Source organism: Sciurus vulgaris, assembly GCF_902686455.1.
Source record: "Sciurus vulgaris genome assembly, chromosome: X".
NCBI classification, from domain to species: Eukaryota; Metazoa; Chordata; class Mammalia; order Rodentia; family Sciuridae; genus Sciurus; species Sciurus vulgaris.
Genome location: NC_136471.1, coordinates 31,786,872 through 31,931,050, shown reverse-complemented (window position 1 = coordinate 31,931,050; position 144,179 = coordinate 31,786,872). Strand labels below are relative to the sequence as shown.

The window sequence follows — 144,179 nt, the reverse complement described above, 5'->3', positions numbered from 1 at the left end:
CCCAAAATAGACACTCATGAGAATAAAAAAAAAAATGAACACATTCTTGAGACCAACTATCTGGTCTCTTTGATTCTAAACCATCTTTCATACCAATGTCACATTGCTGTTCCTCAGAAATTGCTCTTACCCCATCCTCCTGATGAAAACCCTTCAATAACTCCCTCTTTCCTACTGTATGTAGATTCTTCTAGTTGGTTTTTAAGGCCTTCACAATCTGGTTCCTCTCTCCCAAGCCAATTTTATTTTCACATTACATAATCCCTTCTCTAACCTGGCTGGTCTCCTTATGGCTGTATAAGTTTTTTCACTTTATGTCTGTCACCGACACAGCTTTGTAACAGAACCTTGATCATGCTGCAGGTGACAATGTGTTCAGCTGAGAGAAATTAATCACAATTGTTTTGAGTCAGTCACACACACTTTGTTAGTGATGGATATTAGGATGACCAGGTGACTAACTTCTGGCTAATGAGACACAAATACTCTAAGGGAATGTTGTGGAAAGTTTTTCCCTCTCTGAAAAAGATAAATGTGGAAAAGGCCTCCATCAATCTCTTACTTGAAATACTAGAGTTAGGATGTGATGTTTGGTGTTGTGGCAACCATCTCAGAATCATGAGGGAAAACAGCTATTGCACTCAGAATGTCAGAGTAAAAAGACAAAAATATTGATGAGGTTTTTAAGTCGCTACACAAACTCCAGGGCCATCTACCTCTCAGTTTCTTGTTAAGTGGTGCTATGGGCTAAATGTGTCCTCCCCAAATTCATATGTTAAAGCCCTCATTCCCACTGTGATATTTGGAGATGTGACCTTTGGGAAGTAATTTAGATGAGGACCTGAGAGTAAAGCCCCTATGATGGGATTAGTATACTAAGATGAGGAAGAGGCCCTAGTCCTCTTTCTATCCATAATGTGAGAATACAGCAAGAAGTTAGTCACCTGACCAGGCACAGTGGCACATGCCTGTAATCTCAGCAACTCGGAGGGCTGAGGCAGGCAGGAAGATTGCAAGTTCAAAGCTAGCCTCAGCAATTTAGTGAGGCCCTAAGCAACTCAGGGAGACCCTGTCTCAAAATATCAAATAAAAAGGGCTGGGGTTGTTGCTCAGTGGTTAAGCACCTCTGGGTTCAATCCACAGTACAGAAAAAAAAAATTAACTGCCTACAAACAAGATCTTGGACTTCCAGTCTCCAGAGCTATGAGAAATGTTTGTTTTTAAACCACCCAGTCTATGACATATTCTTATAGCAGCCTGAGCAAAGCAAGACAAGTTGGAATGATAAATATCTTTTAAGCTTAACCCACTACTACCTAGGGAATTCTGTTATTTGAATTTAAATTCGTGGGAATTGAAAGCCCTTCATCCAGGAAGCTGCCTGTTTGTTTCCACCATCAGTTCGAATCCTGCAAGGTTTCCAAGATGCACCTGGAACCCCACCTGCTGGAAAATCTTTCCTGGCCCAAGGCAAAACTCACAAACCTCAAAATGCTTTTGTATAACCTTTCAGTTTGTTCTGAGCACACAGTAGCCCCTCAACCTTCCCTGTCTGAAGAATAATGATGGCAGTTGCTACTGGAACTTTTAGGGCTAGACACTTCTTGTCTCCCCCTCACAATGTCACTTTTTACTCTAGGACAAGTAATTCGAAGTCCAAAGTAAATAGGTGACTTTTAAAAAAATTTTTTTTCAGTTGTCAATGGACCTTTATTTTATTCATTTATTTACATGTGGTGCTAAGAATCAAATCCAGTGCCTCTCACATGCTAGGCAAGTGCTCTATCACTGAGCTACAACCCCAGCCCCAACAGGTGACATTTTATGAGCTGAAAGGGTTTTATGAAATTTAAGTTGTTACATATTATTTAATGCTCAAATCTATATTGTAGGGCATATAAATCAGTGTTTGTCAATAATGGTTGCACATTATAATCATCTGGGAAATTTATTTTAAATATGATCTAGGCATGGTGGCACAGGCCTGTAATCCCAGGAGGCTAAGAGAGGAGGATCACAAATTCAAGGCCAACCTCTGCAATTTAGCAAGACCCTGTCTTAAAAATAAATAAACATAAGCATACAGATGTCAGGTTCCTATTCCTATGGTAAGGCAGAGTTCTTAAACTCTGGTGTACATAAGAACCACATGTGGTTTATTTAAAATGGTTTGTGAGCCACACTACCAGAGAATTTAAAAGTCTGTGTGGAGCACAGGAGTCTTCATTTTTAGAGAATACTCAAGTGAGAAAGATATATGTGGTCTGTGGGTGACACTTTGAGAAATTGTTCTATAAGAACTTACGTCTAGAAAATTCTGTGGTCTATGTTTTTACTTGCTTAAAAGTACACTTGACAGAAAATTAATCTGTAACTGTTATGGTCAGACATGGGAAAAATTATTTTGGCTCTCTGCTCTAAAGAAAGGAAAAAAACAAAATCGTTTTTAGATTAAACTGAGATTCAAACTAAAGGATAATGTTGATTTCCAGTGTTCTAAAAGTCAGAATAGTTATGGAAAAGAAAAAGGAAATTACATTTTTGAATGAGAGGAACATTTTCCTGAAAATTAAGTGAGCATGAACTTTGCAAATGATCCAAATTTAGCAGGGCGAGCTAGTCTGATGATTCAGATTCCAATGCATCAAAATTTGTAATTATCTGGAACAGAGTTAAATAGTGGGTTAAAAAATCAGTGAGATCAAACTGAACAGACATAAAGTCTGTTTTTAGATTTTTCAAATCTTATTTGACACATACAAGATGGAAGAGACCACACTTGGCAAAAATTCACCTGAAAAAGATCTGCAGGATTGTATTACTGATAAGTTCAATGTGAGTCAACAGTGTGACACTAAAAAAAGGGTGCAAAGTGCAAGCTGGGGCCACTTAGGTGGAAAGTTTGAGTCAAGGGAGGTGAGGTGATAACCCAGTGGAGTCCACCATAGAGTTATATATTCCATTCTGGATTCCACAGTTGCAGAAGAACATTAACAAAGTAGAGAGCCTTTGGAAAAGAGGTCAGAATGGGGAAACTGTGGATACTCTTCCTGTGGGCCCATGCCCAGGCTGAGGAACAGAAGTCTTAGTAGGGGGAGCCATCTTCAAATACCTACTGGGCAAACAGGGAAAAGGGAAGGTGTTTTACAAAACTCCAGAGAGAAAACGTAGGAAGAATGGTTTGAAATAGTAAGGAATGAGTTCAGTCAGTAGAAAGAGAGACTTTTAAAAGAGATCTTAAGAAAAGAATACTAACTCCTAGTAAATTGTCCAGAATCTCTGAAAATGTTTGAAGAGAAGCCAAACAAGCATTTATCCAGAAAACATGAGTTTCAGCATCAGAAGAGAAGATAGTAAGTGCTCTATCAACTGGGATCCCACAGCTTTCTGAACTTCCTTGGGCCTCAGTATTTATTAGAGGAGGAAGTTTACTGTGGATGAAAATCCAAAAGGCTCTGGGCATGCCCGCAATCCCAGCGATCTGGAAGCTGGGGCAGGAGGATCACAAGTTCAAAGTCAAGTCTCAGCAATTTAGTAGGGCTCTAGGTAATTTAGGGAGACCCTGTCTCTTCCTCTCTCTAAATAAATAATAAAAAGGACTGTAGAGGTGGTTTAGTGGTTATGTGCCCCTAGGTTAAACCTGCAGCACCAAAAAGAAAAAAGATAAAAGAAAGAAAATACAAAAAACATTCAACAGTGATATTGAGAGGTGCCATCAAATTTTTTTGACAGTGGCTGGGGGTATAGCTCAGAGGTAGGGCATTTGTCCAGCGTGCAGGAGACCCTGAGTTCAAGCCCTAATATCACAAAAAAGAAAAAAGTCATTTGGCAAATATTTGACCTTTCGTTAATTAGAAAACCACAAGGGAGGGACTGGGGGTGTGGCTCAGTGGTAGAGGCCCTGGGTTCCATCCGCAGCACAGCAAAACCAAAACCAAACTAAATACTAGTGGAAACCCATTCTCTACCCCTATTCAAGAGTTTCCTGCTTTGGTTTGCAGAACAATGCTCCTACAAAATGTGCCCATTTCCCCAGGAAAAAGGGAGGATTAAGATCTCAAATGGAAATAAGCTTGTTTTCATCTCACTGTAAAAATATCGACATTATGCTAAATTCTCAGATATTCACAAGGGTCCTAGTAAGTGAAAGAAGGAAGTGGCAGAGACACTTTTGAAGAAAGTGTCAGTGGAAGGAGAGATCAGAATAATTCAACATGAGACAGACTCCACCAGCCATTGCTCCCTTTGAAGATGGAGGAAGGAACCATGAGATTAAGCTATAAAAGGCCAGCAAATGCTTCTCCCCCAGAAACTCCACAAGGAAAACAGCCCTGGGGACACCTTGGTGTTAGGACTTTGAGTCTCCAAAATGTAAGATAATAAATTTGTGTTGTTGGTTTTTATTTATTTATTTATTTTTTATTTTTTAATTTGTTCTATTTAGTTATACATGACAGCAGAATGCATTTTGAATCATTGTGCACAAATGGAGTACAACTTTTCATTTCCATGGTTGTACAGGATGTAGTCACACATGTACATACATGTAAGTATACATGTACATAGGATAATGATGCCCCTGGCCCCTCCCCTCCCCTCAATCCCCTCTACCCAATCCAAAATTCCTCCAATCTTCCCTTACTGCTCTTCTGCCACATTATGTATCAGCATCCACTTATCAGAGAAAACATTTGGCCTTTGGTTTTTGGGGACTGGCTTACCTCACTTAGCATGATATTCTCCAGCTCCATCAATTAAATTTTTGTTGTTTTAAGCCACCAAGTTTGCAATGCTTTGATAAAGCAGCAGCAGTAGGAAGGATAGTAGAATGAATTGGACATTATTACCCTATGTGCATATATGATTACATGACCTGTGTACCTCTACATCATGGACAAACAAGAATGAGAAGTTATACTCCATTTATGTATGATGTGTCAAAATGCATTCTACTGTCATGTATAACTACTGAGAATTTACATATGAAGAATTTTTAAAAAGCAGCAAAAAAATAAATATAAGTGCTGTATGGAAAAAAAAAGCAGGTTTTATGAAAAAAAGAGGTGGGTCTTAGGGGCTGGGGGTATAGCTCAGTTGGTAAAGTGCTTACCTCACGTGCACAAAGCCCTAGGTTCAATCCCCAGCAGCACAAAAGAGGAAAAAAAAAAAAAAAAAGAGGTGGGTCTTTGGGTATTTTCCTCCTGATATTGGCATTTAGAAGATGTCACTAGGAATTACAGGGTGTTTTTTGTTTTTATTTTTTGGTTAGTTGGTTATTTTCTTTCTACTAAATAAAAATCCCAGGATAAGAGCACATGACAGTTTTCAATAGTCTTTAAGACTTAGTTTTCTCATCCTTCAGAAATTTGCACATCTGGGTCATGATCACCCAGCAGTTTGAGGCCCTGGCTCCACTTTATAGCCCTTCTGCCCCTCCCCTCCCTTGCACAACTCAAGTTTCCGGAAGCCAACCTAGAACCATTGTCCCCTGTTAACGTCTTTCCAATTCAGCAGCTGCTCATGTCCTCCGGCCTTCTTTCTGTAGTCTGGGATTGTTCATACTTTGGAATCATCTCTCTAGCCATTGATTCAATGAAGTAATCAGCGTGGCTCCTTTCTGTCCACATGAGCATTCCTGTTATTCTTCAGGTACACTTCCAAGTTCAGGGCTTTGACACTGGGTGTTTTGTCTGCCTGGAACATTCTTCCCTTGAATATCCAGATGGCTAACTCACTTCCTCTAAGTTTTTGCTTAACTGTCACTTTCTTAACAATGAGCCCATTTAATACTGACCTCTCCCTGCCACACACGTACAAACACACCACCACCACTACCACACGCATTTCCAAGCTCTTTTCCTGCCTGCCCATTTCCTGCTTTCCTTCCTTCCTTTTTTTTTTTTTCCCCCTCTCAGGCGCGGGGGATTCTAACCGCAGCCCTTGCGTGTGCTAGGTGAGCACTCTACAAAATGAGCTATTTCTTCAGCTCCCTTCTTTTTCTTTTCTTTTCTTTTATCTTTTCCTCCTTCTTTCCTTCCTCCCTCCCTCCCTTCCTCCCTCTCTCTCTCTCTCTTTCTCTCTCTCTCTCTGTTTTTCTCTCTCTCTTTTTCTCTTTCTTTCTTTTCTTTCTTTCTTTCTTTCTTTCTTTCTTTCTTTCTTTCTTTCTTTCTTTCTTTCTTTCTTTCTTTCTTTCTTTCCTTCTTTCTTTCCTTCCCCTCTTGCTCTCATTCTTGCTCTCACTCTTTTTTTGATACTGGAAATTGAAACCACGTTTCTTTACCACTAACTACATCCCGAAATTTTTATTTTTAAATTTTGAGACAGGGTTTAGCTAAGTTGCTGAGGCTGGTCTCGAACTTGCAAATCTTCTGCCTCAGTCTCACAAGTTGCTAGGATGACAAGCCTGCACTACTGCACCCGGCATGCTCATTTTTTTTATAGCACTAATATCCTTTTAAAAAAATTGTTTTAAAAACTTTTTAAAGTTATAGATGGACATACAATAACTTTATTTATTTATTTACTTACCTGCCTTTATATTATTTATGTGGTGCTGAGGATCGAACCCAGTGCCTCACAGGTGCTAGGGAAGGGCTCTACCACTGAGCCATGACCCCAGCTTGTGCTTATCTTCCTTTAACATAAAATATTGTTTATCATGTTTTTGTGTTTAGTATCTGCCTTCCCTCATTAAAATGTTAATGCCACAAAGCAGAGATATCTGTCTTTGATGTTCACTGATATACTGTAAGGACCAAGAACATTGCCTGATTCATGGTTGATAATAACATTGACTGAATTTATCTTCTTTGTGACTATACTAGGCCAGATTCTGGGGTAGGGCTATAAAAGAATATGACAAAGTGTGATTTAGAATCTGCCTGACCAGACTGGGCATGGTGGTGCACACCTGTAATCCCAACAGATCAGGAGTATGAGGCAGGAGGATCGTAAATTCAAAGCCAGCCTCAGCAATTTAAGGAGGCTCTAAACAACTTAGTGAGACCCTGTCTCAAAAAAAAGGGTGGGGGCTGGGGATATAGCTCACTGTTTAAGTGTCACTGGAGTCAACAGTACCCCGCCCCCGACAAAAAAACAAAAAACAAATAAACAAAAGCTACCAAACAACAACTAGCAATACTTGGAAATTTATGGGTTTAGTTGTGGATGGATCTTTATTTTACTTATTTATATTTGGCACTGAGGATTGAACCCAGTGCCTCACACATGCTAGGCAAGTGCTTTACCACTGAGCTACAGCCCCATCCCTAATTTATGGGTTTAAATAATCTTTTTTTCCATTTTTTTTTTTTTTTTTTTTTTTTGGAGCCTGGTACCAAAAACAAAAAAGAAAGAAAGAAAATAGAATCTGCCTGTTTAAATACTATACTCTTTTCACTTCATTTTGGCTAGTTAGTCTATAAACACTTGGGGGCCAATAAAAAATTTATTTTATTTGGGGGCACCAGGGATTGAACTCAGGGGCACTTGACCACTGAACCATATCCCCAGTGTTATTTTGTATTTTATTTAGAGACAGGGACTCACTGAGTTGCTTAGTGCCTTGCTTCTGCTGAGGCTGGCTTTGAACTCTATCCTCCTGCCTCAGCCTCTGGAGCTGCTGGGATTACAGGCATGGTCTACCACACCTGGCAAATACACCAACTTTAATTTGCTCACGCCCTTTCTCTCCCTGTTGTCATTCTAGTGGACAACCATTCTTTCCAAGTTTCTCTTCTCTACTCAGTAGAAAGGGAGTTCAATCACTCCTTTCACTGAATCTAGGTACTTATGAATGTATATGGTGTTGATATGCTTTGGGGAAAAAAATGCTTAAAACAATTTTGTGGTTTTTTTTTCCACCCTCCATTCAAGTGAAAACTTCAAACAATTTTGATTCTTCAAAAGAAAAGGTTGGGGGTGTTTTTACCTTAAGCAAACTTCAACTCCAATAAATGAGAACTCAAACTTATAAAAATAGTTTGGGTCTGGGAGTGGCTATTTGCATTTCAAAGGATGCCTCAGTTCAGAGAAGAATTTACTATAGGGTTATTTTGAATAGCTTACTTAGTTGAAAATAAAAAATGAACCCAATTGTCCCAAATTGAAGGAATTGGAATGAACTAATCCATGTTCAATTCACACAATGAACTATTACACAGTCATTAAATGATATTTCTTGGGGCTCAGGACGTAGCTCATTCTTGGAGTGGTTGAGAAGCATTCATGAGGCCCTGGTTTTGATTCCCAGCATTGCAGAAAAAAGGTATGTTCTTAAGAAAACTGGAATGTAAGTATTGTAACAAGGGGAAAGGAATTTGAAATGAAATTGTATTATTACAATTGTTTTTAAAAATCCATAACAAAAGGACTGCAATTATTACCACATTATTTGAGTGTAGAGACTGTAAATAATTTCCTTTCTGTCTTTTGAATTTTCTGACTATACATATTACTTTCTCTCTCTCTCTCTCTCTCTCTCTCTCTCTCTCTCTCTCTCTCTCTCTTCCTCTCTCTCTTTTTTTTTTTTTTTTTTTTTTTTTTTTGTACTGGGGATTGAACCCAGGGGCACTTTACCTCTGAGCCACATCCCATTAAACAGGACCTTGCTAAATTGGTAAGGCTAGCCCTGAACTTCCCATCTTCCTGTCTCAGCCTGCAAATCACTGTGATTACAGGTAAGTGCCACCATGTATGGGCCAATTGTACATGTTTTCTACAAGGGGTGTGTATTAGTTTTATTATAAAGGTTAAAATAAACTTTTAAAAACAAAAATCAAGATTTGATTTCTAAAAATTTAATTTGTACAACACTTTTCCAAATTGGCACTATTGGGTTGTATCTGTGGGGATGGGAGAAAGAATTCCAGGACTATTTATCAAGTCTTTATCTAATTCTTCATGTGCATAACAATGAGAATATAAGATTTATCATACATCATGGTGACTATAGTTGATAACAATATATTGTATACTTGAAAATTGCTAGGAGAACAGATTTTGTGTTCTCACCACACAAGAAAATAAGTATGGGAGGTGATGTTTATGTTAATTAGCATGAATTAGCCATTCCATAATGTGTACATATATCAAAATATCATGTTTAAAAAAATCATGGGGCTAGGGTTGTGGCTCAGTGGTAGAATGCTTGCCTAGCACACATGGGGCCCTGGGTTCAATTCTCAGCATCACATAAAAATAAAATAAAGGTATTGTGTCCACCTACAATTAAAAATATGTACATATACTTTTAAAAATCATGTACATCACAAAGTTTATGCATCAGCTTATATAACAATAAATATATATGAAAAAATAAAAAGTATATATGGTTTTGTTCATTAGAGGAAAGGTGAAAGGAAGAAAGGGAGTGATTCTTTTTAGTTATGCATGACACACAATCCATTCTGATATAATTATACGAGCATGGGATACATTTTATTCTAGTTAGGATCCCATTCTTATGGTGGGATTCTCTGTGTTGTTTTCACACATGTACAATGGAAAATTATGTCGGATTCAGTCCACTGTCTTTCCCTTTCCTATTCTCCCTCCTTTCCCTCCAGTCCCCCTTCTTTTGATTATTGTTTTTAAAAGTTAAAAGTGATTCGTTCTTTGGAATAAGAAGATTCGGCTGAAATGCTTCACACTGGTACAAGAAAAGGTGAAGGCGGTGATGACAAACCAATAAATTAAAGGAGGCTCTTTGGAGAAATCGCTGAGTCAAGAGTCGGGCAATCACGTGAAGACTTTAATAAAAACGAAACTTAACCAGACGTGGTTAGCCGCCCCTCCTCGCCCCTCCCCTCCCCTCCGCTCCCTGCCAGCTGTCGTTAAAGGCTGCGGAGCGTCGACTTCAGTCTCTCCTTTGGTTTCTCCCCTGGGCGGGGCCCTGAAAGGGAGTTGGCGGAACAGGGGGATGGGGCGGGGCTGGCGCGCGTTCGGGCAGGTGGGTGAGAGTTGTGGGAACACCGACTCATCGATCAGGGCAAGACATTGGCCTTTTGAGTCTCCTGCGTTTGGTACCCTTACTGGGCCGGCTGCTGCTGTGGGAAGCCGAGCTCGCTGCCAGCGGTCAAGGCGACCTTGCTGTGCAAAGCGACTGTTGGACTTTGAGCTAGTGACTCCGGACGCTTTGCCGCTTTCTAGGCATCTCTCCAGGAGCTCTCTCCCCCTGGAGGCCTCGGCTTTAACTGCAGTTTGTTTTTACAGTGTGATGCTGCTTTATTCCTGGCTTTGGCGCCAATAGTAGCATTCAGTCCTTACCGGCTAATTATGGTCTTTTCGAGAAAAGAGCAATAAAGTGCTGTCCTTTATGTCTAAAGTTGATTCCCCTGACTCCACTGGTGGGAGGTGCTTTGAAGTCTTTCTCCAGCGTACCTATTTACCTGGCGTGCTTTGTGCAAGCAGGAACCTGCCGCACAGCTAGAGCGTTTCGGGGTTGACACCAGGGGGCTACAAGTGCTAAAGTGGCTATAGATAATTCCCATCGCTCAACAGAAACGCAAACCACAGTCTTTTCCCTCCTATACACATGTCAAAACTTACCAAATTGTATACTTGAACTATGTGCATTTTATTATGTTAAGTATGGCTCAGAAAAGTTGTTTGATTTTTAATATTTTGGTGGTATTGGGGATTGAAACCAGAGGTGCTGTACCAATGAGCTACCTCCCCAGACCTTTTAATTTGTTTTTGTTTTTTTAATTTTGAGACAGGGTCTGGCTGTATTGTTAAGGTTGGCCTCCCTTGGCCTCCTCAGTGCATGACCAGTAAAACTTTTTTAAAAAGCACATTTCCAGGATTAAATAATAAATGTTAGCTGGGCATGGTGGAGCACACCTGTAATCACAGTGACTCAGGAGGCTGAGACAGGAGGATATCAATTTCCAGGTCAGCATTAGCAACTTACAAAACCCTCTCTCAAAATAAGAAATAAAAAAGGACTGGATGTAGCTCAGCCATAAAGCACCCCTGGGATCAATATCCAGTACTGGAAAAAACAAAGAAAAAAAAAAAAAGAAAGAAAGAAATGATAATCCAGTGAGAAGTAGCATAACCAACTTTGCCTGGACAGTCCCAGTTTACACCCATTGTCCTGCATCTCATCCAATTTAGCACGTAGCCCAAATTTTTTCTTTTCTTTTTTCATACCTTTATTTTATTTGTTTTTTATTTTTATGTGGTGCTGAGAATCGAACCCAGTGCCTCACACATGCTAGGCAAGTGCTCTATCACCTAGTGATAACCCCATCCCCACATTTTTTCATTTTTGAAGTAAATATCAGTATTAATAGTTGCATTAGGGTGGGAATGTAGCTCAGTGGTAGAGTGCTTGCTTAGCATGTGTGGGGCACTGGGTTCCCTCCCCAGGGAAACAAAAAAACAGTTGCATTAAAATATTTTGGTTTAGGGTTAGTAAGAATGCCTGCCACTTTGAACATTACATTTCTGGAGTTCTCCCTTTGATTCTCACATAATTAAATCTGAAAGACAACCAGTGATTATCCATCTCTTTTTCTAACCCTATCTGGACAGAACATAATTAACCTCTCCATCAGGCAAGGAGCTCACTGATGACAGGAAATGAGCCCAAATCCCAGCACCTAGAGACACCTGGCAACTTCAAATCTTGGGTAGTTGGTGGAAGAAGTTTTTGACATCATCCAGTTGCCTGGTACTTGATGTACTGGTCAGTGTTTCCCTGGCCTGTGAGTTCCAGATAAGAATTTCAGAAGCTATCAAGCCAGCAATTAGCAGGGTCAGTAGGTCAGGTGTACATGAAATATGTGTGGGAAACAGGCTGAGGAGCCTTGCCACAGAATAGATAGAGCAGTCTTAGCATTCTTCAACAGTGGTTGTGTAATTTATACATGGTGCAAATGCAAAATTATTTGTTTTATTGATTGAAAATAAAATTTTTTAAAAAATTGCAATAAGCCATATTAGTTAGGATTCCCCCTCTGAAATTGAGAGCAACTTCCTTCCTGCTGCCTAAAATGGAAGCTGAAGGGTTGTCCCCCACCATGGCCTGACAGGCACCAAGGAAATGGAGATTGCCCCCTCCCCAGGCCTGTTTAGCACAAGCTAACTAAAAAAGCATATGAATATTTCTTGCCTTTTTCTCTTTGTCACCTCTTCTCCTTTAAAAGCATTGCTCACCTTTGGAAATTTTGAATATGGAAAATTTGAAACAAGAACTTTCTTCTATCTTCCTAAAAACTGACTTTGAATAAGTCTATTTTTCTATCTATTCGACTCAGGATCTTTCTGGAGCAACATGGTGTAGCCTAGACTCTTTCAACCTGGGCAGTTATTAGTGCCGTCCAGTAGCATTAGTAGTAATGAACTCAAATAAATGAAAGCATATGTTTGCTGGAAATTTAGGTACCAAATTTGATGATGTGCACGTAACTCATACTAATGTTGTTTGATGTCTACCACCTGTGATAGCTATAGAGCTATAATCGACCACACAAAAACCAAAAGACACAACCTGTTGGAAAAGCGTAAGAATTTACATCAGAAGTCAGTGGTTATTTTAAGAATATGCTCAAGGCTGGAGAACGGTGGCACACACCTATAAACCCAGCAGGTAGGGAGGCTGAGATAGGAGAATTGCAAGTTTGAGGCCAGCTTCAGCAATTTAGCAAGGCCCAAAGCAGCTTAGTAAGACCCTGTCACAAAATAAAAAAATAAAGGGGCTGGAGATGTGAGTCATTGGTAAAGCAACCCTGGGTTCAATTCCTGGTACCAAAAATGTAAAATAAAAAATAAAAAGGACAGGGAATGTGGCTCGGTGTTTAAATGCTCCTGGGTTAAATCTCTGGTACCAAAAAAATCATAATGGTCCAATCATTTTATCCAATTCATGAAATCAAAATAACAATTTTCATTTTAATAAGAATTTCTTTATTTGCAATAATATGGATGAGACTGGAGGTCATTGTGTTAAGTGAAATAAGCCAGATGCAGAAAGACAAGTACCACATAGTCTCACTCATATGTGGATCCTAAAATAGTTGATCTCATAGAAGTTGAGAATAGAATGGTGGTTACTAGCATCTAGGGACAGTAGGAGGGAGGAGGAATGGGGGAAAGTTGATCAATAGGTACTAAGTTACAGTTAGAAGCAAGAAGTTTTAATTTTAAAAAGTTATAAATAAATCAAAGAAAAAAACATAGAGTAGAGGAAAAGGAACAGGGGAAGGGAGGGAGGAAGCGAGGGAAAGGGGGAAATATTGGAGACTGAACTGAAATGACTTATTCATGTAAAATTATATCAAAATGAACCCCAATATTATGTATAACTATAATGCACTTTAAAAGAAAAGATGGTCAGCACATTGGCATACACCTGTAACCCAGCTACTCGGGAGGCCAAAACAGGAGGATTGAAGTTGTACTCTGTGCAATTTAGGGAGACATTGTCTGAAAATAACATTTTTTTTGTGGTGCTGGGGTTTGAACCCAGGGCCTTGTGCTTGCAAGGCAAGCACTCTACCAACCGAGCTATATCCCCAGCCCTGAAAATAACATTTTAAAAAGAAAAAAAAAAAAAACGTTTTGGTGTGCTATTGCACAGTAGAGTAACTGTAGATAACAATAATGTACTGTACATTTCAAAAAGCTGGAAGAAAGGAGTCTGAATGTTTTCACCATAAAGAAATGATAAATATTTTAGAACATAAACATTTATGCCATCATTTGATGCACACATAGGTTGTTTCCATTTCTTGGCTATTATGGAGAGTGCTGCAATGAACATGGAGGTGCAGATGTCTCTTCAACATACTGATTTCATTTTCTAACATGGTATTTTCTAAATTTATATGCTGTACTTGAAAGAAATAAAATCAGATATGTCAAACCTGATCTAAACATTATACAGTGTATATATGTATGAAAATATGACATGGTGCCCCCAAAATCTGTACAATGTGTATGTATCATTTGAAAATAAATTTAAATTTTAAAAAATACCATATTTTCATTCCAAAATAACAATTTTGGAAGATAATTCTGATGGCGATGAAACATCTGACAGCATTATGAATGTTATTAAGTTAAATAACAAAGTTTAATGCTGAACATAGAATGATTATTATTTTTTAAATGGTATTGTATTAAGTGTATTAAACATAATGTTCTTGAGCTTGGAGTATTGCTCAGTGTAGACCACTTGCATAGCATGTTCCAGACCCTGTGTTCCATCCCCAGGACCACAAAAAAACAAACAAACAAACAAAAAAACAATATTCTTATTTGATTAAGAAATCTAGGGCTGGGGAGATAGCTCAGCTGGTAGAGTGCTTGCCTCACAAGCACAAGGCCCTGAGTTTGATCCCCAGTACCGCAAAAAAAAAAAAAAAAAAAAAAAATAGAGAGAGGCTGGGGTTGTGGCTCAGTGGTAGAGTGATTGCCTGGAACGCAATGAGGCACTGGGTTTGATCCTCAGCATCACATATAAATAAAATAAAGATATTCTGGACTTCCGTTTCTGACTACTGAGGCACGAGGATCCGGTGTTTCAACCCAGCGGGAAAATGCGGCCTTTGACTGAGGAGGAGACCCGTGTAATGTTTGAGAAGATAGCCAAATACATCGGGGAGAATCTTCAGCTGCTGGTCGACAGGCCGGATGGCACCTACTGTTTCAGGCTGCACAACGACCGGGTGTACTACGTGAGTGAGAAGATTTTGAAGCTGGGCGCCAATATCTCGGGGGACAAGCTGGTATCGCTGGGGACCTGCTTTGGAAAGTTCACTAAGACCCACAAGTTCCGTTTGCACATTACAGCTCTGGATTACCTTGCACCGTATGCCAAGTATAAAGTGTGGATAAAGCCTGGAGCAGAGCAGTCCTTCCTGTATGGAAACCATGTGTTGAAACCTGGTCTGGGTCGAATCACTGAAAACACTTCGCAGTACCAGGGAGTGGTGGTGTACTCCATGGCAGACATCCCTTTGGGTTTTGGGGTAGCAGCAAAGTCTACACAAGACTGCAGGAAAGTAGACCCCATGGCGATTGTGGTATTTCATCAAGCAGACATTGGGGAATATGTACGTCATGAAGAGACATTGACTTAAAATGAAGTCATCGCGAGAACTTAACAGCTGTGTGGAAGGGCCTAGCTTTGTTTCCTGTGTCTGTGCAGACGCCTCCATCATGTTGAATTTTGTCAGCACTGTGACCTCTACAGGGACTTCTTAGTTTAATATTCTCATTATCACTGACAAGTGCAGGCTCTTTCTTCCTATACAGAAATGACTCAAAAGTGAAGTTTTAGATCTTTGCATTTGTGATTTTTATATTTGAATCAGAGGGCTCTTGTTCTGAGTAATAGCTCCTAAATTATTGGAACTGAGGACAAGAATATAGTATTAATTGTTATCTGTGATAACACTGTTTTCTAGACTCATGGTAAGAACACAATGGATTTTCTTTGTTATTTATTAATATCACAAAAGATAAAGATAAATACTGCTATATAAGAATAGTAGGCCATGTCTGAGGTTTTAGATATGAATTTGGCTAAAATAATAAGTGCAATTTAGTCAGCTGTTTTTCTATACAGTAAATGCTGTATGGTATAAGAAAAACTTGGATTCGAATCCCACTTCTGCCACTTACCAGCTGTATGACCATGGGTAAGCTTCATTTTCTTCTGTTTATAAAAAAAACTAAAAACCAACTTTAGCCATCAACCTAAGAATGTTTTTTTAGGATTAGGAATCATGATTGTAAAGCATAAGGCACAGTGTCTGGCAAATAATAGGTGTTGGAGAAAATGGTAGAGGAGTTATTTTTATATTACATATATTACATACTTCTTTGACTAAGCATAGGGTCTTATGAGTATAATTTGATTACATTGTCTTGTTTTTTACATTTTTTAAAATCTTTTTCTTGGATGGGATGATCCCAGTTTATAATTTTGTTTCATTACTTTGATTTTATAAAACACTTCTCTTATCAACCTTTACTTACCTGACTAGACTGAACAAAAAGCACTAATTACAAACCCTGAAGTAATTCAGCTCCTTGATCTTCATACTTCCTCAAAATCACTTATAGAATTACAGTATTTTATACAGAACATTTTAGAGACAGAAGTTTTCAAAGCTACCTGTACTGTAAAACAAAACAATTTCTTAAATGAAGATATTCTGTCCACCTACAACTAAAAATACATATATTGAAAAAAGAAATCTTGGAGCATCCAGGTGCAGTGGTGCATACCTGTCATCCTAGTGACTCAGGAGGTTGAGGCACAAGGACCATAAGTTCAAGGCCAGCCTCAGCAACTTAGCAGGACCCTAAGTAACTTAGAGAAGCCCTGTCTCAAATTTTTAAAAAAAGGGTTGAGGATGTGGCTCAGTGGTTAAACACCCCTGGGTTCAATCCCTGGCACTAAAGAAACACATACGAAAGAAAAAGAAAGAAATTTAATAAATAAAATGCTAAAAAACATTTTGATGCTAGATATGGTTCTGTACATCTGTGATCCCAGTGACTCGGGAAGCTGAGTTAGGAGGATTGCACATTCAAGGCTAGCCTGGGCCACTATCTCAAAAAAATTGGCTTTTGTGGGGCTGGGGCTGTAGCTCAGTGGCAGAGTGCTTGCCTAGCATGTGCGAGGCACTGGGTTTGATCCTTAGCACCACATAAAAATAAACAGAATAAAAGGCATGCTGTCCTTCTGTAACTAACAAAAAATATTTTTAAAATTGGCTTTTGAAACTTTTTGCAAATTGCAGTTATTGGAAACAAAGCCTGAAAAACAGGAAGGCATTAAAATGTATTTCTACAAGAGAGCTGGAAGAAATTAAACAAGTGCTATAATGGTGAACCTTGAACAAACAGTATTGGAATATATTAACTTGAGGGAAAACACTTGACATTTTGAAGAGCTCCTATTGTTTTTTTTGTATGGGGATTGAACCCAGGAACACTTGACCACTGAGCCACATCCCCAGGGGCAGTCAAACACTGAGCCGCAACCCCAGCCCTACTTTGTATTTTATTAATAGAGAGGGGGTCTCACTGAATTGCTTAGCGCCTCACTATTGCTGAGGCCGACTTTGAATTCACAATCCTCCTGCTTCAGCTTCCTGAGCCAATGGGATTATAGGCATGTGCCACCACACCCAGCTAGAGCTCCTATTTTTAATTGGATAAAATTTTAATTAGATAAATTTATATTCTGTACCTGATGGAAATGGAAATTGAAAAGGTCTATGATTTTCAGTAGCCAAATTTGGCAAATTTTTTAAAAGAAAAAACTTTTTAAATGAGTTTTTGTCTTGTGAAAATATTGGTCACAGAATGATATTTTGAATAGTTTGTGCAAGAATATTTAGGTTTCAATATTTACACATTTCAGTATTTTAAAAATGCAATTGTGAATATCTTCCATTTTGTAGAAATAGAAAGTGTTTTCTAAATTAAAAACATCATGCAGTGTACCTTAGCACTTGTAGACATAGTATTTTTTAAATAAAAAATACCATGGCTTCAATAGGGTGCAGTGGTGCACTCCTGTAATTCCAGTGACTGAGAGGCAGGAGGATCACAAGTTCAAGGCCAGCCTCAGCAATTTAGCAAGGCCCTAAGCAACTTAGTGAGACCCTGTCTCAAAATAAAGCCAGGTGCACACATGCCTATAAATCCCATTGGCTCCAGAGGCTGAAGCAAGAGGATTGCGAGTTCAAAGCCACCCTCAGCAACTTAGTGAGGCCCTAAGCAACTTAGCAAGACCCTGTCTCTAAGTAAAATAAAAAAGGGCCGGGGATGTGGCTCAGTGGTTAAGTGCCCCTGAGTATAAACACTGGTACCAAAAAATAAAAATAAATTTTTAAAAAGCCATGACTTCCTATGATGCAGCAATCCCAATCCTGAGTATATATCCAAAGGAAGTGGAATTGGTATGTCGAAGAGACACCTGCACTGCCATCTTCACAATAGCCAAGAAGTGGAAACAACCTAAGTGTCCATCAACTGCTGAACAGATAAAGAAAATGTGGTCATACATATTCAGCCTTAAACGAGAATTTGCAACACCTTGGATGGATTGGAGATCGTTAATATGACACATTATAAACCAGACACAGAAAGATAATTAGCACAGGCTCTCACTCAGCATATGTAGAAACTATAAAAAAGTCGATCAAAAAGTAAAGAGTAAAAGAGTAGCTCCCAGAGCCTGGGGGAGTGAAGAGAAGATGGTGAATGGGTACAGGGTGGAGTTATACAAGAGGAATAACTTCTAATATTCTTTAGCATGGTAGGATAACTATGGTTAACAACAATTAATTGAATATTTCAAAATAGCTGGTAGAGAGGATTTTGAATGTTCCCAAAAGAAAGAAATAACAAAAGTTTGACATGATGGATATGACAGTTACCCTGATCTGATCACTGCAGTACATTGTATGGCACTAAAATATACCCCGTAAATATGTACAAGTATTGACAATCAAAAATTCTCCAAATATATTTAAAAAATAGTATGGTTTACAGATAAAAGTCAGTTGAAGGTGTGAACAAATTTAAATTTCTTAATGGTTCCATAAAATGCAAGTTTAAAAGTGATTGTAGACCATTTCATTTTAAAAGTTTAAAAATAATAAAAACCATTTTGAAACACTATATCCTTCACAAAAATCCCAGTGATGTGTTATAAAAGGGATCAGAAACTGATCAAATTCTGTGAATGTGTATCAATAATAATCATCCTACTTTTGCTATGTTTAAATATTCAGATAATCAATATAAATAACATTCTGCTTTAATAAAACATGTTATTTTCATTTTTGAAAGAAATGGTTGTACTTTTGATGGTGGATTTTTCATACCAATCTAATGAAATCAATATTCGGTCCAAAATAAATATTTTAAAAGCTATAACAGTTATTTTTAGAGTTGTCTTCACTCAGAAGTGTCTTAGTTTGGGCAAGAATTTACATGATTCCACTAAGCACAGCATAAGTAACATATTAGCTTTGGCAGTAGACAGTCTGGGCTTCAATTCCAGTTCTGCACTCGGTAGCTTTGTGACCTTAGTTAAGCTATTCAATCTCTCATACTCAGTTTCCTCATCTTTAAAATGGGGATGATAATAATAGAAATTCTCTCACTGGGTTGTTTGGAGGATGAAACAAGGGAATATATAGACAGCATTAGTGCCTTGGCATCTAGAGCACTGTTGTTCTTAAGAGGCTAATATTTAGGCCTCTTATTCTAGGACTGAGGATTTCTGCTCACAGGCCTTAGGCAGGGACCACAGACCATAGAAATGGAATATGATGGACTGGGGAGACAGCTCAGTCAGTAGAGTGCTTGCCTTGCAAGCACAAGGCCCTGGGTTCGATCCCCAGCACCGCAAAAAAAAAAAAAAAAAAAAAAAGAAATGGAATATGATCTCTTGAACTGACCCAAGATGAATGCCAGAGGGCGCTCTTTCCTAACCGGTATCAATGTAGAGTCCCCTGAGCAGGAGGGCACAGAATCACCAAGTTTCAAGGAGACTGGGGAAAACATTCTCAAGGGTGATAGCTCTGCTAGAATGAAGCTTGTGAGATTTTTATTGACGAAATTGAGTCATAAACATCATGCTAAATGAAATAAGCCAATCCCCTAAAACAAAGGCTGAATGTTTCTCTGATATGCAGATGCTAACACACAATAAGAGGGAGGGAGGGAAGAACAGAAGTTCACTGGATTAGACAAAGTGGAATGAAGGGAAGGGAGGGAGATGGGAATAGGAAAGACAGTGGAATGAATCAGACATAACTTTCCTATGTTCACATATACGACCAGTGTAACTCCACATCATATACAACCAACCACGAGAATGGGATCCAAATCAGATAAGTTATACTCCATGTAGGAATGATATGTCAAAATACACTGTACCATCATATATATCTAGAAAGAACAAATTAAAAAATAATAAAATAAAAAAGAAATTGAGTCCTAAAACTGTTACCATTGAATCAAAGAATGGAACATAGTTCCATGCAACAATTATAGGTATAGATGTTAGCATGAATACACATCTTAAAGCTGTGAAAATAACCTTTCGGAACAGAGAACCTGGGCTGGGGAACTGGCTCACTGGTAGAGTGCTTGCCTAGCTATGTCCAAGGACCTGGATTCAATTCCCAGCACTGGAAAACAACAACAACAACAAAAGAAAAACAAAACAAAACAAAACAAAAAAAAACACCTGTACATCTGGAAACATTGAGTATTTGAAGAAGAAACATTTGATATTTTATTCTACCAGACAGCTTACTTCTGAATACACTACTCATGAATGTTGGATCAATGATGAGATTTAAGAAAAAGAAAATTTGCCGGAAGAGGCCACAAGGCTAAGGCAGAGGAAAAGGCAATAATGGCTGTCAAGATTACTATTTCATGATTTTTTTTGGTACCAGCAATTGAATCCAGGGGCACATAAACACTGAGCCTCATCGCCAGCCCTTTTAAAAATATTTTATTTGGAGACAGGGTCTCATTATGTTGCTTAGGACCTTGCTAGCTAAGTTGCTGAGGCTGACTTTGAACTCATGATCCTCCTGCCTCTGCCTCCCAAGCCACTGGGATTATAGGTGTGCACTACAATGCCCAGCAAGATGACTATTTCAAAGTGATAAATGATGGGACATTTTTTGTACAGGTTTTGTCAGTTTTTAATACACATAAATGTGGGGGAGAAAAGAAAAAAATATGATGTGAAAAAATGTATTTCTAATACATAGGAATAAAAAGTAAAGGTGATTATAGGAGAATATAATGAAATTATAAAAGCAAGATAGATGTGAGGCTCTTCCTGAGAAAGTGGTGAAATTATACACATATATCAATATCACGTATGTAATTATGTATTATAATTATACACATACACATGTATAACATATGCAAATGTATGAGACCACCAAGGCTTTAACAATCACAATATCAAGTTCATATTAGAGGAAATAATGTAGAAATAATAATTGCTGATGTTTATTGAGCATATAGTATTAGGTTTTTTTTTTTTTTTAAGTAATGGGGCTTAAACCCAGAGGTACTTTACTACTGAAGCACATCCCCAGTCCTTTTTATTTTTTTATTTAGAGACAGGGTCTTGCTAAGTTGCTTAGGGCCTTGCTAAATTGTTGAGGCTGACCTTGAACTTGTAATCCTCCTGCTTCAGCTTCTCAAGTCACTGGGATTACAGGCTTGTGCCACTGTACCCAGCTGAGGTATCTTATCCACTGTTTAACCCTTAAGCCCATGAAGGAGGTATTATTATTGTCCTTATTTTACTACTGAGGAAACTAAGGCTTAAAATCTTAAGTAACTTGTTCAGGTTCACACTGTTAGCTAGAAGAGAGCTGAGACTTCAATGGTTCCCTTCCAGAACACCCAATTGGTCTTTACTTCTTCCCTGTGGCTTATAAAGCCCTGTGTTGCCTGGTTCCCACTTACCTCTCCAGAGATCTGCCACTAGCATAACCCCATCTCCAACAGAAGCACAGAATCCAGCTTCATCTCAAAACTCCGGTTTCAATACCTTGAGTTTAAACATAGCAGAGCTAGGAAAATCAATCTTTGTGAAGGAGGGCCATATCCTTAAAATATAGCAAATCCCCCCATTGTGTGTCTACTTGTCCCATTTGTAAAGGATTTTACAAAATACTATCTAGATTTTGTATTACCATTTCTTGAGTGCCTATAATAGGCCAGGCACTTCTGAACATTATCTTATTTAATCCTTACACATCCCTGTGAGACAGATATTATTATTATCTCATTCTACAGTCCAGGAAACCAGATCCTTGCAAGGGTAACTTCCCCCAAATCACATAAGTGGGAAGTATTTATGTTGGAACTGGAAACCCCGTTTTGTTGAATTCAGTGTGCACTTGTTTTAGGGGGTTACTGGGAATTGAACCCAGAGTGCTTAACCACTAAGCCACATCCCCAGCCCTTTTTTATATTTTATTTAGAGACAGGGTCTCACTGAGATGCCTAGGGCCTTGCTAAGTTGCTGAGGCTGGCTTTGAGCTCTGAAATGAAGGAAACAATAAACCAAATAAAAAGCTCAGTGGAAAGCATCACCAACAGACTAGATCACTTGGAAGACAGAACCTCAGACAATGAAGACAAAATAGTTAATCTTGAAAATACAGTTGACCACACAGAGAAGATGGTAAGAAATCATGAATGGAACCTCCAAGAACTATGGTATATCATGAAAAGACCAAATTTAAGAATTATCAGGATTGAGGAAGGCACGGAGATACAAACCAAAGGAATGAACATCTATTTAATGATATAATATCAGAAAATTTCCCAAACCTTTAGAATGAAATGGAAAATCAAATACAAGAGGCTTATAGGACACCAAATGCACAAAATTACAACAGATCCACACCAAGGCACATTATAATAAAAATGCCTAACATCCAAAATAAAGATAGAATTTTAAAGGTTGTGAGAGAAAGGCATCAGATTACATTTAGGGGGAAACCAATACAGATATCAGCAGATCTCTCAGCTCAGACCCTAAAAGCTAGAAGGGCCTGGAACAACATATTTCAAGCTCTGAAAGAAAGTGGATGCCAACCAAGAATCTTATACCCAGCAAAACAAACCTTCAGATTTGAAGATGGAATAAAATCCTTCCATAATAAACAAAAGTTAAAAGAATTCACAAATAGAAAGCCTGTGCTATAGAACATTCTCAGAAAAATATTCCATGAGGAAGAAATGAAAAACAACAATGTAGGTAAGCAAACAGAGGAACTACCCTAAAAGCAAAACCAATCAAAGGAGAAACCAAGTCAAGTTATAAACCAAAAATAAGCCAAATGATTGAGAATACAAATCATATCTCAATAATAACCCTGAATGTTAATGGACTAAACTCATCAATCAAAAGACATGGACTGGCAGATTAAATTGAAAAGACCCAACAATATGCTGCATGCAAGAGACTCATCTCATAGAAAGAGATACCCACAGACTAAATGTGAAAGGATGGGGAAAAAAACTACCCACATGAAGAGTAAAAAAGCGGGGGTTTCCATCCTTAGATAAAGAGGACTTTAAGCCAAAGTTAGTCAGAAGGGGTAAAGAAGGACATTTCCTACTGCTTAAGGGAACCAGAAATCAGGAAGACATAACAATCATAAATATTTATGCCCCAAACAATGGCACATCCATGTATGTCAAACAAATCCTTCTCAATTCCAAGAACCAAATAGAACACAACACAATAATTCTGGGTGACTTTAACACACTGCTGTCAGAATGCATGAGAAAATGTTTCCCCTCCAGAGTCCTATCGATAGAGTATGTTAGCTAACGTTGGATTTTTGCCAATGGAGAGAAAACGATCTTTCATCTGCAGTTTTAATTTACATTTCTGTTTTTTAAAGAGCAAAGTTAACTATCTTGTTTATTAATAGCAAATTTTATTTCCCTTTTTCTATGTTTCAAAAGGGTTATGATATTGTCAATTTATGTTAGGAAGGATAGCTCTTTGTGATATGAGCTGTAAATATCTCCCTTACTTATCTTTTTAAAAAGTTTGCTTATGATGCTTCTTTCCATAAAAAATTGATTTTTTTTTTTTTTTTTTTGCGGTGCTGGAGATTGAACCAGGGCCTTGTGCTTACGAGGTAAGCACTTTACCAACTGAGCTATCTCCTCAGCCAAAAAATTGATTTTTATTTAACAGAAAGTACCAGTGAAATAATTTATGACTTGGGAATTTTGAATTATGAAAGGTTAGATAGTTCTTGCTAACTCTGGATTTGTAAAGAAAAACATTCAAGTTTTCTTATTATTTAATAGTTGTGTTATTTAAAACATCTTTGGTACATATGGAATTTATCATGGTATATGAGGTAAGGCAGGGATATTACTTTACTTATCCCTATAACATTTATTGACTATTTCTTTTTCCCAGTGATTTGAGATGGTGTCCTCTTTATACATTCAATTTCTATATGTATCTGAGTACTTACATCTGGGCATTCTGTTTTGCTAATAGACCAGTATAATACTCTTAGGCTTTTAAAAATGCCTTAATGTGTTTTAGTGCTGGTCCCAATTCCTTGTTTATTTTTTTCCACTAAATTTAGCATCAGGTGATATAGCTTAAAGCTGTTTGTTTTCATTGAGATTTTGTTAAATTTACAAATTAATTTACACAATAATATAGTCCTTCTATTTGTAGAAAGGCTATTTGTTTGCCTTCATTGGTATTTTAATTTTTAATAAGTCTCACATTTTTATTGACAAACATATTAATATATTGTTACTGTTATATATGAAATCTTTTCTTCCATTAAGTCTACCAAAAGATTGTTCGAATATATGTGAACTAGCAATTTTTATGATGATTCTGTACTTGGTAATCTAATTGAGGTATCTTACTGTTTGTAGCAGCTGTTAATAAAATATCTTTAATCTCTAAAAGAAAAAACAAAGAATTATAGTTGCACATGAGTCAGCTACCAGAATATTTAGTGCAGCATATTCACATAATAATAAACTGGAAACCCAAACAGACCAATAGGTGACTGGCCAAATATTATTATAATACCATTACATAGTGGTTTACTATGGAATCATTAAAATTATAGTGTAAGGATACTTAATATAAAAAATGAAACATTGTTGAAAGGGAAAAGGAAGTTACAAAATACTGTATTAGTGTGATCCTACGTATGTAAAAGAGAACAATTGTGTGCATTTGTATGCATTTCTGTGTGCAACTTGTAAATTGAATAAAGATGACACATTTTGATCGCCAAAAAAAATTGTTTCTCCAATTTTCAAGTGAAAAAAGTGAAGCAAGAGAAATGCTCAAAGTCCTACTAGTAGAGGTAAAGATAAGCATTTACTTTTATCTCATGTCTCTAAGCCCGGTTTTCTTTCTAGGTAATTGTAACTTTACTTCATCTTTGGTTGGTTAAAGGCTAATTCCTCAGAACTTTTTTTTTTTTTGATGGGGGACTACTGGGGATTTAACCCAAGGCACTTTACCACTGAGCCACAGCCCCAGGCCTTTTTCTTTTTTGAGACAGGATCCTAGTTAAGTTTCTTAGAGTCTCGCTAAATTGCTGAGGCTGGCCTTGAATTTGTAATCTTCCTTCCTCAACTTCCTGAGTCACTGGGATTAGAGGCGTGTGTTACCATGCCCAGCTATTTTTTTAAAGGTATATAAACTATTTATTAACAGAAAAGGCCTACAGACTCATTTCTTCTTGGACACACCCACAGTACAGCCATACCACTCATTTGGTTTAGTGTGCTGGCCTTGGCGTGAAGGCCCCAGAAGTGGCACAGCCCCCTATGGGCCCTAATCTTCAGTTGCTCCAGGTCCTCCCAGAGCCCATTGATGTTTGTGTCGAGTATTTGTAAAATGTGCTGGAACTTCTCAGGAATCACTAGAGACATGGTGGCAGCAGAGCAGCAGCATGCAGGCCTGTAGGACACCCTGCTATTTTTGAGACAGGGTCTTGTTTTATGCCATATGTAGCCTTTTGAGACTAGTTTCCTTCACTCAGCATAATTGACTTATTCATGTTGTTGAATATGTCAATAGCTTGTTCCTTTATATTGCTGAGTAGTAGTCCACTGAATAGATACACTATTATTAACTCCATTCACCAGTTGAAGGACATATGATTCATGTTTGGGGTAATTATAAATGAAATTACTGTAAACATTTACCAGACAAGCTTTTGTGTGAAAACAAGTTTTCAATTCCTCTTGGGTGAATACCCAGGAATGGGATTTCTGGGCACCCTTAAAAGTCCAAAGTTAATAGTTATTGTCCTTATGAACAAAACCAAGAACTTAATACATTTAAACTCCAAACTCCCCCTCCATCTTCCATATTATCTAATATTTTAGTGCCACTCTTATTTTCACCTCCAACAAAATGTCCTTTTTTAGTCAATGTTTGCTCATTTATTGGTACAAGGGATTGAACCCAGAGGTGCTTAACCACTGAGACACAATCCTAGCCCTTTATTTTTTATTTAGAGACAGGATCTCGCTAAATTGCTTAAGTTGGCTTTGAACTCCTGCCTCAGCCTCCCGAACTGCTGAGATTACAGGCGTGTCCCACCTTGCCCAGCTTATACTTTATTTTTAGACAGGGTCTCACTAAGTTGCTTAGCACCTTGCTTAGTTGACGATGCAGGCCTCAAACTTTTGATCCTCCTGCCTCAGCCTCCAGCATTGCTGGGATTACAGGTGTGCAGCACCGCACCCAGCTAAGCTAGTCAATGCTTATTTAGATATGTGAACAGTTTTCATCAATTATCTTTTCTCTTTTTTTTTAGTAGAGGTGCTGGGAATCAAACTCAGGGCTTCCTGCTGGGCACTGTGATGCACATCTGTAATCCCAGCAACTCCAGAGGCTGAGGCAGAAGGATCACAAGTTCAAGGCCAGTTTCAGCAACTAAGTGAGGCCCTAAGCAACTTAGGGAGACTCTTGTCTCAAAATAAAAAATTTAAAAAGCTAGGGACTAGCTCAGTGGTAAAGTGCCTCTGGGTTGAACCCCTGGTACCAAAAACAAAACAAAGCCAAAAAACCTTAAGGCCTCCTGCATGCTAGACAAGTGCTCTGAGCTACATCTCCAGCCCCACCATTAATTCTTGCTTTCCACCCCCTTTCTTCTAAAAATACCCCACATTTGTATGTCCTGTTTTGGAGCAATACACTGAAAGTTAAATGAACAGAATCTTCTAGTGCTCTACTAAAACCTGATATTCCCAAACACCCATTCTTGGAAAATGTTACCTACTGACCTGCTTGATGTAGGAATTACATATACTGGTCTGGAACAATTAACTTTTCCAATTCCCTTCAATTGTGAAGGAAGCAAACCTCTGTATACTAATTCCTACTTGACAGTAGGGTGAGAAGGCGAACACAGGACCCACACATTTAAAGAGCCTCAAGAAGCTCATGCTACTCATGTCTTTGGTTTAAACATTTCACCTGTTTCTATCTAATTTCAAACCATGTTAATATAATACTTGAGATTCCTAATCATTTTATAAATAGCAATATTTTTGAAAGACAAAGAGGAACATTGTTTACAGTAACTTTTTGCTATATAATCAGAACTCTTTAAATCAAAGAGAAATCAGAAACACACTTTTGAAAGATGGCGCTCCATAGCCTGAATTGCTCTTCATTTCTTAGGATAGACACCACCTTCATTTTGCAGCTTTGATTCTAAGTAAATTTGCCTTTCCTTCTCTTGTTATCTTTTTAAAACATAGCAAATTTAGCAACTTAGTGAGACCCTGTCTTAAAATAAAACATAAAAAGGGATGGGGATGTGGCTCAGTGGTTAAGGGCCCCTGGGTTCAATTCCCAGTACCCACTCCCCCCAAAAACCCCAGCAAATTCCATGTTGCCTTTTGAGTATAATGTTAACAATCTTTATGAAAAATTTTCTGGGGCTGGTGATGCAGCTCAAATGGTAGAGCACTCACGCATGAGGCCCTGGGTGTGAGCACCAAAAAAAAAAAAAAAAAAAAAAAGAATTTTCTGACACTGACTTACATTTTCAAATGCTTTCACAATGTAGTCATACATGATGATTTAAACAAATCACTAATCAAAGGAATAGATATCTTTGTACTTAATGAAAAATTTGTCTGACAAATGTTCAAAAAGTACTTTTTTTGATAATGGCAATTGAATCCAGAAGCACATTACCACTGAACTACATCTCTATAGCCCTTTACTTTTTATTGAGATAGGGTCTTGATAAGTTGCTGAGGCTAGCTTTGAACTTGCCATCCTCCTGCCTCAGCCTCCCCAGTGACTGGGTATACAGGTGTGCACCACTGCGTCCAGCTCTGTTCTTTCTTAAATCATAATCCTCCTGAGGGAACCTCTCAGTTAACTGAAACTCTTTCCTTGAACCACTGCAGACTACATGCTCTGCCAACCCTTCACTTGTCAGCCCAATTTTGCTAATATAATAGCTTGAAACTTCATTGGCTCCTTTAGGAAACTTAAGATCTCCCCAAACTGGCTCCCTTAAGACCTCTTCCTTCCCATCGCTTCTCTTCTTTCCTCCTGTCACCTTCAATCTTTTTTGAGTCAGTTATTTTGAATTGCTGGTATATAACCTTCCAAACCCCTGCCTCCTCTATCCCTCCTGTCCACCATTGGCAGAAAGTTTTCCTTCCCACTACAGCTCCTCACTCACTTGAACTGAAGAGATTCAGGCACCTCTAAAAGCAACTACCTGAGGCTGAAAAGAAAACAAAAGCTTCAATGGGAATAGACTGGGTATTTTATGCACTCAGATGGGCTTTAGAGACACTCAGTCACCTGCTAGGTCTCCTTGGTCACTCCCCTTAAGTTTAGTCCACAGCCTCCATAAGACTGATCCCTGATAATAGAAAAGTATGCTCCCACACTCCTACAAGAAAACCTTTCATTGGTCCCCTGTGCCTTTGGGATGTAAATTTGCTACCAGTTTTCTTAGAGCCTAAGGGTTCTTTCTTTTAAATAAGATTCTCAGGTGAAGTCATGGGGTGGGGTGGGTATTTGAAAAATGGGTAAGTGAAACATCTTGTCTTTCCTACAAATATTGGTAAAAATCTTCAGCTGTGTGAGCTTCCATCTGCCAAAAAAATACAATTTAGATCCAGTTATTCTTTCCCAAACTAGTGAGTTTTGTATTGCTGTACCTAACACACAGTTAAAGCAGTCAGATCTCTGCATCTGCCTTTATGCATGTATATTGTATATATGTGATTTCTTTTTTTTTTTTTTTTTTTTGTGGTGCTGGGGATTGAACCCAGGGCCTTGTGCATGCGAGGCAAGCACTCTACCAACTGAGCTATATCCTCAGCCCTATATGTGATTTTTTTAAACTTCTGGGTCGGTACTACCAAAATTAATTTTTTTTTTGGGTGCTGGGGATCGAACCCAGGGCCTTGTGCTTACAGGGCAAGCACTCTACTGACTGAGCTATCTCCCCAGCCCCCAAAATTAATTTTTAAATGGGCTCTATTTAGTTGACTTAAAGCAAAACATAAGCAAAACTTTTATTTACATAAAAGTAAATAGAGGACCTAACCCAAATGCTTCAAGTTCACACGACTTTGGTAATCTTTGCTAAATAAAAAGGCTATTGGTTTAGTTAAAAAAGAAAAGTTAAAAAATGGAAATGCCTTCAGTTGTCAGCATTAAATATGATGCAGAACTACAACTTTGAATCCTACATATGCTGGTCACATAAGGTTATGTCATCTCTGAATGTTTAAGATCATTAAATTACAATTTCAACCTAAGAACAAATGTATGAGTAAAACTGCAGTATCCATTATATCATGTATATCAAGCACAGTAGTAAAACAAAATTAAAAAAGCCCCATTTATTTAAAAAAACAGAAGGCAGAAATAAAGGTGAGGAACAAAAAAGATATATAAAATAGCAAAATGGCATAAGTTCTTCCATATCGGTACTTATTTTAAATAGTTAATACTCTCCAATTTCAAAAGAAAGAGGCAGACTATCCATGAGAGGCCCACTTTAGAATCTAACACAAAAATAAGCTGAAAGAGAAAGGATAGAAAGATACTGCATGCAAACAGTAAACAAATCAAGTAGGATGGTTCCACCAATATCAGGAAAAATGAGATTTTAAGTAAAAATGTACTATTACATGACATAAGGAATATTGAGAAGGTATAACAATCAAACATGCACATATCTACCAGAGTCCCAAAATAAATGAAACAAAAATTGGAAGAACTTCAATGACAGCTGAATACTTCAATGTCCCACTTTCAATAATGGATAGAACTAGACAGAACATGAATAAGGAAATAGAGAACTTGAGCAGTACACCTACTTGCGTTAGCAGACACATACAAAGCACTCTACTCGTGCTAGGTGTGGTGGCACATGCCTTTAATTCCAAGGATTTGGGAGGCTGAGGCAGGAGGACTTCAAGTTTGAGGCCAGCGTCAGCAATTGCTAGGCCTTAAGAAATTTAGTGAGATTCTGTCTCAAAAAGGGGGGTGGGCTGTGGATGTGGTTCAGTGATAAAGCACTCCTGGGTACAAACAAACAAAAAACACTTCTTAAACAATCAATGAGCCAAAAAATTACAATAGAAAAATATTTTGTGATGAATGAACAAAAACAACATACTAAAACTCATGGAATGCAGCAAAAAGCAGTGCTCAAAGAGAAACTTATAGCTGTGAATGCTATACTAAAATTTTTTCTAAACAATAAGCCAACTTCATACTTTAAAAACCAAAATAAACAAAAAGAGCAAACTAAACTCAAACACTGCAGAGGTAAGCAATAACAAATGAAGCAGACAACAGAAAAAAAGAAAAAAGTCAACAGTTGATTCTTTGAAAGAAATGAGCAAAATTGACAACTTTAGCTAAAGTAAGAAATGAGTACAGACTCAAATTACTAAAGTTAGAAATGAAAGTGGGACCTTACTACTGGACTTAAAGAAGTAAAAAGAATTATAAAAGATGGCTATGAACAAGTGTACAAATGAGATGACCAAGATGAAGCTGACAAATTCCTAGAAGCACACATATTACTAAACTGGGTTCAAGAAATAGAAAACCTGGGGCTGGGGATATAGCTCAGTTGGTAGAGTGCTTGCCCTACATTCAATCCCCAGTACCACCAAAAACAAAACAAAACAAAACAAACAAAAAAACCTGAATAGACCTACAAGAGACTGAATCAGTAATTAAAACCTCCACCTAAAGAAAAGCCCAGAACCTGATGGCTTCACTGGTTAATTCTATTACTATTTAAATAAGAATGAACATTAATTTTTCTCAAAGTCTTCCCAAAAAAACAGAAGAGGAGGAAACACTGCGTAACTCATTTTGACCCTAGTATTACCCTGATATCAAAACTGGAAGACACCACAAGAATTCTACATATCAATATTCCTTATAAACATGCAAAATAAATACCAGCAAACCAAATTCAACAATGTATCAAAAAGATTAAAGAGGGGCTGGGGAGATAGAGCTCAGTTGGCAGAGTGCTTGCCTTGCATGAACAAGGGCCTGGGTTCAATCCCCAGCACCACCAAAAAAAAAAAAAAAAAGATTAAACACCACGATAAAGTGGGACTTATGCTAAGAATGCAAGAATGGTTCAATATATGAAAGCAAAACAATGTAATTTACCACATTAACAGAGTACAGGAGAAAACCACATAAAACCACACGATCATCTCATCTTAATTGACAAAAAGCATTTGATAAAATCCAAAACTGTTTGATTTTAAAAAACACTAAAAAAACTAGGAAAGAAAGAAAACTTCCTCAATACCCTAAAAGGGCATTATAAAACACCCACAGCTAACATCATATTCAATGTGAAAGGTTGAGTTTCCCCCTAAGATCAGAACAAGACAATTATGCCTATACTTTAACCTTTTCTATTCAAAACTATATTAGAAGCTCCAGCCAGAGACACTAGGCAAGAGTATGAAATAGGCACCCAAAATGTAAAGGAAGAAGTAAACTGTTTACTTAAAGATGGCAAAGACGCTATAAATAGAAATCCTTAAAATACACAAAAAATATATTAGAACTATAAATCTGGCAAAAATGCTTAATAACTGGGCAGGGTGGATCATGCTTGTAATCCCAATGATTTGGTACGCTGAGGCAGGAGGACTGTAAGTTTAAGGTCTTTTTTTTTTTTTTTTTTTTTTTTGCGGTACTGGGGATTGAACCCAGGGCCTTGTGCTTGCGAGGCAAACACTCTACCAACTGAGCTACATCCCCAGCCCTAAGGTCAGTATTAACAAACTTAATGAGGCTCTACACAACAAGACCCTGTCTCAAAATAAAATAAAAAATAAATAGGGTTGGGGATGTGGCTCAATGGTTAAGCAACCCTGGTACCAAAAAAAAAAAAAGAAAAGAAAGAAAGCAAAATACAAGAGCAACATGCAAAAATCAATTGTATAGGGTTGTATATGCTAGCAATGAACAACATGAAAAGTAAATTCAGAAAACAATTTCATTCATAAGAGCATTAGAGTAAAATATTTAGGAGTATATTTAACTAGGGAGATACAAGATTTACACACTGAAAAGTATGAAATTTTACTAAAATTTTAAAAAGATCTAAAAATAGAAAGTTTTCTTGTGTTCATGGATTAGAAGACTTACTATTAAAAAGGCAATACTCTCCAAAATGACCTATAGATTTAACATAATCCCTTTTAAAATCACAATGGCTTTTTTTTTAACAGAAATGAAAAGGCTGATCCTATAAAGAAAATGTGGCACATATATACAATGGAATATTACTCAGCCTTAAAGAAGAGTGAAATTATGGCATGTGCAGGTAAATGGATGGAGCTGGAGAATATCATGCTAAGTGAAATAAGCCAATCCCAAAAAACCAAAGGCCAAATGATTTCTCTGACAAGTGGATGATGATCCACAGTGGGGGGTGGGTAGGGAAGAATGAAGGACCTTTGGATTGTACAGAGGGAAGCAGTGAGGTTGGTGGGGAGGGGAAGGATGGTAGATTGTGAGACAGACATTATTACCCTATATGCATGTATGAAAACAATTTTTTAAAAAAAATCACTGTCAAAAAATTAATAAAATAAATAGATATATTTTTTTTTTAAAAGTAAAGGCTGATCCTAAAATTCACATGGAATTGTATAGGTCTCAATAGTTAAAACAATCTTAAGAACAGCAAATTTGGAAGACACACATCCGATATTAAAATTAAGTTACAGCAATTAAAATAACAGTACTACCATAATGATCACCATATAGATGAATGGAATAGAATTCAGAGTCCAGAAATAAACCTACACAGCTATAGTCAATTAACTGTAAACAAGAGTGACAAGACAATTCAATGGGGAAAGAAGTCTCTTTGACAAATGATGTAGGGACAACTGGATATCATACATAAAAGAATAAAGTTGGGTTGGTATGGTGGCACACACCTGTAATCCCAGCAACTTGGGAGGCTGAAAGACAGGAGAATCAGAAGTTCAAGGCCAGTCTCAGCAACTTCTGGGGGCCCTGAGCAACTCAGCCTGACCCTACCTCAAAATACAAAATAAAAAAGGGCTTGGGATGTGGCTCAGTGGGTAAGGCCCCTGGGTTCAATCTCCCATACCTGGCAGGGTGGGGGAACCTTCCTGAGACTGCAGACAGTTCAGGGTCTGGTAACCTGTTTGTATATGGTAAACTGCATCTACTCAAGACTTATCAGAGGACAACATGGGGCAGACTTGAAAGTATCTCCCAAGTCACACACAGATTCAACAAAAGGTAAAAACCCATGCAGGCCCACTAAGCATGCCTGTAATCACAGCAACCTGGGAGGCTGACACAGGAGGATCTTTAAGTTCAAGGCCAGTGTGGGAAATTCAGTGAGATCCTGTCTCAAAACAAAATTTTAAGAAGGGCTGGGGATGGGCTGGGGTTGTAACTCAGTGGTAGAGCACTTGCCTGCACATGTGAAGCACTGGGTTCGATCCTCTGCACTACATAAAAATAAACAAATAAAATAAAGGCATTGTGTCCATCGACAACTAAAAAATATTTTTTTAAAAAAAGGACTGGGGATGTAGCTCAGTGGTAGAGTAGTTGCCTAGAATCCATAAAGCCCTGGGTTTAACCCCTGGGACTGGAAAAGCAAACAACATGGGCACAGGGATATTAAATACAACTTCTGAACAAACACTGACTGAAAAATAACCTCCTGTAATATAGGGACAACTCCTAGAAACCCAGCATTAATAAAACAAAAACACACAACTCATACACAATCCTACAAGTTTGGAAGACTGTTTACATACTTAATTCTAAATATTTTGTTATTTCTTTCTAATAAGTTGCTGAGGCTAGCTTTGAACTCATGATCCTCTAGTCTCAGCCTCCCAAGTCGCTGGAATTACAGGTGAGTGCCACTGTGCTTGGCCAGCAAAATTATTTCTGTACCTATAACAAATAAGATATTACATATAGATAAAAAGAAAATGGTAAAAATGCAAAAATCAAATGAACTCGGATTTGGCAATGGTTTAAGTATGACACTGAAAGCGCAAGTGACAAAAGAAAAATAGACTAACTGAACTTTGTTAAAATTGAAAGCTTTTGTCCAATGGACACTGCCAAGTTGAGCGACAAAGAGAACTTCTGTAACTGAGGATAATATTAGCAAATCATTCTATCAGCTAAAGGTCCAGTACCTGAATATATAAAGAATTCTTACAATTCAATAACAAAGACAACCTATTTAAAAAATGGTTGAAGGATGTGCAGACATTTCCAAAGAAGATGTACAAACAGTTTATAAGCACATGACAAGAACTCAACATCAATAGCTGTTAAGGAAATGAAATTCAAAACCCCAATGAACTACTCCTTCTTACCCATTAGGATGGCTATAATAAAAATAAACTACAAAACACCAAGAGTTGACGAGAATGTGGAGAAACTGGAACCTTTGTAGACTGCTGGTGGGAGTGTAAATTGGTACAGCTGCAGTGGAAAAGTTCAGTGGTTTCTCAGCAAGTTAAGCACAGAATTACCATGCAACCTGGCAATCTGTCTCTGGATTATATTCCCAAATGATTTTAAAACAAGGATTCAAACAAATAGTTGTACACAAATCTTTGCAGCAGCACTATTCAAAACAGCCAAGAGGTGGAAACAATCCAAAATGTCTAACAACTGATTGGGTAAATACGGTATATATTTTCCACCATAAAAAGGAATTAAGTAGAATACATACTTTGCCATGGATGAACCTAGAAAACATGCTAAAAGAAATCAAACACAAAAGGTCATGATTCCATTGATATGAAATATTCAAAATAGGAAAATTCAGAGACAGAAAGCAGATTTGTGGTTTCCAGAGGATGGGTAAAGGAGGAATGGGGAGTGAATGCTTAATGAGTACTGCGTTTCCTTTTGGGTTGATGAACATGTTCTGAAACTTCTTAATGGTGATGGTTACACAATATTGTTAATTCATTAAATGTCTGAACTGTATCCTTTAAAATGATTAGAATGAAAAAATAAAAATAATTAGAATGGTAAATTTTGTTATGTGTACTTTACCATGATAAAAAAAAATTAAAGTTTTTGTTAGGCATGGTGGCACATGCAACTCAGGAGGCTGACGCAAGAGGATTCCAAGTTTAAAGCCAGCTTCAGCAATTTAGGGAAACCCTCTCTCAGAATTTATAAAAGGGCTGGAGGTGTAGCTCAGTGGCATTGAACCCCTGGGTTAAATCCCCAGTAACACCAAAAGAAAAAAAAAAAAGCTTTGAAAGATTTTATTACAAAAATTAAAGGAAAAATGAGAAGGATCTTAAACTATTAAATAGTTCTAATGTGTTGAATGCAGCACATTCACATATTCCGTATCCAAAAAAGGCTCTACAAAAGAACAATTAGGTCTTTTTTTAAAAACTATGCTACACATAACTTCTATCAAGGATATTTAAAGTCTACGATGTATCCATTCAAAAGAAATACTCTAAAATCAAGGGGGAAAAGAAAAATAAACGAACAGTGTTAGCTCTGAACCTGTTCATTATTCAAATATAAAGCAAGTGTTATATTAGTGGAGCATTAGCAAAAACACCATTTTATAAAGCTTAATTAGATAAATTCCTATTGGCACTACTCAATTTGTTTTGGCAATTTTATGTAAATAAGAAAACAAAATATGTTCCTTTCATTTGCAGTATTAAACAGAGTAGTAATTAAAACAAAAAGTTAACTAAAAGAATTTACAGAGGGCCTGGTGTTGTGGCTCAGTGGTTGAGTGCTTGCCTAGCATGCGTGAGGCACTGGGTTCAATCCTCAGCACCACATAAAAAAATAAATAAAATATTGTGTCCATTAAGAAAAGAATTTACAGATATTAATTTTAAAAAATAAGCTTATCCAACCTTTCGATACAGATAGATAGATAAGACAGATGCCTAAATAGAAAAACTAGAAAAACTTGATTTCCTGAACTATACCCATACAGAGTATGGATTTCAAGAATATGACAAATGCATTGTGTTAAGACCAGTTATCAGACTCAGGAACTGTGTTTGAGAAACTTTGAGGAACATCGTACTGTGACAGCACTGACCCAGAACATAAAATTAACAGAAAAGGTAGACCAAGTACCATAAGTAAAATATTATCCTCTCAATTCTAGATTAGTTTCATATTGACTTCATGAAAATACTTGACTGTGAGGACTGAAATGAAACAATATTTATACTTGTATTTGATTTTTCTAAAATGGTATTTAAGAATAATTACCTACCTTGAAAATTTTTCAGCATTTTACTCTTACTATACCCTCCCTGACAGTCCCTCAGCATTCTCAAAACTGCCACAAAAACAGAAAAGAGAAATCTGAAAATGATAAAATTGAAAAATGTGAATTCATTAAAGGAAACTATTAGGAATATTTTAAGTCTTGTGGTTTTACAACTTTCTTACAATATTCGAATTTTAAAGATCTTCCCCAGAAACTTTTTTAAATAAAAGTTTTATTGGAGAAAAATAGAACCACCACGTACACAGGGAAAAGAGCACAAAAATTCAACTGATACAGAACAACTGAAAGTCACAATTATTCAATGTAGTCTGCAATTACTTTTTTAGTTTCTTAACTCCCCTTAATTTTCAATAGTCTTGCTCATTTTTCAGCTGAAACAGCATCAAGTTTTTGAAGAATTAAGAACTTCAAGGAAGGGACCCACTTTCAAAGATACTGAAGGTGACATCAAGAGTCTCCTCCTAATAGGACCAACTCTATCTAAAAATTGCTCAAGAGTAACTAGTGAGTCTGGTGTAATGGCCTGCACATCTCAGAGACCATCATGGATGAGTGAGAACACTGATGTAGACGGTCCAGTATGGAGAGAGGGCAAACTAAATAGTCACATTTCCTTGTCAGATGAGCTCCTGTGTGGAAACAAGGGAGGAGCTGAGAAAATATAGGCAATGGCTGCTCAAAAAGAATTAGGAATTCTAAAACGCTATATGCAGTTAGACAACAGTGTGCAAGTTGACGCAATTAGAGAGAAAAGAGGCAATTTTTAAAAATATATATATAGCTGGCCACAGGTCTTTGAGAACTCAATAAAATAATCAATAGTAGACAGAAGAGTCCCATGTCTCCTCAACTGAAGGTTAGGAACTAGGCTTTTTTTCCTAATGGCTCCAAACAGGCAAGGAAATATGCTGTTGTAAAAAGCATTAAAGTAGTTCTAATTTTTAAAAAATTAAACCAAAACTTTCTGCATCTTCCATGATCAATTCCCTTCAAGGAAAAACAAATGAGAAGGCAAAACAAAATCCCACTGATTAGAAGCCTTCTACTCACATTATCAATTGAAGAACAATACTTATTTTCTATGTGTGAACAGTCTTGGGACATTCCCTGGAAAGGGTATCCAGTGGCTATGAGAACGCACAACTTCAAGCAATTCTGAAAGGAATACAGAACTTGAAATTCCCAAATAGAGGTTGTGTGGGGAAAATGAGGGAAGACCTTTATATCTAGGGTTTTAAGAAATTAGAAAAAAGGGTTAAAAGGCTCATTCATCAAAGAGAAGAATTGGGATGCTTAAAAAAAAAAAAAAGAAAAGAAAAAAAAAAAAAAACCACACACTTTGGTAGAGAAAATTGGAATGCTAAATCCTAGGAAGCCTGTAATGATCTACAATTGGTCCAAGTTAAAGACAGAACTGCCCCAAAAAATATTTAAAGTCTAAATCAAGTTGATGAATTTTCACTCCTGTAATAATTTACAAAACATGATGATTTTGGTCTCTTTTGCAATTTTCATATTGTATGCATTTTAATATGAAGAGTTGGATTTTTCTTTCCTCTGATGTTCCTCTAATACAACTGATCAGCAATCTTTTAATTTTAGCTACTTTATAAGTACCTGTTAATCAGCACAGTAAACTCTGGGGGCTAAGTCATATATACACATCCCATACTCATAATTGGAAAATCTTAGGATGTGAATATACAAGATACTATGTAAGCAACTGTTACCCTACTTGAAAACTTGTTTCCAAATAAGCTTTTTTTTTTTTAAAAAACATCCCCTTCAGTGTAACAGAACATTACCTAGTAAAATATCAATAGCTATGACAACTTATTTTTCTTTTCAAGGGAAATCACAAAACAGGTGAACAACCAAGTCCAGGGTGGTTTTTCTATTTGATAAATACATCCAGAACTCTGTACAGTAAATAAAGTTTGCATGCAGTTTAAGTATCTTTAAATGACAATTTAAGCAAATAAACTTTTTGCTTCATAATGGTGTATAAGAACCCCCCCTTTTTAATAGCCATAAGGACCTCTTCCCCAGTTCCAAAGAGGAATCACGAAGACCAGGTACTTTCTTAAGAATTTTCTGCACATCATACTAAATAACATGCAAAGAGTTCAACAACATTCTTCTTAAAGTTAAGTATTACTCTTTAAAATGGGCATGTTAACCACTGAGAAAAAGTCCACTCAACTATTTCCATTACAATGCTTCATTTGGTCATCGGTAGTATAAAAGAAGTCAAATGATATAGGATCAACAAGTTAGTTTATCCACTGTCTACTGCATATGACACCAAGGCCAACATTCTATGCAATATAGTTGTACTGGTTTGGGTTTTCTTTATCTCTTTCCATGTAGTCCCGGTCAATTAAGGATTCTATTCTCTTCTTAAGATCAGCAGGCTGTAAGAGAAGGCAAATTTTCAATGCAAAGCTAATAATCATTAGCAAAAGTCCACTTACCAACACCCCATTAAAAAGAGAACTATTGTGGATAACAGATTTCATATATTCAATTTCTTAATGTTTTTATTTACATAAATCCCTTAATATTTTTATTTGGTGGGGGGGGGCAACCTACTGGGGACTGAACCCTGATGGGGCACTTTACTATTAAGTTACATCTCCAGCCCTTCCATTATACAATCATGCCCATATCACTATACAATACTTTCCATCACTTTTCTGTATTAGAGATCTTCCCCAAAGCAGCTATCCTCTGCACAATTAAATATAAAACCAAACTTCTTATAACTTCACATGAGGAACACATTAGAGTTTATAAAAACAATACTACTGGGCTGGGGATATAGCTCAGTTGGTAGAGTGCTTGCCTCATAAGCACAAGGCCCTGGGTTCAATCCCCAGCACCGCAAAAAAAAAAAAAAAAAAAAAACTACTACTTAGCTTTAACCAATATAATTTGAAAATATAAATACACCTTTACTTTGGACAAAAAACCAGGTCTCAAGTTAGGTATCATTTTTATAAAATTAAATTAGGGGACAGGGGAAATCAATATTTTAAAAACACCACATCAAATGGCTCAATAAATGATGTATCATCATTCACATGTGAATTTCAGGTTTAATATAATTAATTTATTAATTCCAATATCTGATTAGGATTTAAGAATCTTTGGGTTTTTATTTTTATTTTTTGATAATTTTTTTATTTGTTCCAATTCATTAGACTCTTAACTTGTGGTTTAAAAATCAAGAAAGCTGGGTGCAGTGGCATATGCCCATATCCCAGCAACTCGGGAGGATGAGGCAGGAGGATGGCAAGTTCAAAGCCAGCCTCAGCAACTTAGTTAGGCCTAAGAACTTCACAAGACTCTGTCTCAAAATAAAAAAGGGCTAAGATTTAGCTCAATGGTAAAGTGTCCTTGGGTTTAATTTCCAGCACTGTAAGAACAGAAATATTATCAAGAAAGTTCATATAGCTTGTGTTCATGACTGACTATACATAGCTCTTAGATGGCAAAATTGTACTGTCTTGTATATACAGTCTATAAAAAGAATACTAAGTTCTCCCTCATCATGTGCAGGGGATTGGTTCTGGGACTCCCAAACACCAAAATCTGCCAATGCTCAAATCTTTTATATATTAAAAAAATGCTGCAGTATTTGCATTAACCTATGCACAACCTCGTTTGTGTGTGTGTGTGTGTGTGTGTGTGTGTGTGTGTGTGTATACATATGTGTGGTACTGGAGAATGAACCCAGTGGTGCTCTACCATTGAGCTATATCCCCAGCCCTTTTTATTTCTATTTTGAGCTAAATTATTGTGGCTGGCCCTGAACTTACCATCCTCTTGCCTCAGTCTCCTGAGCTGCTGAGATTACAGGTATGTAACACCACACTAAGCTCCTGTATATTTTAAAGATCATCTCTAGATTATCTGCAGTACCTAATACAATGCAAATGCTATGCCAATAGTTGTTACACTATACAGTTCATGTATTGTTTAGAGAATAATGACAAGAAGAAATCTGTTTATGTTCAGTACAGATACAATTTCACTTATTTTAGAGATGGGGGCCTTATTGTATTACCCAGGCTGGCCTCAAGGGATCCTCCCATCTCAGCCTCCTAAAGCTAGACTATAGGCATGTACCATTGTAGCAGCTAATGTAATTTTTTTTTTTTTTTTTTTTTTTGCGGTGCTGGGGATCAAACACAGGGCCTCGTGCTTGCATGGCAAGCACTCTACCGACTGAGCTATCTCCCCAGCCCCCAGCTAATGTAATTTTTTAAAGAATATTTTTCAAGTCAGGTGCAGCAGCACACACCTGTAATCCCAGTAGCTCAGAGGCTGAGGCAGGAGGATCTTAAGTTCAAGGTCATCCTCAGCATCTCAGGGAGGCCCTAAGCAACTTAGCAAGACCCCGTTTTAAAATAAAAAATAAAAAGGGCTGGGGATGTGGCTCAGTGGTTAAGTGCCCCTGGGTTCAATCCCTGGTACCAAAAATAAAAACAAACAAACTAAAAAAAGAAACAAAAAATATTTTCAAACTGTAGTTGGTTGAATCCACAGATGCAGAACCCACAGATGTGGAGGGTTGACTTTATAATCTTGCTGATAAGATTTTCAGAATATGTAAAATAAACACTGGATAAAGAGGAGAAAAGCCACACGTGGTACCTCACACCTATAGCCCCAGCTACTCAGGAGACTGAGGCAGGAGAATCCCCTGGGCCCAGAAGTTCAAGTTCAGTTTGGGCAACACAGTGAGACCCTGTCTCACAAACAAAACAAGGGCTAGGGATATAACTCAATGGTAGAGTGATTGCCTAGTATGCATGAGGCCTTGGGTTCAATCCCTACTACTATCAAAACAAAAACAAAATGAAAAAACTTTCAAAAACAGAACAAAACAAAGGAGGGGAGAAAGAAAAGAGAGGGTAGGGGACTAGGGTGTGGCTCAGGGGCAGAGTGCTTGCCTAGCATGTGTGAGGCACTGGGTTTGATCCTTAGCACCACACACACACACACACACACACAAAAATAAAATAAAATAAAGCTTAAAAAAAAGATAGAGAGGGTAGTCAAAATTCCATATAGTAATCCCAAGGTTTGAAAAATCAAGAGATTTTTCTGTTAATGATGATGAGGTACCTAGACTTTTGCCACACCATGACACTCTTACTTTCCTAGCAGTGATCGATCTATCTATGGCTGCAGGTGAAATGACTATTAGGCAAAGCATGAGGGTAAGAGTGTGGTAATGAGGTAATATCAGGTTTGGAGAAGAGAAAAGGCCTACCTTATTAGAATTAATAGCTATTGAGTGCTTATGTGCCAAATCCAATGCTAAGTTTAATTTTTTTATATTCACGATCTCCTTTAAACCTCACAATAATCCTAGGGGTAAGTACAATTATTATTTCCATTTTGTAAGAAGAAACAAGCTCAGCAAGGTCAAGTGACTTACCAAAGTTCTTAAGAACTCCAAAATCTAGGAGTCTATCCAAACTATAGTAAGCGTTGGAATCTTCTAAAACTTAAGAGAGTAATCAGTATATCATAATGCCTAAGCATCTTTACTACTGGGCATTTACATGGGGACATATACATTTCGTGAGGGGTACTGGGGATTGAACCCAGGGACACCTAACCACTTGGTCACATCCTCAGCCACTCCCCTTTTTGTATTTTATTTATATACAGGGTCTTGTTGAGTTTCTTAGGGTCTTGCTAATTTCCTGAAGCTGGCTTTGAACTGTCAATCCTCCTGCCTCTCAGCCTCCTAGGCGCTGGGATTACAGGCATGCGCCACCACCCCCAGCAGGGACATAAACATTTAATTGCCAATTTCATTTTACCAGAACTACAGTTAGACTTTTATTTCTTTCTTTTTTTGGCAGTACTGAGAATTGAACCCAGGGGCACTTAACCACTGAACTACACCATTGACCCTTTTTTTATTTTTTGAGACAGGGTCTCACTAACTTGCTGAGGCTGGCAACTTATAATCCTTCTGCCTCAGCCCCCTGAGTAGCCAGGATTTACAGGCATGTGTCACCATGCCCAGCTAGCTAGAATTTTTATAAGATACTAAAAGGAGGTTGGATTTAATCAGTGCATGCTGGATGCATGTGTGGTACTACTGCACTGAACCCCATTAATATGTATAACTAGTACATGTTAATAAAAATGCAAAATATGAAAAAGGCACTTAATGATGACTAGTTACCTATACATAGGTTTGTTCATTTTGTTTTTTTTTGTGGTGCTTGGAATTGAACCCAAGGACCTTGCATGTAGTAGGCAAATGCTCTACCAGTGAACTATACCCCATCCCCTATGTAGTTTTTAATAAACATTTATATAAGCTAACCAAATGTAAGACTTACCTCAACCTAAAAAAAATCAAATACCAAGGTATTTCAAGGAGAAAAGAAGTTCAAAAGAAATACACTGAATAAACCTGAAAATGTCAATGACTCATTTAGCCATTAAACTTTCAGGTATAGAGGCTTTTATAAACTGTTGCTCCTTTTTTTTCACAGCTGCCCACATATGCCAACGAAGTCTTTTTTAATCACATGCATAATCACAGGAAATTAAAACTTGTTTCTCTAAATGGTCTTAAGGCCTTAATCTGTGTTTGTAAGATTAGTGTCCAAAAATTGAACATATTTTCTTTTATTTACAGCTAGCTTAATATGAAGTACCTACCTTTACTGGAAATTTTAACTGGTTGTACACTTCTGAAACAAGGAGATTGTGACTAAGTGTCTTTCTCATCTTCATAATTCGAACAATTGCAGCATCAATTTGATACTGTCTATCTTGAAATACTCTTTCTGTAGTGCTTGCTTGCTCCTCGACCTAAAAAAAAAAAAAAAAAAAAGAGTTAAACTTAAAGAATTGTACTTGAAATGAAACTTGATGACTCACACAAATTGCATGTTAGGGACATGACATTCTTGTTGCTTTACATGTACTGAATTATCTAAATGAGACCTTATGAACACAGATAAGAGAGAAAAAAAAACTTATCACCATAACTCCTCCCTAATTATATTGTCCTGTACTAATGAAGTAAAGCCAATACCAGTTAATAGAATAACACTGTCTTTTAACTGTTTTTCTAGAAGTACAGATGGGTTGATGTAAATTTTACCACATTACTCTTTTCTTCTGCCTCAGCCTCCCAAGTAGGTGGAATTATAGGCATATTCTACCAGCTACCATTTTCTTTTACTGTTCTCTTCCTGATACATTTGTGTGTACCAGTTACAAGAGCTTGTTGACTAGATTTCTGTATAAAAACAGCTGCACAACAGTTTCTAAGCTAAGAAAACTAAGAGTCAGTCTTTGAAAAGTAATTTTATTTTGGTAATATACAAACCTGAAATACATTCCATTAGTGCTTACATTCCTTCAAGATATACATAAACTTAGGTGTTTAGGAGTTAGTTTGCCAATCTTGATGCTAAAGTAAAAATGTACTCTTTAGTACCTAAACTGACTAAAAGAATGATTTGAACTTTTTGCATCAGTTTCTTTTCTGGTACAGCATAAATGTTTTTGGAAGTAAGGACAAGGCAATCTTTTATGGTAACATTGTGCTTTGGTGTGTATGTGAAAAAGGAACTTGTTTGAAGATACTGACCCTGGTCCCACATTAAAACTTTTCCCTCAGTATTGCATTATAAATTTGTTGTAACTGAAGTAAACCTGTTCAGCATGCTGTGGTTGGTTTCCTTAGTAAAAGACTCTTACAATTCAAATGGCAAAAATAAAGTATCTAACTTCACCATTAATCAAAGAAATACTAACTAAATCATTCAGATTCTTCAACAAGCAAGTTGGCAAAGATTTAAAAAAGAAAATATAATCTTTTTTTAAGAAATTTATTTTATTTTATTTAGATGTTGATAGACCTTCATTTTATTCATTTATATGTGGTGCTGAGATTGGAACGCAGGACCTCACACATGCTAGGCAAGCGCTCTACCACTAAGTCACAACTCCAGCCCAAGAAAATATAATCTTTAGTGCTGATGAGAGCACAGTGAGACAGGCACTTATGCTGCTGGGCAGAGAATAAACTGGTCTAGAATTTATAAAACACAATATGGCATTATTTTTTATGTTTTTATTAGCATATTATAGTTTACACTTAATAGTGGGGAACATGGCATTATTTGCTAAGATTCTTAAAATGTTCATACCCTTTGATCCCTCAAAATTGACTTCCATGAATTTATCATAAGGAAAAATCAGAGATATTAAGATTAAGTGCAAGGACATTTCTTGCAGATTTATTTACGATACTAAAAAGTTATGAATTTGAAGTTTGAGATGAGACTGGGCAATGTCAGGAGACCCCCTCAACCTCCACATAAAAAAAAGTCATGAATTTAACTGCCCAAGAATGAACAATGACTGCATAATTTATAACAGCAATGTAAAATAATAGTATGCAGTCATTTGTCACTTTTGAAGACATTTATAAGCATAGAAAAATGTTCAAGGTTTAAAACTAAATGAAATAAGCAGTATATAAAACTGCATTGTCTATCAACCTAATCATATATACTCCCTGACAAAAAGAAAACCCCGAATCAAATAGGGAAGATATAATTAGATACTGGCATAGAGAATGTACTGGTAGTATTAAGGTATACAATCTTCTTTATAAATTTCTACTACGAACATGGAGAATTCTAATGCATTAGGACTAGGAGAAAGCAAAGCAAAAAATTTACCGTTTCTTTCATCTGGATTTGATTGATCTTTATCCTGAAAAGTTTGTGTTTGAAATCATCATTACAAATGAACTTGTCACCATCTTCGATATCTTTGCCCTTTGGGTTTTTGGCCAGAACTCTAGCTTTTCCGCAGGCTAATGACTGCAGTGTTCTCCTTAACTCTCCATCCTCTAAAGAAATAGCAATTTAGTTATCTGTTATCAGCTCATCCGCATGAACCTTATGAACATTCAGCCTCAATCTAGCTTCTATCCCTCCCATCCCCATCCCTCTATTCAAACTCCTTTTTCCCCTCAAGGTCACCAAAGACATCCTCCTTGTCCTATCCAATAGTATTCTTCCTAGTCATCTTCTAAAGGTGTTAATTATCATTCCATGTAGATAACTATAACAAATCTTCAAAAATGGTATTTCATGCCTCTCTAGTCCTGTTTAAAGGACCCCTCCTCCAGGCTGTCTTACTATCTACATGTGTCCATCTTTCCCCATAAAACTGCATCCTTTTTCCAACTGTTAGTGGTGATTCTTCCAACCTACTCTGGTGAGAAACTCTGAAATCATCTTTTAACTCTTCCTTCTTCATTCCTGCATGTATCTAATAGCTGCTTCCTTCGAGATGCCTCTTTCTCACTGGCCTCATTCTAGTCGAAGCCCCTTAGCACTTTATGCTGGAATTATCACAATAGCTTCTGGACTGGAATCTCCTCATCCTCCAAGTTCCCCTGTCTACAGATTCCAGGCTAGTTGTCCAAATAAGTTGGTTCTATTACATCCCTATAATATACATTTATTTGCTAGGTTTACCAGGCCTTATCTATCTTACCTATTGAATTGTGTAGCTCACTATTCTATGCTACAATTACACTCTTCGTGACTCCTACCATGTCCTCACTCCTAAGTCCAAGTTTTTTCCTCACACAATTTCCCTTTGCCTCATATGCCTTCTTCCTGACCAAAACATAAAGGCTCAGCTCAAGTTCCACTTCCTTCACGAGGGCTTTCCCAACTGTGCCAGTCCACATTGATCTCTTGTTTCACTGAACTCCTAACACACTTTTAGTTAGCACCACACACTGGGACTTCCTTGTTTTAAAATTATTTCAAATGTCTTTTCCCCTTCCCCCATGGTTATATTAAGAGCATGGAGGAGAGGGAATTCCTTTGCATCCCTTACAGCTCTTAATGTAGTGGTGTGCACATAGTGGACACTTAATAATGCTTGCTACACAACGGATTCATACAAACCTATTCCAGTAGCCTGTTTGATCTCTTCTAAGCTGAACTCCTCTCCCTCATTAAACATTAGCAGCACCAGTGTTTGAAAAAGAGAGACCTGGAGTTCTTTTTTACCCTGTTGGAGAAATAGCAATGTTTAGCTCTCATTTTTTTAAATGCATGCAAAATTAATCAAACTAAAAATCTCTTATAGGAAAAGCATTTTTCAATTAGTGGGTTTAGAAATGGATTAACTTTATCCAGAAAAACGACTTGAGGTGGTAATACAGTATGTTCAGTGTAGGGTTTAGGTATGATCCTTCCTAAAATAAGGGGAAGGATTAGGCTAACCTCTTAACAGGTTTTTTAAGCCTAATAATTAAAACAGAACAACAAAGTAATGAAAATTAATAACTCAGCCCCATTTGTCATTACATTCATCACAAGCAGTAAAAATCACTACTTCAAATGCATTTTTTGACTTGTTTGATTTGGATTAGTTCTAAAAAACTTCAGGAGTTTTTAAAATTTAGATATAGGTACTGTTCTCCTAAACTTTTACTCTATTCTCTAGCTCCTGGCAACACGAAGATTTTGGTTAAGAAGTCACAGTGTGAATTCTTCATCCACAGGTGGGAAAGGGTAGGGAAATGAGGTTATTGTTTTTGGTTTCACAGAAGGACCAAATCAATTGTGAAAAAGACCACGATCTTCAAATATACACATAAGTGTGGTAATCACTGCTGTGAAGCAGATGACTAGGATGCATTTATAAAACAATACTTGAACCTTGACATTAAGAAGGGTGACCTCTATACTAAAGATGAAAACTAAGTTTGGGGAACATCCACTTACCTCTTTAAATTCTGCTTTTAGCACACAGTGTCCTAGGGTTGACTGCCACTGAAGTTTCCTGCCACTATGTTTACCTAGGTAAAATGTCTTGAAAATTTCCTGAAGTTTTACCATCTAAAGTAAATAAAACAAGGCTTCATTTAAGCTCTGTATCTAATACCACCACATTCATCACTCTTTATACTTAACTTATATGTAATAATTTCTGAAGTTTTAAAGACTATACCCAGTAGGTCCACCAATCATTTTGATGTAAGGTAATTATCTCCCAACCACCAAATCTAATAGTACTTGTCAGCCTTCATACTCTGTGATTTCTCTGCACCATTTAATTGTCCCGTCTTATGATACATTCACCACCAGTAGCGTTTGTGCCTCCACACTATCCTGGTTCCTCTTACCACTGCTGCTTCTGCTCAGGTTTTCTTTGAAAGTTCCTCTTCCTACCATGTGCCAAATATAAGCCTTTTCTAAAGTTCTGCCTCTACCCTTTTTCTTCCTCTTCTCCAAATTCTCCCTCTTATTGAGGGAAATCTACTCTCTGGGCCTTCATAATCACCACTATGGAAAACTCTTAATATCTCCCTCTCTAGCTTTAATCATAGTCTAGGTTTCATTCCTGAGTTAGACATTTTTCCTAGGAGTTAGGATGGATTTACTCAAGCAGCCATCAATTCAGCAATCCTGCCTCCAGGTGAAATATGGGCAAGAATTTTTGATAGCTAGGGAGTGAGGGATATAATCTGGGTAAATGATAGAGTCATGGCAATTAGCCTTCAATCTGGAAACCCAGCATCATTAGCTATGTGCTAAACTAGACTTTCAAATAGATGTATAAAATATTAAAAGACGTGGCATTTGTTGGTGTGTTTACTGACATAGGCTTTTTAAAAGCATCTACTTTAAAAAATAACAAACAGAAGTATCATGATTACTATGCCTAAAGTCAGGTCCTAAACAGTAAATCTTACCTCTGGTGGCAAATGGACTTCCATAGGCACGTACGTTGGCCAATAACCCATTGTCAGGATATTCACAGTTAATTCAATATTCCCAGGTACATTCTGATTCTGCATATACTATAATAAGATCAACACATACACTGGGATCTTAAAATACAAGTGCATACATTTCATGTCACAATAAATGACTTATTTAAAACGTTCCTCATTATAAAAACACATGCAAATATTTGACCATTCTGAAAACAAAAGCAACTATTAAGAGAACTTTAAATGAAGTCTACACAAAATGCGCTGGAAAGGTACATAGGGTAATATCTCGGCACAACAGCATATAAGAATCCAACACCATCATTCTAGGTATTATTCAAGTAATTTCTCACATACAGCTGGGCTTAGAATCTCTTCTCCTTTCTTTCCCCCAATACCACCAGCAGTCCCCACCTTTGGAGACCTCTACATGGTCTGGAACACCTTGCGGTAGCCCCCATTCCTCACCCCACCAGCCAGCCCAAGTCTCCAGTTTTTCACTTGCTCCACTGCCTTTTTGCAGGGGGTGATCTGAAGTTGGAAAGGAAGAAGAGGGGGGAAAGGGCAGAGCAGATAAACCCTATTTTGTAGCTATTATAGGATCCAGATCCTATTATCCCTGATCTTTCTCTTTCATCTTTTGCTTTCGTTTCCCACCTTATCGATATAGTGGTAAAGAAGTCATTACTAAAACCCTAAGAGAAGCAAATCTTAAGTTGTTATCACTACTGCCTATGTTTTGTTGTTTGAGATGGGTGGGGTCTTGCTATGTTACCCAGGATGGTCTCCAACTCCTGGGTTTGAGTGAGCTTCCCACCTCATCCTCAAGTGGCTGGGTACCCACTATCATGCCAGACTAGTTGTTAAATATTTCAAAACTACTTTCAACCTACATCTTTAAAACTATAGATCTAGCTTTTCACTGTCAAGATCCATGAAGATTTTATACAACCACCTAATCATCTCTTCCTCAAGCCCCCCTGTGAGCTCGGAATATGCAAATTATGAAGGGATTAGATGCTGGGGAAAGCCCCATTTCCAGTGTCTACCACAGCTTTTCTGGTGCTGACTCAGTTCACCACATTTTATTTCTATTTTTGTGTTATCTTTGGCATTTATTTTATTAGGAATAAATCCTAAAGTAGGTCAGCTTTACTTACATTTCATTGGTCAGCTTTCTTCCTCTACTGTGAATATCATTTAATTCCATGAAGTACTTATAACAAATTTGTTTCTATTTATCCTCTTTAGTACAAACTGCCACAAGGAAATAACTAAGTGTATTTAAAGTTTGAGGAAGAAAGTAAGAGTTTAACTCACTTTTACCTGTTTGAACTGAATCATGATGTCTTTAGAAAGTTCCATATCTTTAAACATTCCTTCAAGTTTGCTGGTGAAAGCAGCTCCGCATTCTATTAAAGATGTTTGTACATTTATAATATTTTTAAGGTGGTAAAAACAAAGAATTTAAAATGAAAAACATGAAACATAAAAACTTACTTTAGTATGAAATATGATCTATAACTATTCATAAGACTAAAAAGAAATCCTTAACTAAAGTGTAATTGATAGTCAAACTCTGATAAGTGATAAGTAACCTTATCTACTATTATATATAAGTGGGGACTTTTTATAAAAACAAGAACAATGCTTCATTTTATAAAAAAAGGAATAGTGCTGGACATGTACATAAGGATGGAAACTTCATGGGCTTACTTAATTTGTTTTCATCACAGATACATGATTGACACACAAAAAAAGCAATCAATCAATTAAGGGTAAAAATTAAGCTCCCTTGGAAATAAAAGAGAAGGAATAGAGAGAATGGCAAACATACCATGTTTAAGTTTGGACAGCATTGATTTTTCAGCATCTACAGATGCACTCTTCCCAACTAACAGGCGCTTGGCTAAATCTTTCTTATAGAAGGCCTCGAAAACATCCTTACCTATGTTAAATAAAAAATACAATACTCATAACATTCCAATTAAAGTTCTGACAAATGGCTTTGAAGTGCTTAATCAATAACAGCAGCAGTCCATGTTATTTTATTTCATACATTTTATACAATTTATTAAATGCAAGAACATTAGAAGTCCATTTCTCAGCCAGGCACCATGATGCACGCCTGTAATCCCACCATCTGAAGAGGGTGAGGCAGGAAGATCATGAGTTCAAAGATAGGCTCAGCAAGGCACTAAGCAACTCAGTGAGACCCTGTCTCTAAATAAAATACAAAATAGGGTTGGGGGTGTGGCTCAGTGGTCAAGTGCCCCTGAGTTCAATCCTCTGTACACCCCCTGCAAAAAAATAGAAGTTCATTTCTCTGCCAGACATTTCAAAAGATTTTTAAGAAATTAATAGCGCATTAACTTTTCTTAAGAAAAGCTTTAGTTGACAGGTAGCTTTAGCACCAAAATTCAAGAGATTAAAACAAGTAGGAAAAATCCAGGCTTTTAATAGCAGAAATGTCAAAGCCTAAGACAAATAACATTCCTCAAGTATCCCTAATGAATTAAATGTAAATAATAAAATACATTATTAAACTGCTAATTTCCAAATATTACCTCCAGGTTACATATACTTGCTAGTTTCTGAATGCTTTATTTTAAAAGAAAAATATTAAAAGTTATACTTACCATAGATGAATCTAAATATGATCATAATTTTATCCAACATTTTCTCAAGTTCTTCATCTGTTGCTTCTTTGTTGCCTGCACGAAGCTTTGAATCTACATACTTAGCTAAAATGGGGGGGAAAGTTTGTTGGTTAATGGCCATGGGTATCCATGAAGTACTGGGCACTACACATACACACATAGGAGTATGATACACCCAGTTTTACAGTGTTTCTGAGATATATATGCACTTTAAAAAGTCTCCCACATCAGGGAGATTGAGTAACTTTGTTCAGCAACACACAGCTATTAAACATTAGACCCTAAACTCAAACCCAAGTCTTTTGATTCCAGATTGAGTGTACTTTCCACTATAATGATATTTATTAAAGTGGGATATGAATACCCTGTGGGGGAGGCTGCATATATAACCCTGTGTGGGTATACCTGATGTTACCAAAAAAACATAAAGCATCTTTGGGAGTTTCCATTTCACACTGCTGATAAGCATTCTTAAAAATTATTTTCAATCACAATAAACCAAATACACTACAAAGAACATAAAATTTTTAAAACATTTAAAGATAAATAAAAATAGACTTCGGCAAAATTTTATCCTTTTGACAGAGGATCCTAGACCTTCTTAGGGTATTACCCCTCCTCTGACATTAATAGGTACATGGGTGGGACAACCTGAGAAGCACTACAGTGTATACCACACACCTGTACCAAAAAAATGGGCCCAGATTAGTAGGTTTAATCTCATTCTAGACTTTTACCTTTTTCAGGGGCAACTAATTTCATGCACCCCCTTCTTGTATCCCTAACTTTGGGCCTCGAGAAATAGCACCCTGCCCCATTTCTAAGTCACTACAGGCTTGAAAAACAGATAATCAAGCTTATTATCAATAAAAAGAAATGGGGTCCAAAGTTACAAAGAAAGCATATCATGTTTGACACATGGGCTTTCAGACATTACTTAGCTTTATTTCCTTTACATCCAGGTACTTAGATGCACTTTTTAGACTTGGTATTACCAGCTAAGCAACTACAAATAAATGAGGTATTGGTATACTACAACCTTGTGAAATCTTCAGATTGAGAGTTCATGAATAAAAGAACATCAAATAACTGGAAAAAGGACTGGAAACATACCTATAAGTTCAGCAGGTTTATTTGGTCTTTTGTTAATGAATGTTTCAAAAGCTTCTTTCATGGCATTGATAAATTTTTCATTCTTCAGAAAGCAGATATCAATTATATGGTCAACCTTATCTTTAAAATCTAGCAATTCTTGAACCATGGTTTTATCTTTTTCAGGATTAATAACAATAGTGCTCCCAAATGCCTAAAAACAAAAATTGCCAATTTTTACGGGAATTGATTATCTACAACAAAAACAATCCCAAATCACATTCCAAGTTGGCACATGTACTCAAAAATGCTAAAATATAAAATAAAGCTGTTTGTAAAGTGAGAAAAAGAAAACGTGATAAAACATTCAAACTGATACCATTCATTTAAATCACAAAAATAATACAGGATGACTACTTGTTACACAATATCTTAATAGTGTGTTACTAGAAGCTTCACAGATCTTTTCCTTATTTTTAAAGAAGCCAGTTTTGAATCTTTTCTAAATGGAACTCTGGCTTTAGTGTCAAATTAAAGAAAGGAAAGAAATTTGGGGTTCAAAGAAAATTCTCTCTTTCTAAACATTCACTGCTTTAAGTATTTAGAGCTAGAAATCACATCTGACATCAATCAAGTTTTATTGCTTATGTGCCACACAGCTATCATTCTTAGGCTGGCTTCTCAATCTTCTCATTACATCTTTCTTTTTTTTGGGGGGGGTGGTGGTGCTGGGGATTGAACCCAGGACCTTGTGCATGCTGGGCAACACTCTACAAACTGAGCTATATCCCCAGCCTCTCATCATTTTTCAAAAAAAATTTAAAATTCCCTTACTTGAAAAAAATGTGGATCTAACAACAAATACTTGCTGAGACTCACTCTGGGTATGCAGACTATAAATCATGAGACAGAAAAGTCACAGGTAAATAAATTGTTAATACCTTGATATATTCAATCCATTGTTGCAAGAGCACCTGAACTCCACCTCGAACTCTGCTGAAGAGTTGATACAGGAGAGATAAATCTTGAATTCGGTTTTCATCAAGAAGATTATTTAAACCTGAATTTTAAAACATTTTGGCATTAAAATACAGCACACAAGAAAGTAAACAAACTGTCACAGATATTTTGATGAAACTTTAAGCTAAAATTATTACTATGATGCTGGTCTGAGCTATGACTAGTCTGTGAGTTGTAATATAAAGATTTCCTTTAAAATAGACAATGACTTCCCTTTCTTTCCTTTTCAGTACTGTGGACTGAACCCAGGGCCTCATATGTTAGGCAAGTGTTCTACCACTGAGTTACCTCCCTGGCCCATTTTAATTTTGAGACAGGGTCTCCCTAAGTTGCCAAGGCTGGCTTCAAAATTGTGATCCTGTCTCAGCCTCTTCAGCAGCTAGGACTATAGGTGTGTGCTACTATGCCCAGCTACAACTAACCTTTCTGGGTGAAAACTAAATATAGATACTTTAGTCCCTATAAAAAAGTTGACTGCATAATGGTTTATACCACTTACATGATAGATTAGATGGATAAATCAATTTATAAAAACTGACTTTTACATATTTGTAATAAATAAATATATATTACAAATTCCCCATATATGCAACAGCCATATTATATTATCTGGCACAGCTATATTTCAGAGTACTGAATATGCCTGTGATAAATCGAAAGGAAGCATAGATAAGATTTAAATGTGGTTCTAATTATCTGATTTTCAGAATAAGATAATGTAACTGCATTAAAGTTCTAAAAGTACCTATTTTATATAAAAGAAAAGATTGTTCAAGAGGATGGCAAGATTTTTGCCTACTTGTTATGGCATTATCAAAGTAAAATTCAGGGTATACTCTGCCCTACCACCAACCTATACCCCTACCTTCCTCATTCTTCGTTGACTAGTATTTATGTACTACTCTTCTCAGTTCCTTTACTTTTCAGTGAAGGGAACAGGCACCTCCAGAAAGCCTACTATGATGTGTAGGGGGTAAGGGTTGTGTTCATCCTTAGAAATGTAGGGATATGCCAGGTGCGGTGGCACACGCCTGTAATCCCAACAGCTTGGGAGGTTGAAGCAGGAGGATAGGGAGTTCAAAGTCAGCCTCAGCAATAGTGAGGTGATAAGCAACTCAGTGAGACCCTGTCTCTAAATAATTTTGAAATACAAAATAGGGATGTGGCTCAGTGGTCAAGTGCCCCTAAATTCAATCCCTGGTACCAAAAAAAAAAATATGCAGGGGAGATGCCATCAAGATTTAAAAACAGAACTTAAAAAATTCCCTACTAGTTTTCCACTACCAATTTTAAAGTAATTTGATTTACAAATCACCAGTTACCTTTTTGAAGAATTGCTGTTAAGTGTTCACCTAGAAGCTGTTTTTCTACAGTAGCAATTAATGACTTCCTACAAGAAAAAAAGAGTTTAGAATTATTGACAGTTGACTGTTCTGAAAATTTAAACCCTCTCCTGGGGGAAAAATCAAATAGCCTCATTTTTGTTAATTTCCATATTCTGATTCCATGTATAAATTTAATAGAATGCAGAGTTACTCTATGCCTAAAAGAAGAAAAACTATTTCAGAATTTGAATTACATAATGAAGTGAATGTCTTGATGATCTTGCTGTGATTAGTCTTTTCCAAAGTTTCTCTGCTTTTATTAGGAAGGTAGAGAAGTCATCTGTGCAGCTCACAGGAACCCCTTGGTTGCTAATATTTAGCAAAGTACAGAAATAGTTTCTTCTATGAATACCCAGTGACTTTTAATCAGCCTCTAATACTATTTTAAAATTACAACCTAAACACATACACACACACACACACACAGACACACACACAAACCAATAATCAAATTCCTGATTAAATCCAATTAGGTAGAGAAAATAATAACTTCAAGTCTGCATTATGAACACAAATGTTAAAAGTCTAATCATACCTGAAAATAGTTACTAACATGCCTAAAGTGCCTTAAGTGATTTAACAACAGTTTAAGACTATTAGGCATGTGATACTTACTGGGTAGTCTGATCTAAGTAAGTAATAAGTCTGTCTGCTTCTTCTTCTAGACGTTTGTTAACATGATGAAGATATTCAGGAACCTACAAAGATAGTTTTTTATATTATTGCTTTCCTCCCCATAAATCATTCAGAAAATGTCAAGTCCAAAAGATCCTGGGAGCAGCCCTGTCAAATGTGACAGGGTTGAATCATATGTAAAATTATAAGTAGAGTTTATGATCCAGAATTCTGGCCTTTAAGAAGAAAGAAAAGAAAGGAGCACCTAAGTGAGAGAAGAGCATTATAATGTTGGGAAGATAAATGCAAAGGGAAGTTTATGTTCTACAAAGTAAGATCTATTTTAAGAGGCAGTAGATTTATTAATTATGATTTTAAAATACCTCTCTTTCTTGCATCAACTTTTGGCCTTCAGCTGCATAGAGCCGATTAGTTTCTTCCAAAAATCGTTGTTCAAAAGAATCTTGATAAATCTGGGAGGAGGTAACAAAATAAATCAGTTTGTTTATTCAATAAATATTTAGCGAATATCCTCAATTTGAGCAGCACTATGAATGTGTTTTTTTTTAAATACCAAACTAGGGATAGCAAACAGCTCTGTAGATAGTGAAGTAACTTACTTGCAAATCAGAGAGCATACTTAAAAGGCTTCGGAGTAAACTTCTATCAATCGCTTCACCATTTCTTTCTCTCTCGATCAAGAGAAGAATGCCATCAATTGTCTTATTTTGGACTTTCTGATCACTTATAATATGAGCCCTAAATAACTCCAATCCCATGTCCCTAAAATAAAAAACATAATCTGAATTAACTGACTAGACCACTTCTGAAGATGCTTGCTTAAGTCTTAACCATGTTAATTATGGTTCCAGGATTTGAAGGAGCAACTGAAAATGATAACATCCACACATTCAATTTTGAACAACATTATTAGATTAAAGCATATAGGAAATTCATTTTCTCTTTAATGAGAACTAAAGCTGAATTCTTGTCTTTCCCCATAACTAAGGTTTGTCGTTCTATTTCCTCTGGTGGATTTCTTCCTTGGTCAAAGCAAGAGATAAAATTAGCTCAAAGACATAAGAATTTTCACTGTACTGGTACTGAAAGCTTACTCATTTGTTAACTGACTTCAGTACTCCAAACTCACTGTACTCTGACACTGCTGTACTTATATGCTAGACACATGGTAGGGGTAAGAATCCATTATACTATTCTATTTTTGCATGGATATTTTATACATGGATTTTTCTGTAATATTGTTAAAAAATGAGTACGTTCTTGATAATCAGCAGCAAATATGTTTCACTAATATTCCAGAGCAAACGTTAATCTTAACTAAAAAAATATTTTCATACAGTAGTATATTCTCAGGGAAAGTTACCTATCTTCGATATTAGCAACAGGCAAAATATAATTAAGAAGGTAGCCTTGCTATAAATAAAAGGCTAGAAGCCAAATAGGCATTTTTAAGAGAATAGTCACAGCAGTGCTCGCTATCTTTCAGTAGTATAATTAATATTTACACCATGATTTGTAACAAATCTTCATTACATTTTTCTGGTATCCTTACCAAATGGAGGGTAGCATTGAATTCTGAAGAACATAAGTTCTATCCAGAAACAAAAAAATGCTCCTGATCATGATCTGTCAATGAAAAAGGAAAATCAAACAACTTTTATATTTTGTTAAACTGAAATATTTGCTCAATAAAGAAAACTGAAGATTTTTATACTATAGACTAATAGGACTAAACATATCTACCTGGGATTATGTCCATACCATTTCCATTAAACCATTCTATTGTCTTAATCCTTGTTGCAGTTGCTAAAAAAAGAAATACTTACAATGGTCCTCTGACTTCTTTGCTATTTGAGAAGTAACTGAAAATAGGAATGGAATTGAACAGACAATCGAGTCTTCCTTAACAACAATGGTAGTAGGGGTAAAGCTGCCTTAATTTCTACCTGTATCAGCCTAGGGGGACTGGGTTGATAGATTTTAAGATTTTAATTTACAGAATATAAGGAAAAATCTCAATACCTGGGGCTGGGGTCGTAGCTCAGTGGTAGAGCACTTGCCTAGCATATGTGAGGTGCTGGGTTCAATTCTCAGCACCATACAAAAATAAAGAAAGAAAATAAAGGTATTGTGTCCATCTATATAAAAAATACATATATATATGTTTTTTTTTTTTAAAAAATCTAATACCAAACTAGGGAGGAGCGAAAATAATACCCTTTAGTGTGACAAAAAATAAAAAGGCCTCTAAAACCTGGGAGTCGTGGCACATGCCTGTAATCCCAGCAGCTTAGGAGGCTGAGGCAGGAGGATTGCAAGTCCAAAGCTAGCCTCAGAAATTTAGGAGGCCCCAAGCAACTTAGCCAGACCCTGTCTCAAAATAAAATATACAAAGGGTTGAAATTTGGCTCAGTGGTTAAGCACCCTTAAGTTCAATCTCCAGTACAAAAATAAATAAATAAATAAAAAGACTCTAAAAGCCAAGAGCACTGGCCCACAATCTTTGGTCCCAGTACTCAGGAGGCTAAGGCAGAAGAATAATTTGAGCCCTAAAGTCTGATTCCAGCCAGGACCACACAGCAAGTTGACCTTCCCCACTGTCCCCTGTAAAAACAAAAAAAGACTAAGATGCAAGACCTTTAAAAATGCTGGTTTTGGGCTGGGGAGATAGCTCAGATCTCAGTTGGTAGAGTGCTCGCCTCGCAAGCAGAAGGCCCTGGGTTCAATCCCCAGCACCACAAAAAAAAAAAAAAAAAAATGCTGGTTTACCTGTAATTTGCAGTTTTAAAATTAAAACTTAAGTTCTAACTCAGAAGAGCATTTGAGAATGTCTCAACATTCCTATATGTGAAGAAATGTGTAAACTATAATGTTTAACTGAAATGTAATACTTTTCCCAGCTCACCATTTGTCTACAATGATTTTGCCAGCATCGGTCAATCTTCTTTAGAAAAAGAACACTATCCAAAGAATCCATGAGATACGTGTTAAGGATATTTTAAGGGTCTAGTACAAGTAATATATGCAATGCGAGGGTACATTAGTTTTAAATATGGAATTAAATGAAACTAAACAGTACTTAATATATAGTAAATGAATCTAAAGAGCACCTAATTATAGAACAAAATGCTATTTCTCAAGCCACAGAAAAAATCTTGATCCCACTAAAATACACCTTTAAAAACAAGTCTTAAACATAATTGAGCATCATGTTTTTAGTCTAAGATTTCCCTTAGATCATCTTTCCTTCAATGGAAATTTGTTAGGACAAAAAGGGTAAAGACATAAAGAAATTTTATTTACATGAATATATTTCTTCCTGTAGAAATATGGAAGGACAAAAATAACAAATCTAGAAATCACAGGCATTCCACTTCACGCTGGGTTAAACAGTAAGGGACAGGAAGGAAGAAGACAAAAATGTTGGGATTTTTTGTTTTTCAAAGGATATTCTCTGAATTGATGAATCTGTGCTTTGATATGATCTTCACAAATCTGTCTCAGCTGTTTGTACAAGTTTGCAGAAATCTTGTAAGAACAGAGATTTTCTACAGCCTGCAAGAATAAACACATACTTTCTTAGGGAAAGGATTGGGGGGTGTTTCTCAATTATTTATATGAAATTCTTATTATTTTATTATTTCTACTATGTCAGTTTATTAAGGAGGGATTATTCATCCATTTAAGACATGAGGTAAAAAGACAAAACATATCAATGTGAGTGGTGAAATTTTTCATAACATACTGTACCAAAATAAAAACCAATTTAATATATTTATTATGGTTGTACAGGTTAAGAATGGAAGGAATCAAGTCAAGTTCTACCATGTGAGGACTTCTAATTCATACCAACCACCATGTATAAAAACTGTCTTGTTCTGGTCAGGCACCACGGCACATGTTTGAACGCCAGCAGCTCAGGAGTTTGAGGCAGGAGAATCCTAAATTCAAAGCCATCTCAACAATTTAGCAAGGCCCTATATAATTTAGCCAGACCCTGTCTCAAAATAAAAAGGGACAAGGATGGTAAAATGCCCCTGGGTTTAATTCCCGGTACCAAAAATAAAAATAGTCTTGTTCTCTAAAATGTCAATCATTTTTACAAATAAAACTCCATGTTTTTCTCTTGTGGTACTAGGGATTGAACCCAAGGGCACTTTATCACTGAGCTACATTCCACCTTTTTTTTTTTTTTTGTTTGTTTGTTTTGTTTTTGTGGTACTGGGGATTGAACCCATGGCCTTATGCTTGCAAGGCAAGCACTCTACCAACTGAATTATATCCCCAGTCCCTCCACCCCTTTTTATTAGACAGATTCTCCCTAAATTGCCTGGGCTGGCCTCAAACTTGCAATCTTCCTGTCCTAACTTCCAGGGTTGAGTCTCTGGAATTAACAGGCATGTCCCACCAACACCCAGCTTCCATTTTAAATTTAAAACATAATAGTTGGATTGGGCTGGGTGGCTTATGCCTGGAATCCCAACAACTCAAGAACTGAGGCAGGAGGACAGCAAATTCAAAGTCAGCCTCAGGAAATTAGTGAGACCCTGTCCCAAAATAAAAAATGGGCTAGGGATGTAGCTCAGTGATAAAGACCCCTGAGTTCAATCCCTAGTACCAAAAAAAAAAAAAAAAAAAAAAAAAAGCAGAAATTACTGCTAGCAGTATCAAAGTTTTAAAACTTGCAAACTGAATAAACATTAATTACAAAAGACTGCATTTTCACTTCATACTAATATTTGAATTGGACTATTTTATACTCAAATCCCAAAAGGACAAGCTTCTTATGTATATCAAAAGACTTGTGGTGCACGCCTGTAATCCCAGCAACTCAGGAGAATGAGATAGGAGGGTCGTGAGTTCAAACCCAGCCTCAGCAATTTAGCAAGGCCCTAAGCAACTCAGTGAGAACCTGTCTCTAATAAAATATAAAAAAGGGCTGGAGATGTGGCTCAGTGTTAAGCGCCCCTGGGTTCAATACCTGGTACCAAAAAAAAAAAAAAAAAAAAAAAAAAAAAAAGGACTTTCAAACTGGGCACAGTGGCACTGGCATGTCCCTGTCATCCCAGCTACTTGGGGGAGGGGGAGGCTGAAGCAGGAGGATTTAAAGTTGGGGGCCAGCCTGGTCAATTCAGTGAGACCCCATTTAAAAATAAAATTTAAATAGGGCTGGGGATGTAGCTCAGTGATAAAACACCCCCTGTGATCAATTCCTAGTGCAAGCAGAAAACAACAAAAAAAAAAAAAAAAAAAAGGAGAAAGGCTTTCAAATTTAAAATAGGCATGGTAAAACTAGTGAACTATGATATAATAATCTACAATTCTAACTGGTGATGACTTATGTGTAACACCAAAATTCCTTTCTCACCACAACAGAAGACAAAAATTCTATTAAAATGGACTGCAGGGAAGCATCCAAGTTTTGTTGGTTGGAGTAGAATTTTATAAATGTGTAGTAGGTAGTCACATTGTCAATTATGCAGGTAAGCAAATATATTAGCAAATGAAAAGAAAGCTTAAAGGAACCCACTTGTACCACAGGAGGGAAGTCACCACACCTTACCAGGAAACAGCAAACCAATTAGATTCAGCAGCCATGGAGGAACAGGAAAGCCAGTCTCCCCTGGACACATTCCACATGACCTGGGGTTAGGCCACAAATGCCTAAGGGTATGTTTATTTAAAGAGCCTCCCTAGTCACAGGTCCTCTGTAGACTGTCCCCCTTCCTCCCTCATTATTCCTCTCATTGTATTTCTGTTCCTTTTGAATTACTGATTCATTTTCATGGCACTTCTCATTTCCCTGCTTAGATTCTGTCATATGACCTAGTGCATACCTCATCATCTCTACTTTTCCCACTTCTAGTACTTCTCCAAATCTTATTTATCCCATTTCCTTCTGCTGTGTTCTCCTTTCTCCCATAAAACAGTCCTTGACACATCTATGAGTCTTCTCAAACAAGACTATATTTTCCTTACTACTCAATTAGGTTCGACTTCTTCCAATAATCTTAACTGCATCAGCTGCCAGTGACTCACACAAAACTCCACCAATCATTCCACCCTGATTTGTCGATAAGTCAATACTATGCATCTTTTTACATGTATATCCTTTCTCTACTTGACTCTACATAATGATAGCAAGCAATCACATGGACATGTATCTATAAATTGTTCATTACTTTTTGGGCTTTGAACCAAGTGAATACATTAACTTTTAAAAAAAAGAATATATCTATGACAATTAACAATATGTCCCACACACAGAAGTGATGGACTTCTTGTAAAACCAGAAAACGTGTTAATTACAACAGAGTCTGCCAGGTGCTATAGTGGGTATACGCGGAGAGATGAGGCACCTAACCCAGCCTTGAGAGAACAGAAAGTCAGGAAAACTCTCCTGAGCAGAGTTAAAGAGGCAGAGTCCTGAAGACACAGAGGTCAATGGATAAAGAGCTAAAGGTAAGAGTGAGAATTAAGCTGGGCTTTATAAGCATACAGCTTCATCTATCTTTAGCTGAAAGGTGGTTAAGAAGTTTGAGGTGGGAAGGGGGTATGGCTCAGTGGTAGAGCACATGCCTAAGATGCATAAGGCCTTATGTTCCAACCTCAATATTGCAAAAAAAGTTTGATACAAGAAAGGCAAGAGAAACTAAGGAAGTTTTGAAAGTGAAGTTCAAAGGGAATACTGCTTCTCTAATTCAGCTTCGGATGCTACTCAAAATGTAGAGCAAATCTAACAATTTTCCTTCCTCAAAAACCATCCATCAAGTAATCTTCATGTACTGTTATGGACAAATCTCCCAACTGGTACAGCAAAAAGCAAAGGACAGAATAGTGGTTCACTATCTACTATCATTTATGTAAAAACAGGAAAAAGTGGATACAAATATGTGCAGTAGTTTTTTATATAGATAAAACATCTCTGGAAAGATGGCTAAAAACTAGTAATGTGCTGGGGATGGGGCTCAGTGGTATGGCATTTGACCAGCACGCGTGAGAACTTTGGTTCAATTCCCAATACTGTAGGAGGGAAAAAGAAGACACTAATAACGTTCCTAAAGAGGGGAACTAGCTGAGGAATTGGACATGGGGTGGAAATGAGACTTTTCAATACATGCTCTGTAACACCTTTGGGCTTTAAACCAGATAAATATATTAAGTATTCAAAAAACTTAAATATTTTCCTCATCCAATAAAAAGCCCTTTCCACCTTCCCTATCACTACACTTGTTAACATGACATCCAAGGTTCAATCTTACCATTTTAGCCTTATGGTTATAAGCTTTCCACACACCCTGTGATCTAAGCACTCTTTTCTTACTTTTGAGCAAGGTTTGTTTGAAGCAGTCAGGTGTGTCTAGAACAGTAGCTTCTAAAACTTTTTTGACTCCAAGCCACATTAAGAAAATTTATTTATACTGTCATGTATAACTAAAAAGAACAAACAAAAAATTTTAAAAAGAACTGTATTCATTCATTCATTCATTCATTCATTCATTCATTTATTTGCAGTACTGGTGATTGTACACAGGACCTTGTGCATATTAGGCAAGAGTTAAGATCCACTGAGTCATATCCCCAAGCCCTTTCTAAATTTTATTTTGAGACAGGGTCTCACTAACTTGTCCAGTCTGTCCTTGAACCCATGTTCCTCATATCTCAGCTGCCCCAGTACCACCACACGTGGCAAGAAATATATATTATAATCTACTGCACATAAAATAAATTTATGTACTTGAAACAATATTTTTATAAAACTACACAATCATTACCATGCATGACACACTGATTATCTTCTGTTGTATCTTTCTTCAAAAAAATGCTAAGGGGCTAAGTACAGCTCATTGGAAGAGCACTATCATGCACAAGGCCCTACGTTCAAATTCCCAGCACTGCAAACAAAACAAAAACTGCTAATCACAAACTACTACCTTCTTACTTTGCAGATGGGGGAGGCTTACTGGGGATTAAACCCAGTGGCATTTTAACACTGAGCCACATTCCCAGTTCTTTTTATGTTTTACTTAGATAAGGTTCTTGCTAAACTGCTATGGCTGACCTCGAAATTGCAATATTCCTGTTTCAACCTCCCAAGTCACTAGGATTTCACGTGCCCAGTTATACATTACTAATTTCAAGAACCTACTAGAATATTAACACCTAAGTGATTTCTATATCACCAAGGTGTCTATTCAGCTATGTAGACCATAAGCAGCCTATAATCCTAGCTACTTGGGAGGCTGAGGGAGGAGGATCAAAAGTTCAAGGTCAACCTGGATAACTCAGTCACAAACTGTCCCAAAATAAAAATAAAAGGACTAGGGTTTGGCTTAGTGGTAGAGTGCTTGCCTAGCATACATAAGGCCCTGGGTTTAATCCCTAGTACCAAGGGGGGAAGAAAAGAAGAAGGAATGAGTATTTACTAAGCACTATTGCATCCCATTAGGTGCTGGGATAGAAAAAGGAACAAGAAAGTGTTAAATCACAGCTAGGCACAGACCTGTAATGCCACCAACTCCTGAGGCTGAGGCAAGAGGATTACAAATTCACGGCCAACCTTGAGGCCCTAAGCAACTTAAGTGAGATCCTGTCTCAAAAAAAAAAAAAAAACAAAAACAAAAAGGTTGAGGATGTGGCTCAGTGGTAAAGTGCCCCTGGGTTCAATCTGTAGTACCAAAAAATGTTAATCACTAATTAAGAGTTTGAGATAAGCTCTATTTTATTCCAGATCTTTGAAATGTACTTTTGGAAATGTATTTCACTAAATAACACTTTGGTAATCCTTGGAGTTTTGTTGAGAATAATTATTACTAAAGTAACCTCTTATCTCACAAGCACCTATTTGTATTAAACAGATTCTAGTTTGACAAGTCATTCAAATAAAACTATCATTTTACTTAAGCTCCTGATCATTAGTGGTAAACACAGTCTTAAATCCTTTAAAGGTAGTTGGGTATAAAATATAAACATTTTAGCAAGCTTTTAATATGTATTCCTCCAAATTCCAGCCCCTCTCCTCCAAAATCCATACATAACATCAAAACCTTGTTTGAGCTGGGAGTAGTGGTGCATGCCTATAATCCCAGCAGCTCAGGAGGCTGAGGCAGAAGGACTGCTAAGTCTGAGGCCAGCCTCAGCAATTTAGTGAAGCCCTAAGTAACTGAGAGACACCCTGTCTCAATAAAAATGAACAAAGGGCTGAGGATGTTATCTCAGTGGAAAAGCACCCCTGGGCTCAATCCCCAGTACTAAAAACAAAAAACCTTGTTTGAAAATTAAAAAAAAAAAAAAAAACACCACACACTGCAAAGAAAATATAAACGTGTAGCAAATGAAATGCAAACATTCACTTAACAGGCAATAAGAAAACTACTGAATTCCCACCATGGTGCTGAACTTTGTAGTCACAGACCTAAATGAGTTGGGTTCCATTTTCCAACAGTATGCTTAAAGAAAAAAAAGCACACCACAGAACTTTTCAACAACTGATACAACAATAAAATAAAAATTTCAACAACTGATACAACAATAAAATAAAAATTATCTTTTTGCAGAAAAGAAACCAATCATGCAATGAAACCTAAATTACTTTTCTTTTTTTACATCTAGTAAACAGGGATTTAAATAATATTGAGAATTATCAAGGACTAAGAATTTGGTCTTGTACATTTTTTGAAACATCAGTGATAGTATTGATTAACAATTTAGTAAGAAGGAGAAAAATACATAATATATATGATTAAGCTTAAAACATCAACAGGGTGACAACAGTTTTACTTAGAGAATACTACAGCTAGTGATTAACACTTTAGCATCTAACTCTACACTTCAGAATCTAAGTATTCTCCTATAACCATTGACTGTTTAAATAACCAGATTTACAATGGATAATAACCCATACTCAGATGGATGCAAAATTTTCTTCCAGTCTTTCTTAAAAATTTATTTATTTTTGGTACCAGGGATTGAACCCATCGGCACTTTACCACTGAGCCACTTCCCCAGCCCTTTTTTTAAATTTTTGTTTTGATACAGGGTCTAAGTTGCTTAGAGCCTTGCTAGGTTGCTGAGACTGGCTTTGAACTTATGATCTTCCTGCCTCAGCCTCCCAAGTTGCTGTGATTACAGGCATGCACCAGTGTGCCTGGCTGCTTCCAGTCTTGTGGTCATCTACTCCATAAACGAACCACTAATAGAAAGGTTATTTTAAAATCCATTTCAAAGAAAGCTAACCAAAGTTCCCATTATAAATGACACACAAAATCATTTTTAGCTGGGTACAGTGGTGCATGCCTGAAATCCCAGCAATTTAGGAGGCTGAGGCAGGAGGATAGCGAGTTCTAGGATAGCCTTGACTACTTTGGGAGACCCTGTCTCAAAGTAAAAAAAATTTTTAAATGTTGGGGAGGTAGCTCAGTGGTAGAGCACCTGTGTTCAATTCACAGTACTACAAAATAACAACAAAAAGTGCTATATAGGAATATTGCTCCTAGAGAACTCCTATTATTTTTCCAATTTCACTAATGGTGTCTGCTGAAGCATATTTGTTTGGAATGTAATCTATTTGTCAGCCAGTTGTTCTGACCTAGTGTTGATTTAGAATTTCAAAATGTATGTGGCTTTATTGCTCTAATAACGTGTAATTTTCAAATAAAGACTTCTCTTAATGACCCGACCATATATTATAATTGATAACCAATACCTATCAAAGGATCTCTGAAGTACTTTTTGCAGTATTTTATTTATAAGTAAATAATCTGGTGATATGGTTAGTGTTACTACCCCATTTTGCAAATGAGGAAACCAAGACTTAGCAAAGTAACTGGCCCAAAGATTTATGATCTGTGACAAAGCTCTGCTCTATGTCAGCCAAATCAACTTTCAAGTTAGTTCATTTAAACATAATCCTATTTGTAATCCATCAAAAACCAACAAGCAGTCAGGCATGGTAGTAAATGCCTCTAATCCCAGCAACTTGGGAGGCTGAGACAGGAGGATCACAAGTTTGAGGCCAGCCTTAGCAACTTAAGTGAGGCCCTAAGCAACTTCCTGAGACACTGTCTCAATAAATAAATAAATAAATAAATAAATAAATAAATAAATAAATAAATAAATAAAGGATGGGAGGTGTAGATCTGTGGTAAAGTACCCCTAAATTAAATCCCCAGTACCCACCCCAAAAAAAGCAAACAAACAAAGGAAAGAACCAAAACCAAAACATTAACCACTGCCTCCCTCTTCCAGGATTTCAAGGTTGTCAAGGAAAGATAATTTTAAAACTAAGGCAAAATTCTCATTTTAAATTATCTGAAAAGACAGTGCTTGCAGGGCTGGGGATATAGCTCAGTGGGAGAGTGCTTGCCTAGCATGCTGAGGGCCTGGGTTCCATCCTTAGCATCAAGCATCAAGCATCACGCATCACACACACACACACACACACACACACAAAATAACCAACAATGTTTGCTTGTTGTAAATGCTCTCTGAGTAGCACGTTCTGTCCTAGAAATTAAAACTTACGAAGCAACACGTGCAACCCACCTGAGGGAATTCCACACTTCAGCTTTAAAGCAAAAATGGTTTTTTCATGGAGAAAAAAAGTCATGGAAAGATATGTGCTAGTTAAGTGTTTACTTCAGGGAAAGATGATAGAGTAGGGGTTTGGAGACCTTGTTTGGTATATCTATGTATTTCTACGTTGTTCATTTTTAGGAGAGTACTTTTAATTATATTGAGTCAAAAATCAAACAGCATTGTAAAATTACATTACATATGAAGTAACATTGTTACATGTAACATTTCATATTACATCATGAAATATTATTACCTCCTTTTGAACTTGAACATCTCAAAATAATCTTGAGAATAATCCAAAGCAGTATTTATAAAGTTAAGGTCAAAAACAATAAAAGAGCTACAGACATGCTTTTGAATTTATTTTAGCAGAAGCAGTAAGGTACTGAGAACAGAAAAGTTGCAACATTTGTGACTAGGCTCAAGAAGGCAAATGAAGAACAGCAGGTAAAACTTTTAAAGTACAAGAAAGCAAAAACAGTAAAAACAAGATATAATCTCTTGAAACAAAAAGATTTAACAGAATCAATGTATCAGGAAAAATATTTTTAAATCAAAAGTTCAAGAAAAATATTCAAGGTAAACAGGGTTAACCATTACAATTAACATTATTAAATATGTGAAACATACAAAATAACACATTATTAAAATTGATGTTGTACAGCAGCATATCAAAATAAGTACCACATACATACACAAAAGAAAAAAATTGACCAGATTTGATGACAGTTTTTCCTAAAGTAAAACAATTTAACTGCTTTAAACACTGCACAGCAGTAGTATCTGAAGTGCTGTTATATTATTAATGAGGTAGCATGGAAGTGAAAACGTGGACTAGGAATTGAGCATCTCAGTTTGAGTACGCCTATTCTTTCAATACAGGACTCTGAAGAAGTTATTCAACTTCTCCGAGACCCAGTCTCCTTGTCAATAAAATGGGGATTATAACTACTACCTATCTATTCAGAAAGTTTCTGTAATGATTAAATAACAGAAGGTTAATGTGCTTTGCAGTGGGTTACATATACTGAAAATACTACATATTCCAGAAGTCTGCTTTTATTATTGTGCAATTTAGGAACCACATAATATAATATAGCAAAAAAGCCAAATGAAGTGGACTTTTTTATTTTTGGTGCCAGGGATTGAACCCTTGGGTGCTTAACCACTAAGCCACATCCCCAGCTCTTTTTATTTTGAGACAGGATCTTGCTAAGTTGCTGAGGCTGGCTTTGAATGTGATCCTTCTACCTCAGCATCCTGAGTTGCTGGGAGTACAGGCATGAGACACTGTGCCTGGCCTATTACTCTTGTAATCTTAGGTCAGGTACTGAAACTCCTCTCAGTTTACCTTTCTTTCTCTGTAAAACTGAGGAAAGGATACCTGCCCTATCTGCCCCTTAACATTGATTATAAGAATTGGATGTTTGTGAAAAATACTTGAATGAAGCACTATGATATATATGATGCTGTTATCATTAGTCAAACTTTTTATAAATCACAGTACAAATTTTTTCACGTGTGATCTGTCAATTGAGGTAACCAGTTTCTGTTGCTGTAAATATCAAATGAGTCAATGCATGCAAAACTCTCAAAACAATGCTCAACACAGACTAATAATACTATGGAAATGTCAGCTGGTAGTAGTAGTAGTTAGTTGTTACTTAAGAATAAGTGTGGGCCAGGGTTGTAGCTCAGAGGCAGAGCACTTGCCTACCATGTATGAGGCACTGGGTTCGATCCTTAGCACAGCATACAAACAAACAAACAAACAAAATAAAGGCATGCTGTCCATCTACAACTTAAATAAAAAAAAAAAAGAATAAGTCTACTTCACCAGGCACAGTGGCACACTCCTGTAATCTCAGCAACTTGAGAGGCTGAGGCAGGAGGATCATAAGTTTGAGGTCAGCCTCAGCAATTTAGCAAGGCCCTAAGCAACTTGGGGAGACTGTCAAAATTTTTAAAAAATGAAAAAGGGCTGGGAGGGCTGGGCACAGTGGTACATGCCTGTAATCCCAGCCAGCAGCTCAGGAGTCAGAGGCAGGAAGATCACAAGTTCAAAGTCAGCCTCAGCAACCTGACGAGGCCCTAAGCAACTCAACAAGACCCTGTCTCTAAATAAAATATTAAAAAAAAGTTGGGGATGTGGCTCAATGTTTGAGTGTACCTGGGTTCAATACTCAGACCTCCCCCCACAACAAAGGGCTGAGGAAGTGGTTCAGTGGTTAAGCACCCATGGGTTCAATCTCTGATACCAAAAACTAAAAAAGGTAACAGCATTCAAAATTAGATAATTAAGTCCCAAACCTGTCTTCTGACTTCTAATCCATGTTTCATCCATCAGAATACTACCTCTGCCACTAAAATATGAAAACTACAAATAATGATACACCAAACCAATGTAATTTCTTACAAGGTGCTCATCAATACAAAAACAAGCCAGTATATTCAGAAGTATTTTTAAATACCAAACTGCTGATGCTATAATGGAAAATTACTTTTTGAATTGGTTGTTTATGTCAAAAACACAGTAGGGCAAACTTTCTCGGAAGATAGAAGTCTCAATCAATAATTGCTCTTGACATTATATTTAAGTTAAATCTTTCGTTGGTTAAGCAAAAACAAACCCAAACCTCAGACTAAGTTGCTGGCTAAGCTATTTCTTGGCTAAGGTGCACCTTGTAGACCAGGAGATAGAACAAACATGAAGAGCAACAAAAACAATGGCAAAAAGCTACCTCTTATTAGTATGTAAAGTAGAATAAAGACTGAACATATCTGCACGTCTTGAGGACTTTCCTATAGGTGGATAACAGGACTAAGCAAGAACTGTCACAATCCAATGACATGTCACCAGAAATCATCTTGGGATCTATGGCTACAGGATTCCATAATAAGGTGAAGCCTCAAATATACCAAGATATATCTAAAGGAATCCCTATTAGAAGGGTCCAAGTACATACCCATAAACAGTTTATGTGAGAATATGTGATCCGATTATAAGGGTACACCAATTAATAAAGAAATTATCATTAAAAGTGAACCAAACGCCTTCTTAAGAACCCATTTCAGAAATTATGTGTAAAATCCACACACATCCCATTACAATTTATTTTCATCACATCTGGTTATCTGCACTAATACATACCTGGTAGAGTTCTTCTAAATTGTACTTAATTGAAGTACTATTCTGAATAGCTTCCACTGCTTCTTTCAGTTTCTGCCATGTTTCATCTGTGTAGTTTTCTGGTAATTTAGGTTTATCTAGATAATATGTAAAATATTGGTATTAGAATAATATGCAGGATATAGTAACCAAAGATCCATAAAACAGCATTACAATTTTTAGGATAAGTTATTATTTTTATAACTATTATACCTAAATATTAAAGTAACCACTGTATTTAAGCTCAGTATAAATAAAATAAAAATGCCACAATACTGTTTAAGTCTTTTTGACTCACCTATTAAAATTGAAGGTGAGGTATTTTTTCTCCTATTGATTGTATTGCTTCAAAAAAATAAAAATTCAAGAATGACAGATAAAAAATAACAATCCTGATCATTATGTGTAAACCCTAAATCAACATGAATCTTGTATCTGAAATTTAAAATACTGAGTATCTACTATGTGCAAGGTATTTTATAAACTTCTTGATCTTTTCACAATGCCCTGGGGGAAATATTATTATTCCTATTTTACAACTGAGGAAAAGGAAACTGAGGTGGGAACTCATTTGGCGAGCTTGCCCAAGGTCACCATAGCTAGTAAAATGGCAAAGCTGGGATTCTAATCCAGGTCTGTTTGACCCCCCAAATTTACGCAGCATCTACAAAAATGGAAAGAAATTTCTTTAACTCAGTGTTTGAAGTACCTTTATAAGCAGAATGAAATTTTAAAATATTAAAACATCCAAATGACTCCAAAACCTATGCAGCATTTTCAGAATGTAAAGAAACCTCTTAATTTAGGCTTTAAACTTCATTGAGCAGCAAAGAATGAAAAAAAATTTTAATTAAAGCATCCAAATGCTTTAATAATGTGTTTTTACTTTAGGAAGAATAAACAAAATCTCTGAAATTAATTTGCAAATGAAATTAGGAAAACAGTTCATTTCTTAAAAAAATATTGGCTATCGTTGCATCTTTAGGTGAAATAATGAACATATTAACCAATTACAATTCATATTCACTTTAGACAGCTGTACTATTAAATTAGAACACAACACTTGAGAGCCTAGGGATGGGAAGATGTTATTAAAAAAAGGGTTAAAAATAGACAACATCCTAACCTTCTGCTTGAGACAAAATAAAGAATATTCCTGATTTCTACACCAAACACAAGCACAGAGGACCTAATTTTCTCAATGCTAATATTTAGCCACAAGGCATTTGTCTGGTAAATATTACTTAAGTTCATTCATTTACTTCTCCATTAACAAACATTTTACCATCTATTACCTTCCAGTTAGGGGTGGTGAAAAAGTAAGTAAAAAAAAAAATAGAAACATATTCAACAGATAAAAATTAATTCAACTCAAAAACATTTTAAATGTTGATTTTATACTTGCATCAATGCATTCATTATACTCTTGATCACGTATCTCAAACACAATACAAGCAAATTTTCCTAAAATCTGTAGGTCAATACTTTAAAACCTACTTAAGTGACGAAAAACATGTAGTAATTGTTCCTATCTTTAGACTAGTGGTACACAGAGTTACTACTTCTGTGTATACACAATATTTTTTCACTTCCAAACCCTACCTTTGGAAAGAAATTCAGAGACCCTAAATATTTTTTCTCCAAATACTGCTTCCACCATGAGTTTAATGAATATACTACTCAACATTATAAATCTAATTATAAATCTAACATGAGCATAGAAAGATGACCATTGCTACCTGAATTTCTAGGGATAGAAGAATGTGGCCTACTGAAGCAGAAAAATGAAAATCTCAGCAGTGCCAAGGCTCACTATGCACCTGAACTAAATAAACCTCTTTAGAATACAAATTTCTCACCTGTAAAATCCGGATCAATCATACCGTAGATTGTCAATGTTATAAGGAATAACAGATTAGATACAATAGGCTGAGAAAGACCTCCAAAAACTGCAAACACCCGGTGTATGCTTCAGCACAAGGATACTAACCACCCCCGGAAAATGAACCCTCCACCAAAAAGAGGACCTCCCCTCCACCTCATTGATTATGCATAAAACATTAGGCCACCTCTATACTGTTTAATATATTAACATAAATAGAGCACGTGACCGCTCAAGTGTCAAATCCTTAGGTGATTATGGATTTTGGCCTTGGTTACCTTTAAAGTTCTTGATCACTAACTTCTTAGCAGAGCCAGGCTTGCTGTTAGCAAAGCTAGAGACGGTGGTAGAAGATTTGGCTAGGCCGTTTGCATGATGCACCGAAGCCACAGAAGAGATTAATATACTCTTATTTTTAAGTTGCTGCTGCTGAGATGTTGCAGCAGTTGGTGAAGATGAGGAGGAGGAGGAGGAGGATTCCTCAGCCATCTTCGCATCAAACCCTACAAACTCCAGGGTGTCTTCAAAACGCAGCTTCTTCTGTATCGGTACGTGGCTGGAAGCAGCCACTGAAACCCCCAAGCAGAAAGACGAGGTTGAAGGGGATGCCGAATCCCTGGGTTGTAAAGGAGGAGTGGAAGAGGAGGAAGACGTGGAATCAAAGTCTTCTCTCTCGTTACTACTGTTACTGCTGCTACTGCTGCTGCTGCTGTTTAACTTTCTCTTCTTGGCAGAGGTGGGCGGAGTGGTGCTGGTATTACCATCAGTGGCAGATCTGACCTCCTGAGCAGCAGCAGCAGCTGAGGGATTGGGGGAAGAAAAACCTGTTGGAAACATGAAAATAGCGGGGTCAACAGGCAGAGGAGCATCAAAACCCTACGTTTATATGCCTGCGTGCGTGTAGGAGAGAAGGTGGCAATGCTAGAGGGGGAAGGGAAGAAAGAAGAGAGGAGAAACACAGAGGACAAGAAGGAAAGTGAAGGGGGGGCAAACCGGGGGAATGGGAGGGTTTGGGAAGGCGGATAGGCTGACACCAGGAGTGAGCAGAACGAGGGGGGAGAGCGAATGAGGAGGCAGACAGGTAAACGGCCGTGCCGTCCCCCCTCCCCTGCTTTTCAATCTCTCTCCCCCCTTTTCTGCAGGAGCGACTCAAGAGAGTCTGTGAGGCTGCAGCTCCTCCTCCTTTTCTCCCTCTCTCTGGGAGGGGAGATGCTGTGGTTGGGGGGAGGGGAGGGGGAGAGAACCAGAGCTTGTTATTGTCAATAGCACAAGAGGCTAAAGATGGCGCCACTTCCGGTCACGCGGCACCGAAGGAGGGGCGGCGTCTCTCCCCAGGAATGGGGGGTGGGAACACTGCAGCCGCCCGGGGGTTGGGGGAGCCGGCTAATGGTGGGGCGGCGGGAAAGGGGCAACCAAAGCATCCCATATGCCCGTGTTAGTTCGTTCCGGCTCTTCTTCCCTCTCCCCTTCCCTGCCACGTTCCTCCCCAAGCCCACCCATAACTCCCACCCCTTCCTTAACGGTCCCGCGGGGAGCTTCGCGCCGCAGCGCCCTTACCGGAAGTGACTGGGCAGACACTTTTCATAGCGCCCAGATCCCGAAGCCCCCAGGTCCGCAGGACTCCAGTGGGGGGGGATGGGGGAGGGAATAAGGGGGGGAAGAGAAATGGAAAGGGAGGAGGGGGCGGACCTTCGAGACACCTACAGAGCTTCTGATTGGAGATTTCTGACCGTGAGGTGGGCGGGAGCAAGGGGTGGGGGGTGGCGGGAGAAGGAGCGGGAAGGAGTCTGGAGGGGAGGGGAAGGGAGGGGAGGTGGTGACGGCTAGGGGCGGGGTGAGCTAGCTGGGAAAAAAGAGGAGGAGAGAAGGAGGAGGTGGGGAGTAAAAAGTAAGGGAAGGGAGAAGGGAAACTTTGAAAGAGATAAAGGAATATGGAGGGGTTGTAAGGTGACGGGAGTAAGGCGAAATAGAAGAAAACATAATCATGCTATTATGCGTGCTGCTACAGAATGTCATGATGTTAAGATAGAAAAGAAATTCTTAGAACGAAAAGGAGTTTTTGATTCGGTGTAGCAACAGACTGTTTCTCTTTTGTGTCAAGGACACCAAAGACCCAATACTGAATAGAGCCAGAATTTTTATTCTTTTCTCGGTGATAAAGACGTAAATTCTTTTACCTTCCTACCAGAATATTTTCTAACATGGCCGACCAGAGTCAAGGGTGCAATCTAAAGCCAAGAAACAGCCCCCACCCCGCCCAAATCCAAGGAAAACCCCCTACTCTGACCCCATCAGTCATTAACTCAGAAATTTGTAGACCAAAGCTAAGCACTTTTACCAAATCTCGGCTTATACACTGTATTGAAGAAAACATTTTTAGGAGAACGGTATTGGCAAAAGTCAATGTCTTAGCCCCGAGGGGTAGTGCACCCCTGTAACCTAAGCAACTCGGAGGCTGGGGCAGGAGGATTGTAAATTCCAGGCCAGCCTCAGCAAAATTCCCAAGGCCCTAAAGCAACTTAGCAAGACTGACTCAAAAAAAAAAAAAAAAAAAAAAAAAAAGGCTCTGGGGATGCTGCCTAGTGGTATAGCGGTATAGCACCCTGGGATTCATCCCCAGTACCAAAAAAGAAGGGGGGGGGACCTCAATGTGTTCCAGGACCCAAAGTTGTACATTTGGTGACTTTTTGGTACCAGGGATTGAACCCAGAAGCCCTTAACCCCTGAGCCACTTCCTCAGCCCTTATTATTTTGAAACAAGGTCTCACTAAATTGCTTAAGGCCTTGATAAATTGCTGAGGCTGACTTTGAACTTGCAGTCCTCCGGCCTCAGCCTCTAGCTGCAGGGATTACAGTCATGCCGCCACCCCCGCGGGACATTTTTTTTTCCTTATCAGTAATAAAATGAACTGCGGGGCTCAGTGGCACGCGCCTGTGATCCCAGCCGCTCGAGAGGCAGAGGCAGGAGGTAGGAGGATCACAAGTTCCAGACCAGCCTCAGCAAGAGATACTATCTCAAAATTTAAAAAATAGAAAGGGTTGGGGATGTGGCTCAGTGGTTAAGCACCCCTGAATTCAATCCCTGGTGCCAAAAAAAAAAAAAAAAAAATAGAAATGCGGTTAAACTAGCAACAATAAACCTTGCAAATTCCCTCTTGGGAGTTTCTACTTAATTCTAGGGTATCCTCAGAGGGAGAGAACATAATGTCAAAACTAAGTTTTGCCAACCTGTTGATCATTCTAACTGCAGAAACAATCAATAAGCACATATCCAAAGATTTTATATGCCAGATGCTATGCTAGAACCCTGCCTTTGAGAGACCAGCCAGGGAAGAAAGTCTCAAAACTAATTTCCACATTACTTTAACAAAAGTACAATGTGCTTGGGAAGAGGCAAAACAAGATGATTGGAGGAAATCTGGAATAGTCAGGGTTTCACCCAGCTGTTTTTGCTGAGTCTCAAAATGGGAACTGTCAAAAAAAAAAAAAAAAAAAAAAAAAGGACAATGAGGGGACAGGATACATTCTGGACAATGGAAACAGGCAAAGCAATGAATTGTCAAGGGGCTTGGCCTATTTATGGGTACATGGAAAGAGCAGAGGATAGAAATCAGGATGTCTCTGGGAGTAAGGAAAATGAGGTTCAAAAGTGCCTGGCCTGCCTTGTGGTGGCTCAAGCCTGTAATCTGAACGGCTTGGGAGGCTGAGGCAGGAGGATATTGAGTTCAAAGCCAGCCTCAGCAATGTGAGGCACTAAGCCACTCATTGAGACCCTGTCTCTAAATAAAATACAAAATAGGGCTGAGGATGTGACTCAGTGGTTGAGTGCCCCTGAGCTCAATCCCTGGTACCCCCCCTTCCAAAAAAATGTGCCTGGTCCACCAAACCAAGAACTTTGGAGTCTACCTGTTAGGCAAAGGTAGACAACAGGGACACAGGCAAGCTGGACTTTTGTAAGGGAAGTGATAGGATTGTGGGTAGACTAAAAGCAGGCTACATGGTATAACATGGGACAGGGGAATCAGAATCCTGCAAAAAGATCACCTTTCCAACTTCGTTTAAACAGACTCAACTTTTTTTTTTTTTTTTGTCTTGAAAAGTCCCAGTTAAAATACAAATCTTACTGATAAGTTACTACTTTGGGCATTATCAGCCCGTACCTTTGTGCCCTTTGATGACAGCCTACTGAGAGGAAGGCTCTAATGGAACTTAGGCCCCAGGGGCCAGGAAGAAGAAAGACAGACAGACCTGAAAAGGGACAGATGGAAGTACTTTTGTTTGGAATATACCATGTCTTTCTTGCTGCCCAAAATGAGATGGTAAGCTCTTAAGATCAGAAAAGATATCCTAAAACATTAAGTCTCACTTTGCTGTGTCTTATATTTCACACAATGCTGAACAACTATAAATGCGGTGTAAAAACTTACTGAATATTTTATTGAATGAGACAGAAATAATGCTGCATATCTATAAGGGAAGCTTAACTGTCTAATTTTCAGGGCTTAGTGAATAACGTTCTAATTCATTTTGTTATATTCCTTAGAAGGGCGAAGGGAAGTTCTATTTTTAAATTTATGAATATTTTTGCATCTGAAAGGAAATGGACATAAAGATGAGAGAAAGTTGCATTTGCCATAAAGATAAACTTTTATACTGACCTAAAGGATAGCTGAGTCCTTGTTAATATTCACACATTCTAGTAATAATAGCTCCCAATCTCAAATGATTATCAAAGCCCTTTAGTCTTGTTTGAAAAGCCCAGATCCTTTGACTCTTCAGCTACAGCTCACTTTCAGCAACCCAGTGGTATAACCTACCATTTATGTTCTCAATGAAGTGTCCTTAAGAGAATTTTGTGGAAAGAATAACTGTTCCTCTTTTACTCAAGTGATTAATAATTATCTTCCTTTTGACATTTTACAAGCTTACTTTATTTCAGTCCAGGTCAATTCTCACATATTTAGTGCATCTTAATATGGTTATATAATTTTAATGATTTTTTTTGTTTAACATTCACATTTTTTCACACAAAGTAACGTAGATACATGATGTGTGAGGACCAGAACTTTGTTTGTTCTTGGACCCTCAAACCAATTTAAAAAGATGATAAACCTCCCATGTTGTTTTGTGGAAATACCTTTTACATCAAGAATCAACTACTTGGGGCTAGTAAACACATAAGCATATATGCTATATATACCCAGACATTTGCCAAACAGACTTAAACACATTCTAAACATTCAAATACATTTTCAAGGTTTAACTCAATGAACCCACAAAAATCAAGATGTATAATACAGAACACCATACAATTATAGCCATTATCAGACTAGAGCAGATTGGATACCTAATACATATTCCATATATAGAATCTTTTCATCTTGTGATTTCAACCCATAGCTCAGAAACATTAATTAAACTTTACAATGTGTCCAGATGAGACATAGTTATTACTGACTCTCTTTTAACCAAGATATTTTAAAGGTAAATATATGCATAAAGAAAGAATGCAAGTGAGGACTGGCTTTCCTAATGTCCATTCCCATTTCTGTAAGCATCTCCCTAAAAAGGCAGAGTACAAACTGTTTCCTTTTTGAACACAGGAATTCCCCCAGGGTGCTAGGTTTTAGTTCTCCAGACATCTCCTGGCATCTCATGACTTGATAATGGACAGACATTCCTGGAAGCCTTTTTATTCAGTGGGATTTTCCTTAAAAATGGGAGAGACAGTCAGGCACAGTGGCACACACCTGTAATCCCAGCAAATCTGAGGCTGAGGTAGGGGGATAGCAAGTTCAAGGCCAAGCTCAGCAATTTAGCAAGACCCTGTCTCAAATTTTAAATATATTTTTTAAAGGGCTGGTCATGTGAGTAGCTCAATGGTAAAATGCTCCTGGGTTCACTGGGCTCAATTCCTAGTTACTTACACACTTACACACACACACACACACACGTCAATATTAAAGAACTGGCCGGGCACAGTGTCGAATGCCTGTAATCCTAGTGACTTGGGAGGCCGAGGCAGGAGGATCAAGTTCAAAGCCAGCCTCAGCAAAAAGGAGGCATTAAACAACTCAGTGAGACCCTGTCTCACTGAGCTGGGGATATGGCTCAGTGGTCAAGTACCCCTGAGTTCAATCCCAGGTACCCCCCCCCTCCCCCGCCAAAAAAAGAAAAGAACTGCTGGGTAAAAGGTAGTTGATTTTCTCTATCAATTTTTCTGAAGGATCATCTTTGAAGCATGGAAATACAGAGTTTAACCAACTATGCTGAATAGTATATCAAAATAAGGGTTTTGTTATGTGCTACCAACAGCAGTGGGCTGTTATGAGATGGCTGTGGAGGCCAAACATCCTTTTCCTATCCTGAGGTTGCTTTATAAAAAGGAAGGAACAAATGCTGAATCTATGGTACTAAGTAAAATGTAAACAGATAACAGATTTCATATTTAATAAAATCTTTTATTGTCTACAGAAAATTACCTCATCAACTGAAGATTTACTTGGTACATCAACCAATTGAATACTTAGACCCTTAGCTCAGAAATTTTACCTCTGAACCATCTGGAAAGCAGATTTAAAAACTAAAAGTTAGGGGCAGGCCATTTTCCCCAGGGGTCTGGGAATGGGGAACCAGACCAGCCACAAATTACTTCTCACTTTGGTGCTGCTAAGCACTTGCTTATTATGGAGTTGCAGGGCCTATTTCTGTACACTTTATCAATGACTTTCAGTCCCCCTCCCCCAAACCTGCTTTAATGTTTGATTGTCTAATGGCATTCAGGTTTTTCTTTTTCTCACAAGGAAGGCCAATTTAGGTTTAAATCAGTTGTTCCCAACTCTGACTACACAATAGAATCACCTGGGGAGTATTAAAAAAAAAACATGAATGCCCAGGTCCAAACCTATCCAATTCAATCAGAATCTCTTGTGTGTAGGGCCTCAATTATCAGTATTAAGAATGCCAGGTGATTCCATGTACCTACAAGGTTGAAAGACCAAAGCTGCAGGTGAAGTAAGCATGCCTTGTGATTTGAATGGGGCTGATAAGCCTTTCACACCCTTTAATGCCTGAAATTTCACAATTATTTATTCACCCCTTTGATAAAACATTGCCTCCCTCTCTAAGAATCTTTTTCAAATGCAAATTAGCCAAGGAGACCTAGTTCCTCCCTTTAAGGTGAATGCCTCTTGGCTAATAAAGTCCTAAATATTTGGCCTGTAATCCCAGCTACTTGGGAGGCTGACGTAGGAGGATTGGAATTTCAAGGTTATCTCTGACAATTTAGTGAGACCCTGACAGAAAGAAAAACGGATGGGATGTAAATAAAACATCATAACTGCCTGGAGGTAAACCCAAGTAGAAGACGCTGCAATGGGAAGTGGGAGAAATTAAGATTACCAACAAGGAGGGAAAGTTTCTGAGAGTCCCTTTTGCTGACCTTACAGTATTACTGCCTAGTGCCAATCCTGCTCTGTAATGAGTACGTACTTAAAGGTCTAGTCAAGTCTGACAGCTTATCTCAGCTGCCGAAATTATGTTAAAGTAAATTTTTAAAAATTTTTTTTCTAGTTGTTAATGAACCTTTATTTAATTCATTTATTTATATGCGGTGCTGAGAATTGAACCTAGTGCCTCACACATGCTAGGCAAGTGGTCTACCACTAAGCCACAACCCCAGCCCTGTTAAATTTTACTTATTTTTCATAAGTAAAACAAAAAGTAGACATTGGGAATATAGGTTTAGAACTATTCAATAAATGCCCAACTTCTGAATTACCACTCACCATGTGGAAGTTTCCATTACCAAGTCATCCATTTTTCCTGATTCTGTTAAATGCCCTTTATTCCTACAAATAGCATTATTTCTCTTGCCAATTCATTTAGTCATTCAACAAAAATGTATTGAGCAAATACTCTCAGCAAGGCACGGTGCTAGATGCCATGAGGAAATACTGAACCAACACAAAATGTCATTGGTAGTTGATGTTACAGTTTTTCAAAGCACTTTCACATCTTATTTTATTCTCATAATAACACAGGAGATAGGTCAGGTATCATCCCCATTTCACAGATGGGAAACAGGTTCAGAAAAGGATGTACAAATTATTTGCCAAACTCACAAAGTATGCACAGACTTAAGTCCAGTTATTCACTAACTTCAAATATAATGCCACTCATAGCTTACAATTTAATGATATGCCAAATAATAGTCTTAAGTGGTAGAAAGTTAGGAAAAGGCATTCAGAGCCCCACTCACCAGGAGAAAAAAAAAATGAAGAATAAAGTAACTCCTTTATTGAGATGAGCCAAACCACAGGGCCCAAAAGGAAACCAAGCTTGGATACAGTTCAGGCCATCATCTAGAAGGTAGGACGAAGTAGCAGGCAATGCACAGTTAGTTGTTTGGAGTATCAGTTTCTAGAGTATCAATCCATTCTGTGGCTGATCTTCACAGGATGTAGAAAGAAGCTCCTTCTCCTGGCCAAATCCAGGTAAACACTGAACAAATCTTGCCTGAAGACCCATTACGATCCAGTTGCTGAGCATACATAGACAACCCTTGCCCTCAAACAGTTCTCAATAGGCTGAGTAGGCGAGGCAGACATTTACAGGACAGAGTAATAAAGGCTGCTATGGGAACGTAAAGGAGGGCACCTGGCCCAGCCTAGTAGAGGGGGTGGGGCAGAAGGGAGGAAGGGGAGTGAGTTAAGAATGACTTCCAGAAAAAGAAATTCAACTTAAAGCCCTGAGGGTGGGCAGGAATTAGCAGGCCAGGAAAGTGAAATGGAGCCTAGGGCACAAAGAAGGAAGACTCGGAGTTAGTTCATTTAAGTCCTAAGGGTAAAAGAGAGTAAGTCATATTCAGGAAATTATAAGGAGACCAGTTTATTAGGGCATAGCTTCAGTCCTGACCAGACTTGGGAGAGCTAAAGGGGGGAAATCAAGAAAGCATCCAAGGGCTGGGGCTGTAACTCACTGGCAGAGTGTTTACCGAGCATGTGTGAGGCACTGGGTTTGATCCTTAGTACTGTATAAAAATAAATCGGGCTGGGGTTGTGGCTTGGTGGTAGAGCTCTTGCCTGGCATGTGTGAGGTCCTGGGATCAATCCTCAGCACTGCATACAAATAAATAAAATAAAGGTCCCCTGACAGATAAAAAAAAATTAAAATAATAAACAAATAAAATAAAGGCATGCTGCCCCGGAGTGGTGGCACACGCCTGTAATCCCAGTGGCTTGGGAGGCTGAGGCAGGAGGATCCCGAGTTCAAAGACAGCCTCAGCAATTTAGTGAGGCCCTAAGCAACTCAGCGAGACCATGTATCTAAATAAAATATGAAAAAAGGGCTGGGGATGTGGTTCAGTGGTTAAGTACCTCTGAGTTCAGTCCCTGGTACCAAAAAAATACACAAAGGCATGCTGTCCATACACAACTACACATTTTTTTATAAAAAGAAAGCATCCGAGTCTCAAATCTTGTACGGTAATCCCTAGGGCTCTTAGTACCAAATATTACTCATACCTTATTTGCTGTTTTAATTTTTAAAAAATGTAGTTGTCAATGGATCTTTTTACTTTCTTTATTTATTTATATGCAGTGCTGAGGATCAAACCCAGGGCCTCACACATGCCAAGCAAGCGCTCTACCACTGAGCCACAATTCCAGGCCCCCTATTTGCTGTTGGAGCTGTGGCTATTGATAATACTTCCTGCCTTGAACCACACTGGTTTAAGAATTTGACTTACAGGTTGGGCTCAGCCATAGAAATAACTGAGACCCACAAAAATGCTGACATATGGGAAATTAAGACAAGGATGATAACATGACCATGACACTGGGCAAGACTATAGGAGTTCACATGAACTAGACCAAGGTGGGGAAACTACAGCCCATGGACCAAACCCAGCCATTTGCCTGTTTGTGTAAAATTTTCTTGGAATGCTGCCATACTCATTCATGTACATATTTTCTGTGGTTGCTTTTGCGCTAAAACAATCAGAGTTCAGAGTTTTGATGGAGATCATATGGCCCACAGAGGCTAAAATATTTTTATCCAGTCCTTTACAGGAAAGAAAATTGCTAATCTTTGCACTTGAATAAACTAAATGCTAAAAAGAGAGATTTTGGAAATGTTTGGTTGTGGCACAAAGGAGAAAGAAAATTAAAACATGTTAAGAATTTTCTATTCCTAATCTATACTACCTTTAATATAGACATCAAAGGATGGCAAGATAATATTCTTTGATAATTATAAAAAGAAATACTATGCAGCATTGAAAAATAAATGAAATAGATCTATAACATAGCTACAAAATAGGGCTGGCAATGTGGCTCCAAGTGCCCCTGAGTTCAATCCCTGGTACCCCTCACCCGCCAAAAAGGAAAATAGTGTATGCAAAGACATGGAAACATGAGAAAGAACACAGACCATTTAGGCAAACATAAATATTACCATTCTATGTGACTGATGTGCAGTAGGCCTGTGTAAACGGAGGGAGATGAAGACAGAGGCAGGCAGGGTTCAGATCAAATGCCATGCTCAAGTTCGGGTTCTACCAGTAGGTCCTAAGTAATCACTGAAGGGCTTCTAACAAGAAAGGGATTTTGATCAGATGTACATTTAGCAATGTCTAGATCTCAACAAACCTTTGACAACAAAATGAAGTGGTATCTCCCCTCACTCCTGGATCCCCAACTAAACCCATTCTCCAAAGAGGATCCTCAATTAGTGGTTTGCTGATCAAAGATATTTTACTAACCTGGAGCAGTGGTGCATGCCCTATAATCTCAGCCACTGAGGCAGGAGGATCTCAAATTCAAAGTCAGCCTGGGCAACTAAGTGAGACCCTGTCTCAAATTTTTTTAAAAATGGCTAGGGATATAGCTCAGTAGTAAAGTGCTCCTGGGTCCAATCCCCAGAATTACCAAAAAAGGTGGGGAGGGGCTGGGTATATGTACTCAGCATGTTTGAGGCCCTTGGTTCAATCTCTGGCACCCCTTTAAAAAGTTCATACTATATGAATTGTTCTGTGACTTTATTTTCATTATTACTTCCTTAATATTTTATCACAGATATCTCCTTATTACTACATGTAGATCTACCTCATTATTTCTAAGGAGAGCATAATATACTATATATATTTATATGTGTGTATACATATAAATGTATATACGTATCCTATCCAATCACTTTTTAAAAAAATTTATCACTTTAAAGAAGACTAGTTATCACATTTTAGTGTTGTTTCTTTTCTTCCCTTTCTTTGGCTCAACTGACTGAATTTCCTTTTTAACTGTGAGTGGAAAGTTCTACACAGTACCTACTTTCTATTAATGGTTACCTTTCAGTTTTGTTTACTTGTACAAATGATGCATAAACATTCTTCTTGTAAGAAAAAAAATCAAAGCCAGGCATGGTGGTGGACAAATATAATCCCAGTGACTAAGGAGGCTGAGGCAGGAGGATCACGAGTTCAAAGCCAGCCTCAGCAACTTAATGAGGCCCTAAGCAACTCAGTGAGATCCTGTCTCTAAATAAAATATAAAAAAGGTTGGGGATGTGGCTTAGTGGTTAAGCACCCTGGGTTCAATCCCCAGTACAAAAAAAAAAAAAAATCAAGCAATACAGAAGAACACAGGATAAAAAGTAGAAGTGTCCTTTCCCTGTTAAATTTGGTGCATTACTTTCACCATGTATGGCATTTATGTACTTATGCATATGTATGTGTATACACACACACAATCAGGAAGCTTTGGTATTTTTAGACAAAAATGGTACCACTACTATACAAATAGCTATATAATTTGCTTTTTTCACAATAGAAATTGAAGATATTTACACAACAATGTATAGAAAGCAATTTCATTCTTATTAAGGGCTGCATGATATTTCATAGTATACATACACCACATTTTATTTTACCATTCCTCTATTGGGGGACATTTGGTTATTTCCAATATTTTGTGACTATAAACATGCTACAATGAGTATCCTATAACATCTATCTATGTGCATGTACAAGAGTATTTTTGAGGATATATTTGAAATAGAATTTGTTTGAGGGGAAGGTACATTTAAAATTTTGATGACTGCATGATACCCTTTAGAAATATTGTGCCAATATATGACCCCATCTTCTGAATGAACGTTGATTGCTTCATACCTTAGCAACACTGAATTTTATCAAACTTAAGAGTTTTTGCCAAAATGTTACATGACTTCATTTTCATTGTAAAACAAGAACAACCAAAGTAAAGGTGCCCTCTTGACCACCATTCCCTTACCCCAGTTCTCTCTGGGGAAGTTTACTTCCCACCTTGATACTTTTGTTTCATTATGCTTAATCTTCTTTGGTATAATTTCTTTACAATTTACTCATGCTTCCTAGACCTACTGTTAACAATTATTTAGACTTCACTCTAAACTTTGCTAGCTAAGTTACTCACCATTGTCTTCTGAGGTTGCCCGATCCTCATTCTTTTCTCCTGATTCAGATGAGTGTGACATCGTCTATCCTATAGGGCTATGTTAGAAAACAGAGAATTCACTTTTGCAGCAACCCTCTACCACATATCTAAATAGTGTTAGGGATTCATTGACTGGTTTCTGAACCAACTGACTGCTAATCACACCCCTCCCTTTTATCCCTTCTAATTATACTACCATGTTTGTTTGTTGGATTTTTTGGGGGGTGGGGAGTACTGGGGATTGTACCCAGGACAATTAACCACTGAACCACATCCCAGCCATTTTTAATATTTTATTTAGAGACAGAGTCTCGCTGAGTTGCTAAGGGCCTCACTACGTTGCTGAAGCTGGCTTTGAACTCGTGATCCTCCTGTCTCAGCCTCCCGAGCCGCTTGGATTATAGGTGTATGCCAATGAGCCCAGCACTATTCTTTTATTTATTTTTCATCTTCCATTTAAAGCTAATCTGGGGAGGAAAATATATTTGTTCAGACTATTAAGTCAGAAGCCTTAAATGAGACTTCAAATTACAATGGCTTGAGGCCCCACTGACTTGAATGCCAAAAAACAGAAATGAAATTGTCTTCCCTCAAAGTGTCCTCCAGCTATTTCTCTGGGTTATCTAAAGTACTATCTCATGTGAGAACTGAACCGGGTCTCTAAATTTCTCTTATTCTAGCCTCTTCACCAAGTCACAATACCATGGTTGTTAAGGGTCCTTCTGTGATCACCACTTTACTGGGTAGTTCTCTCCGTAGATAACTACGATCAATTCTATTGTTTTTCCCTTCATATCACAGGTGAGTAAAGGCTATATTTTTAAAGAAACCTCTTCTAAACGTTTGGAAACAAACTACAACAAGAAAATATGAGAAAACATGACTTCGCTTAGTCTTGTGGCCCAAAACCAGGCCTACCTTCAGGAAGTTTCTAAATGATAACCCTCCCCACATTTCACAATCTCAGAAGGTTGGTTTGGCTCACTCTCACCGCAGGAATTTGTTGTTTTGTTCCATCTAACGTCCGAGCTCTTAAATTAAACCCGAGGTTTGAAGAGAGCTTTCAACAATAAGCTAACAACTAATGCCCTTTGTTCCAGGTAAGCCCCGCCCACCGAAACTGACCAGTTAACAGCCTTCTAGATGATTGACAGCAGATCTGACCAATCCTCACAGGGGAGTTACCACTTGGCTCACAGCCTGGCAACAAAAGCATAAAATAAAAATTCAAAAAGATCTAATAGCAATAAACTTCCCAGAGTGTATGATACGTCGACAGGTAAGCCAAGGTTGTTCTGTGCTGACTGGCACAGCTCCTAAGCAGACACTACTGAGAAGGAGTTGACTGTTACTGTGGGGTGGGGGCGGGAGTAGTGAAAGTTCTGACTCCACCCCAGGGGGGAGGGGCATCAGGCTCACTAAGTGGTCTCTACTGAGGAGTTTTGGGGGAGACAAATGGGAGTCTCATTAGAGGCTGCCAAGAGTGGAAGTCTAGCTCCTCTCTAGGCCATTGCTGGCAAGGGTGAATTTTTTCCTATAATACTTGGCTACGGTAGATCAAATAAAATTAGAATTCTGTGTTGCTAGGTTGCTCCTTTCTGGTCCTTTGTCTCGAAAGAGAATTTTGTTGGGGCTTTATTTGTGCAGTTGGTGTTTCACATATACCTTTTCCACTGTTGTGAATGGGATATAATATTTCTGGTTTTGTTTCTGTTATGACTAGAATAAGAGAAAGCTATTGGAATATAATAATAGGATGATAACTGTAAAATGGTGCTGGGTGTACTGGTGTTCGTTTTGATATTTTCTGCATGATTGAAAATTTTTATAATAAAAGCTGAAAAATAAAACAAAAAGGGTCTATTTTATAATTCTTCAAAAGATATCTCAAAAAAAGAGAAAAAGAGAGAGCTGTGGGAGACTGTACATTTATCTGACATCCAGCTTCTGTTAGGACTCTTTTTTGCAAGTGACAGAAACTCAACTCAAATAAACTTAACAGGAAAATGCAATTTACTTGTTTATGTAACTGGAAGATCATGGCAGAATGCAGACCCAACTGGATCCAGGGACTCAAATACTCTCTAGGTTCTCACTCCATCTCTTCTTCTCTCATCTCAGCTTCTTTCTTGTGTTGCCTCATTCTCTAAGACTCTTCTATTTGGTAGAGACACAACATGGCTTCTAACTGCTCTGAGGTTACATCCTTACAGTTCAAGACCCCCCCCCCCAAAAAAAAAAAAAGAGAGAGAGAGCAAACTACTTCTCTACCTCTGCTTTGGAAAATTCCAAGGAAGAAGTTTTATGTCTCTGGCCTGGGTCTCATGCCTACCCCTTGAAACTGCCACTGGTTCCAGCAAGGCTTGATATGATATGATATATCCATCGTGGGTTAGGTGCCTTGCCCTGAAGAGTAGGGGAGATTGCCTGTTCCACCGGGAGTATATCAGAACAACAGTGAAGTAGGGGCAGAGAAATCAAAGGAAGAAGACCTATTACTAGAAGTAGAGAGAAAGGAATGCTGAGGAAATACACACAGCAGATGTCCCCTACATAGACTTAATTTTAATGTTTTTGAGTTGCATTTCTTAGATTCTGAATGCATATAATCATATCATCTGTGAATAATTGCAGTTTTTTTCTTTTAGACTTATACAGTGTATCTCATTTCCTTGTCTTATTACCTCACAGAAACTTCATAACACCATAGTGCACATCTGTGCCTTATTTCTGAATTTCAGGAGAAATAACATGATTACAATCCTTGGAGATGGCCTCTTGATACTCTTTATTATGTTTAGAGAGTATTTCTCTTTTCTTTTCTTTTTTATTGGTACCAGGGATTGAACCCAGGGGCCCTTAACCACTGAGCCACATCCCCAGCCCTTTTTAGTTTTTATTTAGGGACAGGATCTTGCTGAGTTGCTTAGGGCCTAAGTTGCTGAGGCTGGCTTTGAACTCAGATCCTCCTGCCTCAGCCTCCCAAGCCACTGGGATTACAAATGTTTACCCACTGTGCTCAGCCAAAGTATTTTTCTATTCCTATTGTACTTAGAGTTTTTAATGTAATAGTCACTTTTTTTTGTTTTGTTTTGTTTTTTTGGCGCTGGGGATTGAACTCAGGGCCCTGTGATTGCTAGGCAAGCACTCTACCAACTGAGCTATCTCCCCAGCCCCTGGTGTTTGTTTTTGGTGCTGAAGTTTGAGTCCAGGTCCTCTCACATGCTAAAGCAGCTACTGATTTTTATTCAGTGCCCTTTGGCTATTGATTAACAGATAAGACTACAACAAAATTAAAATTTTAGAGCGAGGGGGGATATTTCTCAGTGGTAGAACATGTGCTCTGTATGTATAAGGCTCTGGATTCAACAATTAGCACCCCCCAAAACTTTTTTGTAAATGATAGTTGTTGGGTGCTATGCCATGCGGACTACGCCAAGATGGCGCCTGGCAGCCAGCCAGAAGTTGTTTTGGTCACATCGGCAGTGAGGAGGTTAATTAACATAAGCACACTCAGGTGATTTGTCATTGGCCTATTCAATTAAGTCCACGCATACAATGCATGCACATGTGTTCTCGAGTGCTCCTGATCATGCCTGCTCGTTTTTGACCTTTACCATGATTGGGCAGCTGGCTCCTCACCTGATCTGCGCATAATTGGCGTCATCCCTACCCTTCACCTCCTGGAGGGGATATAAGCCGGCTCTCCTCCAGCGCTGGGGTCCCAGGTTCCAGGTTTGAGGTTCCGGTTCCCTGAATCTACAATAAACCGTTCTGAATTCAAGAGCCTCGCTATTTGTTTGTCTCCTGCGCCAAATCGACTCCTCCGCTGGACGGCATCAGATAGTGAAGTTAAGAAATTACCCAAAAACTCTAAGGAAAATGAAAAACTGTAACACTGACTCCACCATCCGTGAACTTAGGAGAAAAATCTTACATGAAAGCACAACTCACGAAGATAGAAAGCTGACAGGCAGCTGGATGAGAGTAGTATTAGTATTCCATGTGTTTCCACTATTCTAAGTGTTTCTGTATGTCACACCAGCAAAGGAGTGTATTATTTGTAGAACTGACCAGAGACATATGGATGCTTATTATATGGTTGGTTTTGTTTATGGAAATTAATTGAACTGTATACACGATTTGTCCATTTCTAAAATGGATTAAAAATAAATAATTGAAAATGAACCATAGTGGTTATAGATGTGGAGGCAACAGGGGTAGCAGAGAATTTAGACTGAAAATAGGGGAGCCAGGTGTAGTGACACATGCCTGTAATCCCATGACTTGGGAGGCTGAGGCAAGAGGATCACAAATTCAAAGCCAGCCTTCGCAACTTAGTGAAACCCTGTCTCTAAATAAAAAATAAAAAGCACTGGGGATGTAGCTCAGTACCAAAGTCCCTGTGGGTTCAATCCCTGGTACCAAACAAAACAATACCATCCTGCCATCCACTCATCATGCAACCAAGCCCATCCCCTCTCACAGGCACACACAATTTCCAGTCAGCTGTTGGGTGCCTTATTTTAAATATAAACTAATCACAAAGGACTTCAGCCAGTTCAAGGAAAGTTCCAACATGAAAGCCAGAGGCTAACCTCCCCACCCCACCCCCTGCAAAAGAAAAGGGGAACTTGAAGAAAATAGGCAATGTGGGGAACAGACAAAAACAAAACAAAAAACAAACACTATGCTTCTATTCCAATAAGACTACTCAGAGAAATATGAAACGTTGTTTTATTCATAAAACATGAAACACGAGTGAGATAAAGGCCTGTGTAAAAGCATACCAGTGTGAAATTTCAGGATACTAGAGTTAAAAGAAAGACCTTAAAAGCTTCCAGAGGTGGGAAAAAATAAAAGATTCCATATAAAGGATCAGGAAGAGGAATGACATTGGCCTTCTCAAAAGAAATCTGTAACACTGAAAGACAATGGAGTCATGCCTTCAAAATTTGTAGTATATATAATTTCCAACATAGACGTCTATATTCAGTTAACCTATCAATTGAGTATTAAGGTAGAATAAATACATTTTCAGATATTCAGTGCTCAAAATTTTTTCCTCCCAAGTACTGAGGAGTGATATTGGTCAAATTATGTTATGTTGTGTGTTGCATACGTGTACAAATATGTAACAAAATCCCATCAGTATGTACAACTATACTGTACCAATAAAAAAATGTGAGAAAAAGAAAAAAACTTTGAAAAAAAATTTTCCCCTACACATACACTCTCAGGAAGTGACTAGAGGACACGCTCCACTAAAACCAGAGAGTAAACCAAGAAAGAGGAAGCATGGCAGAATATCTAACTCAGGAGATGAGAGTAGGAGAACAGAGGACTCTGAAAAAAAAATGGAACTGTCAGATTATCTATTCATTTAACTGCATATAAAACTATATTGAGCCAAGTGTCATGGCACACACCTGTAATCCCTGCAATTTAGGAGGCTGAGGGCAGGAGGATCATGAGTTCAAAGCCAGTCTCAGCAACTTAGTGAGTCCCTAAGAAGTTAGAGACCCTGTCTTAAAATAAAAAATAAAAAATGGCTGGGGATGTGGCTCAGTGGTTAAACACACCTTGGTTCAATCCCTGGTACCAAAAAAATAAAGTATTAAAAATCTGTTGAATAGTTTAGGAAGATTTAGCCATAGGTACAAGTAGGGCTGCTGTGTATAATTATACAGGCCATGCACTGCATGACTCTAAAGAGGATCATAAAAATCTAAGTAAATAGCTGGGTAAGGTAGCGCACACCTGTAATCCCAGTGTCTTGGGAGGCTGACACAGGAGGATTGCAAATTCAAAGCCAGCCTCAACAATTTAGTGAGGCCATAAGGACTTAGAGAGACCCTATCTCTAAATAAAATATAAAAAAAGGGCTGGGGATGTTGCTTAGTGCTCAAGGCCCCTGAGTTCAATCCCTGGACCAAAAAAAAAAAAAAAAAAAAAAAAAACAAAAAACTGTAAGTAAATAGGAAGGAGAAACAATGATTAAAGCAAGGGAAAGGAAACTTTTAAGAAAGGAAAGAAAATGTAGCCATGTTCAGAGGCGCATACCTGTAATTCCATCTATTCTGAAAGCTAAGGCAGGAAGATGGCAAGTGTGAGGCTAGCTTCTGCAACTTAGTGAGACCTTGTCTCAAAATAAAAAATAAAATGTGCTGGGGGTGTAATTTGGTGTTTGCCTAGCACGTGCTGATTCAGCCCTGGGCTGAATCACTAGTACCAGGAAAAAAAACGTAATGGAATTGTATGTGAAATGTGCCTGCAATGTGTTAATTGGGAACTAAAACAAGTCATAGCCCAATATCTATTGAATAATCCCATTTTTATGTGTGTGAGGGGGGAGCTACCAGGGATTGAACTCAGGGGCACTTGACCACTGAGCCACATTCCCAGCCCTGTTTCGTATTTTATTAAGACACAGGGTCTCACTGAGTTGCTTAGTGCCTCACCCGCCATTGCTAAGGCTGGCTTCGAACTCATGATCCTCCTGCCTCAACCTCCCTAGTGCCTGGGATTACAGGCATGCACCACCATACCAGGTGAATAATCCCATTTTTGCTTTAAAATATAAATAGATGCATTTGTCTTTTGGTGAATGGCCCAGAGGGGCCACTGGGGTGAGTTGGGGTAGGCATGTGTGAAGTCATATTCTAGGAAGATGGATAGAGGCCTTCTCTCTGATGTTTAAAAACAATTCTTGGAGAGGCCTAATGGAGGTTGATGATCACTGAGAGCTGTTGGTGGTGTTTGCATTAAAGACCTCTTTTCAGCCAAATGCGGTGACTCATGCCTGTAATCTAGGCAGCTCAGGAGGCTGATCGTGAGTTCAAAGTCAGCCTCAGCAACTTAGCTAGGCCCTAAGCAACTTGGCGAGACCCTGTTTCTAAATAAAATACAATAATAGGGCTGGGGATGTGGCTCGGTATTTAAGTGCCCCTGGGTTCAATCCTCAGTACCAAAAAACAAACTGAAAACACTTCTTGTTGCTGAGAGTGACTCAATTAGAAGCCTGGGTGCCTTAGATACTGGCGATTGATCCCAGGGGTTCTCTACCACTGAGCTATATCCCCAGCCATTTTATTTTTCATTTTGAGACAGGGTCTCACTAAGTTGCTGAGGCTGGCCTCAAACTTGAGATCCTTCTGCCTCAGGCTCCTGAGTCACTGGGATTATAGGCATGTGCCACTGTGTCCCTTGGGCCTAATCCTTAAAACCCAAGTTTCCTGATTGTTGGAAGGATGGTCCTGGGCTGCTCTGCAAGGGCTGAGGGAGGTCAGAGGCCTCTCACTTTTTGTGGTGAATGGTGGGCAGCAAAGGCTGTGATCATAGGAGGCCTACTTTATACTTTAGCAAAGTCTCTGTGAGCTTCAATCTGCCCTCTTAGCCCTGTGCATGGACATAGAAGAAGGCCCAGAGGGCAGAGGCTTTGCCTCTAAGCATTGTCACTGGCTCTGGCAGAAGCTGTGATTCTCTATGATCTGCTTCTGCACGATGTGCCCTACACAAGGGGTATTTATAGGGGAATGAAATTTAGTCTATACTCTGCTGGTCAACCAAGCCTTCTGCTTTAATTCAGAAATGCCATTGCCAGCACAAAAAGGCAAGCTTTTTTTTTTTTTTTTTTTTTTTTTTTTTTTTAATAACTGGTCACCCAAAGGGGTGCCTTTTTCTAATTTATCCACCCAAGGCGGGGGACTATGTTTTTTATGTTTTGCAATGTTTCTTCTCTGAGGGTCATGCCCTTTTCTAATTTGCCCTAAGGGGCCTTATGTACTAACTGCACACTTGGCTCTCTCAGAAGCATTGATATGCAGATACTAGATTTCTAAGTATGAAGAGTCCTTTATCAGAATAACCACCTATAATCAGGTGACACTGGATTTCCCCTTTGCTCTCTTTTTTTTGGGAGTAGGGGAGGGTGCCAGGGACGGAACCCAGGACCTTATGCATGCTAGGCAAATGTTCTACCAATGTGCTACACCTTCAGCCTCAAACCCCTTTCCTCCTTTGTGAGCCCTGGCCACTCTCCTTGACACAGGCAAATCAAAATAAGAAAATTACTTTGGTCAGTTTTGATTAAGATGGCAGTCAAAGCATTTGTAACTTTGTCCCCATCCTTCCCTCCACATTTCCCTTAAAACATCAGAAAAACAAAAAGAACAAGAATGGTATCCTCTAAGAAAAGTGTACCATCAGCCCTCCAGAAAGTATAAGGAATCCCTTGAGGATGAAAATCAGATGGAATTATATAGATAAGAGAGGAGGAAGAGCTCAGTCCAAAACCTACAAGAACAAATCACTGGAGCAAATCCAGAGAAAACCAAGTCTCAGAATGAACAAATGCAAAGATCAAGGGACCCCTGTAGATAATTAAAGAATCGCATTCAGAAAAGAAAGGCCACTTGGATGCCTTTGTGACTGCCCTGCCCCACCTTCCCCCAACTGATTCTAGAATTTCACACTAAAGAAAGTAAAATATTTTCTTCCCAAAGTTTGTTAGTGTGAGTGTAGGATCCTAGGGAGAAAAAATAACAAACCTCAATATAATCTGGAACAGAAAATGCAGGGGGAAAAAATAGACACGATTTTGACCAGAAGAGAAATATACTGAAGTCCTCCACTGCCAGAGGAGTTATTTTGGCAATGTTCATGGAGGGAAAGGACTGGCCTTTCTGTCTCCTCTGTATCCACCCCCTTTAAAGTGAAGTCTCACAGGTCAACACATTCAATCCACTTACACAAAGCTCTCTCCCTCAGCAGACGGGCCAGTTCAGGAACACAGGCCAACAGAACTGCAGAGAGAACTTAGGCAAGCTATGTTTGCTCATCAATTTGTCCCTTCTTCACTATAATAAGCATAGTCAGCAAAGGACTTCCAGAAATACTTAGAGAAAATCTACAGCATAAAAGAGAAAGACAAACTAATAAGTAGAACAGTTGACCCTACATAGGGAAAAGGGACTGGGGTGAAGGAGTGAACTAATAGAAGGAACAAAACTCTGATTTTCAAATTCTGATTTTCAGACACATTCACAACACACTGAAGACATATTCAGGACCTCTAGTAACTGCTCAAGTATGTATCACAGCAAAACAAAAAATGAATCTGGAGCCAGGCGCTGTGGCGCACGCCTGTAATCCCAGTGGCTCCGGAGGCTGAGGCATGAGGATTGCAAGTTCAAAGCCAGTCTCAGCAACTTAGAGAGGCCCTGAGCAACTCAGAGAACCCTGTCTCTAAATAAAATATAAAAAGGGTCAGAGGCGTGGCTCAGTGGTAGAGCACCTCTGGGTTCAAACCCTGGTACCAAAAAGAAAAAAAGAATCTGGAAAAGAGAAACATGTGGAACATGAGAAATAGTGGTGAGCAAAGAAACAATAAAACTGAATTATACGAATTCTAGGAAAAGGAGAAATATTTGAATCAGACAAAAATAGAATGCAGAGCCAAAAAATTATATGAAAAGAGATAAATGGATATTTAATATTCATAAAAAGCATAATAAGCCATCAAGAACATGTTATAGTCATAGACTTTTATGCATACAACAACATGACTTAGAGACATATAAAACAAAGCCTGTTAGAAATACCAGGAAAGGCCCAGTGTAGTGGTGCATGCCTGTAATCCCAGCAGCTCTGCAGGAGGATGGCAAGTTCAAAGCCAGCCTCAGCAAAAGTGAGGCCTTAAGCAACTCAGTGAGACCCTGTCTCTAAATAAAGTACAAAATAGGGCTGGGGATGTGGCTCAGTGGTTGAGTGCCCCTGAGTTCAATCCCTGGTACCCACCGCCCCAGAAAAAAGAAGAGAAAAAAATACCAGGAAAGCCAGGTGCCGTGGTGCACAACTGGAATCCCAGCAATTCACTTGAGGCAGGAGATCACAAGTTCAAGGCCAGCCTCAGCAATTTAGTGAGGCCATAAGCAATTTAGTGAGACCTTGTCTCAAAATTAAAAAATGAAAAAGGGCTGAGGTTGTGTGTCGGTAGTAGAGCACCCCTGTGTTCAATGCCTAGTTCTAAAAAGTAAAAGAACAAAAATGTACAAATAACCATACATATGAGAAGATCCCCCTTTATTGCTCTCTCTTCCCTCCTTTTCCTCTTCTCTTGTCCCTTTCCTGCTTTTTCCTCTTCTGTCCTCCAACAAACACATCTCTAACAGCTAGTATGTATCAGGCATTGTGTTAGGTACTGCGATCACAGTAGCTAGCAAAACAACCTTGGTGACTGCCACATGAAGCTTTAGTCAGAAAATCATTATTCAAATGTTCATTAAAATACATGTAAAATTATAGTTGGGTATGGTGGTGCACACTTGTTAATCCCAGTATGTCAGAGTTTGTTAATGTGACCAAAAGCCTGACAAGAACAATTTAGAGGAGGAAAAGTTTAATTTAGAATCATGGTTTCAGAGTTTCCATTGCTCTGGGCGTAGGGTGAGACAGAACATCGTGGTGGAAGGTCTTTGTAGAAGCTGCTCACCGCATGGCAGCCAGGAAGCAGAGGGAGAAAGAAGCACCAGGGACAATTATAATCCCCACTTCCTCCAGTCATGCCTCACCTGCTTATAGTTACAACCCAGTAATCTTTTCTAATCATTAATCAATCAAATGGATTTACCCACCAGTTAAGTCACATCTCTTAATCAAATCATTTTGCCTGCATTGACTAACATGAACTTTTTGGGGACACCTCATATCCAAATGTTAACACTCAGTGACTTGGGAGGCTGAGGCAAGAGATCCCAAGTTTGAGGCCAGTCTGGGCAATTTAGTAAGATTGTGTCAAAACTAAGATCATCTCAAAACAAAGCAATAAGATCTGGAAATATAGCTCAGTGGCAGAGTGACTGCCTAGCATACATGAGGCTCTGGATTCCATTCCCCACTCTGAAAAAAAAGTAAAATCACAACTGTGATGAGTACTCTATAGTAGAGGTACACAAATCTACAAAGTCAGGGAAGGTTCTCATAGGAAGCAGATCTTCCTCAGAGATCTAAAGAGTGCACCAAAGTTAACCAGGTGAAGAGGAAGAAAAAAGCATTCCAGGCAGAGCAGGGAAAGCATGTGCAAAAGGCGATGTGGCAGGAGGAAACCCAGTATTTATGAAGACCAAAGACTGCCAGTGTGGTTAGAGCTCACATTGCATGTGGAGAATGTTATAAGGCTGAAGGGGTAGATATTGGTCAGGTTATGCAGGGCCTTATCCTAGGAACAGTAGTTTTAAAGTGAAGAAGTCGCACTTGAACCTTGAAAATATTGAATAAGGGGCAAAAGTCAAAACAGGAAGATCAATTAAAATGCTGTTACTGGACTGAGGCTGAAGCTCCGTGGCACAGTGCCTGCCTAGCATGTGTGAGACACTGGGTTCCATCCCTAGCACCACATAAAAATAAATAAAATAAAGGCAGGTTGTCCATCTACAACTACAAAATTTTTTTAAAAAGGCTATTACTATTCTATATATGATGCATCAAAGTGCACTATACTATCATGTATAACTAATTAGAACAAATAAAAAATTAAAAGGCTATTACTATACTAAGAATGTATCTTTTTTTTTTTTTTTTTTTTCTAACATACTGAGGATTGAACCCAGGGATGCTTAAACATGAGCCACATCCCCAGCCCTTTTTTTCTTTTTTTGGTACTTTATTTAGAGATAGGGTCTCACTAAGTTGCTTAGGGTCTCGCTAAATTGCTGAGGCTGGCTTCCAATTTGTGATCTTCCTGTCTCAGCCTCGTGAGCCACTGGGATTACAGGGATGCTGGGATTACAGGTGTGTGCCATTACTTCCTTCTTGTTTGTAGGAGGGGCCAGATGCAACAACTTATCCTGTACCTTAGGAGGGATATCCCAGCAGACCCCACACCACTGGACTCCTAGAAATTTTACTGAAGTTGAAGGCCCTTGAATTTTAGTGGGATTTATTTCCCATCCCCTGATATGCAAATACTTCACTAGCAAGTCCAGAGTGGTTGCTACATCTTGCTCAGTTGGTCCAATCAACATAATGTCATCAATTATGTTAAGAGACCAGTGTGATACAATGTGGTAGAGAAAGGGGATCAAGATCTCTGGATTAAGATATGACCAGGGCAGGAGAGTTGACATACCCCTGAGGAAGGACCATGAAGGTATATTGCTGGCCTTGCCAACTGAAAGCAAACTGCTTATGAATAGGTGCATTATTATAGGTACAAAGGGCCTCATGAATAGATATGGAGAAAAAAGAACTTACCAGATCAATAGTTGCATACCAGGTTCCAGGACATGTGTTAATCTGCTCAAGCAAAGAAACGTTATGCAGTAGCTAGCAATGAGCAGTGAAATGCATGGCAAGGTCACAAGTGTTCTTTAAATTACTTTAGGGTCTTTAAACTACTTTTAAAGTAGATGGGAAAGCAAAGGGTGGTAGTTAATTTGCAGAAAATAAACAGAAGCAAGGGAGCTAGTTGGAAATCAGGTCAAGAGAAAAGGATTAATGGGACTAACTCTTGACAGGGTCCATTGATGTTGATTTGAAGCTAGGAATTATGCTGTAGGTGCCTTCATTTGTCTGGGAAGGAAGATTCCTTTAGTAGCGTAGGTGCACTAAGGTAACTTCTGACCAGCTATTGACCTCATTGCCCACATGAACATGGGATTGACTTGTAGATGAAGTCCCTAAATAGGATGGCCACCAGGACAGTTCCAGAGAGCATCAACTAAGGTCAAAAACCCCACCACACAACGTGAAGGAGGAGTTGAACACCCGATTGGCAAAGAGTACAGAAGGTGGTCCCCAGCTCTCCAGGCAAACCTCAAACAGTAATAAATGTGGAGACAGAGTTGGTTGTCTCCTCTGTGGTTCTCTGCTCTCTCTCTCTCTCTCTCTCTCTCTCTCTCTCTCTCTCTCTCTCTCTCGTGCTCTCTGCTCGAGCCTCGCTTTGCTTTTACTTTACTTTCACCTCACTTTCTCTTTACTTTCACTTATAATAAAGTTCTCTTGCATGGCTTTTGGTGTCTGACCTTAAGTTTTCTTTGGTCGGAACACAAGAACTGAGGTTTGGAGTTTCAGCTCCCTGCTTTCCTGTGACAAAAACCACATCTGGTACAGCAGCTGCAATTGCAGTCACCACCTTATTAAGCTTCCAATAATCAACTGTCATTTTCCAAGATTCATTCGTCTTCTGCACAGACCAAATAGGAGAGTTAAATGAGGAAGTGATGGGGACACCACCCCTGTATTCTTCCAATCCTTGATGGTGGCATTAATCTTTGTAATCCCTTCAAGGGATGTGATATTGTTTTTCCCAGGTAGAAGCAACCCTTATGGGTTTCATTTGGTCTTTCCCAAATGAAAGGCCTCATTCTAAAAGTTAGGAAACCAGTGTGGGAATTCTGCCAAGTGCTAAATAAATCTATCCCAATTATGCATTTTGGGACTGGGGAAATAACCACAGGATGAGTTTGGGGACCCACTGTGAATTGGATCTTGGCCAAAACTCTGTTGATGGCCAGGTGTGGTGGTGCATGCCTGTAATCTCAGTAGCTCAGGAGGCTGAGGCAGGAGGATCTGAGTTCAAAGCCAGCCTCGGCAACTTATTGAGACCCTAAACAACTTAGTGAGACCCTGTCTCTAAATAAAATATAAAAAGAGCTGGGGATGTGGCTCAGTGGTTAAGCACCTCTGGGCTCAATTCCTAGTACCAAGAAAAAAAAAAGAAGGTTGTACATGGCAAATCCACTCCAACATTCCAGTCTCAGCCTCTGAATTCCATCTTTCACTGGAGACGAAATGACATCAGACATTTCCAGTTTATTCACAGTAGGCCATCTTTGGTCCTGTATTTCAACCAGCGAACCAAACAATGAGTACCTTTTTTTTTTTTTTTGGTACCAGGGATTGAACCCACAGGTGCTTAACCACTGAGCCACATCCCCAGCTCTTTTTATATTTTATTTTGAGACAGGGTCTCACTAAGTTCCTTAGGGCCTTACTAAGTTACTGAGGCTTGCTTTGAACTCGTGATTCTTCTGCCTCAGCCTCCTGAGCTGCTGGGAGTGCAGGCTTGTGCCACCACACATGGATACTAACACCTTTTTGCACATTGCAAGCTTCTGCATTAAATCCAGAATCTCTGCTGAACGAAGCCATATCAATAAATTCAACCTGGTCTAATTTTATGTTTCTTCCACTATTATCCCAACCCCTTAAAATCCATTCCCACACCTGTACCCTAGACCTCTACTTGTATGAATTAGAAAACTCGGGACTGGGGCTGTAGCTCAGTGGCAGAGTGCTTACCTAGCACCTGTGAGGTGCTGTGTTCCATCCTCAGCGCCACATAAAAAATAAACATAAAATAAAGGCATTCTGTCCATTACAACTACAAAAAAATTTTTTTAAAAAAGAAAACTCACCAAGTTCCTTTGTAGTGTAGGGCAGTCTCCTCCTGGGTCACACTGTGTACCTCACCTTAAGGGCCTGCTTAGACTTGTACCTGGTTACAGGCCTAGAGGCAAACTTGGATGGGAAGGGTGGGTCCTGAAGAGTATCAGCATTGTCATGCTCAGCAGCCTCATCAAGAAAGGTCATAACTGTCTCCATAGGCAATGCAGGATTAGTTCCCCCGGGGGGGGGGGGGGGGGGGGCACCCACTCACAGAGGGTGGGGGTGGGGATGTGTGTTAAGGGTTGGGGGGGGCACTTCCTCTGGCAAAATAAACTCATCTGAATGTAGGAGTTGATGTCCTGCAGTCTCTGGGGTCCTTCCACACATTTGTGTCCCAATTTACAGGATCCCATTCTTTTCCAAGCAGTGCCCTCACTCTAAGTGCAGGTTCCCTTTCAGGCTGAGTTAAACTTGCATCCTAATTCAGCAAATTGCAAAATGAGGGTCTGTGTTTGGTTTTCGGTAACCTCAGTCCTATGGCTACAAAAAAGAAATTCTCCTTCACAGCACACTGAGCAGCTTTTAGATTAGTTATGTGCATCTGGAACTGTTCCTTCTTCATTGTTCCTTTATCCAGTGAAGCCAGAAGCAACCAGTCAACATCATTATGTAACAGTGTCCACTTAATTCTTTGAGTGTAGCCCTTGCCACTCTGCCACTGCAACTTATTTTTTTAAATGGACATGTTTCTTTCTCTTCCTCTCCCTGCTCCTCTCTAATCTCTCCCCATCCCTAATCTCAGGGGACCCAGGATTACCTTTCTTTCCCATTTTAGGCAGATTTATCTCTCCTTTGAGTTCACACCCACCACAGGAACAACTGATTCAGACTTTGGGGATGGCACCAAATTCAGAAATGACTAGCTCCCAAATTAACAAGTGAATTACAACTCCAACAGAGAACGTGTGGAATGGAGCCTTTGAATCACCTCTTTAAACGCCCCCACCCCAACCCCTTTCCTGTTGATGGACAGAATCACAGCCTCTGGGACAGGAGTCCCCTGTGTTTCTTTACTAGAAAAGCAATAAATAAACCTTCTTTTTCCTTTTTTTTTTTTGTGTTCAAAACCATGTCCTCATTATTGGATTGGCATTGGGGACAAGGACCAAACTTTTGGCAACAATTATATTCTTTTGTTTTCTAAAAATATTCAAAAGTATCATCCATAGAATCACTAAACAACTTCTCACGAGTGGCAAATTAGGAGGATTAAATGCATTGACTTTGCAAATATCTTTAAATAATTCACACCACGCACCTGGCACAAACTTTAATTAATACTAAAATTTAGAAAGCCAACTCCAGAAACCACAAAAGCAACTAAGCAAATACATCCTTACAATTCTGTTTCTCTAGAACCACCTGGTACAGAACTAACAGGATATGTGTGTGTGTGTGTGTGTGTGTGTGTACACATATGTGTATATGTATGTGCATACATACACGTAATATGTATATATGTGTGTATATATGTGTATATATATATATGTATATATATATATATATGTGTGTGTGAATGAATCATCGTAAAATGTATTTATTAGATTGCCTCACAAGATCACAAGCTGGATTGTCCCACAATGGCTGTGTGCAGAATGTGGAGGGCCCAAAGAACAAGTAGCTACTCAGTCCAAGAAGCTGGAGTCTCAGAAGAACCAATGATGCAGTCCCAGTCTGGGATTGAAGGCCTGGAAACCCCGGGGAGAATCACTGGTCAGAGTCTGCTGTGGAAGAGTGAAGGTGCTAAGGGCCAATGTCCTTCAGTGATCACAGCAGCAATTGAAGCATCCCCTTGAGAGGAATCTAGCTCATATCTACATGGGTTTCCTCCTTCTCCCACCTTTGTTCCATACAGGTCCCCAGCCTATTGGACTATGCTGTTCACATTCAGGGCAGGTCTTGCCCCTCAGATTGCTTTTCCATATGCCAATCATTTCTGGAACTATGAGCACACTCAGAAGTCTCTTAATCTTAGGCATTTCTTATTACAATCAAGTTGACAATTCAGATTAGCCATCACAAGTTGTATAGTAGGCATTTGGATAAAAATGTCTAGAACTCAGGCTGGGCACTGTGGCACACACCTGTAATCTCAGTGGCTCTGGAGACTGAGATGGGAGGATCGGGAGTTCAAAGCCAGCCTCAGCCAAAGCAAGGCTCTAAGCAATTCAGTAAGACCCTGTCTCTAAATAAAATACAAAATAGGGCTGGGGATGTGGCTCAGTGGTCGAGTGCTCCTGAATTAAATCCCTAGTACAAAAAAAAAAAAAAAAAAAGAAAAAAAAGAAAGAAAAGAAAAGAAAAAGAAAAAGAAAGAAAAGAAATGAAAATCTAAAACTCAGAAAAAGCTGGAGTTATGCTGGGCACAGTGGTGTATGCCTTTAATCTCAGTGCCTGGAGAGGCCAAGGCAGGAGGATCACTAGTTCAAAGCCAACCTGGACAATTTAGTGAGAGTCCCAGCAATTTAGCAGGACCCTGTCTGAAAATTAAATAAAAAAAGCCTGGGGATATAGTTCAATGGTAGTGCACAATCAATAAAAAAAAAAAAAAAAAATATATATATATATATATATATATATATATATATATATATATATATATTAAAAAGCCTGGGGCTGGGGCTGTAGCTCAGTGATAGAGCACTTGCCTGGCATGTGTGAGGCACTGGGTTCGATCCTTAGCACCACTTAAAAATAAATAAATAAAACGATGTCTTGTTGCCCATCTACAACTACAAAATTTTTTTTAAAAGCCCATGGGTGAGATCTCCTAAAGAGAAATTATAAAGTGAGAGGAGAATCTATAACCAAATTGAATGTTAACATTTAGTGTTCAAGTAAGGAAAGTGAGCACAGGGCACGGTGGCACATGCCTGTGATCCCAGCGACTTGGGAGGCTACGGTAGGAGGATCCAGAATTCAAAGCCGACCTCAGCAATTTAAAAAGGCCCTAAGCAACTTAACAAGACCCTGTCTCAAAATAAAATATAAAAAAGGGCTGGAGATGTGGCTCAGTGGTTAAGCACCCCTGGGTTCAATTCCCAGTACTGGAAAAAAAAAAGTGAGGGATAACCAGAGAGGGATAGATGAGGAAAACTAGGGTGTGTCAGATATGCCACAGGAAGAGAATGTTTCAAAAAGAGGGAATGACTACCTGTAACAAATTGATGTCCAGTCAAATAAGTAAAGATGAAAGTGTATCTATTCAATTTAGCAAAATAAAGGTCATTTTATTGCTGTTATTTTTGCAGTGCTGGGGGATCCATCCCAGGGCCTTGCACATGCTGAGCGAGCCTCTACCACAGAACTACACCCCCAGATCCTAAAGGTCAGTTTTCACTGGTCCAGTTATTTAGTTCTGCATAACACACGATCGCAAAACCTAGGGACTTAAAACGATTTTTTGTTATTATATCTCACAATTATTTGGGTCAGGAATTCAGACATGGCATATAATGGATGACTCATTTCTGCTTCATTATGTCTGGGTCCTAGGCTGGGGTGAACAGTTGTGGGCAGACTGGTCACATCTCTCTCCAAACAGCATTTCCATCTGGCTAGCTAAAGTCTCCACACAGAATGACAGACTCTGGGTGGGAATTTATTACATGGTGCCTGAAGGGTACCATAGTGAGTGTTCCAAAAAGCCCAAGTGGAAACTACAAGGCTTTTTTTGTTGGAACTGGGGGTCGAACCTGGAGCTTTGTGAATGGAAGGCTGACGCTTTGCCACTGAGCTACATCCCAGCCTGCTACAAGGCTTCTTATGACGAAGTCTTATAAATCCCTGAATATCACTTCTGTCGTATTTTCTTTAAGCAATTCCCTAAAACCAGCCCAGACTCAAGAGAAGAGGAATTAGACTGCAATGGAAGAGGACAAGAAAGGTGAGGAGGGGGGAGGGGACAAGATGGGAGGGGAGAAGAGATGACTGTTAAGATTTCCCTCCCACACACAAATATGTCAAGATTAAAGAACTGGCTGGGCACAGTGTTGCATGCCTGTAATTCCAGTGGCTAGGGAGGCTGAGGCAGGAGGATTGTGAGTTCAAACCAACCTCAGCAAAAGCGATGCAGTAAGCAACTCAATGAGACCCTGTCCCACTGGGGATGTGGCTCAGTGATTAAGTGCCCCTAAGTTCAATCCCCAGTACCAAAAAAAAAAAAAAAAAAAAAAAGGAAAAAAAAAAAAAAGATTTCTGAGAAAGTGGAAGGGTATAGAATTCAAAAGTATGGAATCCAGATGTCGAAACTGGTCTAAGAAGGACAGCTCTTCCATTACTATAAGGATGAGAAAAGTTAAAATACAAGCAGGTGAGGCCAATCCTCACCTATTTTATGTATATTTTATGTATAAAGTAGAATGTAATGTGGGGTAGTGGTTGAGAAAAATGGAGACATTCTGAAACAGTACAGAATGACTTGATAAAAGATATTGTTATCTGCCACAATATGAATTAGGATTGCTGGGAAGACTTTTTGCCACATTTGAAGTAAACTATTTCTCTAAAATCAATAGACTACATGAATAAGCAAGTAAATAGAGAAATTCATAGTACTACTTAATAAAATTGGCAATATATACACATATATGTAGTATATAAATTGAGAGGGTACCTATATGTAGAATTATGCTTTGCAAATATACACAAAATAGTTTCAAAAGTGAATCACTTCTTTAAAAAGTGCAGAAATCATACAAATAGTGTTCTCTGATCACAATGTAAGGACCTTTTTTCCCCTGAAGTGCTGGTAATGAGAGGCTCTTTTCCACTGAGTCATATCCCCAGCCCTTTTAAATGTTTTAACATCTTGTAAACTATAGTACAGGTATTGTTTTTACTTTAAATGAGATGGGGAGCCATTGAAGAGGTTTAAACAGAGACTTTAAATTTTATTTTTATTTTTGGGGTACTGGGGATTGAACCCAAGTGAATGTTATCATCACACTACATCTCCAGCCCTTTTATTATTTATTTATTTACTTATTTTGGTACCAGGGATTGAAGCCAGGGGTACTGAACCACTGAGCCACACCCCCTGCCCTTTTTGTTTCTTCTTTCTTTCTTTCTTTCTTTTTTTTTTTTTTTTGGTGGTGGTACTGGGGATTGAATCCATGCCCTTGCACATGCCAGGTAAGTGTTCTACCAATGAGCTACAACCCTAACCCCCCAGCCCTTTTTTATATGTTTTATTTAGAGACAGGGTCTTGCTGAGTTGCTTAAGTTCTTGCTAAATTGCTGAGGCTGGTTTTGAATTTGCGATCCTCTTGTCTCAGCCTCCAGAGTTGCTGGCATTACAGTCATGAGCCACTGTTCTCAGTTTGTCATTTTTAAATGGGAAAGTCTGACATATTGAGAATAGATTGTGATAGGGGGCAAAGGTAGAACACCAGTTAGGAGGGTATTGAAATAATCCAGGCGAGAAATAGTGATGACTAGGTGAGGTCACACAAGCTGTAATCCCAGTGACTCAGGAGGTTGAGGCAGGAGGATTATAAATTCAAAGCTAGCCTCAGCAATTTAGCAAGACCATGTCTCAAAATAAAGAATAAAAAGGACTGGGTACATAGCTCAGTGTAGGGTGTCCCTGAATTCAATCCTCAGCAACATAGAAAAAAAGAAGGTTTCATTGTTTATGTGTGTGTATGTGTGTGGGGGTGTGTATGTGTTTTGGTACCGGGGATTGAACCCAGGGGTGTTCAATCACTGAGCAACATCCAAGAACTTTTTATTTTATTTTATTTTTTTGTTTAAAGACAGGGTCTCACTAAGTAGCTTAGGGCCTCACTAAGTTGCTGAGGCTGGCTTTGAATTCATGATCCTCCTGTCTCAGCCTCCTGTGTTGCCGGGATTACAGGTGTACACCACTGCACCCAGCCTGATTTGCCTGTTTTTGTTCATTATTGTATCCAGGTTCCTGGCACATGGTACATAATCAACAAATATTTGTTGAATGAATAAATAGAATACCATAACAGAGCTGGTTGTGGTGGCGCCTGCCTGTAATCCTAGCAGCTCAGGAGGCTGAGACAGGAGGATTGGTAGTTCAAAGTCAGCTCTCAGCAAAAGAGAGGCACTGAGCAACTCAGCGAGACCCTGTCTCTAAATAAAGTACAAAATAGGGCTGGGGATGTTGTTGGTCAAGTGCCCCTGAGTTCAATCCCTGGTACCCCTGCTCCACAAAAAAAGAATATCATAACAGCTACTTAAAGTTCCCTGCTTCCCATTATAGAAAAATCCTGGCAACAGTTGTCAATACTCACAAACAAGGTTAATATCATCAAGATAGATCATGTGGATAACATGTACCCTTGAAATGATGTAATAATAATGGGACTTTGCCTGTCTGGTCTTTCTCTAAGAAATCCATAAACCCTGTCTATGAAAAAAGGCATTGGACAAACCCAAATTTTGTTAAGTATCTCAACAGATTCTAAAATTATGAAAAATGAGGAAAGAATGAGAAACTGTCACAGCCAAAAGTAGCCAAAGGAAACACAGTGGATAAATATAATGTGATGTCCTGCATGGAATTCTGGAGCAGAAAAAAGAACATTAAGTAAATAACCAAGGAAATCTGAGTAAAACATAGACTTCTGTTAATAATAATCAATATTGGTTCATTATTTGGGACAATGTACCAATGTTAACAACAGGAGAAACTGAGTGTACAGTGTGTGTGAGCGCTATAATGTTTTCATATCTTCAAGTCTTGAACTATTCTGAACAAGTTTATTAAATTAAGCCAGGCGGAAACATAATCTGACTACATGGTGTTCAGAGGTGGGACTTTTGGAGGTAATTAAGGTGGAGCCCCCATGACTGAATACCCAAAGTATTATAAGAGAGACCAGAAGCTGGGCAAGGTGGTGCACACCTGTAATCCTAGCACTCAGGAGGCTGAGGCAGGAGGATTGTGAATTCAAAGCCAGCCTCAGCAAAAGTGAGGCACTAAGCAATTCAGTGAGACCCTGTCTCTAAATAAAATACAAAATAGGGCCTGGGATGTGGCTCACTGGTTGAGTACCCCTGGGTTCAATCCCCAGTACCTCCTGCCAGCCCCCCACCAAAAAAAAGAGAGACCAGAAGACACACACACTTCCTTTCTCTTGCCGTGTGATGTCCTACCCCGTCTGTGGGACTCTACCAGCCAAAAGGTCTTCACCAGATGCAGACCTCCAGAACTCTGAGCCAAAATAAACCTCCTTTCTTTAAAACTTACCAGTCTGGGGTCTGGGGGTATAGCTCAGTTGGTAGAGTGCTTGCCTCCCAAGCACAAGGCCCTGGGTTCAATCCCTAGCCTTGCCAAAAAAAAAAAAAAAAAAAAAAAAAAAAACTTACCAGTCTGTAGTATTGTGTTATTTATTTATTGTTTTTTGCGGTGCTGGGGATTAAACCCAGGGCCTTGTGCTTGCGAGGCAAGCACTCTACCAACTGAGCTATTTCCCCAGCCCAGTATTGTGTTATTAGCAACAGAAAATGGACTAATTCCAAGAGAGCTGTGATAAACTATTATATGTTAAGATAAACAATACATTTCAGTGAAAAAAAATTCCAAAACAAACAAACAAAAACTAGTGAGTAGAATGGCATTGTCTCAGTTTTTGCAGATCTTTTTAATGTCTGACCTAATAGAAGCTGAATTTTTATATTTTCTTTATTCAACCTGTTGCAATATGTTGTTTTCTCTAACTTGAAGGGCTAACTTTAATAGAAGCATGGATGACATATGTTATGATTTGAATGTTTTTATCCCCTCAAAACTTTATGTTGAGGGCTGGGATTGTAGCTTGGTGGTAGAGTGCTTGGTTAGCACATGTGAGGCACTGGGTTTGATCCTTAGTGCCACATAAAAAATTAAAAAATAAAATAAATGTATTGTGTCCACTTACAATAACAACAACAACAAAAAAAACTTGATGTTGAACTTAATCCCCAATGCAATAGTATTAACAGGCGTGTCCTCTAGGAGGTGATTGAATCATGAAGGTTATGCTTTCATTAATAGGATTAGGCATTATTATTATTAGTAGTAGTAGTGGTCAAAAGAGTAGTAGTAGTACAGGGGATTGGAGATTGGACCCAGGCATTCTTTACCACTGAGTTACACTCTAGCTCTTTTTACTTTTTAGTTTGAGACAGGGTCTCAACTAATTGTGATCCTCCTGCCTCAGCCTCCTGAGGAGCTGAGATTATAGGCATGTATGTGCCAACATGCCCAGTTAGGATTAGGCTTGGTGGAGGGAGGAGTTCTCCTCTTTTCACTTTTCCATCTCTTGTGCAGTTTGAGGACACTTATTTCCTCATCTATGAGGAATAGGCCTCACCAGACACTGAAGCCACCAATGCCTTGGTCTTAGACTTTTGAGTTTCCAGAACTGTGAGAGATAGATTTCTATTATTTATAAACTGCTCAGTCTCAGGTGCTTTGTTATAGCAGCATAGACTAAGATAGACACAAACCCCTACATATGTAGTTGGAAACAGGAGGACCTCTTGAATCCCCACCGTTCTCAGATCATACTTTAGAAACACTTATTCATAGCAACAGTAGGGAAGACAAAGAATATAGGTACAGATGCTGGTGTAAGTGGGTAGATGGAATGGTGGGAGTCTTTGTTATTTCCACAATCCCACAGGGCTGTGGACTCGACCCGGGCCTCGAGCATGCAAGGCAGGCACTCTACCTGATGGGCTATATGGCCTGCAAATGGTGGGAGTCTTTAGAAGACCTTGGAAGTTGGAAGAGAAATAATCTGTTAGAGGAGTGAGAAAGTGAATGTCCCATGCTATTCATGTGGGTTATAACATACATGCCGTGATGAAGCAGAGGCCCTAACCTTGACATCAAACTTCAGAACTCCAGAACTGTGGGCCAAATGAGTTTCTATGAAGTCGGTAGAATCAATGGATTAGATGTTTGGATAGGGATCAAAGGATTGCTGGTGCTGGGAGACACAACACTTAAGCATTAGCCACATATGACTATTGAACACTTGAAATGTGACTAATATGTCTAAGAAACTAATCTAAAAGTTCCACTTAATTATTTAAATGTAAATACAAGTAGCCCATATGTGCCAGTGGCTACCATTTTGGATGGCACACATTATAGAATATTTTCATCATTTCAGAAAGTTGTATTGGGCAGCACTAGTCTGGGAATATATAACATGATTGCCAGGAAGCATTAAGGGCCCCACTTAAGATTAGCATTCATGAATTTAAAATGAAGCCAGTCAGGATGGTTCTGGTTTTTTCTCCAGCCACATTCAGCAGTCTGAATCAAGATATAGAGTAGGCAGATGCTGTGGTTTGGGCATGTCTTGGTCCATTTTCTGTTGTTATAACTGAAAACCACAGACTGTGTAATTTATGAAGAAAAGCAGTTTATTTAAGTCACCATTCTGGAATTCTAAGAGCATGGTGCTAACATCTGCTTGGCATCTGGTGAGAGACTTCCTGCTGTGTCATATCACAGCGAGAGCATCCCATGGTGAGACAGAGCAAGCTGGCTAACTTGGATCTCTATTCCTCCTCCTATAAGACAAATGTCATTATGGGGGTGCCACCCTCATGATCTTACCTCATCCTAGGCCCCGCAGCCAAGTACCATTAACATATATGACTCCGGGGATTAAAATTCCAATACATGAAATTTGGCAGATGTATTTAAATCATAGCAGGGTATGTCCCATGAGATTCATGTGTTGGAAACAATCTCCAAGGTCATGTCAATGCCATGAGGCAGCAGGGAGGTCCTCCCCAAATGCTGGCATCCTGATATTGGACTTCCCAGCCAAATAAACTTCTCACCATTATATATTATCTAGTTTCAGTTTTTCTGTTACAGTGACAGAAAATGGATAAAGGCAGAAAGATCGGGTTCGACCCAGGTCAAGGTCTTGCCAAGTAAGTATATGAAGGTGAAAGGATGTAAGGGAATTGAGGCTATATGGAATGAAATGTTTGTAAAGATCGACTAGGGAATATAAGCTGGATAAGGAGGGAACTCAGTGGGCGAGAAGAGTGAGAGACAGGGGGCAGTTGGTAGGATCAGTGGATTAGAGCATTGAGTGTGGAGTAAAAGAAGTGTTGGCATTAGGGTACTACAGGGAATGAGATGTAAAGAAAGGAGGTGGTGTAGAATGTAAAACACGAGCCAGGTGGGGTGGCACACATCTGTACTTCCAGCTACTAGAGAGGCTGAGGCAAGAGGACTGCTTGATGCCAGGAATTTGAGGCCAGCATGGGCAATGTAGCGATGCCCCATCTCAACAACAACAGAATAGGATACATGAAAATGAGATAACGATGACCACAGAAGAGAGTGGCTGAGATAAGGTAGAGGGCAAGCAAGGTCACTGGAAAAATGGAGTTGGAGGACCTAAGAGAAAAGGGGGTTGTAGGATCAAGCAAATGCATATTGAAAGATTCAGAATTTATAATAGTATTTTATTGAGGTGACAGTATCCCAGAAGTTAAAATGGAGAAATAGAGGGGAATAATCCAGAAATCATCAGATGACAGCAGCAATGAGTGGGCAGTGGATGGATAATATATAATCTGTGTCATGAAATTCAAAACAGGGAAGTTTGTGGGCGGGGAGTGGGCTGGAAGTGTCGATAAGGAACAAGTTGGACAACAAACTCACTGTGTGGGAAGATAAACAGCCATCGTGTGAGGGCTAGAGGGAAAGTAATGACTTCACGGAAGATCCAGGTTTCCTCTAAAAGAAGATGAAGAGAGCACACAGAAAGGAGGCTGAGAACCCAGAAGGTCCTGAGTTCCAGGAAGTATCCTGGAAAGATTTCATTAGTTGGAGAAACCTGAAAGATGGGGACAAAATGGTGGCTGTTCAAAGCCAAATGGAGGTTAGAATGGGTTAGATGAGGGTTGGCTTGGGAGTCTAGGGCTTCTTATAGTGACTGACATAAATGGACAGATGTCTAATGAGAACAGTCTCTTGTGAACTTGAGGTAGTGATGGTGAAGCTATAGGAAGGAGTGGGCACCTGGGATCCCCCTTAACTCTTGTTGATGCAAGTAAAGGTTTAAGGAAGCTAGATATTTCTCCACTCCAAGCTTTTACCTGGAGTGCATGGGTCCCTTTTTTTATTATTAAATTTTTTTTTATTTTTACAGACTTCATTGTACACAAATGGAGTACAACCTTTCATTTCTATGGTTGTGCACAATGTAGATTCACACCATTCATGTAATCATACATATACATAGGGTAATACTGTTTCATTCTACTATCTCTCCATCCCCCAGCCCTTCTACCCCTTCCACCCCATTTTCCTCTACACCATCCAAAGTTCCTTCATTCTTCTCTTCCCCCCTCCACCCACCTCATTATATATCGTCAACCACTTATCAGAGAAAACATTTGGCCTTTGGTTTTTAGGGCTGGGCCTATTTCACTTAGCAAGATATTTTCAAAGTTCATCCATTTACCAGCAAATACCATAATTTTATTCTTCTTTATGCCTGAGTAATATTCCATTGTGTATATATACCACAGTTTCTTTATCTATTCATCAATTGAAGGGCATCTAGGTTGGTTCCACAATCTGGCTATTGTGAATTGAGCAGCTATGAACATTGATGCGACCGCATCACTGTAGTATGCTGATTTTAAGTCTTTTGGGTATGAACCGAGGAGTGGGATAGCTGGGTCAAATGATGGGTCCATTCCAAGTTTTCTGAGGAATCTCCACGCTGCTTTCCAGAGTGGCTGCACCAATTTGCAACTCCACCAGCAATGTATGTGTGCCTTTCCCCCCACATCCATGCCAGCACTTATTATTGCTTGTGTTCTTGATAATAGCCATTCTAATTGGAGTTACATGAAATCTTAGGGTGGTTTTAATTTGCATTTCTTTTATTACTAGGGATGATGAGCACTTTTTCATATATTTGTTGATCACCTGTATATCTTCTTCTGTGATGTGTCTGCCCAGTTCCTTAGCAACGCCCCTTCTTTTTTTTTTAATTCGTTTTTATTGTAAACAAATGGGAGACATCTTGTTTCTTTGTTTGTAAGCATGGCCCCTTCTTGACTGCTGTCGACAGAGTTAGAATATCAAGGAACTGTGGTTTTAGTCTCAGTGTATTATTTTGCTCTTGACTTCTTCCAGGGGCAGGGCTGTATATGGGGTCTCAAATGAATCCCCTGTTGATGCAGTTGAGGATGTCTAAAGTAGGATAGGTGTTAGAGCACAGGGATCCGATCCCTGATGATGGGAGACGAGTTGAAAGTCGGAGGAGCCCTGGAATTCCATGGCCCTACTATACCCACCAATCTACTTGCAGGTGACAAAATGACTTCTGATTGAGGGGGAGTGGCTTAATAAATTGTAGCAGCTATGAAAAGCAATGAAATCTATCACTTTCCTCTTTCTCTCTGTTTCTTTGGTGACATGAAAAAATCTCCAACATGAGTTTCATCCATGAAGTGAAAAAAGCAAAAGGAAAATAGCATGTATAGTGATCCCATTTATGTTTTCTAAAATCAAATATTATAATACGTATACACCAAAAAGTTTCTGGAAGGTCATTTATTACCTATGAAGTTGGAAGGGAAGAGCAGATGAGGAAAAGGAGGGCAGGGCAGGGTGGGAAGAGGTGGGGATTATATGTTGTAAGTTTTTTAAACTGGTGATTGAACCCACATGCACTTTACTAACGAGGTACATCCCCAGTCCTTTTTATTTTTATTTGGAGACAGAGTCTAAATTGCTGAGAGTCTCCCTAAGTTGCCAAGGCTGGCCTCAAACTTGCAATCCTCCTGCCTCAGCCTTCCATGTCACTGGGATTACAGGCTTGCACCAGTGCACCTGCCTAAGTGTTGTGATTGAGAGAGGAGAAAGTTGTAACTACTTGATTTCAAAGCCAGATTCTTGTACTACATAACTGGGTAATCTTGGGTCAAGTGACTTAACTTCCCTTTTCCCTCAGTTTCTTCATCTATAAAATGGACGTAATAACTAGTATCGACTTTATACATCACTTTGAGAATTAAATGAGTTAATATATGAAAGAATTTGCAATAGTGCCTTGCTTGGGGTAAGTATTCCATAATCATTAGCTACTATTATTGTTAGCATATTGTTAGTATAATTTGTGTTGTTTGAACATTATATCATGTGGAAATTGTCAAGTATTTCCTTTGAAAAAGTTGAGAGAAAGGAACCCATAGAAAGGGAAAAGTTGAAAATATAAAAGAGACAGTAATAGGTTGAGTAAAGTTATTGAGGAGACCCATGCATGACTGGTATCTGAAATGCAGCTGGAGGACTTAGACCTAGATTGGAAGAGGGATATCTTTCATTTTAACAGTAGGAAAGAATGGCTGTGAAAATATTTCTAGTTTGGTAGTAGGAACTGGTTGCCTATCCAGAGACTTCTATCTTATTTTTAGAGCGTCATTTAGGGCTGTTGAAGAATTGGAGTTTTGTGTGAGTGCTTTTTTTTTTTTTTTTTGGTACCAGAGATTGAAACCATGGGTGCTTAACCACTGAGCCACATCCCAGCCCTTTTGTATATTTCATTTAGAGACAGGGTCTCGATAAGTTGCTTAGGGCCTTGTTAAATTGCTGAGGCTGGCTTTGAACTTGTGATCCTCCTGCATCAGCCCCCTCCCCAGTCGCTGGGATTACAGGCCTACCCCAGAGCGCCCTGGGGGAATTGAAGATTTGAGAAGAATGGAGAAGCTTGGGAGGTATCACTGGGGAGAATGAGCGAGTGAGCTAAAAACATGACAGGTATCTCGAGATAAATGGACGTTTCACTTGAGGCCTGCAGCCATGAATTCAGAGAGGTACCAGTCTGTTCAGGTGAGTGATTTTCTCTTGTACTGCTTTACAACTCTGGAGAGTGGGGTGGGGAGGGGAAATGCTGTGAACCAGATGCCAGAGTCTTCAGTGAATGGGTAGAGGACAGCAAAGAAAGGGAATTGAGATGTAACCAGATGTCATGAATTTCAGAGGAAGAAAGAAAGATCAGGGGATTTACCTGAGGTTGGAGGAAGAATGGCCTGGAAGTTGCATTGTGGATGGAAGAGGAAGCCTACATCATCCCCTGACTTTAGAAAAAGTGATGTGTTGCCAGGTGCAGTAGTGCACACCTGTAATTCCAGTGCCTCAAAAGGCTGAGATAGGAGCCTCATGCTTTCAAAGGCAGCCTCAGAAAATTAGCGAGGCCCTACGCAACTCAGTGAGACCCTGTCTCTAAATGAAAAGGGCTGGGGATGTGGTTCAGTGTTTAAGTGCCCCTGGGTTCAATCCCCAGTACAAAAATGAATGAATGAATGAATGAATGAATAAATAATGTGTTGCTGTAAAGGAAGCTGCATCCTTATGGGAAAGCCAAGACTGCTGATGGATATTCAGGGATGACTTTGAGGATGGTAGAAGAGTTAGTTAATCATGGAATGATGTTCCAGAAGGCCCAGAAAAAATCATCTGGAAGTGAAAGTGCAAGTAGGAGATCAGGTCCAGAGTGGACACACACAGCATTAAGAGAATTGATTAGGGAAGTATTTTTTTCTCAGTACTGGGGTTGAACCCAGGGCCTCGCACATGCTAGGCAAGTGCTGAACCACCAAGCTATGCCCCCAGCCCGTTTTGTTTTGAGATAGGGTCACACTGAGTTGCACAAACTGACCTTGAATTTGTGATCCTCCTGCCTCAGCCTCCTGAGTAGCTAGAATTACAAATGGGCACCACCGCATCCAGTTTCAGAAGTTCTTGATAAAAACAACAGTTTAACAGTATTTTGCACAGATTATCTTTAGTTCTCATAACAACCTCATGAAGTAGAGTCTTCATTGTACAGATGAGAATACAGTGCATAAAAAGCTTAACCATGGTCACATAGCATGGGATGGTGGGTTTGGCTTATTACAAGTTGGGCTAGATGGTTAATCTTGATAGTTTTCTGATGAAAAGAGGGCTCTCAGGTCCCAAATATTAGCTCTGTTTGGGATTGGGGTTGGAAGCTGCTCTTTTGCTGGTGTCCTTCATATTACTTGCTATGGAAGGAACCAGGCAATTGAAAGGACCAATGCATTTTCTCACCTGTGCTCTGAGACAGATTGTTGGGGCTAGGGGTGGCACGTGGTTTGATTCTCAGGTAAGTTTTGCCGTGATAGTGGATCTAAAGCCAGGCTGCAGCTACCTCTAAAGTGTTAGGCTGAGGGGCAGTGTGTGGGAAATGTGAGCCTACTGGAAGACTTCACAGGCTGTAGATTCTGAGAGATGTGACGCCCAGGAGGGATCTGGTAGTGGCCCAAATCTTTCTTGCAGTGAAAGTAGCTACTCCAGTGTTCAAAGCTGTGGTCTAGCTCCTAGAAAAATCTTTCTTTCCTGGACTGTCTAAGGGGTTTGGGCACCATGCTTAGTGCTGCAGAAATATATAAAAAATAAAAGGAGACCTATTGCAAACATTTTAGAGGCTTGTGTCAAATTGGCCCTATAAAAAAACTTTCAAGGGCTGGAGTTGTGGCTCAGTGGTAGAGCGCTTACCCTGCATGTGTGAGGCACTGGGTTCGATTCTCAGCACCACATATAAATAAATGAATAAAATAAAGGCCTATTAACATCTAAAAATATATTTTAAAAATTTTCAAAATTCTAAGAAGACAAATACAATTGTTAAACATTTAATGATTTTTAAAAAAGAATTTATTGATATGTATTATATATATATATATATATATATATATATATAGTTGTCAATGGACCTTTATTTATTTATATGTGGTGCTGAGAATCAAACCCAGTGCCTCACACATGCTAGGCAAGTGCTCTACCACTGAGTCACAAATTCAGCCCCATTTAATGCTTCTTATAACTAGGTTACTTCTTTTAGTAAAACGTATGATAGACTTGGGGTTTCTGGGTCCTGTGCTACATGTGCACTGAGGACCTTATAAGTTGCACAGAACATTTATGCACAAATTATAGGATAGAGGATGTGTATGTCTAGAACATAAAGGTCCTTTATAACTATTTATTACATGAATATGTGAAGTTCATTTTTAATTTGTGAAGAGATGTCTTTCTTTTGTGACATATGATTTGTTGTAGTAATGATTTTATTTGAAGTTGAATCCTTTTCCAGGAGCAAAGCCCCAATCATTACCTTGGAAAAATGATCCACTTTCAAGTTATACCATTCACAACACAATATCTAGAAATTCATTGAAGTGAGCAGTGGGCACTGCTTATGTATATCTGTGTAGGTGCATTATGAATGAACATATTTATGTACACATATAGATCTGAATGTCTCATTAATACTAAGGACCTAACTTGGCATTGTGATAATTCAGATCAGATTCTGTAATCATCAGAGTGTATGAAAGTAGAATAATACATATATATATATAACATATATATATATATATATATATATACACACACACACACATAGCTATATGTCAATTCCCAAAGATATTGCATTTCTTATAATTTAGAGTACATATCATTATTTGTGCTGGGAATCCAAATCAGGGCCTGGGGATCCAACTCAGGGTGCATGCTAGGCTAGTACTCTGCCACTGAGCTATACCCTAAGCTATGTGTAATTTTATGGAATTAAGTTAGCTATTATTTCTAGCAGTACAAATTTTCACCATCATGCTTTTTAATAAGTCTAAAATTAGTAGGTTTCACAAACAAAAACCGTGTCCATCAAATTCACTTTTATTTACTAGTGGAATATATACTTATTACATATAGTGTTACCATATACAGACAGTACCTGACTTACAATGTTGCAGCTTTAGGCTTTTTTAAAAACTTTTTAAAGGATAAAAGCAACACATATCCAGTAGAAAGCTAATTTTGAATTTTTATCTTTTCCCAGGCTAGTGAAGTGCAGTATGATAGTTTCTATGTGGGCAGTGCTGGTGAGCCAGGTGCAGTTTCCAGTCAGCCATGTGATAAAGAGGTATAAGGAAACAACCCATACTCCACCATGTTCTGTGTTACTAAGTTATGAGGTTTGCTAGGTGTTGTTAAATGCACTTTCGATGTAATGATACTTTATGATAATGAAGAACAGGTTTATGGGATCATAATCCCATGGTAAGTCAAGAAGCACTGTATAAGAGCTAAAGCAAATTATGTTCTTTCACTCATCTCAAACTGCTTAATAATAGCTGTTTATAATGTATTTGTTGCTAAATGACAGGCTCCCAGGGTAATGTAAGCATTGCCGGCAAAGGAGGATGTTTGGTAAGAAAGCTGAGAGCTTGGGGTCTGGGCTTTTTTACACATTCAGAAACTCAATATTGTAAATGTCACAGAGTTGATTGATGCTGGGAATGTGGATTCACACTAAGGACATTCATGAGAGACTGACATGTAAATCAGAATGCCAGTTTATTGCTTTATAAAGACAAACATAACTGTTCATGCAGATGTGAAAACAGCAAAGTCTTTCCCTGTGAACACATCTTCAGGGGAAGTCAAATTATGATCTAAAGATTGTTGGCACCATAGAATCAAGACAAGGTGAGTTAGTTGCATAATACCATTTGCTATGATTGCTCTAATGGTCCATCTCCCCAATATGGACTAGAGTGTTTGTTCCCTAGTGTATTTGTTTTAGTGGTCAGTGCACATCTATCCCATTTCTTGAGTAGTACCTAATTCAGGTTTTTAAACAATTTCTTCTATGCTTTCTTTGATGATCAAAACCCTCAACTGGCACAGTTTTGTTTTCTACTAGCTTTCCTTTAAAAAATTACATCATCGAAATGTGTTTTTAGCTATGTTAGATTACATCAGTAGTGCTCACCTAGAGGCTATCTTTTTTTTTTTGTACCAAGAATTGAACCTAGAGCTGGGAGATAGCTCAGTTGGTAAAGTGTTTGCCTCACAAGCACAAGGCCCTGCGTTCAATCCCCAGCACCGCAAAAAAAAAAAAAAAAAAAAAAAAAAAAAGAATTGAATCTAGTTAACCATTGAGCCATATCCCCAGCCCTTTTTTATATTTTATTTTGAGACAGTGTCTTCCTAAATTGTGCAGGGCCTCACTAAGTTGCTGAGGCTGGCTTTGAACTTGAGATTCTCCTGCCTCAGCCTCCTGAGCCTCTGGGTTTACAGGTATGCGCCCCCACCTACGGCTGAGGCTGTTTATCCTTCAAGTAAATTACCTCTCTTGGTTTATGGTTCAACTTTTAAGTATGGGGTAAGGCAGTGGACTGCAATCTGGTAACTTTTATATAATAATTCTATGGGCATACCTTACTGTGCTCTGATGGTCTAAGCAGATATGGTTACAAGAGAAAAACCAGGGCATGGGGATATAGCTCAATTGGTAGAGTGCCTGCCGCGCAAGCACGAGGCCCTGGGTTCAATCCCCAGCACCGGAAAAACCGAAAACAATAACAACAAAACAAAAAAACAGAGGAAAACTAGAATGCTCAATTAGATTCAGACAAATGAGGGCTATATGTCTTTAGTGTAAGCATACCCCAAATATTGATGAGGTATACTTACACTAAAAAAGTATTCACTTTTCATCTGAAATTCACATTTAGGCGTCTTGTATTTTTATTTGCTAAACGGTACATTAACATGAAGCTATGAGGTTTGCTTGGGTTCATGCTGGTCGGTAATAATCCATTTGGGTGCCTCAAAGAGGGAACAAAAACAGTCCCATTAAAAAATTAGGTCAAAAGTAAGTACCACCAATGCATGGAAGAATCTTGACCCTTTGAGGAACCCGTAACTGACGCAACTACCATAAATGCTGTTTTGGTTGATTCCCCGCCTCCTCCATTCTTCTCTTCCTGCAACTAGAAAGAACTGTTCTATCACTTCTTCCTTTTCAAGTCCCGCCCTTTCAGCTGTCCCCAATGGAGAGGAATCGGTTACCCAAAAGGAGTATGCAAAAGCGCCGACGTGGAGTTCAGAGGAGCGGAAGTCGTCAGATTTCACTGACAGCCGTAAAGCGCGTCTAGCTCTTTCACCTTCCGGATAACGACAACAGCTCCGACTGTCAGTGCCGGCCTTCCTCGTGTAAGGGGATCTGCCAGACCCTTGCTAATTCAATTTCTTTCCCTTTCCGGGCCCTTCCCTATCGTCGCCCCCTTCACCTTGGATCATGTTCAAGAAGTAAGGACATGCTGTGGCCTCCATAGGCTGCTCACAAAGGCGGTGGGAGTGGGGTGGGGAAGAGGGCGAGAGCAACAATCCTCTTTCTCTCTCCCCCGCCCCTGCCATCCTGACTCCCTAAGGTTTTCTGTAGTACTATGCTCTCACTCGCAACTTGCAACACTTCTTGAAGCTTTCCATCCCTAATCCTCAATCGGGCTTCGGTCCCTTCACTCCCATTTTCTTTCTCCTTTACCATCTTTTCTTTTGCTCCCTCCCCCAAATCTATCGCTATTCCTAGGGTTCTACCAATCACATTCTTGCACTGTGATTTAGGAGCATATCCTCTTTAGGTGAGAGGGGAGCCCTGCACTCGCTACCATATGTTTATTAGTTATGAACTGAATAAAGGAAGGCTTGACTTCCTGGGTCATGGGAGTGAAGGAGTCTGGGTGACAGGAAGCAAGCGGCCTGTCATGCCTATTGCCTAGCTGCCAGATTAACCTTGTCTTGAAAATAACGTGATTGCCCTGTAGGCTATTCAGTGTAAGGAAGACAAAATTCCTTGGGAAGCTACCTAGGGGGTTTACCTTCCAGATTTGGTAGAAGCAAAAAGCAAAGGGGGAACATGGGCAAAGGAAGGTGGGTTTTGTGCATGAAAAATTGAGAAAAATAGATAGGGATCTTAGAGAAATTCATCACCACTTAAAAAAATCTTAGCCGATTACATAGCCTAAGAACAGCTGATTTTCTGTGTTATGCTTGGTTTTCGCCTTTTGCAGTTTAATGCTTAAGGCTCTTTTTTTTTTTTTTAAAACAGGTTTTATTATTGATGGGAGTCTCTTCCTTTGAGTAAGATTAAGTAACTGATTACAGATTATAGTACAAACTGTGTTTTATCCATCCCCTCTCCCCCAGCTAATTGCTCTAGAAGTGGCACTTTAATTTAGTATTGTATTAAAACGTGGTTTTGTACTGGACAAAATAAAAGGGAAATGGTATTTCAAAAACAGTTTGTTTCATAGTTATTTTAAGGATCTAAGTACTTTCTTGGGAATAGATGGCCAATAGATTAGCCAGTTAGAACAGTAATCTTTAGATATATATTCTAGTACTTTTGCTTAGCAATGCTTTTTTTTTTCTTGCAAAAAAAACTTCGCAGATTTGATGAAAAAGAAAATGTGTCCAACTGCATCCAGTTGAAAACATCAGTCATTAAGGGTATTAAGAACCAGTTGATAGAGCAATTTCCAGGTATTGAACCATGGCTTAATCAAATCATGCCTAAGAAAGATCCTGTCAAAATAGTCCGATGGTAAGTCTTTGCTTTTCTCTGTGTAAAGCTTACAGTAGCTGAATGTTTAATGATTACGTTGCTGTTATTCTAAATGAAATTATTTTCACATTAACTACTGCTAGATTAATTATAGTAATAGATACTGAATAACAATAAAACTTACCAAGTATTTGTATTTTCACATTTCCTATATGCATGAAAAGTGTGGTTTTGTGTATTGATTGTTTTATTAAAGGATTACATTTTTAATTCAGAATTATTTCAGTTTGTTTTTTAGAGATTTGTTTTATTAACTAACAATGGAATTAAAATAATAAAATGTAAAATAAAGTTGGTTGTAGCAGGATATATTTTTCTCTACTGGACTGATAGAGAAAAACAATGTGAAGATGTTTCTTCGCCAGGATCTTTATTGAAAAATTTTAAAAGTTCATTATATCTCTGTATATGCATATTTCAAGTTGTAAAATTTAAAGGATGTTTTATTTACATTCATTTTTGAAAGAAAATATCTAACTTGGTGCTTTGTGACATTTGTTTTACAGCCATGAACATATAGAAATCCTTACAGTAAATGGAGAATTACTATTTTTTAGACAAAGAGAAGGGCCTTTTTATCCAACCCTAAGGTTACTTCACAAATGTAAGTCTTATTAGAAGTACACATTTGAAAGTTGTTGAAAGTGACTACTGATAGTTAATTTGTTATTTATTAATACTAAGTAATAAGAAATATAAAGCTAAAGTGAATGTCCATCTTGCGGTAAATCTGAAAAACGCAAATTCTCTCATTATGCATTCCAGAAAGCCCAAGAAAAAAGCATTCATTCATTCATTCATTCAACAAATATTTATTGAACTTACTATGTGCCAGGCACTAAGTTAGGGTCTGAGAATACCATTGGAAGCAAAGGCAGACATGGTCCTGTACTTATGAAGCTAACTGAGAGAATAGAGAACAATTAGATAATTATACAAATATGAAGCCATAAATTGTAATAATGCCAATAGAGATAATTCTGCATATGGGAAAGCACTGGATAAATGTGGGAATTCCAGTTATTACTAGTTGAGTATCATGGTCAGATGTTATGAAACCAGATACTGTTTATTTCATCCCACATTTGGAGGTTATTTGATTGAGTATATTATAGAAGAAAATCCAAGGAAGATATAATGTTAGTGCATAAGAGGTTTTCAAAATAGAAAGTAAAATTTCTGCTTTTCAGTCTGGATTCTAGCCAGGAGGCAGAAGGAAAGGGAGTGACTGGCAGGCTCTGTTGTTGTTGACTGAATGAATTTGGCTTTTTGGTAAGAGGAGATAAAGTTGGAATTACCTGGTGGTACAGAGGTCAGGAGCAGTAGACCTGTTAGACAAGTCTTTACAAGGGAATAGTTATGCCAGGGGCGTGGTGGGGCATGCCTTTAATACCAGCGGCTTGCCTTTAATCCCAGCTGCTCTCGAGGCTGGGGCTGGAGGATCGGAAGTTCAAAGCCAGCCTTGGCAAAAGGCAAAAGCGAGGAGCTAAGTAACTCAGTGAGACCCTGTCTCTAAATAAAATACAAAAAATGGCTGGGGATGTGGCTCAATGGCTAAGCACCCCTGGATTTACTCCCTGGTATCAAAAACACACACAAGAAACCCCCAAGGGAGTAGTTATAACTATTTGATTAAGTATTGCTTTTCAGGTTAAAAAAAAAAAAAAACTGATGTGGCTGGGTTTGTGGCTCAGTGGCAGAGCACTTGCCTAGGACGTGTAAGGCACTAGGTTCGATTCTCAGCACCACATAAATAAATAAAGGCACTGTGCCCATCTGCAACTAAAAATATTTTAAAAAATCTGATGGAGTGAAATTGAGTCATGATGCAACAAGAAAAAGTTTTAAATGAAACTATTTTGGTGACATTAAGACATTTTGACATGCCTATTCAACTAAGAGCAAAGACAAAATCAAATGTATTGCATGAACCTAGATTTGTTTCTGTTTTGAAAAACAACAAAAATTCAAGGTACCTCCCCCCCAAAATGTAAAAGGCTTTCCTGGATTATTGGGAAAATTTGAATATGTTTTGGTTCTAAAATGATAATGTAGGATTATTAAATTTTAGGTGTGACAGCAGTATCATGGTTACATAAAATGGCTTGATTCTTAAGAGGTTTGCTTATTATGATGAAGCATTATGTCTGAACTAACTTTCAAATGCTAGAAGAAAATATATGTGTATAAATAGAGATAAAGTAAATAAAGCAAAGTGTTAATAATTATTGGATGTAACTGGATAGTGTCCAGGTGTTCAGTGTCTATTCTTTCAATTTTTCTGTAAATTGAGCATTGTCACCATAAATTTTGGGAAAAATATTCCTATTTTATAATATTATGAAGAATGTTCCTATTTTATAATATTATAGGGGATCAGCTTTTTAGAACATATTACTTATGCAAAAAGTAGAATAATGTGGTGGTTTAAAACATGATTTAGACAGACCTGGATTCAATTTCCAGTACATATCACTTGGCAAGTCACTTACTTTCTTTAAGCTTTGTTTCCTTATCTTTAAAAATGGACACTATATATACAATGGACTATTACTCAGCCATAAAGAATGATAAAATTATGGCATTTGCAGGCAAATGGATGAAATTGGAGAATATCATGCTAAGTGAGATAAGCCAATCTCAAAAAGCCAAAGGACGAATGATATCGCTAATAAGTGGAGGATGACACATAATGGGGGGGAGGGAAGGGTTAGTGTTAGGGCTAGAGTTAGGGTTAGGGAGGGGGGCAAGTATGGAGGAAGGAAGTACTGTATAGAGGGTAAAGAGGGGTGGGAGGGGTGGGGGGAAGGGAAAAAATAACAGAATGAATCAAACAACATTACTCTATGTAAATTTATGATTACACAAATGGTATGCCTTTACGCCATGTACAGAGAAACAACATGTATCCCATTTGTTTACAATTAAAAAATAAATAAATAAATAAATAGAAAACAAAAAAAAAATAAAAATGGACACTATAATTGTGTATCTTCCATGGATTGTGAAGATTAAATGAGACTGTTCATGTAATATACCTAACAATGCCTAGAAAGCAGCAGGCATTCAATATATGATAGTTATTATAGTGAAGTAGTAATTGTTCAATAAGTTTACTACTTATCATCATCATCAAGTGACAAATATTAATGAGGATGAAGATCTAGGATACAAATTATGGTTTGTGAGTAGTGAATGCATTCATTCACTCGGGTTCCCTTGTTTTTGTACTTCAGGTTCCTTTTTATCAATAAGATCTTTTTTTCTTTTTCTTTGTTTTTAATTTTGGTACCAGGGATTGAACCCAGGGACACTTAACTATTGAGACACATCCCCAACCCTTTTTTATTTATTTATATTTTTTGGTACTGGAGGTTGAACTCAGGGACACTTGATCACCAACCCACATCCCCAGCCCTATTTTGTATTTTATTTAGAGACAGGGTCTCATTGAATTGCTTAGCACCTCACTTTTGCTGAGGCTGGCTTTGAACTTGAGATCCTCCTGCCTCAGCCTCCCCAATTGCTGGGATCCCACGCATGTGCCACCACACTTGGCTACTCTGTGATCTTTTTTTTTTTTTTTGCAGTGCTAGGGATTGAACCCAGGGCCTTGTGCTTGCGGAGGCAAGCACTGTACCAACCGAGCTATATCCCCAGCCCCTCTGTGATCTTAATAAGAAAAATACTTCCCTGTTTTTCCACTTGTGAGAGGTCTAGTGGTAAGGCATTAAAATTAAAAAAATTTGACCTATTATTGTCATTTCTGGGGAGCGCTAAGAAGCTTAAAAAGTTTTTCTCCCACTCTGTTTGAACTCCTCTAGGGATCCTTTAACTACTTGGTTATGAATTATCAGTAGATGTCACACACATGCATTTTTCAAGATTACAAAAGGAATATGTGCACATATTTTCGAAAATACAGAAATAACTAATAATCACTTATATTTTGAAATAGAGTTAACCATTGATAGTGTATTGGATTACTTACATCCAATTATTTTCTATAATATGTGTAATGCTGTTATTTTTTCTTATTTTGGTGCTGGGGATTGAGACTGAGGCCTTGTGCACACTACATATGCACTCTACCACTGTACTATACCCCCAGCCGCTTTTTGTCCTCTTGAAATTGGGCTTTCTTTTATGTAGTTCCCCTATTACTAACATCTTATGCTGGTACCATACAGTTGTTATAGTTGATGAAGGGATACTAATATATTTTTATTAATGAAAGTCTATAGTTGAAATTTGGGTTTACTCTTCCTGTTGTTCAGTGGTTTTTCTAGATACGTAGTGTCTAGTATCCACTGTTGCAATGTCATAGAGAATATTTTTACTGTGTTAAACATCCCTGGTGTTCCACCTATTCATCCTTCCTCCTTCTCCCCAACCCCGAACCCTAGAAACCCCTAATCTTTTTCATTTTTTTCTTCTATTTTTTTTTTCATTTCCCAGGGCATTAAGTGTTCTCTAAAAATATTATTTTATTATATATGAGCATGACTTTTAAATAGACATACCTTAAGTCATTTACCTTTTATCTTATTGTCAGACATTTAGGATGATCCCAGTTTATTTCAATTATAAATGTTGGTGCTATAGTATCTTTCTACCTAATATATTGTATGTCTCTCTCATTTTTCCTTAGGGTAGAGTCCTAGAAGTAGCATTAGTGAATTAAAGAGTTTGAACCTTTTCAAGGGTCTCAGTATGTGTTTTCAAGTAGTCCTAAAGAAAGGTTACATCTATTTACAAGTCTTCTACCAGTTTATGGTAATGCTAGTGTTCTTACCCTCTTGCTAGCACTGGGGATTACTTTTCTTAAAAATACCAGTCTGATCAGTGAAGGGTGATGATTTAGTTTTATTTTTCAACTCTCAGAGTAATGTAGTTTTGGGAAATATTTGTGCATGTCCTTTGCCTTTTTCTTTTGAGTCTTAAGTCTTATTAATTTATATAATTTATTTCTTCTCTTCTAGATCCTTTTATTCTGCCACACCAGCAGGTTGATAAAGGAGCCATCAAATTTGTACTCAGTGGAGCAAATATCATGTGTCCAGGCTTAACTTCTCCTGGAGCTAAGCTTTACCCCGCTGCAGTAGATACCATTGTTGTATCCTTCCCAGGCTCTAACTGCTGAAAAATGTATTCATTGTGTTCTTGTCATTACTGAAAGATCTATCATCCAAGAGAACACAGGTTAAATGTACTTTTCAAGAGGACACTGTTACAGTTGTCTCATGTCTTTCTAATTACAGTTGAAGTAATGAGAAGTAACTTTTCATTTCTTGATGCTAAATTGTTTCATTTGAGCTAGTTTCACAGCAGCTAAATGGAAACAAGTTATAAATTATGAGTCCCAGCTGCTGGGGAGCAGTGCAGCCTGTAATCCCAGCTACTTGGGAGACTGAGGTGGGAGGATCACAAGGTGGTCAGCTTGGGCAATTTACGGAGATCCTCTCTGTCTCATGAAAACGTGTGTGTGGGGGAGGATAGGGGTGTGTGTTGCTTAGTGGTTGAGTGCCCCTGGGTTCAGTCCCCAAGTGCAGAGAAAAAAAATCCAAGCTGCCTTGCAGCCCTGCCCAATGAGGTCTTATTGTTATCAGGTTCAGGACACAACTAACTTTTGATTACTAATCAGAAGGATACAGGTAATGTCAGTGGATTAGTATTTTGGACACTAACTTGCCTCTTTTTAAAAAAATTCTTATTGGAGATTGAAACCAGGGGTACTTTATCACCGAGCTATATCCCTAGCCCTTTTTATTTTTTACTTTAAGACAGGGTTTCACCAAGTTGCACAAGATGTCCTCAAATTAATTTGTGATCCTACTACTTCAGCCTCCTAAGTAGCTGTGATTACAGGTAATCAACATCACACCTAGCTCCCAAGTAGTTAAGAATCTATTCAACTCCTGATGTAATTAAATAATTCTGCATTATTTGTATTTCTCTACATAGTGCTATTGCAACTATATTCTAGATTAAATCAATTTTTGTCCATGAGTCTGTATAGGAGACCATCTCCTCCTTTGCCATGGACAAAATGACCATTTGCCTCAGGTTGAGAAATAGGGAAACCATTGGTGGAAGTAGAGACATTATGCAGTAGGAATGCCATTGGAGTGGGTTGAGTGTATCCTATGCTCAAAAGGAGACTATCCTCCGTTTTGGCAGTTTTAGCTAAGGTGTATGTTTTCTTCTAGGAACAACTTGTGTTATGTAGATACTGGTCACATAAAAGGTGCTCAAATATTTGTGGAACATTGAATGAATGAATTGAAAACTAATGAAGAGAAGTATTCTACCTTTTCATGTTTATGACTTCTCTAATTGTTGGTAGGTTTTTAGATCTGGACTTCGCTTTAAGCAGAAATTTTTCCTAGTACCTAGACTTTAGTTTGTTTTTCTTTGAGATGAGGTCTCACTGTGTTGCCCAGGTTGGTCTTGGACTCCATGGGCTCCAGTGATGCTCTTGTGTAGTTGGGATTACAGGTACGTGCTACTATACCTAGCTACAATTGTTACTTCAATGTGTCCTTTACACAAAGCCACCATTCAGTGGTCAAAATACTAGAACACAAGTGGTCCTACTGTTTGGTAAAAGTATAATGCACCAATACAAAGGAAAAACAAAACAAAACACTAGAATAATTGATATTTATTTCACAGGATTTAGTATTTATGTGCAAGAAATTTTATCTTCTTTTTTGTATGACATTTTGGTTTTGTTAGCATGGTGTGTAGTATTAATATTTGACTTGAAATCAAAATGATAATGAAGTACATTTATTTAGCATTTATTCAGTGTACTCATAGTCCTTGCCCTCAGGCAGTCAATAGTCCGGAGAAGTCAGGAGAGGACACAAGATGGGTTCAAAGTGGCTAATAACACAATCAGTACTTGACACCCTTCCCTTCCTGCAAGGCATTTTGAGAGATAGTTTTCTTAGCGCTGTTTTTTCAGGCAATCATGGCAGAAGGAAAACAGCATGCTCTATGTGTTGGAGTCATGAAGATGTCTGCAGAAGATATGTAAGTCTCACTTTAGGCCCCCTTAGCTTTTGAGATATGGGTGCCCAGGAAGCATCAGAATTACAGGTGAAATTTGCTCTCATTCATACCACATCTTACAAATATCTCAGCACAGAAGCCTAATCTGATTTTCCCTAACAGTTAGAAAGCCATTGAAACCTATTTTGTCTTCAGGATTGCATTCTTTCATAAGTACTATGAAAATAACCCATGTGCCTACACAGCTGTTTTATATTTGTGGTACTTTAGGAATTTTTATTTAGTACCTTATGAATTGAGAGGGAAAACTATGTTTTGCTGCTAGTTTTTAAAAGTTTTCCAGTTCAGCACTATGTAGTATTTGTCTTATATTCTGATTTGGTAGTATATGAAATGTGGAATATTAGAACTATTACATATATATTATCAAAATATAGGCAATATATAAGTTTGGAACCCATTTGATGAGCAAAATTAGTCCTATTAATTAAAAAAAAATTTTGTTTTGCAGTGCTGGGGATTGAACCCAGGGCCTTGTGCTTGACAGGCAAGCACTCTACCAACTGAACTATATCCCCAGTCCTAGTCCTATTAATTTTGTTTCAGGGTTAATACTTTGATATTCTCCTGGTCTGGTGATATGATTCCTGAGCTTGTATAGACTCACTAGTTAGATGGCTAAAATCACTTTAAAACTTGAACTGCAGCCTAAAATAGGTAATAAGTGTAACAAATAAATTCCCTACATGTGACTCAATAATTTGAAAACAACATTGCACTTTGAGTTATGTTTGCCATGAATAAACCTATAAAAATGTGTTTATGTGTTTTTTCCCCTTCTACAGTGAGAAAGTCAACAAAGGAATTGGCATTGAAAATATCCATTATTTAAATGATGGGCTGTGGCATATGAAGACATATAAATGATCCTCAGAAGGAATGCACTTGGGCTAAATATGGATATTGTGCTGTATCTGTGTTTGTGTCTGTGTGTGACAGCATGAAGATAATGCCTCTGTGGTTATGCTGAATAAATTCTACAGATGCTAAAATTCTGTTAGCTTCAGAAATTATTTAATTTTTCTTAAACTCAAAATTGGGTAGCGAACTTGGACATTAAAAGGTATCTGGTAAGTAACTAAAGAGACAACTTAATGTCCTTTCTTAGGTTAATGATATAAGATGACTTGTAACTGGACTTGCCCGTTTATGGTGGACCCCTAGATAATTTGTCAAGTTAATGGGGCTTGAAGCCAGGCTGGGAATTTTATACTGTTATCCCAGGTCACCCAGCAGTATTTTTGTGTCTGTGTGTGTGTGCCTCTGTGTGTGTATGTTTGTTTGTTGTTGTTTAAATTTTCATTATGAAGTTCCTAACATATTCAAAAGCATGGGGAGTAGTATAATGGGCCTTTTAATCCATCACCCAGCTTTAATTTGTGGCCATTTTTCTTTCATCTATACCTTAATTACTCTTCCCTACTCCACAATTATTTTGAAGCAAATCCCAGACAGCCTATCATTTCATTGAAAACTACATTAATATGTATCTTTAAAAGATAAGTGCTCTTAAAAAAAGCCATAATAGCATGATCCCACCTAAAAAAATTAACTGTTTCCTAATATGATCATCTAGACTATTCAAATTCCCTCAGTTGTCTCTTTTTAAATTTTATTAACTGTTGGTTTGTTTGAAGTAGGTACCAAATAAGATCTGTATGTTACATTTGGTTGTTGTCACTTTTAATTTGTAAATTCCTCTCCTTTTATCCTTTAAACTAGATCTCAGCTCTTTGTGTGTTTGGTTGGTTTATAGTGCTGGGGATCAAACCCAAGGGCTTTGCACATGCCAGGCAAGTGCTCTATTGCTGAGCTCTGTCCCCAGCCCTATCCATTAAAGTAATTATTTAAGAAATCTAGTTGATTTATAAAGTTTTCCCTCACATTGTAGATTTTGTAGCACTGTGAAGTCATATAACTTTTTTTTATGTCCCCTGTATATCCTATGTCTGTTTAGACAGGCTTAATCAAATAAAGGTTCAATTATTTTAGTGCCTTGAGTAAAATCATACCAAAGGACACTCTTAACTTCCAGATTGGGTCCCCACCTTATTCCTCAAAGAATGTATATCTCCTCTCCTAAGGGCCATGGATCTACTTTAGTAATAATAGTAATCTGTTTTGAGAGCTTAAAGAGCAGTTGTGAATTTATTTAGTGATAAAGGCCTTTCTTCCTCATAACCTTGCTATTATTTTGGTGTCTCAGCCATCTTCATTTGGTTGTTTACCAATATATGACATGTGATTTTATTTTTCAGATGGATACAGACATTTACAAGATTGTGGTGACCTGTGTTACAGTTAGAAGTTGGTGAGAAAGGTGAGGGTGGATAGTAAAAAGAGAGATCATTCTGGCTGTTCCAGCTCAGCCTCTCAGGGTCTCACATAGGTGAATATAGATCCAGGGTCTGACCCTCAGATTAAGAAATCATTCCCCACTGATGAAACTTGTAAGACTTGGAGATTTCTCAGATAGAATGTAAATGTATTAATTTATAGCAATAGGTCTACCTAAGGTAAACAATGATTAAACAGAACATTTCTTGCTAAACGTGGAAAAGAGTAAAGAAAGGTTGATTACTTGGGATAATATTTCATCTGGGCTGGGGTAAGGCTTGGAGAATTTTTCTTGCTTCATCATTACTTAGAATGCTTATCTGCTAAAATCTTATCTTTCCTAACCTATAGAAATGCCCTGATATTTTACTTCCTGTATCCTTTTCAAGTTCTGTTTATAATATTTTCCTTTTGCTATGCCAGTTATATTCTTGAACTTACCATATTGTTTTATTTTATTACTTATTCCTGGTATATAAAAGTGTAAATAGTCTCATCAGCAATATAGTTAGAAATCATCTCTCAGGAGAGGTGTGTCTTCAACAGATAGTATATGCAGCTTATTGGTATCAGGATCAGTTTTCTCCCCATTTGGGGGAGGAAGCACCCTTTTTGAGGCCTGTAGCTTATATTCCTAAGAGGAATATATGTTGTTTATGTCAAAGCCAAACTTTGAACTTTTTTTTTTTTTTCCGTGCTGGGGATTGAACCCAGGGCCTCTTACATGCCAGGCAAGTACTCTACCGCTCAGCCACATCTCCAGCCCTGAACTTTATTTTTGATGCTCAGATAACATTAATTGGCCAAGCAAGATTACCTATGAAGTGTTAGTGATGAAAAACAAAGTACACACAAACACATATTAGAGAAGTTACAACTTCTAATTGCCTGTTTTCTGAAATGATTTATCCTTGTATCTAACCATTATTATAGTGGGTGTAGAGAATACTTTTTAAATATTCAACATCAACATCTGTGCTTGTTTTTCTACTTTGCTGAGGTACACTGACTATGTTGCCTTGGTGATATGAACTAAATATGTATGTTCCCTACTTCCCCTGGGTCTGAGGCCTCAGCTCATGATTAGTTTTAATCAGGGGTATCACTCTACATGTACAAGACTTTTCAACTTCTCAACATTAGGTCATGCATGGAAGCCACTTCAGAGAGGTTAAACTAGCAGATATATCAGCCTTGTGCTTGAGGGAAACTTGTTTACCCATATCCCCAAAAGTAGGAATACAGGGAGAACCTGTCTTCTCTCAAACAATGTGTTTCCAGTTCATTTTAAGTTTCACATTAATTTTATGTCAAACCAGCTTACCATCTAGCCATTCCTATGTATTTGAATCACTTTTACTTAGCCAATGTCAGTTCAGCTCAGTGGGTATTTATTATCTACTAGATTTTAGGTGATGTGGCACAAAGATGAATAATACACCAGTAGCTGCCCTTAAGGAGCTTCTACTCTAGTTAGTAAAGAAAATTTAAGCTGGGTGTAGTGGTGCACGCCTGTGATCCCAGCAGTTTGGGAGGCTGAGGCAAGTTCAAAGCCAGTGTCAGCAATTTAGCAAGGCCCTGAGTAACTTAGGGAGACCCTGTCTCAAAAAATAAAAAGGGCTGGGGATGTGACTCAGTGGCTAAGTGCCACTGTGTTCAATCCCCAGTACCAAATAAAGGGGAAAAAAAAGAAAATTTATATTTAAAAAATCTGGGGAACAGAATAAAAAAATTCTAAATGATCAGAAGAAAAACCTGGGTAATGGTGGCAGTCCAATACCAATATAAAGTCAGTAGGAATTTATAAATGCTTTTACAATTTCAGTCATCAAAACTTGCAAATTACACATGAAGCAAACACAAAAATAGTCCTCAGATTGTACCCAATATGGGGTTAAAAAATCCATGTTTTGGAGTTGCAACAATTCATTGTTCCAACTCTGATGGTTGGCCCATTGTCCAGTGGAATAAAGGCCTGACCAATCATCTCCAGCAGACTGTCACAGTGGTTTGGTGGCATTCTGTTGGCAGCTGCATTTTTTCTTTCCTTTTCTCTCTTGTCTTTTTGTGTGTTCTGGACCCCAAACAAAAGCAGCTGGGTTTATCCCAGGGGTAATCATGAACATTTCCAATTTGAGGGATTTGATATTCCCCAAACAGAAGGTCATATGGCATTTATCAAACAATTATCAAATCCAGCCAAGTCCCCACTCTGTATACAAATCAGCAACTGAGGATACAGTATTTCTAAGTATAGTACTTCAGAAGAAGATGTAACAATGGCAGTGTACTTAATTTGCTAGGTATTTCATTATAATTCACTTTTTGTTCATGAAAATATTAATGTAGCAAGTATATATTAATGGAAATGACTGTATGCCCAAACAAAATGTGGTAAATATTTTAACTCTGTTTATCTAGGTTCCTTAATTTTGAGAATATATATCTCTCAAGGCTCTTCAAGAAACTCAAAATGATTCCAATATCTAAAGGAGTATCCACTAAAACAGATTTGTAATGAAAGAAAAGCAGTGAAAATGTATGCATCTTATGTCAATATAACCATCACATCTGAGGTCTCAAGCAATTTACTCAAGTCATTCAATAACCTATAAGAATTAGGCAGTTAAAATATTTTGGAAGCCCTGTAGAACACTTATGTTTAATATGTTACTAGTCATATCAGGGCAGTAAAGATAAGACTAGATACAATTGTACTCTTAATATCAGTCTTTCAGTAGCAATTCCTAAAGAAACCATACCTATCAACATGGAGACTGATGCATGTAAATGTATTCTACTTTTGGATACTTTGTATGTATTTTATACTTTGTATGTATACTTTTATTATACTTTTTATGGCAGGTAAAATAGTGAGTAGAAATGGCCAACTATAACATCAATTTGTTCCCTATTGTATTAAAACCAATTCAGTACTAATAAAGGACCATAAGGCCATCAGATCAGGGGTGAATGAACAGAATTGAGGCCATTTTTTTTTTTTTTTTTTGTACCAGGGATTGAACTCAGAGGCACTTAACAACTGAGCCACATCCCCAGCCCTTTTAATATTTTATTTATAGACAGGGTCTTACTGAGTTGCTTAGCCCCTTGCTTTTGCTGAGGGTGGCTTTGAACTCTCGATCCTCTTGCCTCAACCTCCCAAGTTGCTGGGATTACAAGTGTGTGCCACCACGCCTGGCCACGAGGCCAGTTTTTAAATCAATGTTGAGATTATAAGGCAGGTTTCTTTGTTTAAGAGGCTAGCCTTTTAGAGAATATAATGTATCCATGGAAAAAATAAGGGAGATGAATGGAATTTTTTTCTAATATGTTTACTAAGAAATGGTCATGAGGAGGAAAAAATACAAACTCATTAGGACAATTAATATTTGCCTCTTAGAGTGAAAATTAACTCTAAGTTTTATCCTTGAAGATTTTGAGATAGGAGAGATGCATTAGTAAAATAATTTCTACTTAAAATCCTAGTTGTAACAAAGAATGACATGCCTCATTATTAATGTTCAGTTCTAATTAGATGGATTGTTTTGGCAATTTGTGAAATATCGCAAACGTAGAAATGATGTTTCAAATGTCTAAAATTTAGACTTGGATTAGAGGAAGGAAAAAAATGTGTAACCATCAGAAGTAGTTAATTAAAAATTGAGCTAAAGGCATCACTCTTATGTGGAAGATTGTAATTCAACAGGCCATGATGTCCAAAATAGCAAACTTCTTGATATCTGCATATACTAAACTTGTTCATTTCTTAGGCAAAAACAGAAAGCAAAAAAAATCAAATTTATCAAACCAATCAAACATTTAAAAAAAATCACATTTTAAAACTAGAAAAAAAAACCAATTTCTGTATCATAACTTTTTATTACTCTCGTTTTATTCCCTAATTTTCCTCAATAGCATACTGAATTACTTGACTTTCTTCACGTTTAATTTGTGTTCTCATAACTCCACCAAAACTACCAGAATTTGAAAGATACCAAGATTTACTTTTTTTATTTGAATGTTTTTCTTATTTAAATTTTTAATCACAAAACATGTTTGTCAATGATACTATCATTTAATCTCCAATGGTGAAACAAGTGATTTTTTTTTTTCTGATTTTTACATGCAGGTGAGCAAAAGACTTGGTTTTCAGCAATAAGTCATTGGTTCTAATTAAGCACTTGCTTGGAGAAAGTACTTCTCCAAACATGTGTCTTGAGAACAAATCCAATTCCTTTTTTGCCTCAGGGAAAGCCACGTTGGGGAGTCTTCAGAGATCTGGCAACCCAGTTTTATTCTTAACCAACTTCTGTTTTGAAAGGGAATGCCTTCTGTCTTTGCCCCCAAAATCTTTGGTTATTCCATGCTGATGCATGATGAAGCCTTAAGGCTTGGAAACTTACAAACCAGAAAGATGCTTTCATGATGAAACTGCATATTGTTCTGACACTGTCTATTAATAGTCCTTGAGTGTGCTTAAATTTGAGGCAACTTTAGTTTTTCTGCGCTTGGGGTGGAACCCAGGACCTGATGCCTGCTATGCATGCACTAGACTACTGAACAACACCCCCCGCCGCCTGAGGCAACTTTGAAAAATATCAGGTACATTTAGCTTTGCTTCTCTATCTGTAGACAAGCATATTTATCTTTTTTGCATATTGATCTTTTAACAAAGTTTCAATTTCTCATGATCTGAAAGATTTTGCATGCAATCTAAATACTATATTTATCAGTTTGAATTCTGATCCATTCAAAATTCATTTTTAAAGCCAAAATTCACTCTTAGTTGGCCAGTCAGGGTGGGGAAAAGTCTTTTTTGTACTTCAGGCTCCAGACAGCTTTCTTAGAATTGACTTATACAGGGTTAAGGAAAAGTATGTTTTGTATGACTTAAGTTCTTTTTAAAGTTTGCTGATATAAGCATTTGGATTTAAGGAAGTTCAACTTGAAATATATTTGAATATAGGGTAGAAATAGCTTTACTTATTGCAATAATGGCTATTTTGAACCCATTAATATCTTATTAATAGCTTTCAAAAAGCACATGACTGGAAAAATGTTTTTCACTGGTATTGCTTTATTGTTTTAAAAATAGTAGGGACTGAAATGTTATTTAAACTTGGATGCTTATATTGCACTATTTCCTCTTGTGTTTTACAAGGTTAAAATTCTGTATTTTGTAAAATGTCTGGAAAGGAGTCCAAAAAGTAATTCTGCTTTCTTGCTCCTGAATGCAAAGGTCTGAGAGGAGGCACATGGCCTCATTAGCCCCTGGGTGTTATCAAATACAGTTCTCCATCAGGTACCAAATGCCCAGATGCATTTACTGGGATGCAGGAATCTCACTTAAGCAGTGTTTTCCCCAACCTGAAGAGAAGCATCTTGGTTAAAGTGTGGGGAGATAGAAACCATATCAATTTGGGCATTTTGGTTCCAGTAATATCAAATCTACTGTGAAAGGGGGAATGTTCTAGGCTTATTTCCTTTAAAAAGCAATTCATGAATTTCTTAAAAATATGTATAAAAAAGCTATTTCAGGAAAAGCTGTTTTATCACATGGCATAGATTAAATGTACAGATGTTATAACTATTAAGGAGTTTTCCTGTGAATTTGAATATTCACTACCAGCTGTTACTCACATCAATATTAATATTTTACCATCAAGAGATTTCCTACAAAGGACTGATATTTAACTCTTTATAGGTGCTAAACTTACATGAGTAAGAGGGAAAGGGAAGTAACATTCTCTGAGTGCCTACTATGTGCTCAAGTTCTGCTTACACCTCTTGCTTAATCTTTGTTTCCATGAGGTAGATTATAATTCTCATTTTACCAATGAGGAAGTTAAGCCAGGCATGGTGATGCATGCCTGTAATCTCAGAGACTTAGGTGGCTGAGGCAGGTGTATCACAAGTTGAAACCAGCCTCAGCAACTTAGTGAGGCCCTGTCTCAAAATAAAATGGAACTGGGGATGTAGCTCAGTGGCAAACTGTCCCTGGGTCCAATTCCCAGTTACAATAAACACACACACACACAAGAAACAACTAAGGCTCAGAGAGGTTATATAATTTAACTGAAGATACACAGATAATAGCAGGCTTGGAATCAACCTAGGTCCACCTGATAGCAAAGATTGTTTTGTAGAAAATTTCCTTTGTATATTATAAAGTGTTAATCTCGACCCACAGTTGAATCACCATCATTATGGATTACTGGAGAGAGGTGTGAATTGGAAAGCCTCTATTCCAGAGTGGGAAAATGTGGATAGGATTTGAATGAGATGCGTGGGATGCACACAGTCTTGTGCTGCTAAGGCTATGTCTTTCTGTTCCCTGTTCAACAACAGGGCATGCTAGGAGAATATTTAGAAATTGAACACAGTCCTGAGGTCTAAACTTTTCCTATTATTCACATTTGAGCCAGGTGATTTGTGACTATTTAAAGCTTAAGAGCCTTTGCTGGATCTATAGAACACAAAGGGGAAGGCTAGTTAAGAAGTGGGGTGATGAGAGTATAGAGTATACAGTATAATGTGCAAGGGCAAGACTTCAAGTTGCTTTGAAGATAGTTGGGGGGGGAGATTAGTGAATAATAAAATTAATAAGAGGAACAATTCTAAGTAAAAAGTTGAGAAGTCTGTATTTTGTTCCAAATTACAATGATTTAATTTTTGAGGAGGACCCAGTGATTGCACTCATGCAAGGAGATGGCTGGGGGCCTGCTTAATCAGGTTACAGTTTCCATGGCATTCAAGAAAATCAGAAAAATAAATACAACTTGTAGAAGAAACGTGTTTTCTCCCATTTACATTTAACCTGGGGGGGAGGGTCTCACAGTTTTGGAATTGCTTAGAACTGTGCTGCACAACATGGTAGCCACCAGCCATATGTGGCTACTGAACACTTGGAATGTGACTACTCTGAATTGAGATGTTGAGTAACTGTAAAATACACACTGGATTTCAAAGAATTTTTAAAAAAATGTTAAACTATTTTTCTGTTGATTACATGTTGAATGGCAATATTTTAACTATATTGGGTTAAATAAAATATATTTGCTAAGTTGATTTTATGCTGTCTTTTTACCTTTTTAATGTGGTTACTAGGAATTTAAAATTACACACGTGATTCACATGTTCAATATATCGACAACACTGGGTTGGAGAAACGCCAGTATTCCCTGAAGTTTCCTTTCAGAGGGAATGCTTTAGAGTGCTAAATACAGAAAAACAAAAAAAGATTCTCAGTGTCAGTATTCAAAGTCTTAAATGAAGCCAGACAGTTTTCCCCTCTCCCCCTCAGCTGGTACTTGGCTGGTGTTATATACTTTTGAGTACCTAGGTGAATGTCTCTGTAAGTCACTCACTAGATCAAAGCATTTTAAATATTTTTAAGTCCTCCTACTACTAGCACTTTTGCCAAACTGCCAAAGCAATGACATAACCAATGTGATTATTCTTGCATGGAATCAGTGAAAACTGCCAAAGATATGGGAATCATGCAGGTAAAAAAATGGCATTTATCAAATCCAGGAATTTTAAGGCAAAAAGACCATTTATTATTCTAATAAAATATGGTTTGTCTTATTGATCATGCAAAGCTTACATCAAATGATCACCAGGCCTAGTATTGAACTCATACAAAGAAAATTAGTGTGCAGACTCCATACCAATAAAGGTGGATTTTTTTTTGTTTTGTATTTTTTGATACTGGGGCTTGAACCATGGAGCACTTTATCACTGAGCTGCATCTCCAGTACTTTTGTCTTGCCAAATTGTCAATGGCTGGCCTCAAATTTGTGATCTTTCTGCCTCAGCCTCCTGGGTTGCTGGAATTACAGGTGTGCAGCACCACCCCCAGCTGAACTTTCCTTTTTAAAAAATTATGAGGGTCTGGGGGTGTAACTCAGTGGTACAGTGTTTGCCCATCATGCACAAGGCCATGGGTTCAATCCACAGCACCACACACACAAATTATATGGGCCCCATATAAACACCATTTTGTACTTTCCAAACAAGTCATTTTCCCATCACCCTTTAAATGTTTTATATCATTTTATCTTTGATTATGTTGGAATTGATGTGATTATTTTTAAGTTTGAGGGAATTCACTCTTTGCAGGGAGAGTTGGTAAATATTTCTGAATTCTTTGTATGTCAAAAGAAAGTCAATTTCTGTAAACATGCTCTTCATATAACCATTCAGACATGCACTGGATGCATCTAAGTCTGCTTGTACCAAAAGGAACAGAATGTTCCCAACAAATGAAGGGGAAATTAGTGATACATGATCACTAGACTACTTTCAGCAACATTTCCAACATAGGTGTGTCCTGCTTTGAGAAAATCCAATAGACAGGTTTCTTTAAATGCGTTATAGAAAAATTTGGGTATTATAAATCAGATTTGTTACACGACAACACTTTTGCTACATCAAAACAAAAAAATGCCAAGGAGTTTAATCTATATTTTGTTCCAGAGCCAATGTTTTAATTTTAAGAAGGAAGATCCAGGAATTGAACTCATGCAAGGAGATGGACTGGGGCCTGCTTAAAGTCAGGCTGCAATTTCCACTGCATTCAAGACAGGCGAAAAATAAATATAACTCTTAGAAGAAACTTCAAGTTTTCTCTCCTTCACATCTCACCTAGGGGATGGGGGATGAATCTCTCACTTCTAAAATTGGTTTAGACCTGTGCTGTCCAATGTTTGCCATTAGGCATATGTAAAGTATACTCACATTCACAAGTTCTATTAAAACTCCATTCTTCCCAACTCTCTCTCCATCAACAGAGTGGAGTTAGTTTTTGGCTATTGAATATACTGTTTTTCTGTGTAAACTAACATATATGGAGATCAAATCTGTAACCATGACCTCAGTAGTACTATTTTCTATATTAGTGATTCTGATTTTATTTACAAGACTGGATATATACGAGTTGAATGAGATAACACATTATTTGTGGCAATATCACAGAATATTCACGTACAAAAATATGATCCTCAATTTGGTTTGAAAGAACATATTACCTTAGCATCTATTAGCAATCCAAATAATGAAATGCATCCTGACATTTATTATAATTTAATATACTTAACTAAGATGAAAATTTTTAATATTGTTCTAGGGAAGGCAACACACAAAAAATAGAAAATTCTAATGTATTTGTTTTGGGAGCAGGGTGTCACATTCACAAAGATACTGTTTATCATTGTACCTATGCTGAGCATGATTTGATCAGTAGTGATTGCACCTGAGACCACATATTAGGGTGCTTGATTAAAGAAGTTTTATTCTTCAAAACTAGTGTTTCATCTTAACCAAAAGTCCCAGTGAGGAAGATCAGAGTAATTGAAACAAAGGGTTTGACATACCACTATGAGGATCAATAATTGAAGCCCACAGCCCTCCTGAGGAAATTCTTTTTCTGGTTTGCCAAAGCTGTGGGAGACCATTAGCACCATGATGTCTGTTACAAGAAATATTGATATCTAAAATGTCATGGTCTCATACCCTAAGGGGGCTTATTGATCTAACTTAATTCAGAATGTGCTGGCCAGATTATTGGACAAGTCACTTCCAAGTATTTTACACATTTGCGAGTACTTGCAGACTTCCACAGAACTCATTTGCCTAGCAGTAATATACAAATTTTAACTGATTCACTTTTATCCAAGTTTGAATTCAGAACTTGATTAACTGAAACAACACAGTTAAATGACATTACATTCTTTATAGTCACCTCTCCAATTTCAGTATCTGCATACCAAAATACAGAGTCACATAGAAACTGTGTATGCTGAGGAATACCACTACATTTTCTCACAGGGATAGAATTCAACTTTTCTTTAATAGTGGCTAGGAACTTTTCCTTGGTTGCTTGGTTGTGTATTTTGAGAGGGCAAATCCACTGGCACTTGAGGAGGCTTAGAACATAAATTTACATGAGGAGTAAAGGAAACAGAGCTAAAAGTTTTGCTTTAATTCACAACTAGAGATTTCACTATATTAGAAAGTTAAAAAGACATGTTAAATTTTTCTAACCAATTAGCAAAAATGTCAGATTCTTAATGTTTAGAATTTATCACATAAATAATATTTATAAATATATCCTTTATTTGCAAAATTATTCTTAAAACATTTTAACACATTTAGATTGTCTTTTAAGGAAAAAATATCACCCTGTTTAAAAATGTACTAATAAACTTTAATGTGTGATTGTACCAGTGCCACCAGATTAAAAAAAAAAAAAAACATACTGCTGTAGTAAGATACGTAGCTGTTATTACAAACAATAACACGTCTTACATGGTAATCAAACACGTTTTTTCCATTTCTCAGTCATTGTCAGAACCATTTGGAGGCAAGAAAATCAATGCATCATTGAAAAGATGTCCGAATGCCCTAAGACGGTATACTCCATACATCATCACATGCATCTGATTAGGAGTCAGTCCATTAAAAGTAACAGCCATATCTGAACAACATCCTTCTACTACCTGGTTGGGGTGATTAGTCATTGCTTCTTTAATAAAAAGCCCAACAGATTTGGTATTAAATACATCTTTTCCATCTGCATCTTCTGCGTTTTCTGCAAATACTCCAGCATATTTCAGGCAGACTGCTAGCTGCTTATCTTCAGATATCTTCCAAATCATTCCTCCCTGTTCAGGACACTTTTCAGGGATATTCAGAAGACTGTTAAGTCTTTTCATTGATTCTATACTTAAGACAATTCCTCCTTCCACACTCACATATTCAAGGTCTCCAGATTTTATAGTGTGACCTAGATAGAAAGGTTGCGATGGATCCTTTTTTAACAAAAAGTACTTTAGGTTTTCAACAATAGCAAATGTAGTGGGGCGTGCAAGGAAGAACCAGTTGTATTGGTCGCTATGCTTATCAAAGGCATATTTGTAAGCTTTTCTCATCATTAACCACATGTCACTTGTTTCCATATTAATTGACTCAAATACTTTAACATTTTCAGAACTGAAGAACTCTGCTTTGTCACAGTGTTTGGTCCAAGTCTCCTTCACAGCAGCCCAAAGACTCACATCTTTGGGTTTTACAAGGATGATACAATATACCCGAAAGCTCTTACTGAGCTCCATGCGCTCATCCTCTGAAATTTTCAAGATATCTTCTTTGTTAGGAGCTTGTAGGTGATGATGCTCATGGTGGTGCATTCTATTTCCATGACCAATTCTAACGTGTCCTAGCATAGTGATCAAAGCACAGAAAATGCTTCCAAGCATAACACCCTTCAAAAATGAACTGCTTTCAGAAAGCATTTTTCCTATAAAGAAGAAAAAGACCCTTAAAATACTTAGTCTAGTCATTTAGTTTGGTATTCCTTATATACTGACATTTTGCTCTTAATGCATAAACAAAAAGATTCCAAAGCTTGAAATCAATTTAGTTACAAATAATATCAAGCACTTTCAGAATTTTTAGTTTTCAATGGTATCTGACTTCTATTCAGTATAAAATAGAAATGTAACTTTGCAGAAATTCCTCTCTGGAGAATTTGCTGTGGGAAGGTTATTTTTGTACTTCATTTATGAGGATTTAATTAACCAAGCACTAAATCAAGGTATTAGCCCTAGAAACCAATGTTACAGAGGTTGTTTTCCATCATTCTCTAAAGAATTTTGTACCCCAAACTTGCACTATATTATTAAATACTTCTGAAGATATAAATGGACTTTTAGGTCAGTACTTTATATTGAACAGATGAACCACCTATAATTGGCAAATCACCAATGGTATCTGTGCTAACATTTCTCTTTTCAGCCTTGTGCTTTGTTTAACTGATGGCTAATGTTCTTATGAGTTTTGAGTACATCTAAGTCAACTTTTTTGAGATTGATAGCATATCAATATGTACTGTTAACGTTTACCCTTCTGTTCCTAAGATTAAAGGGTTTCCAATAAATCATTCCATTTCCTTTCTGAGAAAAAGGAAAAAAGTTCTATTGCTTTGCTAGCAAAGGAAAACACAGGCAACTCCTGTCCCAGAGGTTGTGATTCTCCTCATCCCAACTAATGATGAATAAAACCCCATAATGAAAAATGAAGCTATCTAGATAAAAAATGAGTAAATACAATTATGTCTAGGGACCATTAATGAACACTAATATTTCCTCAAAAGGCATTTTCTTCTTTGGAAAAGTAAAAAGGGAAAATTCTACACATATATTTCAATTAAAAATTAAAACAATCTTCTTTTGGGATTGTAGCTCAGTGGTAGAGTGCTTGCCTGGCATGTGTGGGGCACTGGGTTCAATTCTCAGCACCACATATAAATAAAATAATAGTCCATTTACAACTAAAACTGTATTTTAAAAAATTAAAAGAAAACATTAAATACAACTGCTGAGAAAATTTATGTACACATTTATCTTACTAAAGGCTGAAAATTTCCCCAATCTCTTCTCCATCTCCACAAAAAATAATCTAGTGAGCTATTTAGATTTTCCCTTTGTTTCTCAAAGTTGAAAGGAACCTGAGAAGCTACCTAATGGCATTTCTCTCATTTTACAGACAGGGAAATGGGGGACTGCAGAAGTTAAGTAACCCAAACTCACAAAGCTAGTCATCAGTGTTAGTAGACGAGAAATGAGATCTCCTGACCTATTTAATTCTTTTTCAATTAAGAACTAATAATCTAAACAGTGCTTCTACCATATTATTGAGAATTTAATAAATGAGTTGCTGAATAACCTTGTTTTCCTACAGATTAAAAAAATGTGGCATCTAATAACGTTTTGCACCCAACTCACAACACTGCTACAAGGAAACCATTCCCATGGTTTTCTTCTAGAGGAAATGGACTTTGACTTCTACAGGCCAAGGAGTGGAATAGATTGGCAGATGTAACTTCTGAGTGTAAAGGGGAAAGAAGGATGTTGGTTTTCCTGTGTCATAGAACTCGACCAATAAACAGTTCCAAGAAATGAGAAGCAACAGAAAACAAGTTCTGCTTAATAAAAGAATTGTCAAATACATTCTAAAATTAATTTATATAGGATTCTGGCATTTTGTATTACACAATTTTCATTACTTCTGGCCAATATATGCTAATTCACACATCTCTTTACTTGATTATGTGTGTCAGAATTCTTCCTGGTGGGGAACCTACTCCTGGATGCAAAAATATTAATTAAAACGCAAGAAGTTTACAAATTTTACAGAATTGTTTGCACTAATTATTTCAGATTTTTTTTTCCTATTAGGGGAGGTAAAAAAATGTGCAATACTGGGGGATGAACATGTTAGGAAATTTTGTACAGAACAGAGGGAAACCCAAAACTGCACATGGAAACAAGGCAAAAACTATCCAAGTGGTAGTTTTGTAAAGTAAAGGTGGGTGAGGTGGATTTTGAAAAAGGGAGGACATGGTCACCTCAAGACCTTATGGAAGAGTCAAGGGAGTGCCGCCAAGAAACAGCTCTATCTCCCCCGCTCACTGGTCCTTCCTCAGTACCTGCCCGGGCATCCCGCGTGGAGCATGCTGGGAATGGACTAGGGCCCAGGCCTCCCCCGGAGAAGCGGAGGGGGCCAGCCGCTCCGGTGTGATTTTGGGGTAGGGATGCAGGCCCAGGCACTCACCCGCGTCTAGAATGGCTTGGGGACAGGAAGGCACGGCTTTCTTTCACGTTCGTGCGCCACTCTGTCACGCTCCTGACCGGGCTGCTCTAGATGCTGGCGGTGTCCTCTCGTTGATCTCGCTAAAGGTGGGGAGATCCAGGAAGCTGACGCTCTGCAGCGGGGTGGGAGGGGTGAAGCGGGGCGGGGCAGAGGAGCCCTGCGCCTGGAGGAGGGGCCGCCCACCCACGCAGACGTCGAAAGGGTCGGCGCGCACGCAGCGTGTCCTTTCTCCCCGCCCCTCGCCGAGTTCAGAGAAGCACGCCGGGCTGGCGTGACCCGAAAGTTCATCAGTACCCAATGAGACGCCCCGGGAGGCGTTGGTGCGTAGAGCTCGCTGACACCTCTCACTTCACTTCCTGGCGGGGAGGCTGCCCCTGCAAGAAAGAGCAGTTGCTACCTGCAGTGCTCCTTTCACTCCTCTAGATGTTTTCTCTAACGTAGCCCCGCGTCTTTGTACCTTCTTGTTGACAAGAGGGTGCTCCATCCAGTATGCATGGGCTGGGATCAAAATGCAGGCCATTAAAATAGTCATCTAATTCTAGAACAAGGACTCACAGTGATTACCGGAATGGGGTTTGAAGTCTTTGGATAATCTGGGAAAGTTACTTCATCTCGTTATGCCTCGGTTTCTTCTTTTGTAAAGTTTGGTTGCCTTGTATGTGTGTGTATGTGTTTTCCTAACTTTTTTTCAGTACCGAGGATGAAGCCAGCCCACGGCCTTGCATGGGCTGAGCAAGCACTTTGCCCCTGAGCTAAATCCCCAACCACTTGTTTGTAGTAATGTTTGGAAAATGTCACAAAAGTGCCTGTCTTGTAGAAGATTGTGAGATTGTGCCCTTGATCCCCTTAGCAAAATATCAAGTAAAGAGTAAGCATTTATTAAATCCCTAGCACCAGCATGCAGGAGACAGTATTTATTTGTTGAATTAATGTAGGAACTACAGATGAGGAACCCAGCCCACAAATATTAAGGAACTTTTGAAAGGCCACCATCAAATTTACAGCAGAGATGGGACTAGAATCCAGTGCTCCTACTTAAGAACTCCTTTTTTTTTTTTTTTGCTAAATATGTGATCTGTCTTTTGAAATTCACTTTTGTGCCCAGAGTGGCATGCCTGTAATCCCAGCAACCTATGAAATTGAGGAGAATCACAAGTTTAAAGCCAGCCTTAGCAACTTAGCAAGGTCCTAAACAACTTAGGGAGATCCTGTCTCTAAATAAAAAAAAAAAATTAAGAAAGGTTGGGGATGTGATTCAGTAGTTAGACGCCCCAGGGCTCAATCCCTGGTACAAAAAAAAAAAAAAAAGAAAATTCGCTTTACTATATAAGTAGTAAAAGTGCACTGTCTTAGGTTCCATTCAAATAACACTGAGTGGCGACTTGGGACTGAATTCCTAAAATCATATATAGTTGAGTGTTGGCAGTGACCCAGTTTAAGTAGACTGAAATATTCAGGAAACACTGAAACAATGAACAAATAGATTATAAGCAGTTACTATCCTGCTTATAAATTCTGGTGCTAAAATGTTAAAATAAGTTCCCTGTCTTCATGGAGCTCTCAGTCTAGCAGGGAAGAAAGATATTAAATAATTCATTACAATGATGGGATGTACTCTAAAGAGTTTAGGAGTAGAAAGAAACAAGACTACAGAATATCTCCATTATATACTCTGGTCTCTCTTCACATTTTAGAAATCTTTTGTATTTTACTAAAAATTTCCGTGGAGATGAGAAAATCTTAAACCAATTTTTTGAGGCCTTGTTTTAGCAAGGCAGCATTAAAAAGATTATCTCCATTGTATTTTATTAATGTATATTTACTGTTTACTGTCACATAGTCTACATATGTATACATATATACACATATACAGTTAGGTGAAATAAATTGCAGAATAATGCATATATTTTTTTTTTGTTTTGGTCACAGGGATCGAACCCAAGTGTACTTAACCACTGAGCCACATCCCTAGCAAGGGGAACGGAACTTTTAAAGAGGTGATTCAAAGGCCACAGTCCACGTGGTCTCTGTCAGAGTTTTAATTTGTTATGGGGCACAACTTAATAGACCAATCACCACTGAGAAGTCCAAATTTGAGAGTCTTTATTAAGCCGGCCAGCTGACTGCCTCACACAATGCCCCCAAA

At 38.1% G+C, this 144,179-nt stretch overlaps 4 protein-coding genes across 9 annotated transcripts; 2 read left to right on the top strand and 2 right to left on the bottom strand.

Annotated features, from left to right (window-relative positions):
* Nucleotides 1–14,495: 14,495 nt before the first annotated feature.
* LOC306651191 (60S ribosome subunit biogenesis protein NIP7 homolog) lies at nucleotides 14,496–15,690 on the top strand. The gene has a single exon (XM_079123666.1). It carries the CDS (start codon nucleotides 14,547–14,549, stop codon nucleotides 15,087–15,089), a length of 543 nt encoding a protein of 180 aa, XP_078979792.1. The 5' UTR covers nucleotides 14,496–14,546; the 3' UTR covers nucleotides 15,090–15,690.
* A 21,050-nt stretch (nucleotides 15,691–36,740) lies between these two features.
* On the bottom strand, nucleotides 36,741–84,123 carry CUL4B (cullin 4B). Of its 2 annotated transcripts, XM_079123386.1 has the most exons (19): nucleotides 84,048–84,123; nucleotides 71,877–72,422; nucleotides 69,699–69,814; nucleotides 56,523–56,596; nucleotides 55,570–55,732; nucleotides 55,333–55,422; nucleotides 54,950–55,032; nucleotides 54,272–54,339; nucleotides 52,871–52,989; nucleotides 51,951–52,143; nucleotides 50,817–50,921; nucleotides 50,015–50,125; nucleotides 49,504–49,589; nucleotides 48,157–48,264; nucleotides 47,186–47,299; nucleotides 46,361–46,466; nucleotides 45,113–45,285; nucleotides 43,074–43,226; nucleotides 36,741–38,791 (listed from the first exon to the last, which is right to left on the bottom strand). In XM_079123386.1, the coding sequence occupies exons 1-19, from the start codon at nucleotides 84,106–84,108 to the stop codon at nucleotides 38,696–38,698; spliced, it is 2,565 nt and encodes an 854-aa protein (XP_078979512.1). In that variant the 5' UTR covers nucleotides 84,109–84,123; the 3' UTR covers nucleotides 36,741–38,695. The 2 variants fall into 2 exon arrangements, with proteins under 2 accessions (XP_078979512.1, XP_078979511.1); XM_079123385.1 differs by lacking the exons at nucleotides 69,699–69,814; nucleotides 71,877–72,422; nucleotides 84,048–84,123 and adding an exon at nucleotides 57,876–58,264.
* On the top strand, nucleotides 72,439–131,452 carry MCTS1 (MCTS1 re-initiation and release factor). Of its 5 annotated transcripts, none has more exons than XM_079123447.1 (12): nucleotides 72,439–72,679; nucleotides 75,699–75,917; nucleotides 85,169–85,347; nucleotides 101,768–101,844; nucleotides 102,335–102,402; nucleotides 115,947–116,040; nucleotides 117,367–117,552; nucleotides 118,790–118,942; nucleotides 119,470–119,567; nucleotides 123,946–124,079; nucleotides 125,934–126,001; nucleotides 126,826–131,452. In XM_079123447.1, exons 8-12 carry the CDS (start codon nucleotides 118,908–118,910, stop codon nucleotides 126,905–126,907), a joined length of 417 nt encoding a protein of 138 aa, XP_078979573.1. In that variant the 5' UTR covers nucleotides 72,439–72,679; nucleotides 75,699–75,917; nucleotides 85,169–85,347; nucleotides 101,768–101,844; nucleotides 102,335–102,402; nucleotides 115,947–116,040; nucleotides 117,367–117,552; nucleotides 118,790–118,907; the 3' UTR covers nucleotides 126,908–131,452. The 5 variants fall into 5 exon arrangements, 4 of the variants coding, with proteins under 4 accessions (XP_078979573.1, XP_078979572.1, XP_078979574.1 ...); XM_079123446.1 differs by having other exon boundaries at nucleotides 117,367–117,648; XR_013761061.1 differs by lacking the exons at nucleotides 72,439–72,679; nucleotides 75,699–75,917; nucleotides 85,169–85,347; ... (2 more) ...; nucleotides 115,947–116,040; nucleotides 117,367–117,552 and adding an exon at nucleotides 118,123–118,269 and having other exon boundaries at nucleotides 126,826–128,360; nucleotides 130,799–131,452.
* Nucleotides 131,453–138,098: 6,646 nt separating this feature from the next.
* C1GALT1C1 (C1GALT1 specific chaperone 1) lies at nucleotides 138,099–142,167 on the bottom strand. The gene is made up of 2 exons (XM_079123433.1): nucleotides 141,995–142,167; nucleotides 138,099–139,679 (listed from the first exon to the last, which is right to left on the bottom strand). The coding sequence occupies exon 2, from the start codon at nucleotides 139,672–139,674 to the stop codon at nucleotides 138,718–138,720; it is 957 nt and encodes a 318-aa protein (XP_078979559.1). The 5' UTR covers nucleotides 139,675–139,679; nucleotides 141,995–142,167; the 3' UTR covers nucleotides 138,099–138,717.
* Nucleotides 142,168–144,179: the final 2,012 nt, after the last annotated feature.

Bases quoted from the DNA above. Each gene is read 5' to 3' on its own strand.
- LOC306651191 (XM_079123666.1), top strand. From the start codon at position 14,547: ATGCGGCCTTTGACTGAGGAGGAGACCCGTGTAATGTTTGAGAAGATA.
- CUL4B (XM_079123386.1), bottom strand. From the start codon at position 84,108: ATGTCACACTCATCTGAATCAGGAGAAAAGAATGAGGATCGGGCAACC. The intron at 52,990-54,271 runs GTAACTGGTGAT...TTTAAAATTCAG, and splicing joins AACAGCAATTCTTCAAAAAG to GTTTAAATAATCTTCTTGAT. The intron at 45,286-46,360 runs GTTTGTATGAAT...CTATTTCTTTAG, and splicing joins CAAACAGGCTACTGGAATAG to AGGATGGAGAGTTAAGGAGA.
- MCTS1 (XM_079123445.1), top strand. The intron at 119,568-123,945 runs GTAAGTCTTATT...CTTCTCTTCTAG, and splicing joins CCTAAGGTTACTTCACAAAT to ATCCTTTTATTCTGCCACAC. The intron at 126,002-126,825 runs GTAAGTCTCACT...CCCCTTCTACAG, and splicing joins AAGATGTCTGCAGAAGATAT to TGAGAAAGTCAACAAAGGAA.
- C1GALT1C1 (XM_079123433.1), bottom strand. From the start codon at position 139,674: ATGCTTTCTGAAAGCAGTTCATTTTTGAAGGGTGTTATGCTTGGAAGC.